The sequence below is a fragment of the Panthera uncia genome, chromosome F2 (genome assembly GCF_023721935.1).
Source record: "Panthera uncia isolate 11264 chromosome F2, Puncia_PCG_1.0, whole genome shotgun sequence".
NCBI classification, from domain to species: domain Eukaryota; kingdom Metazoa; phylum Chordata; class Mammalia; order Carnivora; family Felidae; genus Panthera; species Panthera uncia.
Window position 1 is genome coordinate 42038421 of NC_064812.1, and position 144179 is coordinate 42182599.

The 144179-nt window shown below is 41.7% G+C and overlaps 1 protein-coding gene and 1 pseudogene across 2 annotated transcripts; both read left to right on the top strand.

The window, feature by feature from the left end:
- The first annotated feature begins 46479 nt into the window (after positions 1 to 46479).
- Positions 46480 to 105043, top strand: CDH17 (cadherin 17). 2 transcript variants are annotated; one of them, XM_049633147.1, is made up of 17 exons: positions 46484 to 46593; positions 52067 to 52165; positions 66417 to 66551; positions 67480 to 67618; positions 70037 to 70195; positions 70299 to 70498; positions 73025 to 73156; positions 73465 to 73615; positions 79437 to 79652; positions 83404 to 83480; positions 85384 to 85575; positions 91319 to 91563; positions 95060 to 95190; positions 97821 to 98060; positions 101914 to 102030; positions 102168 to 102281; positions 104460 to 105043. In XM_049633147.1, exons 1-17 carry the CDS (start codon positions 46546 to 46548, stop codon positions 104558 to 104560), a joined length of 2496 nt encoding a protein of 831 aa, XP_049489104.1. In that variant the 5' UTR covers positions 46484 to 46545; the 3' UTR covers positions 104561 to 105043. The 2 variants fall into 2 exon arrangements, with proteins under 2 accessions (XP_049489102.1, XP_049489104.1); XM_049633145.1 differs by lacking the exon at positions 104460 to 105043 and having other exon boundaries at positions 46480 to 46593; positions 102168 to 102388.
- LOC125925025 (uncharacterized) lies at positions 57398 to 57494 on the top strand (annotated as a pseudogene).
- Positions 105044 to 144179: the final 39136 nt, after the last annotated feature.

Sequence of the window (144179 nt, forward strand, 5' to 3'; positions counted from 1 at the left end):
TTCTGAGCCTCGGTTGAAAAAAAGTGAAACCAGGCCCTCCAGGTGTCTTTTGGGTAAGAATTGCAAGACCATGAATAAGCAACCCTGGCCAGCAGGCTGGTGGCCCCGTGTATACCTTCTCTTAGCACCAGGTGAAGGGCACATTTGAATGGTCACTATTAACTGTAAATTCTGCAAGTCACAGCCAAGATTATTATTGATAAGGATAGTAGTGCTAATTGTTACAACCGTTTAAGTTAGCATTTCTTAGGTGAAGTACAGGGGGCCAGATAGGGAGCCACGGTTCAAAAACAGACCACAAGAGAAATTGAAATTGAGTTTTGCACAAGTCCTGGACAAAATACCAACCAGGCATTCCTCGGGGGGCCGCATGGGGAGGTCAAGGCAGGGTGCAGGCAGAAAGAGAAGCAGGCCCTGGGGCATGTGCCTTTATTAGAGTTCGTGCTTTGGGGTTCCCAGGCTAAGGCCGGATTGGTCAATTCCAACCAGAGTTGGCTTGTCTTAGTACAGCTACTGAAACTTACCTGTCTTAGGCTCAGGCTTCTGGCAGATGAAGGAATTGTGCAAGAAGTGTTGATGAGTGAAAATATCTTACATCCAGAGAACATTGGTCTTGGAGTTAAAAAAAAAGAAGCCTTAGATACTAGCCCTGGCTTTGCTAGTTACTAGTGAGCTCAAAAATCCTCATATAAAATAGGAAAAGCGATATGAACCTCGCAGCGTTTTTAAGATGACAAAATGTGATAAGTAAAAGTGTTTTGGAACCTCAGAATATTCAAACCTCTACAGGGTTATTAAAGTGTTATACACATATGAGGTGGTATTAGGGCCTGTTGGCACATCAATTACTTCAACAGTGTTTGAGGGAGAATTACAGTTACGCGTGTGACTGGCACGTGGGAAAGATCTTTTGAAATAGGTGGGTGTCTCAGTGCCCTCCCCAGCTTACCCTTTGGACCCCAGAATGTAGACATTCGCCTACTTTGCTGATATATTGGACTGGCCCTGATCGCTGTCTCTTGGAATGTGTAAAGCCAGCTGAAAAACATTAGCAGCTGGGAAAATGCCAATGCTATCTCTTGCGGCAGCAGAAGAAAGGAACTCTTCATTTGATTTCCTTAATTGTGTCTTTGAGAGTCTCTGTACAGACAATGGGCAATGAGAAATGCTATTTTAGGTGTTGAAGATGAGGACTTTTGACTCATAAAAAATCAGGTTGATAGTGACCTTGTCCATTCCCTTGCTTTTATGCAGACAAGTGCTCCATGCAACAGATAAATGGGACGTGAGGGTTTCACAGGTGCTTTCGGTTATAATTGTGCATATGAGAAAGAAGACGGAAATGGACATAAAGAATCCACTTCCTTTGTGACTGAGAAGGAAGATGCAGACTGTGAGGCTCTGTACACGAGCGGCTGGAAAGAGGGGATGAAGTGGCCGAGAAAAGGGTCCGTTCTGGGGTCCAGTTGCCTGGGTTTGATCCTGGCTCCCAGCTGGGAAACCTGGACAAATAACTTAATCTTTCTTAGGCTCAGGTTTTTCATCTGAATGAAGAAATCGAGGAAATGAGTTACAAAGTTATCTACTTCTTAGTTCTTTACAGGAAATGGGAAAATGCATACAAAGCCAACTGCTGGCACATGACGAAAAGCTCAACGCTTTTAATTATGTTTTATTACTTTCTTTATGCAAATGAAAACTAAGAGCCTTCAGAGATTAGTCTTAGGAGGAAGCCTGAAATGAGGGAGGGGCTACTTAACAAAAGACTTCTACACTATTATCCTAAATTGTCATCTTTCCCTTGGGCAATCTCAGTGCCATTCCGGCCCGAATGCCCTGGCCAAGGGGTGGATCAAACTCCCTGCCAAAGGAGTTCCGCTCAGTGGCTGAGAACCGCTAAACATTTCAAAAAGCCTTTTTTAAGTTCTGAGATTGCTAAGCAACTTGTGTTCTGTGTGTAAACAGTACAGTCTATAATGGTGGAGGTAATTAGCCCCCAGTCCCTGGGGATGCATATTGGGGTGCATTGTCTCAGTCCTCTTGCCTGAGTCTCTTATTTCCAACCTTGCAAACCTGCTTCCAGAAGAAGGATCCTTAGGTTCTCCCACTTGGGAGCTACCTCATCGATATCTTGATATGAAGGCCCAGAGAAGCAGGTGTCTCCTCTGCGCTCTGCTATTGCGTGCTTTCTCTCTGAATCCTCGTTTACTGACTGACACGAAGCCCTCTTCCTTCCCTAGATGACTGGCCCAGTGTTTCTTCCCTGCATTAGATGAGACCCTTGCTCTCTTCCACCCTGGGATTTTATCCTTGAAGGTTCAGCCACAACATGACATATTGGCCTTTCCCAAAGGATATTCTCTGGGATCCTTGCTTTGTGTGTTATTCATGTGCAGTTCTGGTGAAAGGGAGAAGTCCGTGGTCAGATGCATCCAGGGAAATTTTGGTTATAGAAAGGGAAATAGGCTTCTTTTTTATTGTGATAAAATATGCATAAGATGAAACTTACCATTCACTGTGTAGTTCAGTGGCATTAAGTCTCTTCACATTGTTGTGCAACCATCACAGCCACCCCTCCTCAGAACTTTTCCATGTACCCCAACTGAATCCCTGTGTGCATTAAGCAATAACATCCCATGCCCCTTCTCCCGAGCCCTTGGCAACCACCCTCTACTTTCTGTCTCTGTGAATTTGACTATTCCAGGTACGTTGTATAAGAGGAATCATATGATATTTCCTTTTGTGACTGGCTTGTTTCATATAGCATAATGTCTTCAAGATTCATCCATGTAGTAGCATGTGCCTGAATTTCATTCCTTTTTAAGGCTGAATAATGTTCTATTGTATGTATGCACAAATGTATTCTACCTTTTGTTTATCCATTCATCCATCAATGGACACCTGGGTTTCTTCTACCTTTTTAAAATAAAAATATTGTTCTTTTTTTTTTTTTTTTTTTTGAAAGAGAGAGACAGAGAAAGAGAAGAAGAGAGAGCATGCCTGAGTGGGGGGAAGGCAGAGAGGGAGATCATGACCTGAGCTGAAACCAACAGTCTGAGGCTCAACCAACTGAGCCACCCAGGTGCCCTTCAATTCTTCTGAGAATATACCCAGAAGCAGAATTGCTGGATCATTTGGTTAATTCTGTCTTTAATTTTTTGAGAACTCTCCATGCCATTTTCCACAGTGACTGTACCATTTTATATTCCCACCAGTGAAGTGCAGGCCTTCACTTTCCCCGCATTCTTGCCAGCACTTCCTATTTTTTTTTCTTTTTTATGATAGCCATCCTGAGTGTGAAGTAATGTCTCATTGTGGTTTTGATTTGCATTTCCCTAATGGTTAGTAACATTGAACACCTTTCCATGTGCTTATTGGTCATTTATATGCTATTTTTGGAGGAATGTCTGGTAAAGTCCTTCGCCCATTTTTAAATTGGGTTATGTATTTTTTGCTGTTGTTGAATTATAGGAGTTCTTTATATATTCTGGATATTAATCCCTCATTAGACATATGATTTGCAAATATTTTCTCCCGTTCTGTGGGGTTTCACTCGGCTTATAGTGTTCTCTACTGAACAAACATTTTTAATTTTGATAAGTCTAATTTTTTCCCGTGTTGCTTGTGTTTTTGGTGTTATGGCTAAGAAATCGTTGCTGAATCCCATGTTATTAAAGTGTTTTCTTCTAGGGTTTCATAGTCTTAACTTTTATGTTTAGGTCTTTGATCTATTTTGAATGAATTTTTGTATAAGGTGTAGGGTAAGGGTCCAACTTCATGTTTTTTGCCTGTGGAAAATAGGTCTCTTGCTTCATCTAGAGTTTTTGGGTTGCAAGCAACAGAAACAGACAGAGGCTAATAAATGGAATAATTCTAGATAGTTTGTAAGAATTAAGGGAAAACATGAATGGTAAAATCTCTGGAGGTACAAAATATGACTCAGCTCCAATAATCTTGTGCGTGTGTACTTCTGTGCTGGATATTGTGTTTGGCTGTGTACCTGTAAGGGAAGTGTGTGTGTGTGTGTGTGTGTGTGTGTGTGTTGAGGATGAGGCAGCATTGTCACTGAATGGTTTCAATAAGCAAAGCCACATGAACTTCATGGTTGAGTGGGGCGAGGGGGAGGGAGGGAGTATTTCCCTAAAGGAAAGCTAGAATGCTGTTATAAAAGTGGGGACAGATGGGGAGGGGTACTGAGCAGGCCAAACAGTAAATGCTTCACCGAAAAACTTTCTCAGAGCTGCGGTACTACATCGTGAATCCCTGGTAGGGAGGAACAGAGTATGCAATGTTTCTCGCATCTATTGGCCCGAGACACCCTTTAGTACGTCTTTCAGAATTAATGTTCCATGGGACGTGTTTTGGGAAATGATCTCACATGCTAATAAAAAGAACTCTGTACTTGTACAAGAGCGAATTCAGTCCTGCTTGGCTTTTTTTCTTCAGTGTGTAAATCAGACCCATCTTACATAAAAGGCGAGGACACATGTCGCACACGTGCAAGTGCTGAGCAGCAGTGGGTTAGGACTTTCCAAGGTCATGCTGGGAAGCTGAGAGTCAGACTTGAGGAATTCTTTCATAAACTCACAGCTTGAATGATGACCTCACATAAGCCAAGCAGAAATATGGTTCATGAATTTTTTTTGGTGGGCATATTATCTATGTGATGAGTACAAATTTCTCTGTGACACTGAGACGTGAAGAATGACACATTTCTTTATTTTTTAAAGGAAAATTACATCTAAGCCGTTCCTCAGCAGGCTGGTCTTTTTGGAAGACCTCCACTCCTTTGGACTATTCATGAAACCAGGGGATTTGAGGCCAAAATAACTGGTCTTTAGGGAATGGTTACCTTTATCCCTACTGTTCTTTCTGATACTCATTCCCCACCCTGGGTGCTGGTCCCCAGCATGTATTGGGCACCCACACTCTGGTTGGGTTCCTAAGATGCCCTCTACTGTATGCTTCTTCCCTGACTTCAGGCTTGGCACAGGACTCTTAGTGTGGCTTCCCAAATCTCTTAGCATCCTGCCTCTGCAGGTGCCCAGGAAGCCACACCCCAACTGAAGTCCGCTAGCCCATGGGGGTGGCATAGTGCAAGCCTGGGACAGCCCTGCAGGAACCCCATCTCCTCCACAAGCTCTGGGACTCCCATTTCGTTTGACATTGAGTAATTTCTGTTTCTTACCTCAAAGCATCAATGCCTCTATTCCCTCCTCTGGAACACAGTGATCCAGCACTAACCCTTGGGGTAAGGGGATTGCAGACTGGTAGTCAAATTCAGTGCCCCAGGGGTTTTTTAAGATCCATGGCCCTGTCTCCAGAGGTTCTGCTCCAGTACCAGAATGGGGCCCAGAGCAAGCTCCCCAGGAGAGTCTGATACAGCAGGTCTTCTGACCATACTTTGATGAGCATTGGTCTAGACCTTGGGACAAAGGGCTGACAAGTCTCCAGCGGGTAGAAAGAGCTCAGTCTTTGAAACTCTATAGTTGGTCTCCCAGCTTCCAAAAATGGACAGCATACTTCTAAAGTAGCAACAGGGTTCAATAGGGTTCAGTGTTCCTATCCTGATTAAATTCGCCATGACAAACCTGTGTAGAGCTGTGTTCTGGAAGTCCTTGTAAATACAGAGGAGTCTGGCAATTGTGGCCTGACAGGTATTGGCATGACCTTGGCCAAGTGCCTGGTTTGCTAAGTCTTAGTGTCTGACAGGCTTGTGGCTTGACGTGATTAGGAGCAGATAGATGTGGGGGCTGGGCAAGGGCTTGTCTTCCCCAGGGCACAGCTGGGAATCCAGTCACTGATTTGGGAACCTTCTGTGACTTTCAGAACCAGTGCCTTTTATTTTCTGTTGCTTCTCTAAATTCCATGTCGGCACCCATATTTCTCTTTTTTCACAAATCCTGGAGTTCGAGAAATCAGTGGCTGTCCACCAGGACTGGTCAGGTGGAAATGACTGGTTTTTAATTCCAAAACGTAGGGCCAATTGGCGGGCTGATTTGGGACTCTCTGAAGACAGGTTTTGGAAGGGAGCAACTGGGGTTTTTGTAGGAGCCCTTTAAGGCTCTGAGGGTCAGGGTTGGGATGAAGGACCGGCTGAGTACAATAAGCTAGGACCAACGAGAATGGGCAGTGGGAATATTCCTGGTGCTCAGAATGGTGTTTTCTAGAATGTGAACCAGCAGGCAGGAAATTGGACACATGGCACCTGCCTCAGCCCTTCCTCGAATGTCTGGTCACCTCTGTGCTTCAGGGTTTTTTCTTTGGTAAAGTGAAGTGTGTTGGGATAAATCTATTAACTCGAAAATAAACATTTACTGAGCTTTGGTTAGGCACCAGGCTCTGTGCTAGAGGGATGTGACATTAAATACAGCAAGGTACATGCCCTTGTGAAGATAATTTCCAAGGTCTCTTGTCTGAGTCTGTAAAGTAACGCCTCCCCTACGGTAGTCCTTGAACGCTGCTCTTTCACATGCATAATCATGCCTGCACTGTGAAATGTGTTGTCCTTCCCATGGTGTGGGTGTCAGATGACTTGTCTAAGGCCACACGGCTACTAAACAGTGCAACTGGATTTGAATCCAGATTTTCTGATTGTCAGTCCTGTGCTCTCTGCCCTGTAGCTTGCTGTCTATGACTCTCCTCCTTAGTATCTATGATGCTCCCTCCTTCCAGATTTTTTCCACCCGGTGGAAAAATAGCTATCATTTTCCAAGCACTTACTTTAGGTCCTGCTACATGCATTCTCAGGGAAATCTCGCAGCAACCTCAATAGGTACAATTATTATTGTCATCTCACAGAGGAGGAAACTGGGGCTCAGAGAGGCTGAGGGTCTTGCACAGAGTTGTGCAGCTTATCAGGGGCATTTGATGCTAGGTCTGCTCTGGGGCTGTTTTGCTATACTGTCCTCTGGAATCTTTGAGAGAGATGACTGGGGGTGCAGTGGACTCAGTTCTGTCCTGCAGAGATGAAGGTTGGTATGGTCTTTCCTGGGCTCCCACTGGAGGAGAGAGCCAGAAGACTCCAGGGAGCTGATTGTGAAGAGGCCTTGGCCAGGGCCCGCTTTTGGGTTGAAGGCCCTGAGACCGGAGTCTTCATGGGGGAAACTTCATGTCAGACATCCGAGGCTCCTGAGACACCCCCAGGTCCCATAGATCTAGATGTCCCAATCGAAGTCAGCTGAAAGGTGGGAGCACCTGTCGTTTTCCAGAAGAGATGATGTGTGCTGGCTGGGGAAGCTGCTTCTGGGGACGGAGGCCCTCCCTTTCTCCCTGTGCCCGCCATCCTGGGCTCCCTGCTCCCACACTCAGGCCAACCAAGAGGACTTTCCTCTTCCTAAAGCCTGCCCGTGATGCTCTCTTTATCCAGCACTTGAAAGCTCTGAGAACGAATTAACCTCTGGCGGGGGAGCACCCTTGCCTTGGGGCTTCTGCTTAGCCTCACGCCATTGTGGGAAGGCTGAACAGTAGTGGGGTGCACCCCTAATATGCATATGGGGAGTGTATGTTTAAAGGGACTAGATCTTGGTCATCTCGCTAATCACTGACAGAGGGAGCCAGGCTTCAAAGCCCTGACCTTAGTTTCTGAGGGCAGGATGCCGAGCTGGCCCAGCAACGTGGGTAAGCATCATTCACTCACACCTGTGGTTTGCTGATAGGAACTTTATCTCGTCCACGACAACCCTGTGAGGCAGGGAGTAGTGTCCCCATTCTACAAATGAGGAGCCTCACACTTGGAGAGGTTCACTAACCTGCCCAAGGCCGCTCAGCCAGAGGGCCGAAGGGCAGGATTCAAACTCAGGACCTTCTCATTCCCTTCACTGTGTCCTGCTCTATCTTCCTGTGACTTTCCACACTTGTAGGGTTCAGAGTAAGGTTGAGTTCACCGGATATGAGTGAAGCACAGATGGTCCTTTATGGTGGGTGGCTGGTAATTGGGGTCCTAATTGCCCATCAATGGCTGACCCTCCAGGCCCTGGATTTTAATTATCTTGCAAGCTGCTGTGATCAGCTTAGACTCACTTGTTAGCAACAGGAAGTGTGTGGGCTATGCAGAGGCTCCAAAGGGACCTTCTAAGGTAGCCAGCAGCTCGGGGACAGTTATGGATAGAGTAAGCAGAGCAGTCCGGAGATGAATCCACAAGCCGTAGGTCTCCGGGAAAGGAGGCTCTGAAGGCTGGTGAAGTCACCCTCAGGTGACAGATGCTAACGGAGGAAAGTCATGGCCTTCGTAGAGATGGGTGTGAGGCATGCATGTGTGAGTCACCGCAGGAGAGACTCACAGGCATGATCTGAAACCCAGAGACCAGAACCAAGATGTCTCCACAGCTGCCCTCCCATAAAATACATGATTAATTATAAGAAAACTTCCTTACAAATGTGAAGCTTGAAACTAGTTTTGCAATTAGGAAGAGGAAAAGGTGCTTCACATTCAACTAATTTTTATCTGACCTGTCTGGTCTCCTAAGGCAAGGCTCTGCTCGTGCTGTAAGGATTACATTCTCCGCCAGGGCCTAAGGGGGATTGCAGCTCTGGGTCTTTCCAGACTGCAGAGTGTGTTTGTGAGATGTGCAAACCGAGCAGATGGGCATCTAATGAGCTTAATTGTCCTCTTTCCCACCCTCTGGAGATCCGGGGAGGTAAAATCAAGCCTGTACTTTTGGAATCTGAAAGAGAAATCAGATGGCACAGTTTTTTTTTTCTCAAGAAAGCATCATTCATATGTGTGTGTGTGTGTGTGTGTGTGTGTGTGTGTGTATACACGTGTATATATATGTGTGTGTGTTTTAATGAAGAAAGTGTAATTCTTAAACGGGGAAATTTCACGTGTACACAGATGATTTTGACCTTGCACTGGCAGAGAGAGAGAGAGAGAGAGAGAGAGAGGGAGACAAGACATGAATGGGGCTCCTTCTGGGTGCCTGATATTCCCTGTGATCCCCCCTCTTTAGCATGCCCATGTCTTGGTTTCATGTCCCAGACAAGGCGGAGGATCAGTGAACATCCTGGAGTGCTTGAGGCTTGCTCTCAGTGTCACAGACAGGTGCAGTCTCTGGGGAAGAAGTGCCACATCTTGGATGGAATTAGATCACTGGAGTGAGGGGGCAGGGGGGCGATGCTAATGCGACCCCAGGCCGGTCCCAGCTTCTGACCTGAGGGCCTGATCCCACCAGGTCCGGGAGGGCAGGGTGGTCACAGGGACCCCGAAGCACTGGCTTTTGCTGGAATTAGGGTGGACGGGATGAGGGAGGCCAATGGAACCGTCCACTAGAGTGAAACGGTCCCCATTTGAGTGGGACGGGACGATTTAAATCCGGTGGTTTGGGGGTCACTTTACCTAGCCTTCAAATAAGGCCAGCATGCTGTGAATCACCACATCCTGGAAGGCCTGGGGGTTTGGAGTTTCAAGAATAGGTGGTCAGAGCTCTCGCCACCTAATTAGATTTATCCAGAGAGCCCTCAAGGCAGAGAGGCCTGGTTCCACTTCCTTCCTGATGAGTCATCCTGGGGAAGTTATTTAACCTTGTAATCCTTACCCTTATAATATGAAGGTCATAAACATCTCCCAGTTAGGGCTGATGTGACGAATAATACCAACAGACCCTTGGGGCTGCTGCAGGTGTGTTCCTGAGCCCTCCAGCCTAACAAACTCACCTTTTCCTTTGATATCCTGGAAGGCTCACTTGAGACCTGTTCCACATTGTCCTCTGAGTTCTTGGGGGGATTTGTTTTCCTCCTAATGGCCCCCACTTTGATTTCCTGCTTCTGCAAGATTTTCAAGCCCCTCTGCACCTCTCCTGCTGTGACTGTGCTCCTGTTACTCATCACCCGGATCCCCTTTATTCAGTGGGAAATGTCATCTACCAAGGTGGTTGTGTCTGCAGATTTGGGCCCCATTGTGGGTGGTGCAAGAGGGTTTACAGCACAGACCAGACAACCTAAAACAGGATTAGATGTCAACCTTCTTGTGATCCTCCACTGTTCTACAGGCCATCCCCCTAGTCATCTGTATTGGTTAGCTACTGCTACATAACAAATCATCCCAAAACGCAGTGGTCACAATTCTGTGCATTAGCAGTTGAGGGTCAACAATGTGGTTCTTCTGGTTTCAGCTGGACTCTCACGTGGGTCTTGAGTTAGTTGTGGGTCCCTTTGCTGATCTCGGCTGAACTCTCACATGTCTGGTAGCTGGACTGGGATGCGTAGGGTCTGTTTCATGTGGTCTCTCAACTTGTAGCAGATTAACCCAGGCTCACACACATGGAAGTGAGTGGAAGCATGCAAGGTCTCTGAGATCTAGGCTTAGAACAGGCATTGCGTCACTCCCGCTGCATCTGCTGGTCAATGCAAGCCACGGGACTAGCCCAGGTTCAAGACTAGGAGAAGAGGACTCTAGTTTTGGATGAGGGGAGTTGCAAATCATATTGCAAAGGGTGCGCATTCGGGAAAGAGTGAAGTGTTGTATCCGTGTTTTGTAACCCAGCATACCACCTTTTCTGTCAGGGTCTCGCCTTCTGTCCTGTTTGTGGATCTTTAGTCTTTCCTCCTGGACTGTCTAGATCTCTTTCCAAATATTCTCTTCTCCCTGTTCTAGGGTTCCCAACTCTTCTTCCTACTTGAAGAAGACTCCAAAGTCTCCTAACGTTATGATGTAGGATATATGACTTTTTTTTTCTTCCCAATCATGTTCACACACACAAAAAAATGGTCTTAAGTGTGTTGATTAAAGTAAACCAGTCGTTCTCAACCTGCTTGGGCATCAGAGTCACTGGCAAAGATCTTAAAATTACTGATGCCTGAATGTGAGGGTGATCTGGCTGTGACATCTGTCACCCCATCGATCGCCATGGTTGATTTGGTTGTTCTGGCTGTCTAGGCGGATGTCCTCTTTCTCCCTCGCTGCTCCTTGTGCGTCCCTCCCGAAGCTGCGTGCTTGGTCTAAGAGGACGACCTTCCCCAATAGAAGAGGATCTTTCTTTGGTCAAGGATATACAAGTAGCTGCACTACCCTGCTATAAACTCCAAATAAGCTCTCAAGGTCCATTAGTAGGAGAACATAGGGTAGTCAAGCCTCCAAGACTCCAGACACAACCAAATGAAGTATTAATATGGTAGTCTACCTTTCTTTTTTTTTTTTTTTAATTAAAAATTATTTTTTTAAAATTTTTGAGAGAGATACAGAGCACAAGCAGGGGAGGGGTAGAGAGAGAGGAGACACACAATCCAAAACAGCTCCAGGCTCTGAGCTGTTAGGATAGAGCCCGATGTGAGGCTCAAACTCACAGACTGTGAGATCATGACCTGAGCCAAAGTCAGAGGCTCAACCAACTGAGCCACCAGGCGCCCCGGTAGTCTACCTTTCTTTAAAACAACAACAACCACCAAAGATGGATGCTTGGGTCCCACCCCCAGGACCGGGAGTAGGTTTTGGATACTGGTATATATATATATATATATATATATATATATACACACACACACACACTGGTATATATATATATGTATATGTATATATATATATATATATATATATATATATAAAATTTTAACTAGGCTCCATGCCCATTGTGGGACTTGAACTCACAACCCTGAGGTCAAGAGTCATATACTTTATGAGCCAGCCAGGTGCCTCTGGATGTTGGTATTTTTATTTTTATTTTATTCATTATTTCTTAAATTTTTTAATGTTTATTTATTTTTGAGAGAGAAAGACAGAGTGTGAGAAGGGCAGGGGGCAGAAAGAGAGGGAGACACAGAATCTGAAGCAGGCTCCAGGCTCTGAGCTATCAGCAGAGCCTGACATGGGGCTCAAACTCACAAATAGCTCATGACCTGAGCTGAAGTTGGACACTCAACCAGTTGAACCAGACAGGTGTCTCTGGATGTTGGGTTTTTTTTTGGGGGGGGGGGGATGTTGGTATTTTTAAAAACTACAAAGTGGTTCTAATATGTAAGTAGGATAGAAAACCACTGAAATAAACAAAAACACCATGTATCTCTGAGATAAATTTTGCTCCTTCCTTAAAGTGTGGACATTTTAGAAGCTGTTTTTTTTTTTTTTTCCTAATCAGTGAATTCCCTCTTTGTATTACATTTGTAAAGTGTCCAGTGTCGTGCACATGCTCACTAAGTATGAGCGATCATCACTATGACTGGTGCTATCATGGGCAACATAGTGTGGTGGTAAGGAATGTGGGCTTTCGGTCAGCCAACTTGGTCTCCGCCTCAGTTTTCTCATCTGTAAAATGAGGGTAATTAAAATTCCTACTTCACAAATAAATACTATGATAAGTAATATAGTATTATGGTGGGTATTATTTAATACGTCTTAATGATTGTGCTTAGACCCAAAGTAAATGTTCAATGAATGCCGGGTAATGTAATTATCAGTGTGTTCATTCAGCACCCCAGAGTTTATTAAGCTTAGTTTGCTTTCTTTTGGATCCAGTTTCCAAATCAAATGTGATGACAATGGATAGAGAGAGGTAGCAATAACATAGAGAGCACAGTCGTGTTGGAAGAAGGCAGAAGAGAGATATTTCTATTGCTCGGGGGAGCCCTCAGCTCTGGCAGCTCCAGATTATTAAAAGCACTAAGAAAATTCTCTGGCAAACTTGGGTATCTTTCTTCTTTTCCAAGTTGACTTTTCTTCAGCCCAAACATTTATTTTAACGGAGGCAGCCTCAAACTTGTGCAATTACTTGAGTAGAGCCTAATTGGCACATTTAGCTCCATTTGGATGTCCTGGAGATAATAGATGTGAGCAGGGATGCAAAGATCTGGCAGGGGCCCGGGCCCTGGGCCAAGTGCCAGCATGGATGTGGCAGTGGACAGACAGCATAATGAGGGGTGTGGGCGGGACAGAGGACACCTTGGAATCACAGAGTCACTGGGACCCTTTGATATCTAGACCCACACGTAAGGAAATAGAATTCTGGAAGAATTAAGCATCTCGAAAGTCACATGAATGGTGACGGGTAGAGCTCAGACCAGGGAGAACCATGGAGATTTTAACTGTCATTGTGTCCCTCCTTGTGCTAGGCTTGTGTTGGGTCTTTATCTTTACTGCTTAGTTATACCTCATAACTCCAAGAAGCGGGGATCATTGGTTCCTTTTTGCAGTTGAGAGAATGAAGGGTTCTAGAAGGTATGATGTCACAGCAACTAACAACCTAGGTCACAGCACAACCCGTGACACCACAAGAACTGTTGAAGGCATTGGAATGACATTAAAAAAACCTCCCATACGATTTTTATTCGCTTTGAAACAGATTGCTCACCTGTCTCCAGATGCCAAATGAGATTATCTCCATGGTATGGTTTTAGGAAGACCATAAGTGAAAAACAAAAAACAAAAAACACCCCAAATCCTTTCCAAAAAATGAAAATCAGAAAACCCAAATCTCACTTCAGTTTCCTGTCATCGTACTCATGGATATGTGGAAAGAAATTAGAGCTCAGTTTAAGGTTTTAATTTCTGATAAAATAGAATCATTCTTGAAAGAAGCTAAAATTTAATGTGACCCGAAGGAAACCATGAAGTATAGGAGAATGATCTCATATTTTAAATAACGAATTTGGGTTAAAAGTTGGCCCAGCCAGTACAAGTCACATATATAGGAAAGTGCCAGAAGAATGGCATGGACAAAATCTTATTTTGGTGGGAAAAAAGTCCAAATTATGAAATATTTAGGAAATACACAATGTTATTATGGTCTCTTTTATAAACCAATGCATGTGATATTATTGTGAAAAATACGATGTGAGAATTAAAAACTAATAAATCTCAACAGTCCTGATAACTGTCTCATAAGCAGAAAGCAATTACAAAGTTAGAATGTAATTTACCAACTTGGGAGTCAGACCTCCTGGTTTCAAATCCTGATGGGGCCACTTTACTAGTTGTGTTACTTTGTACAAGTTTACTTAACTTTTCTGGGCCCATTTCCTTATCTAGAAGAATAGTCCTAATGCGTATGTAGGTGCCTCATAATGTCATTTTGATATCTGAATGTGTTCATGTGTTATTTTCTTCTCCTTACAGGAATCCTCCCCTATTATTGCCTTGTTACAAGTATATGTCTTTGAATTATGGCAACCACTTTCCTGGCTTCTGGTCATTGTCTTTGCCTAGGACGGTCTGGCAATACTTCTCTTCGACTCTAATTTACTACTTGCACATGGCTGCCCTGGCTTGGACTAACAGCTCTTGCACTGTTTTTCAGATTCGCCGTGATTTTCAGAGCTTTGGCAAATGTGCACAGACTGGCTCACTGCTTGCTGCAAGAGGCACCGTGGAAGGGAACACAGATTCTCCTGGTCGCTCTCACCAGAAGTTGGCCATGGTAGATGTGGCTTGCCCCACACGTGCCTGTTGAGTGGTGCCCCATACACTGGTGCGTTATTTTCATGTCTGCACCTGGCGGGCATGCCTGTGGCTCTGCTGAGCACTCAGCCTCTTGCCCACTCTCCAGGCCCCTGGTCCTACTTGAGATCAGGCACTGATCTCCTACTGAGATCAGGCACTGAGAGTAGGGTTATCTGGGGGGAGGGGGGGGCGCAGGAAGAAGAAGAGACAGACCGTTTTCCTAGCCCAAATACCAACACAAACTTTAAAAGCAAATAGCACGAAGATTCTACTACAATCTTCTTCTTATGTCTCTCCAACTCAATATTTCCACCCTTGAAACATGAGCCACAAACAAGAGTAGATCTTAGCATAAACTAAAGACATGGTTTCTGGGGGCGGTGGAGGGGGGCCCTGGAGCAGGTCACCCGGGGTGCTAGAAGGGTCAGTTAGAGATCAAAGCGCAGCCTTGCCACTGGCTGCTTGCCTTTCAACGGCTCTTTGGAACAGCTTCGCCACAAACTATGAGCCACCGTTAGTCTAAGTTTGGGGTTGGCGGAGATAAGACACCTGGCAGATGGCCTGGTGAGAGCCTTTCCAGGGCCTCCTTAAGAATCTGTGACAAATGATGATTGTCAGGAGGGTGTGACAGATTGGGAGATATGGGCGTGCCCTGCTACCAAGAGCTTCCCTAAATCTCTTTCGAAGAGAGGGTATAGTTTGCAGTCTACTGCCATCTGCATGAGGATTGCTCCCCACAGTTACCCTAATTGCAGATGAAACAATCGTTTCACAGATGAAATCATGAAATCATTACATGTTACAGGAAATAGAACATGTAATATTGCACACTTACCATCACAAGTTCCTTCTGTTATAGGCATTTTGTTGGGACTTCATGTTTTCCGTACTTCTGACACAGCATAAAGAGAAATCACAAGTAATATGGAATTTGAAGACCTGTGTTCATATTTAGATTCTTCCATTAGTTGATCGATGCTAAGGCAAATCACTTAACTGAAAAGAGTTCCTCCATCTGTAAATGAGAATACAACAATATTTAGCTCACGGGTTTTAAAAATAGCATCTTAGATACATAATGCTTATTTTCTCAATCAATGGATTGTTTTTCTCATTAGAGAAGAAGAGATAAAATCATACCTTGGAATCAATGCGGTGATGCTCTCATCAGGCATGTGGCCTCTTGGGAAGGTTCCACAATAACTCTGGTTCCTTCTAGATGCTTCCTTCCTCACTTTGTGATGAAACTTGCTCAAGTGTGTATGTGTATGAGAGAGAAAGAGAGAGAGTGAGGGTTAATTTTATTTGTCAACTTAGCTGGGCATGATGCTCAGATATATGGTTAAACAATATTCTGGATATTTCTGTGGGGATGTTTTTGGGTGAAATGAACATTTAGATTGGTGAACTTAAATAAAGCAGATTGCTTTCCCTAATATGGGTGGGTCTCACTCAATCAGTCAAAGGCCTGGATACAACAAAAGATTGATTCCCTCTTATTCCTCTCTCCCCTTCAGCCAGAGTAAATTCTCTTAGCAGATGGTCTTTGGAACTTCAACGTTGGTTCTTTCTCATTTTCAGCCTGTTGGCCCACCTTGCAGATTTTAGATATGTTAGCCTTCATAATTGCATGAACCAGTGCTTTAAAATAAACCTCTTTTCTTTTTCCTTTTCTTTTCTCCTTTTCTTTCTTTTCTTCTTTCTTTTCTTCTTTCTTTTCTTCTTTCTTTCTTTCTTTCTTTCTTTCTCTTTCATCTGTCTGTCTTTCAATATCTTTCTATATAGATATACATTTTATTGGTTCTGCTTCTCTGGAGAACCCAGACTAACACAGGGGTAGTGAGACAATGAAAGCATCAGTATTCTCTGCTGCTTTGTATCAGCTGAAGGACTTCACTTGAAAACCTAGCTCCTAGCATATTTCACTGAAGATTTTGCATTTTAGGAATAGTCTTTTTGTCTTGTGCCTGCTTTTTATGTATTTGCTTATTTGGGATAAATTAAAAGCAGTACATGAGGAATAGTTTGGTGGTTATTAGATTGCACTATGTTCAAGTGAATCTTAGCTCAAGCTAAGACCAAAGACACACACCCACTCCTCTTCTGAGGACACAAGCCCATTCCTCCCAATGTAGTTCTATTTTCAGGACCTACAAGGCAAGGATTATGATGTTAATAATTATAATATGACAATAATAACAATAGTGGCAACCTAGGATCCCTTACCGATTGTGGGCATATATAGGACTTTACATATATTATTTCCTTAAACATGAGAGCAGATTTGGGAGGTCTCCCCAAATGTACCGAGCAATCATTTTCTGCCATATTCTTTCCAACTCGGTTTTAAGGCTCTTTTCTCCAAAATCTTCCAGTGATGGAGTAAATATTTTGGCAGAGGTCATATTTATCTAGATGCAATGGCAGAAAACCCAGTGTGGTCAGAGAATGTGCTATTCTGGGTAAGGAAGTATTCTGGTTGTATAGATTTCACATAGCCATATGCAGCTGAACATTTATCAGATAAATTTAATTCAATAAGAGATATTTAGAGCTCTGCCTCTCTGGAGTATAATTGCAGTTTGATGAGTCATAAACTTTTTTAGGATATTTCGCTGCCTCTGGGTATCTTTACGGCCATCAATACTCATTGTATTGTATCACTGCTTTCTAATCAATAGGATGCTAAATAAATGAGCTCTTATTGCATTACTTGCCACAGGGGAAAGGGCCTGGATTTGTCTATAAAAATATCATTCATGATCTATTTAAAAGTGATATAAGGTGACGGGAAAAGGAGATGTGAAATATGCTTTCATTGCCCACCAGCACCTGCCAGGCTTTCTGAAAGCTTTGCTCCTGGATTTGCTGCCAGATAAATGACCAAGGCATGAGTTGTCTTCTGAACTCTCTTGCCTTGTGTAACAAGGTATTCATCCTGTCCATCACGGTGCTGTTGGCCTTTACTTTAAGGATTTGGACTTTCACCCGGGAAATGTTCTGTGAATTACCCCTGCAGTGACATTGACCATCAGTGTCCACAAAGTGCTGCTCTGGGGCCTGCCAGAGTAGAGAGTGGAGAAAGGGTTTTGTAGGCAGACTTCCCTAGGTTAGAAGATGAGCTAAGTCACTTACCAGCTCTGTGACCCTGAGAAAATTATTCGACCTCTCTGAACGTCCTCCGATTTCCCTGACCACTGGAAATATAGAACCCCAAGTCATGCTGTGAGAGGCTAAAGACATCCCCACAATGGCTGAAAATTCGTGGGGCTTAGTCACAAGTGGGACCATCTGCCCCTTCGCCCCCTACATCCTCCTTACTCCCAGGTCACCGGCTCCTGTGTCTGCACGCGCTCTGTTTCACTCTGTGGCCGCCTGGCCATGAATCCTAGCTTTACATTTAGATGCTGACACAGGAGAACAGTTTTTGTGTTTCAATACTAATATTTTAGGACTTTGATCTTCAAATTTACTGTCTAATTCAGGAGCTTTCATTTAAATTTTCTGAAAGGCCAGACCGAGAAGGCAAACCAAGAGGATTCAGCACATGGTATTATGGTTGAATAGTCAGGCAGCTTTCCAATTGGAATGTGCTCATGACTGTCTTTAAAATTTTTTTTAAATTTTTTTAATGTTTATTTATTTTTGAGAGACAGAGACAGAGAGAGAGGGAGAGAGGGAGACACACACACACACACACACACACACACACACACACGGAGCATGAGTGGGGGAGGGGCGGAGAGAGAGAGGGAGACACAGAATCTGAAACAGCCTCCAGGCTCTGAGCTGTCAGCACAAAGTCTGACGCGGGCTTGAACTCACAGACAGTGAGATCATGACCTGAGCCGAAGTAGGACGCTTACCCGATTGAGTCACCCAGGCTCATGACTCTTTTTAAAGAAGTAAATGCCCTGATTATTTAAACAAACAAACAAACAACCCCACCACTTAGCCATTATTGACCCAGATCTTTGCTCAAGAACAAGAAGTTAGAGAGAAGATCAGGATGTGTGTGTGTGTATGTGTGTGACCTGATTTTTCTCATCTTAACATTTTCTAATAGAAGAATTCAAATGCAAACAAAAGTAGAGAGAATGACGTAATGAATTCCCATGTACCATCACCCAGCTCCCCCTGTCACCAGCTCACGTCTGATTTTATTTCACCTCTGTTCCCCTGCATCTCACAACCCACCCTCACAGCCCAAATGGGTTCTTCTGAAGCAAGTTCAAGACAGCAAACCACTTAATCCATAACTTTCGATATGTATCTCTACATGGTAAGGACTCTTTAAGAACTGAAACCACATAACTGTTATCACACCTAAAAATGGACAACATTGGACTTTTCCTAGTTGTGTCATTTCCCTACCCCCACACTTTAGAAAGAATTGGTTGTTTCCATCAGGTCCAAAAATTCTCTTAAATTTGTTTTAATCTACAGGTTTCTGCTCCCTCTTCCCTGACCCCTTTCAATTTATATATGGAAGAAACATTTGTCCTGTAGTTTTTCGTATTTTGTGTTTTGCAACCTGAGGTGTCATTTCATCCATAACCTGTTCCTCTGACCAGCATTTCCTATAAACTAGCTGTTAGACTCACATTCTAGAATTGGAAATTTGATCTGATGCAGGTAAAAATTTTCATCGAGAATTCCTCCTAAGCTGACTTGTATAACATCTCTCAGGAGGCACATAGTGACCAGTTGTCTGTTCTAGTTCGTCATCTCTGTGTAGATCCATTATTTCAAGTAGGGGTTGCAAAATGATAATATGCTAATTCTATCATTCCTTCATTTATTAGCTGGAAGACTTTTATAAAGAGAAACTTTTCCTTAAAAATTTATTTTTTATTATTTTATTTTTTATTATTTGATTCCCCTGAAATTCAGCGTGTATAGGAAGGGCAGGTTAAATCCTTGATTCTTGCCCTGGATTTACACCTTTCCAGAATAGTAGATTGGTTCTTTAGCACCCTCCAAAGGTGATCAGCGAGTTCTTGTTGTGCAGTATAATTACTACCACCTGGATCTTACATATTTCATGTGTTTCGTATTGGAGTCATTATTCTTACTGGTTCTCAAAATTTTCCATCGTTTGCTTGTGAGAGCCTCTTTCCTGTTGGCTTCTGAATCTTTGATACAACTCCAGTAGTTTTTGAGAACTTCTTTGCTGTCCAGTATGACAAATGTTCAAGCCACATTCTGTGGATTTCCTACTGCAGACCTGAAATCAGCAATTTCTCCAAGGAGGCTTAGCTCCTTTTGTGAAAAATGATATTTAAAGATCACGAACTGGTTTTAGGCTGCCCATTGCTTACAAGTTGGTCATTGTTTCTAGGTTGTTTTGGCGGACAGAATGACAAAAAAATATTTAGCAGAAAATACATCATGAGTTTCTGCTAATATTTTGAATTTGGATTTAGTAATGCAAGGTTTTTTTTTAATTTAACTTCTTCGATTTTGTATTTGCATATTTTCACTCTTCTGCCTAAAATCCTGGTTCCAAACAATATTAACATAATTACTTTCTGCTTTATGATGTTTCAGAATCATAATATTAATATCATTACTAACAGTATGATATTTGAAAACAGTGTAAGATTCTTTAAAGTTATTTTTGTCCTTAGGATCTATCCCACTAGGGATACGCAGTCAAATTACTGTTTTAAAATTACTTGGATTAATTCCTCTCAGTAGTCATGTTGCCAACTCCATACATAGTGAAGTTCACTTGTTTTATTTGCTTTCAATTTTTAGGAATTGCTCTCCTTTCATTTTGATTTAAGACTGTTTTATAACTATGTAAAGAATTTATATGGTTCCAATGTCGAATCTATAACACTAAGTTTTATCAAGAGAAGTTCTAACTTCCCTTCTTCTCTCCACTTTGGTCCCTCTCTTCCCCTACGGTAACAATTAAACAAATGTGGTTTATTCTTCTATTTTCTAAAGTACAGATGGTTCCAGACTTATGGTGGTTCAACTTACTGCTTTTTCAGCTTTACGATGGTGCAAAAGTGATCCACATTCAGTAGACGCCGTATTTCAAAATTTGAATTTGGCTCTTTCCCCAGGCTAACGATACGCCAGACGATCATGTCTCACGATGCCAGACAGGGACACCCACAGCTCCTGGTCAGCCAGGAGGCCATGAGAGTCAATAACTGATATACTCACAACCATTCTGCACCCATACAACCATTTTGGTTTTCATTTTCAGTATAACATTCAATAAATTACATGAGATATTAACACTGTTATAAAACAGACTTTGTGTGAGATGATTTTGCCCAACTCTAGGCTAATGTAAGCGTTCTGAGCAAGTTTCAGGTCGGCTGGGTTAAGCTCTGATGTTGGGTGGGTTATGTGTATTAAATACATTTTCCACTTACGATGTTTTCAATTTATGATGGGTTTATCATAAATCAAGGACATTCCATAAATCAAGGAATATACGAATAAGCAAATGCCTACAAATGTGTTTTTATATGTGTACATAGTTTTACATACATACAAATATACATATTTGTATCTTCCCCTTCTTAGATATAACGTAAATGGTATACTATATATACTTTTTAAAAATGTTGTTTCTTTCACTTAGTGTATCCTAGAGCTTGCTCCATAATTGTGTATAGAAATTATCCCGATTCCTTTTAACAGCTGAAAAGTGTTTAATAGATATACCACATTGTATTCAACAGAACCTTATTGGTTGACATTTTGATTGCTTTCAGTTTTTACTAGTAACTAATGCTGCAATGAATAACCTTATACATAGATCTTAGGAAATTTTTTCCAGTGTCTCAACGGGATATTTTCCTAGAAATGAGATTTCTAAGACAGAGGGTAAATGTAATTCTGTTAATATTGCCAAATTCCCATCCACAGGGTTGTATCATTATGCATTCCCCATAGCTCTTCAACAGGCCTTGTATTTGGGTTTTTGTTAATATGATAAATAATTGTTTTTAATTTACATTTTTCTCATTATTAGTGAGGTACAGAATTTTATTCTTCATATGTTTTAGGGCCATTTGCATTCCTTTCTTATGAACTATTGTTCATATTGCTTGTCCATTCGTCTACTTTCATGGGGGATCTTTTTTGCTTCTATTTTTAGCAGCTCTTATACATTAAACATATCAACCCTCTCTCTATTATGCAGTGCATGTATTTTCCATAGTTTATCTTTTCTTTTTACTTTGTTCTTGGTGTTTGTGCCCACGCAGATTGTTTTTAAAAATTAATATTATTGTGTTTATCAATGTTTTCATTGTTTTTTGAGGTTTTGAGTTAGGAAAGTTTTTTCCATTTCCTGGCTGTAGAGGAATTCACCTTCTGGTACTTGTATGGTTTTCTTAACTTTTTTTTTTTTTTTTTTTAAATTTCTGATCGACTTGAAACATATTCTGGTGTGTGGTGTGAGGAATGGATCTTTCCCACATTCATGCCGGTTTTTGGCCAGAGCTGAGTAGCAGCAGCCAGGCAGACTTAGCTGTTTGGTTAGGGCCTGGAAGGTGGTTGACTGAAAGATAAAGTCTTTTCAACCGCAAAATTCTGTGGTTCAGAGTCAGAACTCATGAACTCCTGTAGTTAAGAGTCAGAACTCACCAATATCTGCAGCTAAGAAAGCAAAAATCCCTCAAAATTGTCTACCACAAACAAAAAAATGTTAAAAGTAATTTGTATGACGTCTCTTCAGAATTGAGCACAAATAGAGTTGGAAAAAGCCTCTAAGAATCCGATCTGTCTGTAAGTAGAAGAGCTTCTATACTTCAGATACCAGTCAGGCAGAGAGCAAAGCTGACACGATTTTATGAATTGATAAGCCTGGCCTGTATTCCAGGTAAGGGAGGACCATTCTATCCTTATCAGAGTTGACCAGAGGGCTGCTTCCAGAGTAAGATCATCATTTTCTTTTTCTAAGAAGCAATTTGGATGCTCTGGGGTGGGGGATGGTGTGCTTCAAGGGAGGCATAGATGAAACAAGGTTGGACATGAGCTGATAATTGCTGTACATGGGGTTCATTACATTATTCTCTCTACTTCTGTTTATGTTTGAACTTTTCTATCACAAAATGTTAAAATGAGAAAATTCAAGTCACACACACACACATACACACACAGCCTGGATGAAACATTTGGTGTGACTATAGACTACAGATACTTCTGTGGGCCTTCTGCCTATCTGTGAATCAAATTAATCACTAGCAGAAAGATTATCCTAGATGGATTTCCTTAATTTAAACCCCTGTAGAAAAGCCTTTATTAAGTTACACTTTAATGATATATCCTTTGATTTTACCAATGGTGGATGTAAAAAATGTCCTTCTAGAGAATGTTTCTGCATCTTTTATACTCTCAATGCAGAGAGATCTTACACTGTTGGATCTACTCTCTAAAGTTGGAGGTTTGATCTGATTCAGGTACTTTTTTTTTTTTTTCAACATTAGTCCTGCATACACAGCATTACATGCTTTTATTGGGAGGCATATGGTGACCGGTTCGTCTATTTGTGATGTGGCAGCCATTGCTGGTCTTTGCCTAGACTTATCATTTCAGTAGGGTTTGAAAAATGATAACATTCAAATTCTATCATTCTCACTTCGTTTATTTATTGAAAGACATCTTTAAGAGAAACTTTTCCTTGTGACCCTAGAGTTCTTTCTCATAGAGCATGGCAGACATGACTTCAGCTTGGAAAATGCTAAGGGAAGCAACAACCAATTGCTACCATCTCAGGAAAATCTCGGTGAGCCCAGGAGTCTTCGGAAATGGAGAGCTTGGAATTTGAACAGAGCACTCTGGATGAATTTATATAAATATGTCCTGGAGGGAATATAGGAGCACACAAATACATAGGACTGGTTAACATTGCCTACTTAAACATTAGAGAGTTTGCCCAAAGCAGCAATTCTAGTTTTGATATAAATTCTCCAGAGCTGTTTTTGAGATTGTTATAAAACAGAGTTGGCCTTTAAAAACACTTTTTAATTGAGGTATAAACAACATACAACATTGTGTTTGTTTCAGGTGTGCAAAATAAATGATTTGCTGTTTGTATATATTGCAAAATGATCACCACGATAAATTTTTTTTTAATTTTTTTTTTTAACATTTATTTATTTTTGAGACAGAGAGAGACAGAGCATGAACGGGGGAGGGGCAGAGAGAGAGAGGGAGACACAGAATCAGAAGCAGGCTCCAGGCTCTGAGCCATCAGCCCAGAGCCCGACGCGGGGCTCGAACTCATGGACCGTGAGATCGTGACCTGAGCTGAAATCGGACGCTTAACCGACTGAGCCACCCAGGCGCCCCAATCACCACGATAAATTTAGTTATCATTTGTCACACACACACACACACACACACACACACACACACACGAGTTGGCTATATACTAAGTCCCCTTCTGGTTGGTGGCAGTAAAGCCATGGCAAGGCCAAGTGATAATAGAAAAGGAATGGTCGTGGTGTCCTGAGCAGGAGCTGTAACTAGGACATCCCTATAAACCAGGAGCGGTGTACAGAGTGGCAAAGATCTTGGGTCACTGCATCTGAGTTCAAATCCTCTCTCAGTGATCTACCAGCTAAGTGTCTTTGAGCAAGATAGTTGACTTCCCTGAGCTTCAGTTTCCTCAGTTGTAAATGGGGCTTGGAGGTTGTGATCTGCTTTTCAGACTTGTGCACATTAGAGATAAAGTAAGCCAAGCACTTTTCCCAATGCCCAGCACAGAACAAACATTCGCTAAACAGAGAAAATCGAAGTAACTGTTTATTTCTTAGAGTAAACAGTTGAATGAGAATCAGGGCTCATCCTGAAATCCAGTAGACGAACACTTCAGGTGGCAAACTAACTTTTGGAGTAATCAGATGGGTTACATTTGAAAATTGTTCAAAGTTTCTGATGGGGAGTATTGCCGGCTCCACAAAAGATGAAGACATTGCTGTAGGGCTGTAGAGTCAGGACAACCCCCTAGTCAGCTACCAAGAGAAATCAGAGTCCTCACCATGCTTCCAGAAGCCATTTGGTGAGAAATGCCATGTCCAGATTATGTCCACTACAATGCCTCATGATTCATCTCAAGCTTTCTCACTGATGCTTGCTGTAGTTTGTTTTTTTGTTTGTTTTTTTTAGTTTAGCTTTTAAAATAGAAACTTACATGAGGATTTGAACTTAACTTTCTGTGGCTTCCTTTGTATCTGGTTTGGTGTGGTAAAGACACCAGGTTTTAATTTTAATTTTCTAGCAGCCTTTGTAATATCATGACATAGGGTGACTCTCTTCTTAGTTACTTACCTAGGCTTGTGACAGATAAGGCTGATTGCTGTTGGTTTCTGGTCTGAGTGTGGTTGGGAGGAGCAAATGGGAAAATATGCTTAAGGCAGGTGGAGTAGAGTTGAAACCTCTTTAGAAAAATAATTAACGGAAAATGTTAGGAATCTCCTCTTTCCACCTTCGCTATATATTTAAAATATATAGGTCCCATTTTTAGACGGTGTTCAGAGCTCCCTACAAAAACCCCTAATGCACCTTGGGTTTTTACCCCCTTGACTGGGCTATTGAAGTAACGAGCACAGAGTGGAGGGTGCATTATCGAGGGTCTAGTCTAAGATTTCCCAATCCATGCTGGTGATACATATCGAGGTCAAAGAATAGCATTAGAATTGGGATTCAGATCCCAATTTGCTAGTCTCTAAAGTCTGTAGTCTTAAACACTCTGCTTAAAGAATAGTACACTGGAAAAAAAAAAAAAAGAATAGTACACTAATTTGTCATGGAGCCGGATAAAGACAGGGAGAAATAAGTTCCCACTGCCTGTGTCAGGCTCGGGGGAATGTGCCACTGGCACTGTGACCCCCAGACCGGCTCCCTGGTAATTCTCCCCACACTCTTTTGCTTCATGACCAAAAAAGAAAAGGACCAAAGAATTTTGTATGCCAAAGAGAGAAGAAAATTAATTTTCAAAGTCCAAGGTCCCTGTAGACTAATGTTAAATTCTAGAACAAAGATCCTCAAGTCAGAATTGTTATGTGGGGAGCCACATGATAGCCTAGTAATGGAGAGGATATTCAGTCATTGAGAGCAGGGTACATTTTATTTTATTTGTTATTCTTTATTTAAATTCAAGTTAATTAACATACAGTGTATGTATGTTGAGTGTAGTATTGGTTTCAGAAGTAGAACCAAGTTATTCATCACTTACATACAATCCCCAGGGCTCATCCCAACAAGTGACCTCCTTATTGCCCATCACCCATTTAGCTCATTTCCTGCCCATCTTACCTCCAGCAACCTTCAGTTTGTTTTCTGTATTTAACAGTCCCTTAGGGCGCCTGGGTGGCTCAGTCGTTGAGCGCCCAACTTCGGCTCAGGTCAGGATCTCACAGTTTGTGAGTTCAAGCCCTGCGTCAGGCTCTGTGCTGACAGCTCAGAGCCTGGATCCTGCTTCCAATTCTGTGTCTCCCTCTCTCTGCCCCTTCCCCGCTCATGCTCTGTCTCGCTCTGTCTTGCTCTGTCTCCCTGTCTCTCAAAAATGAATAAACGTTAAAAAAAAAATAAAAAAAGAGTCTCTTATGGTTTGCTCCCTCTCTGTTTTTATCTTTTTTTTTTTTAATGTTTTTATTCATTTTTGAGAGGGAGAGAGACAGAGTACAAGCAGGGGGAAGGGCAGAGAGAGAGAGGGAGACACAGAATCCACAGAAGGGTTCAGGCTCTGAGCTGTCAACACAGAGCCTGACGCGGGGCTCAAACTAGTGAAACTGCGAGATCATGACCTATGCTGAAGTCGGACACTTAACCGACTGAGCCACCCAGGAGCCCCATATCTCTGTTTTTATCTTATTTTTCCTTTCCTTCCTCTATGTTCATCTGTTGTGTTTCTTAAATTCCACATATGAGTGAAAGCATATATTTGTCTTTCTCTGACTGACTTATTTTGTTATGGAAACTCGTCTGGATCACCAGGCAGAAGAACCAAGTGGCAATTGAGATCTTGGATGGAAGGAGGTTTATTTTACACCGGTGGGCCCAGAGGAGATCATTCTCCAGAGATCTGAGCCCAGAGCATCAACAGAGGGGACAATTTATAGTCTGTTTCTTCCACATTCCTCATTAGCAGTAATTTGGCGTCTGAGACAAGCAGGGTGGGAACAAGTACCCGGAAGGGAAGTTTTCAGGCAGGAACTGAAATTCCCTTATCAGTCCTGTTGGGCATCATATAACAGATTTTTCCCTAACAATTTCACTTAGCATAACACATTCTAGTTCCATCCATGTTGTTGCAAATGGCAAGATTTCATTCTTTTTGATCAGTGAGTAGCATTCCAGTATATACATATATATATATATATATACACACACATATATATGTATATGTATATATATATATATATTCCAGTACACACACACACACACACACACACATATATATATATACCACATCTTCTTTATCCATTCACCAATCAATGGACATTTGGGCTCTTTCCATGATTTGGCTATTGTTGATAGCGCTGCTAAACATTGGGGTGCATATGCCCCTTCAAAACAACATTTTTGTGTCCTTTGGGTAAATACCTAGCAGTGTGATTGCTGGATTATAAAGTAGTTCTATTTTTAATTTTTTTGAGGATGCTCCACACAGTTTTCCAGAGTAGCTGTATCAGTTTGCCTTTCTACCAGCCGTGCAAAAGGGTTCCCCTTTCTTTGCATCCTCGCCAACATCTGTTGTTTCCTGAGTTGCTAATTTTAGCCACTCTGACAGGTGTAAGTTGGTATATCTTTGTGGTTTTGATGTGTATTTTGAGGGGAGGGTACATTTTAGAAAGCCCCCTGAGCCAGGGATAATTCAGTTACTGCTAGGGGCAAGGTGTGCCCAGTGTTTACGTAGAACTCCTTGAGCAATATTGGTCATTAGGCCTGACTTGTCTGAGCTGAGCTACAGCAAAGCTAACCACTTCCTAATTAGCTCTGAGAGAGGGTGACCTTCCTCCAGAGCAATTGAAAGACAGCAACCGAATCTGAAGCGGCCAGGTGATGCTTTTTTGCTCCATGACAAGGGAGGGCAGGAGGAACCCTGGGAGGCTATCAGCAGGGAGAAAATTTGGGTGGGATATGCTCAACGGGATAAAGTGGTTGGTGTTGCTGTTCATGGAGATGGTACCCGGGGAAGGTTGCTCAGCTGGGATAGAATTCCCAGGGAAGTAAGTCAGGAAATGTGGCGTGGGAGGGAGAGCTGGTGGGAATGGTATTGGGGTGAAAGTATTGCTCATTTGGCTGTGGATCTGTGAGCTGATCAAGCTGCTTGGTGAACTGGAGCCACCCTGTTTCCAGGGTGTTCGTGGGTAAGTAGGGCCGGGTGGGAGATGGGGTGGCAGGGTCTGTAGGCTGTAACTTGAGCTCAGCGATGGCAAGCTCTTAAGTGCTTGGATTTTTTTCTCCCCTACTCTTACCTGGATTCAAACCGTGGAGCGTCTATTTTTACCATTTTGTCCCTCAAAAAATTTTTTTGTTTTTTTTGTAGAGTAATAATAGTAGCTACCTCACAGGGTTGCTGCAAAGATGAAATGATATCATATAGAGAGCAATTAGAAATGGGCCCGGGCAATTAGAAATGGGCCCGGTTCTTCACCTCAGCTGTGCCTGGGCACCAAGGAGAACTTTAAAAAGGATTGCTGTCGGGTTTCACCAAAGACCAACAGATCAGAATCCCTGTGATAGAGTGTAGCCATGTTTGAGAACCCCTGCACTAATTATTTGTATTTAGAAAACTCTTTCAGGGGGTTAAAAAAAAGTGGTGGGTTTGGTTAACTTTTTGTCAAGCCCTGTGTTGTTAACTGTTACTGGTTTTCTTTCGTATTAAGTGGTAACTTAGGGAAGGTATTGCCATACAAGTGGTATTGCCACTTGTAAATCTGCTTGGAAACAGTCCCGGTTTCAGGCAATTCCCTGTGTCTCTTGATTAGGGAGCAGCACTGGGAAGAGGGGCCGCCTCTGTGAGATGCTGGTCAAGCAAATCGGATTTAAACAAGGGGCCGAGGGGCCGGTGGGTAAGCGGGACTCCAGCCATTTAGTTAAGGATGCTCTGCTGGGCCTTCTGCATGCTTTGCTAGAAGGGAGATCTGGTGCCCTGAGCACTTGCTGATGAGGCCAGAGATTCGGTCTCCAGGAGATTCCATCCTCCTCCCTCTGCACTGTGGGCTGCTCCCATGGACTGGGCTTCAGCAGGGGAATTCAGTGAAGATTGATTTCAGTTCCTGTATTTCTCATAGATGTGAGATTTCAGTTCCTGTATTTTCTCATATAGCACCTGGAAAATTCCAGACTTAAGATAACAAGGCTTTTCCAGAAATTCTCCTGGGTTTTTACTGAGGCTAAGCTTAATGTTATCCCGAGCGGGAACACCAAGGAGAAGAAAATTTTCTCCTCTTTATTTCTCAAGTAACTAGGTTTAGGCACCTAGAAAGGCAGGCGGTGAGATCAGAGGTTTATCCAGTGTTGAACTGGCTGAGCTGAAACACTAAGAAACAGACCCAAGGGCTCTGTGGGCACATGGTTGTTTCCTCCTTTCTTCTTTGCTCAGGGCAAAGATAATCTTCAAGTAGGGAAATGCTTTTATTCACATTATAAAAAGGAAAACCTATAAGAAGAGATAAACTAATAAGTAAAACAAATATATTTAAGCAAAAATAAAATGATTAAAACATCCCAAAATACCTGTGATGATAGAACACAAATGATCTGTTTCAAAGGGACTGGATTGAGGTGACTGAAAGTATTTAGCCTAAGTCTTGAATAGGGTGGGATTGGTTGCAGGGAAAACTTCCTTTTTTTGGTAACACATTTATTGAGATAAAATTCATATGCCATAAAATTCAGCATAGAGTTCAACAGTTTTTAGTATATTTATAGAATTGTGAAGCCATCATTGCAATGAATTTTATTTTATTTTATTTTTTTGTTTGTTTATTTATTTATTTATTTTAAATTTCTTTCTTTCTTTTTTTAAAATATAATTTATTGTCAAGTTAGCCAACATACAGTATATACTGTGTGCTCTTGGCTTCGGGAGTAGATTCGCATGATTCATTGCTTACATACAACACGCAGTGCTCATCCCAACAAGTGCCCGCCTCACTTCCCATCACCCATTCCCTGCCCCCCCACCCATCAACCCTCAGTCTGTTCTCTGTATTTAAGAGTCTCTTATGGTTTGCCTCCCTCTCTGTTTGTAACTATTTTTTCCCTTTTCCTTCCCCCATAGTCCTCTGTTAAGTTTCTCACATTCCACATATGAGTGAAAGCATATGATTTCTGTCTTTGACTTATTTCACTTAGCATAATACCCTCCAGTTCCATCCACATTGTTGCAAATGGCAAGATTTCATTCTTTCTCATTGCCAAGTAGTATTCCATTGTATATATAAACCACATCTTTATCCATTCATCAGTTAATGGAGATTTGGGCTCTTTCCATAATTTGGCTATTGTCAATAGAGCTTCTATAAACACTGGGATACATGTGCTCCTATGCATCAGCACTCCTGTATCCTTTGGATAAACACCTAGTAGTGCAATTGCTGGGTCATAGGGTAATTTTTAACTATTTTTAACTTCTTAAGGAACTTCCATACTGTTTTCCACAGTGGCTGCACCAGTTTGCATTCCCACCAACAGGGCAAGAGGGTTCCTGTTTCTCCACATCCTCGTCAACATCTGCTGTTTCCTGTGTTGTTAATTTTAGCGATTCTGATCGGTGTGGGGTGATATCTTAATGTGGTTTTGATTTGTATTTCCCTTAAGATGAGCAACATTGAGCATGTTTTCGCGTGTCTATTAGCCATCTGGATGTCTTCTTTGGAGAAGCGTCTATTCATGTCTTCTGCCCATTTCTTCACTGGATTATTTGTTTTTCGGGTTTTGAGTTTGGTAAATTCTTTACAGATTTTGGATACTCACCCTTTATCTGATATGTCATTTGCAAATATCTTCTCCCATTCTGTCAGTTGCCTTTTAGTTTTGTTGATTGTTTCCTTTGCTGCGCAGAGCCTTTTATCTCCATGAGGTCTCAATAGTTCATTTTTGCTTTTATTTCCTTTGTCTTTGGAGAGATGTTGAGTAAGAAGTTGCTGCAGCTGAGGTCAGAGAGGTTGTTGCCTATTTTCTCCTCTAGGGTTCTGATGGTTTCCTGTCTCACACTTAGGTCTTTCATGAATTTTGAGTTTATTTTTGTGTATGGTATAAGAAAGTGGTCCAGTTTCATTCTTCTGCATGTTGCTGTCCAGTTCTCCCAGCACCATTTGCTAAAGAGACCATCTTTTTTCCATTGGATACTCTTTCCTGCGTTGTCAAAGATTAATTGGCCATACATTTGTGGGTCAAATTCTGTGTCCTCCATTCTATTCCATTGGTCTATGTGTCTGTTTTTGTGGCAATACCATACTGTCTTGATGATTACAACTTTGTAGTAGAGGGTAAAGTCCAGGATTGTGATGCCTCCAGATTTGGTTTTCTTTTTTAACATTACTTTGGCTATTTGGGATCTTTTGCGGTTCCATACATATTTTAGGATCGTTTTTTCTAGCTCTGAGAAGAATGCTGGTGCTACATTGCAATGGATTTTAGAACATTTTTATCACCAGTAAAAGAAACCCCGTACCCTTTTGTTATAACTCTCTAGCCTCATGCCCCATGCCCTGGCCCCAGGCAACCATTAATTGTACTTGACCTCAAAGGTCTGGATTCTTTTACATAGCATAATGTTTTCAGTGTTCATCCATGTTATACTACATGTCAGTACTTCATTCCTTTTTAGGGATGAATAATATTCAATTATCTGGATGTACCACACTTTGTTTATCCAGTCATCAGTCAATGGACATTTGGGTTGTTTTCACTTTTGACTATTATGAAAAATACTGCTGTGGACATTCATGTGCTTTTGTCCGCTTTTGTGTGGACATACATTTTCATCTCTCTTGGATAGATATGTAGGAATGAAACTGCTGGGTCGAATGGTAGCTCTATGTTTAACTTTTTGAGAAAATATCCATCATTGTTTTCCAAAGTTGCTGTATCATTTTACATTCCCCCTAGAAGTGGAAGATTCTGACTCCTCTCCCTCCTTTCCAATACTTGTTGCGATCTGCCTTTTTATTGTTTTAAATTTATTTATTCCGAGAGAGAGAAAGAAAGAGAGAGAGAGAGACAAAAGAGAGAAGGAGAGAGAAACTCTCAAGCAGGCTCTTCACTGTCAGCTTGGAGTCTGATGGGGGGCTCAAACTCATGAAACTTGAGGTCATGACCTGAGCCGAAACCAAGAGTCAGATGCTTAACCAACTGAGCCACCTGGGTGCCCCGCCCCTGCCTTTTTTAGTACAGCTGTCCTACTGGGTGCGAAGTAGCATCTTGTGGTTTTGATTTACATTTTGCATATGTGTAATGATGGTGAGCTTCAGTTCATGTTCATGTTGGCTATTTGTGTACCTTCTTTAAAACAATTTCTGTTCAAATCCTTTGTCCACTTTTGATTGAGTTTTGATTGTAAGGTGTTTTTTTTAGTGTATTCTACATACAATTCCCTTCTTAAATATGAGATTTGCAGTATTTTCTCCCATTATGTGAGTTCTTTTCACTTTCTTTTCTTTTTAAAAATTTTGTTTGTTTATTTATTTATTTTTGAGGAAGAGAGACAGAGAGTGAGTGGGGGCGGGGCAGAGAGAGAGTGAGAGAGAGAATCCCAAGCAGGCTCTGCTCTGTGAGCATGAAGCCCAACATGGGGCTCAAACCCACAAAGCATGAGATCATGACCTGAGCCAAAACCGAGTTGGTCATTTAACCGACTGAGCTACCCAGGTGCCCCTCTTTTCACTTTCTTAATACTGTTCTTTGAAGCAAAAATTCTTAATTTTGAAAAAGTCTAATTTGCTTTTTTCTATTGTTACTTGTGTTTTTGATGTCATATCTGAGAAGCCATTGACAAATCCAAGGTCATGAAGATTTACCACTGTTTTCTCCTAAGACTTTTATAATTATAATTTTAGCTCTTACATTTAAATCTTTGATCCAGGGGCGCCTGGGTGGCTCAGTCGGTTGAGCGTCCAACTTCGGCTCAGGTCATGATCTTGTAGTCTGTGAGTTCAAGCCCCGCGTCGGGCTCTGTGCTGACAGCTCAGAGCCTGGAGCCTGTTTTGGATTCTGTGTCTCCCTCTCTCTCTGCCCCTCCCCTGCTCATGCTCTATCTCTCTCTGTCTCAGAAATAAATAAAACATTAAAAAAATTTAAAAAAAATCTTTGATCCATTTTGAGTTAATTTTTCTGAGGTAGGGGTCTGACTTCATTCTTCTGCATGTGGGTAACCAGTTGTTTCATTACCATTTGTTGAAAAGACTATTCCTCCCCCCCCACCAGGAAATACTTAAGGACAAAATTTTCAGAGGCAATCCGATGTTTCTAATCTAATCTCATCTAATGAGAGATCCACAAACAGAGAATGGAAACTGATATTTACTGAGCTCCTAGTATCCAGGCTACAGAGTCCTCCTAGGAAAGATTAGTGAATCCCAGGCATATCCATTGCCAGTCTCTTATTTATACCTATGATAGAGATTACTAATCAATCACAGCACTGTCTGGCTGAGACTTGATGACTGCCAGGGCTGACACGAAGGAGTGGTGTCCCAGGAAGATCAGTTTGGGAGGAATTAATATAGTGAGGTTAATTTTGACTGTGTTGAGTTTGTTGTGCATATGGGTGGTAATAGGTGGTTGGATATAAAAGACTGAAGCCCAGGCCAAGGGAGAGGTCTGGGCAGAGAGAGACACTTGAGTCTTTGGCATGTAGATGGGAGCAGATCCAATCTCTTAGAGTGAGTGACAAGGCAAGATAAACTGGGAGTCTGATGAGCCTACAAATGGGGTCAGAAGGGACTGGCTTGAGAAGTAGAAGAAAAACCAGGAAAGAGTACTGGCAAGGAAACCATGGAGAAAGGGCGATTTAGGGAAAACATATGATAGCATCAAATGTTGGGAGAAGTTTGGTAAGGTGCAGATTGGAGAGTATCTCTGATTATTATGAAGTTTTTCAATTATTTTTTAAAACTTTATTTGTTTTGAGAGAGAGAGAGAGAGAGAGAGAGAGAGAGAGAGAGAGAAAGAGAGAATGAATCCCAACCAGGCTCCACACTGTCATCGTGTGGAGCCTGATGTGGGGCTTGAACCCATGAACCATGAGATCATGAACTGAGCTGAAATCAAGAGTTGGACCCTTACCTGACTGAGCCACCCAGGCACCCCTGATTTTTCTGATGGCTGACTTTGGCCTTTTAGAGTTTAGTCAATCTGATTCTCTGACTTGGAAGCTAGAGGCTGGAAGTAGCATAAAATGCACAGGGAAGCCTTGTTTGGGAACTTGGCTATCTTCTATCAGGAATGGTGTCACACAGGGAGCTTTCTTCCTATGGATATTCTTATTACTCACATGGAACTAGAAGGAAAATAATTTGACAGATTCTATAGTTGTGGTGAATAGGTTGGGCTTTGAATCAGACCAGGTTTGGAGTCCTAATTCTATAATCAAGCTGTGTGATTTGGATAAAAGGTAAAACTTTTGTTTTCTACCTATAAAATGGAATCTACTTTGTAGACATGTCGTAAAGATTAAGTGAGAAAACATTTTTTAACTGATAAGCTGATATGCGATGAACATAGTCATATAATATTGCTGAGAAAGAATGACTAAAAGTTATACATATATACTTTTAAAAAAGACTTTATAGATTTAAGAGGACCTTTTACATACATTATTTCAAAATTTCTAAGGAAGCAAACTCCTTTTAGAGCCATGCTAGTGGAATCTTGTCATTGATTTCAGGAAGTAAAACATACAAGCGGGAGCTATTTGATTTTGTAGAACAAGGTCATTTTATTTAACTAATGGGAGGGCAGAGGTGTTAAGAATTTCGCTTAGCCTCACTGACCTCATTGCCTTAAACATAGTTATGTTGGCTGTGAGACAAAGGAGAAGGATTTTTCCTAGACCTGCTGATCCACTGAATATGCTAACCATTGGCATGTGACGAGATGGTTTCACTTTCAAGGTCCTCAAGATAAATAAGGCTTACAGCAACCATGGGCTTCCTAAGGGATCTGAGAAGGAGGAAGTCCATCTAGACAGTGGGTTGTACTGGATGCACACCTAGAGACAAATGGAAAGCATAACACAGCTCAAGAGAAGCCCAGAAATGAATATCAGAAAGTCAACAGAAACCGGATAAAGTGTGACACATTTGACACAAAAGTGACGTTGCTTCTCCTCTTCAGTGTGGATTCCCAGAGTGACTGAAGGATGGGAATCAGAAATCAGCCTAAAAGATGACTTGACTTAAGAAATCTGGGGCTATTGGCTTTTATTGTTTAATTGGAAACCTCATTTTGAGTGGAAGAAGTAACCTGATTTTTAGGTAAATCTATTCAATTGTGGAGAAAAAAATAAGGACTTGTTTGTGTTTGGAGGGAAGGCTACTACTGGTTGTTTCATGTCGACTTTGAAGAGGACCCTTGAATTGCAGAAGCAGGTACTGCCAGATTGCATCTTTGGTCACACCTTCTGAGTTATTTCTTAATGTCTCCTGAGGCTGGTTATCCGTGAACTGCGTCATTGCTCAGACGTGGATCCCTGTGGTCTGTCTGTGTTTGCGATGGAATTGACAAAAATTTGTCGATTGAGCCTTCTGTACAGACACTATGCTAGATGTTGGGTGTACAAAATATGGACAAACAGTCTTGATGTCATGGAGCCCACACTCTAGAAGCAGTTGAATACATAGAGTGTTTCCCCTTTTTGGCTTCTGTTTGTCTTCTAATTTACTTCTCTACATTCAAAAGTTCAGATACTTGTTTGGAGATGTATTGAGTATGAATTAACTTCTTTTGGTACAAGCCCACTTCTTTTCTGGAGTGAATACAATGATACTTTTTATGACATCTGATGGCTTCTGCGGTCAATAAAACCTACCTAATAGGATGGTTAATGTTTGACTGAAGTCTGAAGGGAGAGGCTGGGGAAGCAGAACAGTGCGGAGGGAGTGTTCTCCAGGGAGATTCTCAAGCCCCAGCAAGAGTCTCAACAGCTGAATGGAAGAAAATAACTTTTAACGGCCATTTTGTTATTTACTTACAGAAAGGTAAGGGTTGACATGTCTTAACTATGTTGATAATGTACTTCTTCAAGAATGACAAAACAGATGGTGGAGGGAGAGTACTTAAGTTGCTGGACAAATTTATTCCTTGAAGAGTGCTACGTAGCTGGGAAGGGAAGGGAAGCTTATTTCTGGTGTGACAAGTTTTGCTTAGGGAGCATAATTTCTTTCTCAGTTTCTTTTAATTAGTCTCTATTTTATAAATTTAATGAAATATCTTTGGTTGAATCAAGCTTGGCAGTGTAAACAAAGAAAATATGGAGTTTTGGGATGTTTAAATGAGTATTATACCCATTCTTTCTGATTAAAATATAAGAGCGCCTAGACCTAAGATGCTCTGGAGCTCTTGTATTCCAGAAATTAGAATTGGAATCTCATTCTTACAAAGTGTTCTCTCTCAGATGTGGTCTTCAAAAAATGAGCATTCTATCTACTTCTCAGAGACTGAGATTAAACTTAGGATTCTTGGGACTGTCTGGGACACAATGGGGGAGGGGAAATGCATAGGAGAAAAGAAACCCTTTTCTTAAAAAGTATTGGATATAAGAATTGAAAACAACCAAAAAACAAAACAAAAACAAACAAATAAACAAAGAGTTGGAAACAGACAGACCTGCAAGCAAACCTTGGGAAAGCAAGACTTATTGTATGTGTTGGTCAGCTTTTGGTATTTCTTTCCACCTCATTGGTAGATGTACCATCTGCTAACAAGTGATTATTTTGAGATGTCAAGTTGTGTACAGCCTATTGTGTCTTCAAAGGTCCGGTCTCTGCCTCTGTCTTGTTTTTTTCTTTATTATGGGTGACTTCTGCGGGACAGATGCTGTCTCTGATGTAGGATGCTGAACAGGAGATTAGAAGAGCAATACATTCTCTGATATTTTCTTGTTTTTATTTTTCTTCAAAAACTTAGATAGCAAGTGAAAAATCATTTCAAAGAGAAAGAAAGCACATGTTTAGGTGACAAGAAAAATAGATGACATTTAGCTCTCACCAGGAAAAAAAAGAATCACTGAGTAAGGGTTTATCGCAGATTGCAGGGTATATAGTTTATGAGTCTTCAGGGTTGGGCAGATGGGTTAGGCCAGTTTCATCATTTACCAGCCAGCAGGCATTGAGCAGATTGCTTAAGCTCCCTGGACCTTAATTTTCTCATCTATAAAATGGAGATACTTGCCTAACCAAGCAGTTGTGAGAATAAATTAGATAAGCTTGTAAAGAATTTGGTACATGGCTTGCCATGTGGTAGCTGTTCAATGAGAGTTGGCTCTCCTGTCCATTAAAAAGGTCAAGTAGATGATTCAGGTCAAGCTGAAAAGTTGTTGTTTCATTTCCTAGGGAAAAACAACAGTAATGTTACAGTAATGGCATTTTGGGCAAGAGAGCAACAGATTCTATTCTAAGGACATGAAATCCAAAGATATAACAGAATGATGAAACAATTGGGCTTTGTTTTTTTGTTGGTATGTTTTTATGAGAGGCATTTAAAAGCCCCTCTGATGTTTTGTATATAGTTGATGCTTGAACAACATAGGTTTGAACTCTGTGGGTTCTCTTAGGAACAAATATTTTCAATAAATACAGCACAGTCCTATAAATGTATTTTCTCTTCTTTATAATTTTCTTTATATTTTCTTTCCCCAACTTATTTTGCTATAAGAGTACAGTATCTAATAAAACATAGAAAATATGTATTAATTGACTGGTTTTGTTATCATAAGGCTTCCAGTCAACAGTAGGCTATTAGTAGTTAAGGTTTTGGGGAGTCAGAAGTTGTATGCAGATTTTTGACTGCACGGGGGTTTAGTGCCCCTAACTCCTGAGTTGTTTAAGGGTCAACTGTGTAAGTTTTTCAGTGGGTGTGGCATCCTTTGAAACTTGCCTCAGTGACCCCTGGGAAAAGTCATTGTTGTTCAAGATGAAGGTTACCTTTCCTGTGCCTTCTCCCTTCTTTTATGAAAAGCAAAATATATGCTGGCAGGAACTCAACTTAGAAGTCCCTGGAAAGGAGAATGCACCCCCACTTTTCTTCCATGTTAAGAGAGGTGACTCGGAGAAGGAAAGCTGAGCACGAATCATCCTGCTTCTTTTTCCAAAGGCTCACAGATAAGTGCTTTTATGGATGTTAGTTTACATGGATAAAAATCTATAGATTTAACTGTTGGCATAAAATTGCATTCATTCAGAAATCCTTGGTCTCCAGCCTAGACTGGGACTCATTCTGTGGTCTACTCAATGATTCAACACGGAAAAAGTACTTCAGTTTGTTACGGGAGTATCTATCTACCTATTTGTTACTTGTGACAACAAATAGCCATGTTTACTGAGGTACAGTAAATATAAATGTAATAAAAACAGATATTTACTTAGTGGTTGAAGTAATAAAAAAAAAAGTTGATTTTTCACTTAAGCTTATATAGCAGCCCAAGCTATGCTCGGTTAGTGTATGTGGCACAAAGAAAACTTAATTTTTCTTAAAAGATTCTCTAAGACTGACATATTGAATTTTCTCATCCATGATATTCTGACTCAATAATTTCTTACCATATTTTAATTATTTTTAAATATTAAGACTTGTGTTCTTGACAAAGAGATAAAGAGAAGTCAAAATGGTAGATTTGTAGTTTTAAAGAATGTTTAAACTAAGGATGAACACCTCTTCTGTTCATCCTAAGGAGGGTTCTGTGCTTGATCTGTGCAGTCAGATTGGTGCCCCTTCCTCAACCTCTCTGAGCTTAGTTTCCTTCCCCATAGGATGACAACAGGACCTACCTTATAGGATTGTTGTGCTATTTATTTTTTAAATTTATTATTACTATTTTTTAATATTTATTTATTTTTGAGAGACAGAGAACAAGTGGGGGAGGGGCAGAGAGAGAGAGGGAGACCCAGAATCAGAAGCAGCCTCCAGGCTCTGAGCTGTCAGCACAGAGCCTGACGTGGGGCTTGAACCTGTGAACCGTGAGATCACGACCTGAGCCAAAGTCCAACGCTTAACTGACCGAGCCACCCAGGTGCCCTGGATTGTTGTGCTATTTAAATGAAATAAGTTATCCAAAGCGTTTGACTTAGTAAATGCTCATAAAATGCTAGCTGATTAGAAAAAAATTTTTTTTCAACTATAAATAAACTAACTCACGAGAGATTTCATAGTGGCATGGTATTCTTTGTTAAGATAGAATTAAATTCATTTTTCTTTTACTCTCTGACTCATCCCAGCCGCCAATTATGATTTAATTCAGGGATTGGAAAGTGAACCTGCTATAGTTAAGCATGTCTGTACATTTTTGTCATGAGAACCCCTGCCTCGGGGCTACTTTATAAATGAGCTAGTATTACAACAAGTGTTTTAGGGGTTTTTGTTTTGTTTTGTTTTGTTTTAATCTCTGTGTCCAAACCCATTGGGATGAAATCTAATTTAGATTTACCTCACAAGGAATTTCTAAGACCAGAATGTGTGATTTTATTATACTGGCAAATGCTTGTCTGTGTCCTTAATAATACACAAGTCACTGTTGTATGATGAGAAAGCACTTTGTCAAAAGCAATTCAGCCATCTTTTATGAGAAATAATGATTCCTAGCCTCCTCTTTAGGCCAGGGAAGGCCCTTACGATGTTCTGACAGATACGGAGGAAAGCACATCTTTCCCTTGTGGCCTCCCGGGGTTTCTGAGGTGTCAACCTGCACATCGCAGGGAAAGCAACACTGACGTCTTACGGCCAACCTGCCTGACATGTCAGGCAAGCACCATGACTAGGCATCCATCTATGCCCATTGGGGCCTTCCCTTCCCTTTGACCTCCCCTGACAACCTTCTCATTCAGGGATGGGGCATCCTGTGCGACTCTGAGGAGAGGGCTCCTCACTCCCGCTGCCCTTCCCTTACTCCCTTCCTGGGAGTGTTGGGTGGAATAAAGCTAGGCAGGAATAGGCATAAGCACATGTCTCAAAATGTTTCTTAGAGCTCATTTCTTCTTTAATATGACTGATTCCAGTAGTCATTTGTATTTAAATCGATCACATAAATTGAAAACATTTTAAGTCCTGGGGGAGGCCGTCTATCTTTCGTGAGCCCATTTATCTTGACCACGAACCTATTGATACAAATAATCACTCTCAGTTTTGCAGACATGTAAATCCAGATTTTCATACACTGAAATATTGGCATATCTACGTTACAAAGCTTAGCGAGAGAACAAAGTGCTTCTATTTGTGTGCCTGGGGGTGGGCGTCCATCCCTCATTTTCTTTTTTTTTTTTTTTTAATTTTTTTTTCAACGTTTTTTATTTATTTTTGGGACAGAGAGAGACAGCATGAACGGGGGAGGGGCAGAGAGAGAGGGAGACACAGAATCAGAAACAGGCTCCAGGCTCTGAGCCATCAGCCCAGAGCCTGACGCGGGGCTCGAACTCACGGACCGCGAGATCGTGACCTGGCTGAAGTCGGACGCTTAACCGACTGCACCACCCAGGCGCCCCCATCCCTCATTTTCTTCTTTCCTTCCTCCTAAATCAGTCTGAAGGATGAGGCAGCGGCCCTGCTTTTATGCCTGCCTGTTTACTTCTAGCTTATTAATGGCTGCTTTAATTGGGTCCCTAATTTGTCAAGAGTGCAAATTGGTCAGATCTTCCTGTGATTTTTCTAGACCTTTAGAGATGTAATTGGTGCCAGGGATTTGTGAGCAAGACTGACAAGATGGGCATGATTGATCTGAACATCACTTGATGAACAATGGTGTGAGCAGGCTTTTAATCTGATCTTTATTCATATCTGGCCTTGCTTTATAATTTATGGGGCTCTTAGCAATATACAGTGCAGAGATGAAAGAAATGGTACACAGGATATATGGTGCTGTTGGGTCCTGGCAGTATTATGAAGTCCAGTCACATCCTTTCCTGCCCACATCACCTATGAAAACAAATTTTCTAGTCCTTCCCTCCTGCACCTCCTTTGTTCTTTAGAAATGCATAGTTCAACCTTTGAGCAGGGTAAATTATTTGAATTCAAAGCCCTTAATGCTTCATTTTTTTTTTTTTTTTTTCTGTTAAGGATGAGCGATGACTAACTCTATTTGAGGGTTGCCTTTCTAGCTTTTTGCAAGGGGGAGAAAATCAATGCTTGTGTGTTGAGTTACTTGAAGGTTTGGAGACTTGGGATCTAGAAATTCCACGTCCTTACTCAGATAAAGGGGGAAATGACAAGAGTGTCTAAAAATGCCTCTTGGAGGAATTGGCGCCCAGCAGGAGAATCAATCAAGCTTCGAATGGAGCCCTGAGAGGCCTGCCATGGGCACTGCATGTATAATAACTGAAGACAGCCCTTTCTGAGGCCACCTCTGTCCTGGAATGGCAGTGTCTTTCTTAGTCAAAATCAGAGTTCCTTGGTATATTAGTTTGATAGGGCTGCCAAAGCAAAGCACCACGGATGGGGTGGCTTAAACAACTGACATTTATTATCTCACAGTTCTGGAGTCTGGACATCCAAAATCAAGGTGTCAGCAGGGGTTGGTTCCTTCAGAGGGCCATGAGGGTCTGTTTTTGGCCCCTCCTTTCTGCTTCTGGAGGCTCATCTTCTTCTTATGTCTCTTCACATTGTCTTCCCTCTCTGTGTGTCTGTGTGTCCAAATTTCCCCTTTTTATGAGGACACCAGTCAGATTGGATGAAGGCCTACCCTAATGACCTCATTTTAAGTGCATTACCTCTGTAAAGACCCTATCTCCACATAACATCACATTCTGAGGTCCTTGGGAGATAGGACTCCAACATACGAATTGGGTGTGGGCACTATCCAACACATAACACCTGGCTTGGTTAAAAAATGGGAGACTGCTGGGGCACCGGGTCAGTTAAGTGCCGACTTTGACTCAGGTCATGATCTCGCAGTTTGTGGGTTCAAGCCTGGCGTCAGGGTCTGTGCTGACAGCTCAGAGCCTGCAGCCTGCTTCAGATTGTCTCCCTCTCTCTGCCCCTCCCCTGCTCTTGCTCTGTCTCTCAAAAATAAATGTTAAAAAAAATTTTAAAAAGGAGACTGCTAAGGTGAAGGTCAGCGGGGAAATGAGGAGAGATGGTACCATACGTGAATACGTGTTCTGTAGGAACTAGATCTCCTAGGCTAATGTTCCTCTGAGCAGGGGGCATCATATCAGTTTCTGACGAGGAAGAGCAGCAGAGTTTAAAAAAAAAAGGAAAAAGAAAGTTTTTTGAATTTTTGGGAAGATGTGTAATGGATTAAGTGATACTAGATGTCTCATTATGTTTATGAAAAGAACATGGGTGTAGAATTAGCCAGGCAGTGTGATCTCGGGCACGTCTCTTAACCTCTTTAACCCTCACCTTTAGATTTTTGATCTTTAAGAGGCAGATTTTAACAGTACCTGCTTCAGAGGGTTCTTACGAGAAATCAATAAGGTAACGCATATAGAAGTCTTAGCATGTGCATGGCAAATGGTTTTCAGTAAGTGTTAGCTGCCTTCGTGCTATTCTTCCGGCTGGACACAGATTCAGGACGCAGAGGGATTTGTGTTTTGTGGGCTGTGGTGAATCAAGGCATTGGCCGTAAACAGCAAGGCCAGCAGCCCTGATTCTGTATTTGCCGATGGTCCATGGTTAAAGCAAGTGGTGGTGGCTTTTCAAAATCCCCCTTTCCCACAAAACCTTTGACCTGTGTTGCTAAGGATGTGCTTGGCCTCACAGATAGTTGCCATAGAAACTGTCTGAATTTAGTCTTTGTGCCTGAGGGGAACCCCAACAAATAGCAAAAATTCTAAGCAGATCTTTGGATCAACCATTTCAGGTAGGGCAGCTAAAATGTCACTGAATTATCTAGAAATACACTCCAATCCTTTTCTAAGCAGTGTTTGTGAGGAAATCTATCAAGTGTGTGTGGCGTGGTGGTTTTAGGCAGTTGCGGTTATAAACTATGGTTTTCCTCCAGCAATATTATGATCCAGGATGTGATATTCATTAGTGGAATTACGTCCATGCACAGAGGAAATATAGGCAAGATTTGTTTGAGGGGCTAAAGTCCTCCTCTGGCATAATCCCAGCATTAGTGCCTTTTGCCTTGATGCATTCAGATAAAGGCTTTGTCTCACGGCTTCGCTTGGTTGTGAAGGCTGCTTCTTGAGTATTATGGGGGCCTCCAAACGCCAGGGATGATGAAAGGAGACGTTCTCCAGGACAGTGCTGAAAGCTCTGACTAAGGGAACGAGGTGGCAGAATGAATTTTTATGTGACGAACACTGTTCAAACTATTAACTCATTGAACCCCATAAATCTCAAAGGTAAGTACTATGATCATCCCTGCTTTACAGAGGAATACAGACAGGTTGCTGGAGGAGCCAGGATCCACACCAACCTGTCTAACTCTGGGGTCCATGTTCCCAACAACCGCACTGTGGGGTATATTTGTCTGCAAATAAATCATGGAACCCTAGGCACAGCAGCAGAGAGCAATTACTTCTCTTGCTCACTGGAAACCTTTGTGTGAGGGATAAGACTAGCTGTGACTGACAAAATAAGGGATAAGTGCATTGCTACTTTTACATTTTAGATTCCTTAAAGCATCCCAGATGGTGGCCTGTCTGAGCATCTGACTAAAATAAGGCATTTATTTTATTTTCATTTGCTTTTCTATCATTCAACTTATATGTCTTTGGGAGATTAAAAGCACTAAAGAAATCAGTTCAAGGAAGAGGTGATGTGTATCTGCCAGTCCTTAACCTATTTACTGAGCAGAAATCTGTTAGTGTATTTAAAAGAGAAGCAACCCTTTTCACCAACAATAAAAATGTATTACTTTGCATCAAAACAAATCTTTAAATTCCAAATTAACTTCCTTTAACAATTTATGTTTATTCTGAAAGCTCTTATAGATTGGACAAAATTCATAGGATATCAGTGTTAGACAATTAAAATGTTTTAGAATTTAACAAACATCTGTTGAGGGCTTAATATATGCAAGGCATAGTATGACAAGCTGTGAGAGGTAAAAAAAAAATTTTTTTTTAATTAGGCCTCATGGAGCCTGGGTGACTCAGTTGGTTGAGTGTCAGACTTCGGCTCAGGTCATGATCTCGCCGCTTGTGGGTTCGAGCCCCGCCTCGGGCTATATGCCAACAGCTCAGAGCCTGGAGCCTGCTTTGGATCTGTGTCTCCCTCTCTCTCTGCCCCTCCCCCGCTTGTGCGCACTTTCTCTCTCTCTCAAAATAAATAAACATAATAAAAGAATGTTTTTAAATAAAAAAATAAAATTAGGCCTCTGTCTTGAAGGATTGTGCTTCCTAGTAGAGGAAATAACACGGATATATAAATAAATGATTAAAAAACAAAATGCAGGAGGGGTTTCAAGAGGAAGATACATCTGGCTGAAAATCACTGACCATTTCATTAAGGAAGTAGGATTTTGGTTCTAGCTCTGTGAGCTACCCCTTATTTGCATATCCCAGTTCTTAGCAGGGTATCTGGCATATGAGAAGCTTTTTATAATAATTCAATGCTTTTGAAATAAATGAACAAGTTGGAACTAGAGGTGAGGTATGACAAGTAGTATGAGTAGAGGTCAGGAAGGACAATCTTAATCCAACTTCCTGATGCAAATATTATCTGTCCCTTTATTGCAGCTGGCCTTGTGCTGGGTGGGGAGGACAGCAATCCCTGAAGCATGGAGACAGGAAATCTCGGGTGCAGAGTCCATCCTGGTAGACAGCTTTACTGAGGGTGGGAAGGGAGTTGGAGATAAGGCTGGAAGAGTAAGTTGGGACCAGTATTTGAAAGCTCTTGAATGCTGTGTAGCTTGAGGTGAATAATCCCAAAGTGTGCCATCATCATGTATATTTTCGCTTCTCTTACAAGTATTTTTTATAATAATTATTATTTTTTGTTACTTTTTTTTGAGAGAGAGAGAGAGAGAGTGTGTACGCACAAGTGGGAAAGGAGCAGAGAAAAAGGAAAAGAGAGAGAATCTCAAGCAGGCTCCACACTGTCAGTCTGGAGTGCAACGTGGGGCTTGAACCGACAAACCATGAGATCATGACCTGAGCTGAAACCAAGAGTTGGACACTCAACTGAATGAGTCACCCAGGCACCCCTTCTCTTAAAAACATTGCTGACAGCTGATCATGTGAATTTTTCCAATGTGAAAAAAACAAACCTAGTTAGATTTAATCATTGATTCATTTATATATATATATATATATTTATATATTTATATATTTAATATTGCAATATACTTCAGCCTGGCATTGTTATTTATTTCCATGTGTTTCCAAACCACATAAGCAGTCTAAAGCAGTAGAAAAATGTCTGTTTGTGTTTAAGATAATGAGCCAATTCTAAAATGATGTTTGAACACAACGACCAAATTAATTCTGTTGCAAAAGCTCATTTCTAAACATTTATAGAATTTATGAATCTGATTTTCCTGAAGGGTTTTGATTCTAGTTCTTCCTTAACATAGCTGTAGAACCTTGGGAATAGTTGCTTCATTGATTTAGCATGTAGAAACAATATATACATTTTGTATATCTCCATACTTCTATTCCTATATCTGTATCTCTGCAGCTCCCACATTATATACAGTACAGTAGAAAGAGTTGAAAGAGGTTTAGGTCTTTGGGATCTGACAGATCTGGCTGAAAGCAATGCAATGTCCCTTTCTAGCTATGTGTTAGGCAAATCACTTAACTTTGAACTTCCATTTCCTCATATATACAACAAGTATAACATTTCCTAACTCATTATGTTTGTGAGAAACTCACAGGCTTTCTGACTCAGAATCCACTGTCTACATCACTGTTACACTGTTTGTAAAGGCTCCTCCCAAATCTACCTCCTAGATGTTGCTTAATAAATGCTTATTTCCATCTTTATCTCCTAAGGCATTTGCGAGGCTAAAATTGTGTAGTACATTTACCTTTTTAAAGTTCAAATATGGGAGCTCCAGTGGCACAATCGGTTAGCGTGTGGTACTTATAAAGTTCAACTATAAGCTATCCAAATGTAAGAAATTTAAAATGTCAGGGACTACATTTTTAGAGTGGTTAGAATTTCAATAACCATATTTTCATGGTGACTATATTAGTGATATAAGTTCATTGGAATTTTGGTGAAATGGGTACATGTTCCATTTTACCAGTTTTTTTGGTTTTGTTTTAGCAGTCCAGTATTATGATAGGCAACAACTCTGCTTTATAGTCCATGTGGAAAATTTATATCAGATCTTAAAAATCAGTTCGTCATGATGTGTCTCAGAGTGAAAGTTATAATGTTGAAAAAATGTGAAGCCACAAGAAAGAAAGGAATAATGCTGAACAGAAGAGAGTAAGGACAGAGTTTGGATTCTTATTTGGTTGCTTTTGGAGTATTAAGAAATACACTTAGGCATATTGCCTTAGGCATATATACTTAGGCGTAGGAAATATACTTAGGCATATTCCCTTAGGCATATTGCCTAGTTAGCAACAGTGTTTAGAAGACCGAAGTGTGGCTGGTGAAGTCTTTGAATGAAGGATGATGAACGTTCTTGGGTTCTTTCTGCTCGAGGAGGCTCATGTCTTTGCAACTTTGAATCAGAATCACTAAAATTTTAGTATCTGTTATCCTGGCATTTGCCAAAACATATCTTTCCCATGCATACAATAAAAGTGAAAACTATACTTATTTTCTACCATTTAAGACCCTTAAATGGAGAAGATTATAATAAAGTGAAACAGGTAAAGAAATGGAATGACTATGAGCTTCTTTGGGGATTTTGACTTGTGTGTTGCTATGGATGAGGCATCATAAAGCTTCTGGAAGGCCGGGTGGTTCCAAAACGAGAAGAAGTTGGCCTTTAGAAATCCCATTCTACTAGGTTTATAACTGGATATTGTTCAATGATCCTTTCTGGTTGGAAATATGTGATTTTAACCAACTGGTAACTAATCACTTTTATCTCTGGTTTATTCACAGAAGTTTCAATACAGAAAACCACAATGATGCGAGCCCAACTCCATTGCTTGTGTCTCCTTACACTTTATTTGGTAAGAGAAGAGGATGCTCTTTATTTATTTGCCAGAATATTTTCTGCCATTTTCTACCTCATACCAAGGAAACGATGATTATCATCACCTAAAAAAAAATCTATCAAAATTAAATTGTATACAAAGGACACGTAGTTTGCCCCACTGTGATATTTTTGATGAAATGGCTACAAGTCAAATGTCTACTCTTCAACCAGGGAGGTATTTTCTCCTCAGCTCTTAAGAACCAAAACTACTTAATGGGCAAGGTTTAAAACAAATCTGTCTATTCATGTTTAGATCTTCATGTATAGCTCAGGGACTCTGGAAAGAAAAGTATACTGTACATATATTAATGTCTATATATACTAAATATATTTATGTGTATGTAGTGTATATATATATACTTTAGTCTATGTCCCTTAATCTTGACTTTTTTTTTTTTTTTTACTTTGACCATGAAAAATTACCATGGGAATATTAAGAAAAACATTTTCTCTATTTTCAACCCTGCTCTGTTTTGTACTTTTATCCCCTATATATGGTTTGGAGTTTTCTGGTCAAAGTTGTCTTCAGCCATTTGTTGAGTCAACCCTGTTGACTAACAGGCTTCTAGAAATTAGAGCTGGATGGACTCTGGAGAGACCCAGCCCTCAATCTTGGGTAGATAGTGGGGTGTCATTGTTGTTTTATTCATGAGTCTCATAAAGGTCATACACTTGCTGTTGTATTAGGGGGCAAGATTATGGGGAAGCATCTGCTTTCTCTTTAGAAGGAAGTTGCTAGACCCTCACATTTCAAATCTTGTTTTTTTCTTCTGGAACCCAAAAATAGCATCAAATTCTAAGTTCCTGGGAGCCTCCTAGAGTCCTCAAAGTTCAGAATATTGACATAATGAAACAGAGCCAAACTTGTAAACCTACCAGAGCCTTCCTCCTGGGGGAGGGAAGGAAGCTGTGGTTCCAACTTTATGAGCGATGTGCCTCCTCACAGACTGGGGGCTCAAAGCCAGACACAAGGGCTGCTTGGAGTATGTCAAACATCCCCTCTTAACCTGTCTCCTCTTCTTACCCTATTGAATGCCCTTTGCTATCTGTCTTATCACAGGTGGTAGTGAAGTCAGACCTAGGTACAAAAGTGGTAGTGCCACTTACTAGTGATAGGAGCTTGGGTGAGATAGTTAAGTTCTGAACCTCAGTTTTCTGCCCCATGAAATGGGTCTCAAAAGAGTACTTGCCTTGGGGCACCTGGGTGGCTCAGTCAGTTAAGCGGTTAAGCGTCCGACTTCGGCTCAGGTCACGATCTCACTGTCCGTGAGTTCGAGCCCCACGTCGGGCTCTGTGCTTACTGCTCAGAACCTGGAGCCTGTTTCAGATTCTGTGTCTCCCTCTCTCTCTGACCCTCCCCCGTTCATGCTCTGTCTCTCCCTGTCTCAAAAATAAATAAAACGTTAAAAAAATTTTTTTTTTTTAAAAAAAGAGTACTTGCCTTATTGGTTGTTGTGGCCATTAAATGAGCTAGTGCATTTATATAAAGCCCTTTGGTCAGTGACCGGCCCAGTCTAAGTACTAGATAAATATTGCCTATTATTATTACTACAGCATTTTAAATATTCAGTGTCTACATTCATATGGACCTTGACTTCCATGAGGAGAACTATCTTTTAGTCATCTTTGCAGCCTCAGCACGCAGCACTATGCCAGGAACAGGGTAGAAATTAAGTACATGATCATGGACTTCTATTAGGAGACAGCAAGATCTAAGACAAGATTCTACCATGATAATTTGATAATAGTGGGCTTATCTTGTCTGAGAAGGCGATATGCATTTTTTTTTTTTTCCTGGATAAAACGTTGGATATAAGTTTTCCTTCTCTCTACTCTCAGGCCAGTGGGATTTCTACCTAGAGTAAGAAATAGTGCCCAAACCATTGCTGGCAGCAAGAGCCTTGCCCAGGAGATAGCCACATGCACAGCTGTGTCAGGTGAAGGAAGGGAGTTGCTACCATCCACCCCACCACCCCCTGTCATTTAAAAAAATTTTTTTTAATGCTTATTTATTTTATTGAAAGACAGAGAGAGAGAATGAACAAGTGGGGGAAGAACAGAGAGAGAGAGAAAAAAAAGAGAATCCTAAGCAGGCTTCATGTTCAGCCTGAGGTGGGGCTTGATCTCCCAACTGTGAGATCATGACCTGAGCCAAAATCAAGAATCAGACACTTGACTGACTCAGCCCCCCAGGCGCCCCTCACCCTCAGTCATTTGTTCAGCAAGTGGCTTTCCTGTTCTCTCCTGAGCACTGATTTCCATCAGGGGAATGAAACATTGCATGAATATATTGCAAGGGCCCTGAAGAGAAAGCAAGTAAGTGACCAGGGTTTGGGAAGGGGTGCTGAATAGTTAGGTAGGGAAATCAAGGAGAAGCCACCTGTTTTAGAGTTTTGCCTGGGATTGTACTTCTTCTAGAAGTAAGGAGGGTTTGGCATAAATACTATGTAATTACTGCAAGAGAACTCTTGATGGGAAGTACAAGGAGGGTGGCTACAAGGTAGGCAGACCTAGCAGTCCCATGTATCCTTTGCTGGTCTGGAAGGGTGTGGCAACGTGGCTCAGAGTTGGGGCTCGGTGGTGCCACAGAGCTGGCTTCATCCCACATTCTCTGTGTCTCCACTGTGGCACTTTTCTGGACATACTTTCCTGATCTTGTTGAGGAGCAGAAGAAATGATACTTGTGGAGGGTCTAGTCCCACAGCTGCTGCACAGGAAACATTTAAAAAATGACAGTTCTATTCTCTTCCCTTCCTTTTACTTCGTGCAGGATGGTAGGTGTTACCTCTCCAACTCCTGCATGAACCCTCTTTTCTTTCTCGTTTCCCCCACACCACCTTTCCCAGTTCGGGCAATGTGGCTTGATGACTCAGAACACGCACACGCATTTTGAAATCTTTATAGCCCAAATAGAAATGTTAATGGGCATGTAGGGAGATTTGCTGCCCTGTTACGAGAATGCAACTTTGAACCTTGCAACTGAGATATACCCTCCTGTCCCGAAAAGTGAGCTAGCTTGTCCTCGCAGGAAGAACACAGCCCTGTTTGTGAGGTTTGCTCGACTAATGGGAGTTTCTTCTGGATGCCATTACTAGTGTGAGCTGCTGAAAGACTGGCCGCTTGCTGATATGAGCAGAAAGTTGATGAAGGCAGTTTGCTGTTAAATCATGATCCCACAGAAACCACTGCTCTTATCTTGTACAAACCATGGTGGTGCCTGGACATCTGCACCCAGTTCTTGTGTCCTGCCCTCCAGAGGATATGTGGAAAAGGAGTGCAGGGGAGAAAGAGCCCCCAGAGGAAGATATTCCTTTAAAGGAATTGATGAGCTAGAAGTCTATAACGTTATTGTGTCAGTTAAGGATGCTTTTAGTATAGGCAATAGAAAGTTCAACTTTGGAGTGGCTCTAGTAAGTCGAGGTTTATTTCCTCAGATAACGAGAAGCCTGGAGTGGACAGCCCAAGGCAGGTTTTGCATTTCTGTGATATTATCAGAGACTTGGGCATCATTCTCTTCGCTCCACCATTATTTGAGCTGATTTGTTCCCTTGTGGTTTCATGATGGCCACCACAGCCATAGACATGCGGTCCATGGTCTGAGCAAGAACAACGGGGAAGGGGGGTGACAATGCTGGCCACATCTGTCCTTTTTCATTGGAAAATAAAAGCTTGACTGGAAACCCTCCAGTAGACTTCACCTTTTGTTTCAGGAGCCAGAACTAAGTCACTCAGCTCCCTGCTAGCTGCAGGGGAGTCTGGGAAAGAGACCTCTTGGCTTCCCGAGAGAGAGAGGTTGGTGATGGCTGGGGGCAGCTAGTCCACGGGCCTTCCACAATCTGAGGGAGTGGAGACCAAATTCCAAAGCCCTCTGTGTTTTCATTTGACAGACAACCAGTATCAAGTTAATCGAAATTCAGTGAACCAAGAGATATAGTAGAAGGCCTTCCCCCAAACTCTCATACTGATTGTTCTTGGTTTATTCTCAGCATGTCCATCCCAAGAGTGTACTTGCTCTCCCTGAAGAAGTGGCAAACAGTTCTCTTCCTCCGAGTTCTTCACACTTTCTTGACTTTACCTCTCCAGCTCCCCAACCATCAACTCCTCATATTATACTTCTGATCCTAACCTATCCCACCCATGATTTCTACACAAGTAGACCTGAAGAACCACAGAAGAAGCATTGGGTACGGGTGCTAAATCCCTCATTCCAGAGGGCACCCTCTGTGGGTGGGTTGATGGCTGGCTGCCCCCCTGTGTGCCACCTGTCGTGCTCTGTCTCACTTCAGAAGGATAGTTGTGGTGGGACATGGAGGGATGGCAGGGGTTGCCGCTGGATGCTCCCCATCCTCCTGGGTTGGGAATGGTGGGAGTCATACCCTCCTGTACATCCTTGATGTCACCTGTTTTCCTGTCAGATTGTCTTGGTCCTTTTTTGTTCCCTCTGGTAGGTAGTGGGGCATAGCAGCTGAGGGCAGCCATTGCAGAGTTGCAATGGGTTAGAATCCTGCTTCCTGTCAGCACCTGGGCAAACTGCTTACCCTCTCAGCATCTTAGTCTCATTGCCTGTAGAACGGAGCTGGCAGTAATAATTTGTCCCCAGGTGGTTGTCAGGATTAACTGTTTTTAGGACTGAGTTCGGCACATAACTAATTTCTCTTCTTACTGTCCCAGCCACCACATACTGCTATTCCAGCCTGAATTTGGGTGTCTGCAGAGGTTTCTTGCCTGTCAAATTCAAGGTCTTTTGGCTTTAGAAATGTCTTAGTTACTTGAAGTAAACATTTTGTTCTTTTTTTTTTCTTGTATGAGCATGGATTGCTAATCAAACGTTAAAATAGTAAGCTTTTCTTGAAGTTACAGTTGTACCAAGTAAGCACTGTACTCAACACATCTAAATATTTTTTTCCCTTATAAATTTAGTTGTCCTTGAAGTGACCATGAACTCTAGGGTGCTGGGAATCTTCCATAAACGTCCTTCTAAATGAATAGGAGTGGAGGAAAGGTGTTTTAAGAAGCTGATTTAACACTGTGTTGTATTTAGAAGACAGAGTGGCATTGTGGGCAGATAGAAGCTTTTGTTCAGTTAGATCTTAGTGTGTGTGCCCTGACAACCACTTAAGGCATTTACTCTGGGCAAGTAGCTTCACCTCTGTGAGCCTCATTTGTAACATGGGAGTGTTAATATTCTCTCTACAGGGGGATTGCTTGAATGGTTAAAGGAGAAAAATAGCACAAGACTCATGGCAAGCCATCTTGATATAGTGAAACTCAACAATATCAGATCTCTTTCTATCTGTTTTGACTATACTTTGCATTGTTTTGACTAGGTTAGAATGTTATGTCTTCTATATCAGTCCTAGAAGCCATAATAAAATTAGCAAGTGGCATGTATATATTCATAATGATGGGTATGCTAATTTTCTTTTTTTTATTTCCTTTTTTAACAGACAGCTGGATATGGCCAGGAGAGGAAGTTTAGTGGACCCCTGAAACCCATGACATTTTCTATTTTTGAAGGCCAAGAACCAAGTCAAGTCATATTCCAGGTAATGGCTACTCTTGATCACTGTCACCTTCATTTTACAGGCTCTCACAGTGGACTTTACTCCTTAATCTACTGTACAGCAGGAAATAAAATAGAGGCATGGCAGATCTCATTATCAAGAATGATTTCAGAAGCTAAGTTAAACAGAGAGATGGGTGGCCTCAGTATTGTAAGGGGTTGTACGTGACATTCTCATTCAGACTTCTTCAACCATGTCTGGGGAAAATGCTCCCATCCCTGGGGGTGCGGAGCTTGGTGCCTATAGGCACTGCCTCTTCCTCAGGGTGGGAAGGGAACAAGTCCCTGGAGTGGGATGGCCATCTGACTATCCATCCAATGAGCATGCTGCTTGAAGCATTTGAAGATGCAGATTCTCTGGAGTAGCACTGGCATGGTGTGCTTTTCCTTGCTATCTTCTCTGAACCCATCCCTGGGCCCTGGCCGGTGGGTTGGCCATGCTGGGAGGCGGTCATCTCATGTAGTTAGATAACTGAGAAAAGCATCAGATTGAGGGTGGACTGTAGATGGAAGTAAGAGACTCCAGCTATAAAGGGGACCGAAAAAAGGCAGCAGCATGGACACCTGCCCTGTGCTGCCAGAGGAAAAAGCGTGTACCGAGGACTGGCAGTATAGAGTAGGTATTCCATGAGCATCTATTGAACTTTCTATTGAACAGAATCAGGACCCCAGAGAGGCAATCCCCAACTTACAAACTTCACAGACCTGGAAACTGGCTTGGTAAGATGATTCTAGTCTCTGAGTATCCCAGTCAGTGCAATCATTTCTTGGGTTGCTCCACGTCTTTTTCGGTTCTTTTTCCATTAGCCAGCCACCCTACAAAGCCCATCTCTTCTTGGCCAGAAATGATAGTCCAGTTGTCATGGCTGAATGTTTCTTACTTATGGGTGAGTGTGTTGGAGGAGAGGAGTAGGAGACGAAGGGGATTTCCTTCCTGGGATCTCAGAATCTTTGTGTTAGAAAAGACCTTGGAGACTTTTGGTACCAACCACTTGTTTTACAGATAAGGAAACTGAGGCTTAAATAAGTTATTGGCAGAGTTGAGATTAGAACACAGATCTCCTGATACCTGTTTGGAGATGGAGATACCATACTCTCTCCATCTTTGTATATGGAGAGAATGCAGCAAACCCAGTTATGGTAGGATGTGCTTTGAACTCTTTATTGCAATGGTGCGGAGGTGTTGCACAGATACTTTTATTTGGTACCACTGGAAATATTCTTGCCTGGAGTTTGGGAGACACAAAGCAAGCTCAGTGCCGCACGAGGCTGATCCTTGGGTTGGTAACATATCTTAAAACAAAAAAGAACTAAACAGCCACAGACTTCTTTCACTGAGGATTTTCAACTAGCTCCAGTTCAGTACTCTAGGGGCTTCTAGATCATAAGATAATATAATACAAATCTAAGATAGGTCATTTTTTTCCTTGTAATGAGATTTAGCTTACACGCCATAAAGCCTACCATTTAAAATGTGCAAATCATTGATTTTTAATATATCACAGAGATGTGCAACCATCACCACTAATTCCAGAACATTTGCATCAGCCTCAAAATGAACCCTGTACTCATTTGTAGTCCTCATTCTCTTCTCTTCCAAGCTCTTGGCAAACACAAATCTACTTGCAGTCTCTATTTGCCTATGTAGACATTTAATATAAATAGAATCATACATGTGGACTTTTGTGTATGGTTTCTTTTACTTAGCATGTTTTCCAAATTTATCCATACTCTAGCAGATATGAATACTTATTCCCTTTTTATAGCTGATTAATATTCCACTGTATGGATATATACCACATTTTGAATGTCCATTTTTCAACTGATGGACATTTATGCCTATTATGAATAATGCTATTATGGACAGTCATATACAACTTTTTGTGAGGACATATATTTTCAATTTTCTTGGCTATATACCTAGGAGTAGAATTGCTGGATCATAGTTAATTCAATGTTTAACTTCTGAGGAACTGTAAAACTGTTCTCAAACCAACTGAACTATTTTACATTCTTACCAGCATTGCTTATAGGTTCTGATTTCTCCACATCCTTGCCAATGCAAGTATTTATCTGTTTTTATTACAGCTATCCTCATGGGGGTGGAATGGTACTTTTTGTGGTGTGGGTTTACATTTCCATAATGACTAATGATGTTGAATATCTTCTCATGTGCTTATTGGCTGTTTGTATATCTTCTTTTTTTTTAATTTTTTTTTTTTTCCCCTGAGAGAGAGAGAGACAAAGAGAGAGAGAGAGAAACAGAGCACGTGTGGGGGAGGGGCAGAGAGAGAGGGAGACAGAATCCAAAGCAGGCTCTGGGCTCTAAGCTGTCAGCACAGAGCCTGATGCGGGGCTCAAACTCATAAGCCGTGAGATCATGAACTGAGCCAAAGTCGGACGCTTAACTGACTGAGCCACCCAGGTGCCCCTGTATATCTTCCTTGGAGAAATATTTTGCCTATTTTTAAACTGGGTTATCTTGTATTATTCTAAGAGCTCTTTGTATATTCTATATTACAAGTTCCTTATCAGATATATGATTTGCAAATATTTTCTCACATTCTATGGGTTATTGTCTCACTTTTTGATAGTGTCATTTGAAGCACAAAAGCCTTTAATTTGATGGGATGTTTTCCATTTATTCAGATCTTCTTTAATTTCTTTCAACCATGTTTTATAGTTTTCACTTTACCAATATTGTATTTATTTTTTAAATTTATCTTGAAGTATGTTATTCTTTTTGCTCCTATTGTAGATGTAATTATTTTAATATCATTTTCAGATTATGCTTTGCTAGCATGTAGATATACAATTGATTTTTTTATACTGATATTTTATTCGGCAACCTTATTGGACTTGTTTATTAGCTGTATAAGTTTTTCAGATTCCGTATGATTTTTCATATATAAGATCATGCCGTCTTTGATTAGTTTTACTTCTTTCTTTCCAATCTGGATGTTTTTTTATTTCTTTTTCTTGCCTAGACCTTGAATAAAGCCTAAATAGAAGTGGCAAGATTGGGCTTTTTTTTTTCTTGTTTCTAATCTTTTGGGGAAAGCTTTTAGTCTTTCATCATTAGTTATAAGGTTAGCTGTGGGTTTTTCTTAGATGGCCTTTATCAGGTTGAGGAAATTACCTTCTATTCCTGGTTTGTTGAGTATTTTTTTTTCATGAAAGAATATTGGATTTTGTCAAATGATTTTCTGCCTCTGTTGAGATATTAATTTGGATTTGTCCTTTATTCTATGGACAAATCCATAGAATTTGTCCTTTATTCTATGGACAAATCCATAGAATTTGTCTTTTATTCTATGGGGTATTAAATTAATACCCCCAAATCTATGGGTATGTCCATAGATTTGTCCTTTATTCTATGGGGTATTAAATTAATTGATTTTCATATATTGAACTAGTCATATTCTGGTATAAATTCCACTTGGTCATGGTATATAATCATGTCAGGATGATACTATCCTCTTAGAATGAGTTGGGAAGTATTCCTTACTCTACTTTTGGGCTGCATTTGTGAAGATTTGGTTTTATTTTTTCTTTATGGGTTAGGTAGAATTTACCAGTGAAGTCAACTGGTCCTGGGGTTTCCTTTGTGGGAAGTTTTTTGATTACTAATTCAGTCTCTTTACTTGCTATAGTTTTATTCAGATTTCCTGTTTATTTTTTAGTCAGTTTTGATAGTTTTCATCTAAGAATTCATCCATTTCACCAAGGTTGTCTAACTGATGGGTAAATAATTACTTATCATATTCTCATTAATCCTTGTTATCTCTGAAGGTTGGTAGTGATGTCTGCTTTTACATTCCTGATTTCAGTTATTTGAATCTTGTTTTTTTTTTTTTTTCTTGATAAGCCCAGCTAAAGATTTCCCAATTTTGTTTATCTTTAAAAAAAAAACAAATTCCAATTTTGTTGCTTTTTTTTCTCCTTTGCTTTGGTATTCTCCATTTTATTAATTTCCATTCTAAAAAAAATTTTTTTTAATGCTTATTTATTTTTGAGAGAGAGATAGACAGAGGACAAGCAGGGAAGGTGAAGAGAGAGTGGGAGACACAGAATCCAAAGCAGACTCCAGGCTCTGAGCTATCAGCACAGAGCTCAACGCGTGGCTCGAACCCATGAACTGTGAGATCATGACCTGAGCTAAAGTTGGATGCCCAACTGACTGAGCCACTCAGGTGCCCCTCACTAATTTCCATTCTAATCTTTATTTTCTTCTGCTTGCTTTGGGGTTAGTTTATTTATCTTTTCCTAGTTTCCCTTTATTCATCTGTTTCTAGTTTCTCAAAGTAAAAGATGACTGACTTGAGATCTTTCTTCTTTTATAAACATTTACAGCTAAAGATTTAGCTTGAAGTACTGCTTAATCTGCATCTCATGAGGTTTGGTCTGCTGTGTCTTCATTTTAATTCATCTAAAAGTATTTTATAATTTCCTTAAAAATTTTTTTATGTTTTTATTTTATTTTATTTAGTTTAGTTTATTTTTTAACTTTACATTCAAGTTAGTTATCATATAGTGCAACAATGATTTTAGGAGTAGATTCCTTAATGCCCTTTACCCATTTAACCCATCCCCCCTCCCACAACCCCTCCAGTAACCCTTTGTTTGTTCTCCATATTTAAGAGTCTCTTATGTTTCTGTCCCCCTCCCTGTTTTTATATTATTTTTGTTTCCCTTCCCTTATGTTCATCTGTTTTGTATATTAAAGTTCTCATATGAGTGAAGACATATGATATTTGTCTTTCTCCGACTAATTTCGCTTAGCATAATACCCTCTAGTTCCATCCACGTAGTTGCAAATGGCAAGATGTCATTCTCTTTGATTGCCGAGTAATACTCCATTGTATATATATACCACATCTTCTTTATCCATTCATCCATCGATGGACATTTGGGCTCTTTCCATACTTTGGCTATTGTTGATAGTGCTGCTGTAAACATTGGGGGTGCCTGTGTCCCTTCGAAACAGCACACCTGTATCCCTTGGATAAATACGTAGTAGTGCAATGGCTGGGTTGGGGGGTATTTATAATTTCCTTTTTGATTTCCTCTTTGACCTGTTGGTTATAGGGTGTGTTATTTCCACATATTTGTGATTTCCCCAAATTTCCTACTGTTTGGTTTCTAATTTTCTTCTGTTGTGGTCAGAGAATATATTTTGTATGATTTCAGTGTTTAAAAATGTATTGAGATGTGGTTGCTTCAGCAGCACATATACTAAAATTGGAACGATACAGAGAAGATTGGCCCCTGCACAAGATGGCATGCAAATCCACAAAGCGTTCCATACTTAAAAATAAAAAAATAAAAAAATAAAAATGTATTGAGATTGTTTTATGGCCTAACATATAATCTATCCTGGAGAATTTCCATGTGCATTTGAGAAGAATGTGTATTAGGGTTTTGTTGGATGGAGTGTATTTTGAGTGCATTTTGGGGTCTGTCGGTAGGTGATCTTTGTCTGTAATTGTTATAGTTTCTTGATGGATTGGCCTTTTATAGAATGTCCTCCTTTGTCTAAATTAACAATTTATGTTTTAAAGTCTGTTTTTCTTCTAAAAGCAGTCAGGCTTAATTTCACTCTCATTTTGAAATGTAGTTTTGTTGGATATACAATTTTAATTGGCAGGTTTTTTTCTTTCAGCATAGTCTCCATGAGAAACCAGGTGTTCATTTCATTGAGGATGCCCTTATGTAATGAGTCTTTGCATTTTCAGCATTCTCCCTTTGTCTTTCACATGTTTGATGATGTGTCTAATTTTGAGTCTCTTTGAGTTTGCTATAGTTGGATTTAATCCAACTTCGTGGATGTATCATATTTTTCTTGAACTTGGGAGGCTTTTGGTCATTCTTTCTTCAAATAATCTTTTGGCCTCTTTTGTTCTTTCATTTCCTTTTTTGACTTTCACTACGCATGTGTTTGCTTGATGGTTCTTCATTGGTCTCTAGGATTCTGTTAATATTTCTTCATTCTTTTTTTTCTTTCTGTTCTTCACATTAGATAATCTCAATTGATCGAATATCAAGTTCACTTATTTTTTCTTCTGCTATGTCAGATCTACTGTTGAACTTTCTATGAATTTTTTTATTTTAGTTCTTATACTTGTCAACTCCAGAATTCCTATTTTTAAAAAATAATTTCTATGGGGTGCCTGGGTGGCTCAGTCAGTTAAGCATCTGACTTCAGCTCAGGTCATGATCTCACAGTCCGTGAGTTTGAGTCCCACATTGGGCTCTGTGCTGACAGCTTGGAGCCTGGAGCCTACTTTGGATTCTGTGTCTCCCTCTCTCTGCCCGTCCCCTGCTCATGCTTTGTCTCTCTCTGTCTCAAAAATAAGCAAAAAATTAAAAAAATTTTTTAAAAATAATCTCTATGTCTTTACTGCTTTCTCTCTTTGGTGAGATATCATTTTAATACTTCCCTTCAGTTCTTTAGAAATAGTTTTATTTAGTTTTTGAGCCTATTTAAAATAATTTAAAATCTTTATCTAGTAAATGTAACATCTAGCCTTCCTCAGAGGCTATTTCTACTGACTGCTTCTTTTCCTGTATATGGGCCTTACATTCTTTTTATTAGCATGTCTCATAATCATTTGTTGAAAATTAGACATTTTAAAGAATATGATATGGAAATTCTAGAAATCGTATATCCTCCTCTTTCCAGTGTTTGTTGCTGTTTGTTTGTTTAATGACTTTACTGAATTAATTTTGTAAAGTGTATGTTTTTTGTCATGTGTGGCCATTGATATCACCAAATGATTGAACTGAGATTTCATTTGCCAGGGAGTTCTGTGTGCACGTTGGACACACCTTCAAGAATGTGGTAAACAGTTTACAACTCTGCGTTAGCCTTCACTTTTTGCTTGCACAAAGCCTCAAGGTCAGCCAGAGGTGAGATATTAGGGCCTTCTCTGGTCTTTCTTGAGTAGGTACACAGCCCTACTTGTGAATGTGGCTTTCTACACTCCCAGGAATATATGGAAGATTTTCAATGCCCCCTAGGGTCATCTTATTTCCCCGATTAACCTTTTAAGTATTTTGGTCAGCTTCTTGTTTATATTAACTATTATCACTGCCTCAGGTAGCTGCAAAGTTGAATAATTGCTGATAATTATTTTTGACACATTCCCCAAGAGAAAAATTGTTTGCAGTGAGTGAACTCCCAAATTCCTCACACTATATTTCCAGGAAACTTCCAGATAGGTCAGATAACAGCATTTCTCTGGGAGTGGGGCTTTGGGAAACTCAAAACCCTTTCTCCCTTCTCCATGGTACTGTGGTTGTGAGGCTGTTGGATTTCAAGACTACTGTATACCTTTTTTTTTAATTTTATTTTTTTAAATTTACATCCAAACTAGTTAGCATATAGTGCAACAATGATTTTAGGAGTAGATTCCTTAGTGCCCCTTACCCATTTAACCCATCCCCCCCCCACAACCCCTCCAGTAACCCTCAGTTTGTTCTCCATATTTATGAGTCTCTTCTGTTTTGTCCCCCTCCCTGTTTTTCTTGAATAAGGGACAATGGAATTTGGGCAATTCAATGTAATCACAAAGCTTGGTTCTTATTGACAGTAATTTTCTTAAATAAACGCTCCTTGGATTTTGCAAGTTTTTGGTTAATTTCCAAGGTTCTGATAAAGTTTATATTTATTTATTTGCATTTTATTTCTATATTTATTTACATTTTTTTCCAGTTTCTCATTGCTTTCTGGAGGAAAAGTTTTGTTTTTTTTCCAGATCATTACTCTACCTTTCCCATTGACATCTAAGACTTTTCCTTAAAATACAAAATAGTAACACTTTCATTTAGTAGATAAATAACATAATATCAACAAGCAAACACTCACAAAAAAGTATTCACCCACAGTTCTACCCACTTAACACATCAAATATATTTTTTTTCCATTTCTTGCCCACTGACATGAATGCTTTTGGTACTATTACAACCATAGTCTAGATTTACTCTTATATTCTCCTTTTGTTATTTTTCATAAATCCACTTTTTTCTTGTGCTGCTTCATACTTTATAAAATGAACATTTTAATTATTAACATTCTATCAACTTTATTATGTACAGTAGTAATTTTATCATCTTTAGTTTTTGATCATTTAAGAATTTTCAACTTTCCAATATTGTAAATAAGGCTACTTATACTATAAACATGTAGCTTACTGTTTAAAAAATATTTCTTTAGGATAAATTCTGTTTGGTGATGTTTTCTATCAAAGGCTACATTTTATGCCTCAAGTTATTTTCAAAAAGATTGTGCTAACTTAAATTTCCACCAATAATATATATGTTTCTTTACATCGTTTACAACATTGGCCGTTATTAGTTTTTAATGTTAATAAATAATATAAAAATGTATTAAAATGATTAATGAGGCTGAGCAAACTTTTATGTTTGCTTCATTTTATGTGAATTTTCTTTTTTTTAAATTTTATTTAAATCCAAGTTAGTTAATATATAGTGTAATAATGGTTTCAGGAGTAGAATTTAGTGATTCATCACTTACATTTAGCACCCTGTGCTCATCCCATCAGGTGCCTTCCTTAATGCCTGTCACCCATTTAGCCCATACCACAACCCAACACCCCTCCAGCAACCCTCAGTTTGTTTTCTGTATTTAAGAGCTCCTTCTCTGTTTTTATCTTATTTTTCCTTTTCTTACACTATGTTCATCTGTTTTGTTTCTTAAATTTTATACAGGAGTGAAATCATAGGATGCATCTTTCTCTGACTTATTTTGCTTAGCGTAAGACATTCTAGTTCGATCCACATTGTTGAAAATGGCAAGATTTCATTCTTTTTGATCCTTGAGTAATATTCCATTGTGTGTGTGTGTGTGTGTGTGTGTGTGTGTGTGTGTATCTTTATCCATTTATCAGTCAATGACATTTTGGCTCTTTCCATAATTTGGCTATTGTTGATAGCACTGCTATAAACATTGGGGTGCATGTGCCCCTTTGAATCAGCATTTTTGTATCCTTTGGATAAATACCTAGTAGTGCAATTACTGGGTTGTAGGGTAGCTCTATTTTTAACTTTTCGAGGAACCTCCATACTGTTTTCCAGAGTGGTCGTACCTGTTTGCATTCCCAGCAGCAGTGCAAAAGTGTTCCCTTTTCTCCGCATCCTCACCAATATCTGTTGTTTCCTGTGTTGTTAATTTTAGCCATCTGACAGGTGTGAGGTGGTATCTCAATTGTGGTTTTGATTTGTATTTCCCCGATGATGAATGATGTTGAGCATCTTTTCATGTGTTTGTTGGCCATCTGGATGTCTTCTTTGGAAAACTGTTCATGTCTTCTGCCCATGTTTTCACTGGATTATGTGTTTTTTGGATGTTGAGTTTGATAAGTTCTTTATAGATTTTGGATACTAATCCTTTATCTGATATGTCATTTGCAAATATCTTCTCCCATTCTGTCGGTTGCCTTTTAGTTTTGTTGATTGTTTCCTTCACCTTGCAGAAGTTTTTATCTTGATGAGGTCTCAGTAGTTCATTTTTGCTTTTGTTTCCCTTGCCTCGGGAGACATGTCTAGTAAGAAGTTGCTGTAACCAAGGTCAAAGAGCTTGCTGCTGGTTTTCTCCTCCGGGATTTTGATGGCTTCCTATCTTGCATTTAGGTCTTTCATCCATTTTGAGTTTATTTTGTGTATGGTGTAAGAAAGTGGTCCAGGTTCATTTTTCTGTATGTTGCTGTCCAGTTCTCCCAACACCATTTGCTGGAGAGACTGTCTTTATTCCATTGGATATTCTTCCTGCTTTGTCAGAGAAGAGTTGGCTATAGATTTGTGGGTCCTTTTATGGCTTCTGTAGTCTATTACTTTGATCTATGTGTCTGTTTTTGTGCCAGTACCACACTGTCTTGATGATTACAGCTTTGTACTACAGTTTGAAGTCTAGAATTGTGATGCCTCCAGCTTTGGTTTTCTTTTTCAACATTACTTTTGCTATTTGGGGTGTTTTTTGGTTCCATACAAATTTTAGAATGGTTTGTTCTAGCTCTGTTAATAATGTTAGTGTTATTTTGACAGGGATTTCATTGAATGTGTGATTGCTTTGGGTGGTATCAACATTTTAACAATATTTGTTCTTTTGATCCACGAGCATGGAATGTTTTTCCGTTTCTTTGTGTCTTCTTTGTTTCTTTCATAAGCTTTCTATAGTTTTCAGTGTATAGTTCTTTTATCTCTTTGGTTAGGTTTATTCCTGAGTATTTTATGGTTTTAGGTGCAATTGTAAATGGGATGGATTCCTTGATTTCTGTTTCTGCTGCTTCATTATTGGTGTATGGAAATGCAACTGATTTCTGTACATTGATTTTATATCCTGCAGCTTTGCTGAACTCATGTATCAGTTCTAGCAGCTTTGGGCAGAGCCTTTCAGGTTTTCCATGTAGCGTATCATCATATCATCTGTGAAGAGTGAAAGTTTGACTTCTTCCTTGCCAATTTGGATGATGCCTTTTATTTCTCTATGTTGTTTGATTTACTGAGGTACAACGTCCAACACTATGTTGAATAACAGTGGTAATAGTGGACACCATTTTCATGTTCCTGACCTTAAGGGGAAAGCTCTCAGTTTTCCCCCATTGAGGATAATATTAGCTGTGGGTTTTCATATATGGCCTTTGTGATCTTGAGGTGTGTTCCTTCTACCCTGACTTTCTTGAGGGTTTTTATCAAGAAAGGATGCTATATTTTGTCAAATGCTTTTTCTGCATCTATTGAGAGGATCATGTGGTTCTTATCCTTTCTTTTATTAATGTGATGTATCATGTTAATTGATTTGTGGATATTGAACCACCACCACAGCCAAGGAATAAATCCCACTTGATCATGGTGAATAATGCTTTTAATGTGTTGTTGGATTTGGTGGGCTAGTATCATGTTGAGAATTTTTGCATCCATGTTCATCAGGGAAATTGGTCTGTAATTCTTTTTAGTAGGGTCTTTGTCGGGTTTTGGAATACCAAGGTAATGCTGGCCTCATAGAATGAGTTTGGAAGTTTTCCTTCCATTTCTTTTCTTTTTTTTCTTTCTTTCTTTTTTTTTTTTTTTTTAGAATAGCTTCAAAAGAATAGGTATTAACTCTTCCTTGAATGTTCGGTAGAATTCCCCTGGGAAGTCATCCAGCCCTGGACTCTTGTTTGTTGGGAGATTTTTAATTACTGATTCAGTTAGTTTACGATTATGGGTCTGTTCAAATTTTCTTTAAAAATTTTTTTAATGTTTATTTATTTTTGAGAGAAAGAGAGATAGAGAGGGAAGCAGAGGATCTGAAGCAGGCTCTGTGCTGACAGCAGACAGCCTGATGCTGGGCTCAAACTCACAAACCATGAGATCATGACATGTGCCAAAGTTAGGTGCTTAACTGACTGAGTCACCTAAGTGCCCCCTCAAATTTTCTACTTCTTCCTGTTTCAGTTTTGGTAGTTTATGTTTCTAGGAATATGTCCATTTCTTCCATATTGACAATTTGTTGGCATATTAATTGCTCATAATGTTCTTTTTTGTTGTTTGTATTTCTGCAGTGTTGATTGTAATCTTTCCTCTTTCATTCATATTTGGGTCCTTTTTCTTTTTGATAAATCTGGCTAGAGGTTTATCAATTCTGTTAATTTTTTCAAGCAAACAGCTCCTAGTTTTGTTGATCTGTTCTATTGTTTTTTCAATTTCCGTATCATTGATTTCTGCTCTAATCTTTATTATTTCCCTTCTTCTGCTGGTTTTGGGCTTCATTTGCTATTGTTTTCCCAGATCTTTCAGTTGTGTGGCTAGGTTGTGTTTTTGAGACCTTTCTTCCTTCTTTAGGAAGGCCTGGATTGCTATGTACTTCCTTAGTACTTAGACTGCCTTTGCTGCTTCCAGGGATTTTGGACTATTGTGTTTTCATTTTCATTGGCTTCCATATACTTTTTAATTTCCTTTTTAATTTCTTGGTTAAGCCATTCATTCTTTAGTAGGATGTTCTTTAACCTCCAAGAATTTGTGGTCTTTCCAAATTTTTTCTTGTGATTGATTTCAAGTTTCATAGTTTTGTGGTCTGAAAATATGCATGATATGATATTGGTCTTTCTGTACTTGTTGAGGGCTGATTTGTGACCTAGTATGTGATCTATTCTGATCTATTCTGGAGAGTATTCCATGTGTACTGGGAAGAATGTGAATTCTACTTTAGGATGAAATGTTCTGAATATATCTATTAAGTCCATCAGGTGCAGTGTGTCATTAAAAGCCATTGTTTCCTTGTTGATTTTCTGCTTAGATGATCTGTCCATTGCTATAAGTGGGATGTTAAAGTCCCCTACTGTTATGGTATTATTATCAATGAGTTTCTTTCTGTTTGTGATAATTAATTTATATATTTGGGTGTTCCAAGTTGGGGTCATATATATTTACAATTGTTAGATCTTCTTGGTGGATAGACCCCTTAATTATGACATAATACACTTCATCTCTTGTTACAGGCTTTGTTTTAATATCTAGTTTGTCTGATGAAATATGGCTACTCTGGCTTTCCTTTGACATCCATTATATTATACGTGAATTTTAAATTTTTTAAAATTTAATTCTGGGGCTCCTGGGTGGCTCAGTTGGTTAAGCATCCGACTTCAGCTCAGGTCACGATCTCGCCGTCTGTGAGTTCGAGCCCCGCGTCGGGCTCTGGGCTGATGGCTCAGAGCCTGGAGCCTGCTTCCGATTCTGTGTCTCCTTCTCTCTCTGCCCCTCCCCCGTTCATGCTCTGTCTCTCTCTGTCTCAAAAATAAATAAAACGTTAAAAAAATTTATAAAAAAAAATAATAAAATAAAATTTAATTCTTTAAAAAAATTTATTTATTTTTTTAATGTTTATTTATTTTTGAGACAGAGAGAGACAGAGCATGCGCTGAGCATGGGAGGGGCAGAGAGAGAGGGAGACACAGAATCGGAAGCAGGCTCCAGGCTCTGAGCTGCCAGCACAGTCTGATGTGGGGCTCAAACCCATGAATCATAAGATCATGACCTGAACCAAAGTTGGACTCCTAACTGACTGAGCAACCCAGGGATCCCATGAAATTTCTATTCTTGTGGTCTTAAAAGTGCTATAACTATTCCATGAATAATTACTGATATTTTCTTCACTTCTGAAAAATCAATTAAGATTGTCATATAGAATTTTATCAAGTTGAAGCCACTTTTAAATTGCTTTCTTAACATTAAAATGTCTCTTAACCTTTGTCATAATGTTTAGAAGAACCAAATGACATCTTTTTTTAATCTTAGAAATCACGTTATCCCTTTTAATGTTTCTTTTCTTTTTTTAGTATAATTTATCGCCAAATTGGCTAACATACAGTGTATGCAGTGTGCTCTTGGTTTTGGGGGTAGGTTCCCATGGTTCATCGCTTACATACAACACCCAGTGCTCATCCCAACACGTGCTCTCCTCAATGCCCATCACCCGTTTAGAAGCCGATAATGTTAGGGCACCTGGGTGGCTCAGTTGGTTAAGTGTCTGACTTTGGCTCAGGTCATGATCTCACAGTTTGTGGGTTCGAGCCCTGTGTCAGGCTCTGCACTGGTTGTGAAAAGTCTGCTTGGGATTTTCTCTCTCTCCCTCTCTCTGCCCCTTACCCACTTGTGCTCTCTCTCCCTCTCAAAATAAATGAATAAACCTAAAAAAAAAAAAGAAGCTGGTAATGTTATAGCTTTCAGATATTCTCAGAAAAATCTCATCTAACTACAGCCACAATTTAAAGCATCAATTTACTTTTATCAATGTGTTAAATTATATTATACATTGTTTCTTGAGGAAATGTATTTTAAAAGATAAATAGTTAATATTCAGGCGGATATTTATTTATTTATTTATTTACTTATTTTAATGTTTGTTTATTTTTGAGAGAAAGAGAGAGAGAAACAGAGTGTAAGCCAGGGAGGCACAGAGAGTGAGGGAGACACGGAATTGGAAGCAGGCTCTAGGCTCTGAGCTGTCGGTGCAGAACCTAACACGGGGCTCAAACCCATGAACCACAAGATCATGACCTGATCCCAAGTTTGATGCCTAACCAACTGAGCCACCCAGAGCGAACTTTTCGAATGCACCACGTTAAAAGCTCAGGTCTTATTTAGTGATTGTACAAATGAAAACGTCACCTTTTCTACAAATTCTGCAACATTGTTTTTTCCTTACAACCTAATCTGATTTTTGCTTTCTTCCCCAGTTTAAGGCCAGTCCTCCTGCTGTGACTTTCAAACTAACTGGAGAGACAGATGGCATATTTCAGATACAACCGGATGGACTTTTGTATCATAACAAAGCCCTGGATAGAGAAACAAGAGCTGTTCACAAACTCCAGGTGAATTGAAACCAGACACAGGAATCTAACTCCAACCTCTCTGAACATCTTTTATCTTAGAAGAATCACTGGCACCTGCATCTCTTTCACAGAATCCTGTTACGGCTCTCTTGACATTAATGTCATGCTTTGCAAACCTCATTTGACAATTTTTTACCAACTACAAAGGGATACCCCTTTGGGTATGGCAAAGGTACCCCTTTTCTTCAGGCTTTTTAACCAGAGTAACCCAATTTAAATTGCCAAGGCCCTCAGAAAGCATTGCTTGCCCATGCATGGCCATGCTCAAGTACCTGGATCAAAACCAAGCCAACCCTTCTCTGATATTTCGCTGGTATCTTCCTTTGGTTGTTGTGTGGGTTCTGGATCCACAGAGAAGGCAGCATCAGTGCTAGGACAGACCTCCTGTGGGCCTTGCAAGAAGCAGAAGTAACCAGTGGTCAGAGGAGCTGACTGAAGATAACTTCTCCCTCTTTGTCCTCCTTAGTTTTTCATGGTTTGTAGCTGAATACATGGGAATGGCAGAGAACTAATTGTAGGAAAAAAAGAACAAGCAAAAGCTTCCTGTCTGGTAACTTCTATTGGCTTTGCAGGTTGACCACTAAAATGCTCTGTAAGAGGACATGGCACTTCCACAGACTTAAGGGTCAAAGTGTTCTTATCTAACTGACTCCAACTATTTAGAAAAGAAGCACGTCCAGTGTCCAGTATACCCTACTGCTGGAAGAACAAAGTCATGATTAGCCAGATTTAACGGATAGGGTCCCTGTTTTAGTACCTCCCAATATAGGGCTTTTATGGGTGTCTTTCACCCCTATAGTCACAAAGCTATTGGATCTTTGATGTCTAATTTCCTTCAACTGACTTTTGAGTGTGTGATATGAAGTTCAGACTCATCACGGTGGTTTCCTTTTCCTTTCTACATCAGGTCTCCACCCTGGATGCTTATGGAGCCACAGTGGAGGGCCCAGTTCCCATCACCATAGAAGTGAAGGACATCAATGACAATCGACCCACGTTTCTCCAGCCAAACTATGAAGGCTCAGTAAGACAGAATTCTCGTCCAGGTAAAAGGCAGGAGTCTGGAGATATTTATGGAAAGGTAGAAGAATAGCAGGCAGGAGGAGCAGATTTGTATGGCTAACAGCTGCGGCTATCACTCATTGAGCACTTCCTGTCATATTTAAATTTCACAACAGTCATCTAGGAGTTAGTTTATTATCTCCATTGCTCTAAGACATGGTTCTCAGCTTTGGCACTACTGACATCTTGGACCTGATAATTCTCTTTTTTTCAGGGGCTGTTCTGTGCATGTTAGGATGTTTAGCAGCATCCCTGCCATCTACTCACCAGATGCTGTTAGCAACCCCTCTCCCCAAGCTGTGACAATAAAGATGCCTTCAGACATTGCCAAATGTCACCCGGGGGACAAAATCTCTCCAGTTGAGAACTATGATTCTAGAATGAGCTTTAGAACACCTTAGAGCTGGGAGCACCTGGGTGACTCAGTTGGTTGAGCATCTGACTCCTGGTTTTGGCTCGGGTCATGAGTTCATGGTTCGTGGGTTCAAGCCCCATGTTGGGTTCTGCACTGGCAGTGCAGGAGCCTGCTTGGGACTCTCTCTCTGCCCCTTTCTGTCTACCCCTCCTCCACTTGCTCTCTGTCTCTCTCTAAATAAATAAATAAATAAATAAATAAATAAATAAATAAACAAACTATATAAAAAAAGAATACCTTAGAGCTCTAAGACACTCAAGAATACTCTAGGGAAGTGAGCTCAGTCTCTTACATTCTCCCAGAAATCTACACGCTTATGGTCACTGCTGGCTCCCAGTTCTTTTTCTTCTCTTACTTGCAACTCCTGCTTACAGTCCATCCCTTCACTATGCTTCTACCCTTCATTTACATTAAAGCCCCTCATCAAGGCATTATTGAAGATTTGGGGAGATGAAGGAGCATTATATCATAATATGAATATGAAGAAAACAAATGTGAATATTAGACTTCTGAGTTTTCATAAAGACTCTTGGCCATTTCCACCAACTCAATGTCAAGTTTCCCTCTGTGTTACTTAATCTTGTATCTCCTTCTTCAGTGCCACTTCTAGTAACTCAGGAAGAACATTTCTTCCACTTTATCATGTGCAGCAATTTCACTTTCTGTCCCTGAGACCACAACCAAAGACTCACTTATGAATTCTGCTAAATAAGAATCTTCTTTTTTTTTAATTAAAATTTTTTTAATGTTTTATTTATTTTTGAGACAGAGAGAGACAGAGCATGAGCAGGGGAGGGACAGAGAGAGAGGGAGACACAGAATCGGAAACAGGCTCCAGGCTCTGAGCTGTCAGCACAGAGCCCGACGCGGGGCTTGAACCCACAAACTGTGAGATCATGACCTGAGCCAAAGCCGGACGCTTAACCAACTGAGCCACCCCGGCACCCCAAGAATCTTCTAAGTCTTACCCTTTCTCTCTTCACCAATAGGGTCTTCTAGATCAGTGGTTCCCAACATTTTTGGTCTCAGGGCTCCTGTGTTCTTTTAAAAATTATTAACAACTCCAAAAATCTTTTGAATATGTGGATTATATCCAGTGATGTGCTGGTAAATGTTTAATAGCTATCTTTCTGAGGGGAGAAGCCCTGATTTGTAACATTTTCCAATTTCTGTGGTATAAATACTCCCAACATGGCTTATTTTAAGGTACCAGTGGTGTTAATAATTGGTTCACAAAGTTTCTGGAAATTCAACCATTGGCTTTCAAGAGCTGGCTCTAGGACATCACTGATTATCAATATTTACCATATTAGAAATTTAAAAAATTAATTCATTGTAAGTAATAATAAACATTTTAATGAAAATAACTTTTTAAGGACAAAAGGAATTATTAAGAATAGCTTTGTTTTAATCTTTGCACATCTTTTTAATAACTGGATTAATTAACTGAAAGCAGTTGGATTCTTGTGTCCTTTTCTGCACCCATTCTGTTGCTATAGGCTGTTTTAGTTGAAGCATATGAAGAAAAACTGGCCCCACACAGATACACAGTTGAAGAAGGGAGGAGTATTGTAATAGCATCCTCAGATAACTGTGGATATTCTTTGATACTACACCAGAACTCAACAAGTGGTGGTTTCTTAAAGGCTGGTGACAATGTGAAATCTGAAACTATACCAAAGCCTTTTTTTTGATACTCCTTTATGCTAAAATCCATCAAATTATCTTGTGCTTGACTGGATCTTTTACATGTGCATGACTCCATCAAACCTAAAATAATCTCAAAGACCCCTACAAGTCCCTGGACCATATTTCAAGAAACCCCATCCTAGGGGAAGGAAGCAGAGTAAAGATTTATTTCCCCACTGGTATAAATTATGGTACCTTCTGCCATCCTATCTCTGCCTCTTAGAAGATAAAAGTGGCTATGGTTGGTTTGGATTTCAATTAACATATTTTTCTTCTCTGGATATGTTTTGTTAAACAGGAAAACCCTTCATGTATGTCAATGCTACAGACCTGGATGACCCAACTACTCCCAATGGTCAGCTTATTTATGAAATTATCATCCAGCTTCCCAAGGTCAATGATGTCATGTACTTTCAGATCAACAACAAAACAGGGGCAATTTCCCTTACCCTAGAAGGTAAGTCAAATGATGCCCTCATAAGACTGAGTCAGGAAGAGGGACGTAGATCTGTGTTACCCTTGGAGACATTTCCTTTTCTCTTCTCTCCTACTTCTCATAGGATCTCGGGAATTGGATCCCATTAAGAATCCTTCCTACAGACTGGTGGTCTCAGTGAAGGACATGGGAGGCCAGAATGATCATTCCTTCAGTGACAGCACATCTGTGAACATTATGGTGAAGGAGAATATTTGGAAAGCACCAGAGCCTGTGGAGATTGTAGAAAACTCAACTGATCCTCACCCCATCAAAATCACTCAGGTAGTGCCCAAGGAATGTCTCCAGACTACGAGATAACTTTTTTTTTTAGTTTATTTATTTATTTTTGAGAGGGAGAGGGAGAGAGGGAGAGAGAGAGAGCACAAGCAAGGGACACAGACACAGACATGGACACAGAATCTGAAGCAGGCTCCAGGCTCTGAGCTGTCAGCGCAAAGCCTGACACAGGGCTTGAACCCACAAACTGCGAGATCATGACTTGAGCCAAAGTCGGATGCTCAACCAACTGAGCCACCCAGGCACCCCTCAAGACAATGAGATAAATGGCCTCACTTTGTAGAGGCCCTCTGTCATGGTCTTCACTGATATATTTATTGGGTACATTTTTACATAGCATAATTATAAAACAAACTAAATAGACAAAGTCTCTGGCCCTGAGTCTCTGGAGTTTATTAGTTTATTATCATGGATAAACCCTGGACTTTACCAACTTGGATTCAGATACACACACATACACACACATACACAAGCTTTAAAAAAGAATTGTACTCACCTTCCCTTCCAAGTAGATACTACTAATATACATGATTTGAATAGGAGTTGCAAATATTTTTGAAAGACTGCTTCTTATTCTTGTGAGAAAATCTCTATCCAATAGACTCATCCCATCAGAGACTGAGGGACAGACACAGGACTGGCTAAGAGTAGGAGTCAAGTAGGCAACCTGTACTCTTGGAGACCACCCTCCTGCGACTCCATCTCCTATATGTGCCTCTACTCTTCATTCAAATGTCCCCCTTCTTCCCACTTCTGTGGTTGGTGCTCTTACCCTGGGTCCCCTCCTACCTTAGATCCTGGAAATCCACCTTCAGGTCCACCCAGATCTGATATTTTCTGTAAGATCAGGGGGTTCCTTGACGTGAAAACTGTGGGTTAGTGAAAGAGCACTAGATTTTGAAGCAGATAACCAAAACCACATGCCTCCTCCATTATTTTAATGACTGATCATGAATAAGCCATTTAACTCCTCTGAGCCCCAGCTCCTCTTCAATAAAATGGGGATAATAATACCTCTCTTGTTGTTGTGAAGAGTAACTCAGCAATAGTATTTGTGAACATGGATAAAAGGTTTTAATATTATGAGTCTCAGTCTGTAGTTCCCCTAAGATATTTTTCTGAATGATGTTGTTAGGGGTCCTGGATTGGCCCATCCCATCATACCTATTGTCAATCTTAAAAGGATTTTTATTTATTGAAATATTGAATTAATGAACTTCACCTTCGGGGTGAAAAAAAGAATGAAAGCAAGAGATATTCTGCTTTATCAGCTAAGAAAATGTGTCAGGACTCACAGCCATGCAAATTTCAGACTTGGGGCCTTTACTAAAGTCTTATTTATTATGTAGGTTATCCCCACAAGGACTTAGAAATGCTAAAAAGAGCACACGTGTTTGTTTGTTCTCAGGGCTGTCAATGTAAAGAAATTCGAGGTGCTGCACCTAATACCCAGGCCTGGGGAAAGTGCTTTGGGTGTCTTGAGACCCAGGAAGAAGAGTAGAGGGAAAAGCTCAAGAGAAAAGAAGTCAGACTGAATTTTTAGGACACAAGGGGAGCTCTCTTAGAACCAAGAACATGGTCTTTGGCTTGACAGGAGGGTGGTGTTTAAACAGCTAACAAGGGGCAAGGGTGGTTCCTTGATACCCTTCCCAAGCTGGTCTGAGAGAATAGTTTAGTCTGGAAATTTCTCATAGCCATAGAGAAATTTCTCATAGCCATAGACATTGTGCCCTGGTTTCCTCACTTATAAAATGGGTATAATAGTCTCTACCTCTCCACCTCATGGGGCTCTTTGAAAATTTAATGAAATCGTACATAAGAGTGTTTAGAATTGTGTCTGGCATGTGGCAGATCCTCTGTAGGTGTTATTATAAGTATTAGAATGTCAGAGAGGCCAGGCTGTGTCTCTAGCAAGTTGACTGATCTTACCATTCAGTTTATTTTTTGCCAAGTTGTTTACGAACAACACTAGGAGTTGGCAGTTATTCTTGTCTTTGGAGTCTCTAAGACTAAATATTTAGGGGATGAATGTGCTTTATTTATGTACTATTTGTCTTACTTAAATAATGGCATGGAGAAGAGTTTAGAGTGTCTCCTACTGCTTTTATCATCGCCATTGTTGAGTTTCAGAAACTTGTCCTATGTCATGGATTTGTTCTCAGATAGTACCAGCTGCAAAGTACATTTTGTTTCTTGAACTAATGTTTCATGGATATGAAGTCTCCATGGTCAGACCTCCAAAGGAGCAACCCACAAATTCTTTAAAGATTCACAAAGACCTGCTTTAGAGAAGAAAAACACCCCTGTGTGCTTTTTTTGAGCAATGTAACTTGGTAAAACAAGAAAACAAAAGGCTTAATTTTGGTTGAGTATGAAGTAGTTCTAGGAAAACACAAACATAAAAACAAGATCGTCAGAAATTTCAAATTGAAAACCGGAAAATTGTTTATCCCTTTCTGGTTCTCTTGGTCCTGATATATCTTTTCTCGCAATTCACTCTGGGCCCTGTAGGTGCAGTGGAATGAGCCAGGTGCACAATACTCCTTAGTTGAAAAGGAGAAGCTGTCAACTTTACCGTTTTCAATTGACCAGGAAGGAAGTATTTATGTGACTCAGCCCTTGGACCGTGAAGAAAAGGATTCGGTGAGTAAGTCTGGGAGGAGTTTCACAGATAGCAAGACGGAGTCCAGTGCCTACGGACAACTAAACGCAGAATCGATTTTACATAAAAACAACAACGACAACCAGAACCCCAAACCGTGTTCTGGACCCCAGTATATTATTTCTCTCAAAGACATGAGAGCACACCCACAGATCCAACTCATTTCATTTTTTCTCGTCTTCCAGCTCTAAGTAAATTGAAAATAAAGGGGTAAATCCAAGCTGTTTCCTCTGCCTTTTAAAGGGGATGATGGAGGAGTTCTGTCTTAACACTGATCTTCCTGTTGTAGTATGTTTTTTATGCCGTGGCAAAGGATGAGATGGGAAAACCGCTTGCCTTCCCACTGCAAATTCGTGTAAAAGTGAAAGACATTAATGATAATCCACCTACATGTCCATCTGCGGTGACCGTATTTGAGGTCCAGGAGAATGAAGATATAGGTAAGAAAAGAGAGCTGTTCGAAGCTGTGTAACTCTTCACCATATATTACCTCTGTAAGCCCTTTCTCCTCTCTACCAGGTGGTGGGTGGGCAGGTAAGCCTGGTCGGGGATCGGTTGTCCATGTCTACACAGCGCAGAGATTGAATACACTTTGGACTCCCATAGGTACAGTATTTTGGCTCAAACGTATGTGGGTGGTGCTCCGAAACTGGAGCTTTTATGACTACGACCACCACTATATTGCTACTACTACTACCCATTTACTACTACCAACTACCCCTATTATCCTAACCATTTATGGATGCCAGGATCCTGTATACATATATAAGGTTATCTCATGTACAAGGTTGTCCCATCAATTCTTATTTGCCCTTCTGACAATCTGATAAAATCTCGTCAAACTTGCTAAATGATTTAAATGATCATTTACATCCAATGTCAGATACCTTACAATAAGTAAGCACTACGAATGCAAGTTGGCTTTTGACCCTTGAGTCTCCCTCTCTAGGAATCAAATAATTGTTCAGGAAGATGGTAGATGAAGCTCAAGTCCTACCTATTTTTGTCCTTTCGTTCTCAATTTGCTTTGTTTCTTTTCACTGTGTTGAATGATAGCTTTGGTTTTGTACAGAGGACAACTGCTAGGAGAACATTATGATGTCTGGGAGGTTTTTTTTAGCTTTATTTATTTTTAGAGAGGAAGAGAAAGAGCACATGCATGGGAGGGGCAGGGAAAGAGGTGGAGAGAATCCCAAGCAGGCTCTGTGCTGTCAGCATGGAACCCAATGCGGAGCTCAAATTCACAAACCACAAGATCATGACCTGAGCTGAAACCAAGAGTTGGATGCTTAACTGACTGAGCCACCCCGGTACCCCTGATTTCTGGGAGTTTTAGGACTTCCCTGGATTTGGCACAATGCTTGTCTATTACCCCATGGTAATGAGCCCATTGGTTGAACAGGCTGGCATTTCTTTCTTCTTTCTTTCTTTCTTTCTTTCTTTCTTTCTTTCTTTCCTTTTCTTTTCTTTTTCTTCCTTTCTTTCTTCCTTTCTTTTTAATTTTATTTTTTTAATTTATATCCAAATTAGTTAGCATCTAGTGCAACAATGATTTCAGGAGTAGATTCCTTAATGTCCCTTACCCATTTAGCCCATCCCCCCCTCCCCCAACCCATCCAGTAACCCTCGGTTTGTTCTCCATATTTAAGAGTCTCTTATGTTTTTTCCTCCTCCCTGTTTTTATATTATTTTTGCTCCCCTTCCCTTATGTTCATCTGTTCTGTGTCTTAAAATCCTCATATGAGTGAAGTCATATGATATTTATCTTTCTCTGACTGACTAATTTCACTTAGCATAATACCCTCTAGTTTCATCCACATAGTTGCAAATGGCAATATTTCATTCTTTTTGATTGCTGAGTAATACTCCATTGCATATATGTACCACATCTTCTTTATCCACTCATCCATCAATGGACATTTGGGCTCTTTCCATACTTTGGTTATTGTTGATAATGCTGCCATAAACATTCGGGTGCCTGTGTCTCTTCAAAACAGCACACCTGTATCCCTTGGATAAATACCTAGTAGTGCAATTGCTGGGTCATAGGGTAGTTCTATGTTTAATTTTTTGAGGAACCTCCACTGTTTTCCAGAGTGACTGCACCAGTTTGCATTCCCACTAGCAGTGCAAAAGAGATCCTCTTTCTCGGCATCCTTGCCAAAATCTGTTGTTGCCTGAGTTGTTAATGTTAGCCATTCTGACAGATGTAAGGTGGTATCTCATTGTGGTTTTGATTTGTATTTCCCTAAAAGATACTTTCTTTAAATTTTATTTATTGAAATAAAATTGTTGTTGCCTGAGTTGTTAATGTTAGCCATTCTGACAGGTGTAAGGTTGTATCTCGTGGTGGTTTTGATTTGTATTTCCCTGATGATGAGTGATGTTGAGCAGTTTTTCATGTGTCAGTTGGCCATCTGGATGTCTTCTTTGGAGAAGTGTCTATTCATGTCTTTTGCCCGTTTCTTCACTAGATTATTTGTTTTTTGGGTGTTGAGTTTGATAAGTTCTGTATAGATTTTGGATACTAACCCTTTATCCAATATGTCGCTTGCAAATATCTTCTCCCATTCCATCAGTTGCCTTTTGATTTTGCTGATTGTTTCCTTTGCTGTGCAGAAGGTTTTTATTTTGATGAAGTCCCAATAGTTCATTTTTGCTTTTGTTTCCCTGCCTCTGGAGAAATGTTGAGTAAGAAGTTGCTGCAGCCGAGGTCAAAGAGGTTTTTGCTTGCTTTCTTCTTGAGGATTTGGATGACTTCTTGTCTTACGTTCAGGTCTTTCATCCATTTTGAGTTTATTTTTGTGTATGGTGTAAGATAGTGGTCCAGGTTCATTTTTCTGCATGTCGCTCTCCAGTTTTCCCAGCACCATTTGCTGAAGAGACCATCTTTATCCCATTGGATATTCTTTCCTGCTTTGTCAAAGATTAGTTGGCCATACGTTTGTGGGTCCATTTGTCGGTTCTCTATTCTGTTCCATTGATCTGAGTGTCTGTTTTTGTGCCACAGGCTGGCATATCTTGAAATGTTTTTGTCTGTTGTTTTGTGCAAGATTAGACTGCCACTCCTAGGGCCTTGCTGTCCTTGTAAGCAGACCCTTCTATACCTTGTGGACCTTCTTACCATTTTCTTTTGATCTCTCTACTCTTCTTGCTGCACATTTTTGGCACAGTGGGTGCCGTTCTGGCAGCTTGATGAGTACTGCCCCTGTGGCTTATTTGCTCAATACTCATAGTTTTGTTTTGTTTTTTTTCTTTTCTTGCTGTCAGGAGTCCTATATAGATTAACCTATTGTCTGCGTGTTCTGCTCAGGTCCTCTTTTTTTCATTTATTCTAATTCTTGCTGCAGTAGGAAGGGTTAAATGACAGCTTGAAGGATTTTAGTTAATTATAAGGAAGAATCTTCCAACAGTGACAGTTGTGTAAGAATGAAGTGTATTACAATAGCCAAGAAATACTTGTGGCATCGCCCTTTTTGAAAACCTCCCAAGTTTCTGGTCTGTGATGCTAAATGAAGGCAGAGGATCTTTGAAGAATTTTCCAGATGATCACTCAAGTTTCTTTGTTTAGGGCCTAACATTTAGTGTATTAGTTGTCTATTGCTACATAACAAATGTCTCCCAAACTTCACAGTTTCAAACAAATGTTTATTATATCAAAGTTTCTGTGAGTCAGGAATCAGAGTGTAGCTCAGTTGGGTACCTTTGATTCAGAGGGGAAGCTTGGGTGTGGGGGGCAGTGAGAGCTCGAAAAATGGTGACCAGATGAAAGCCAGTATTTTTATAATCTAATCCCTGAGGTGCCATCCATCATTTTACCATATTCCATTCATTAGAAGTGAGTCACTAGGCCCAACCCACATTCAAGAGGTGGGGGTTACACCAGGGCATTAATATGGGAGAGGTCATTGGGAACAATTTTAAAAGCTGCCTACCTTTGGGAAGAGGATAGTACTAGCTTTCTGAGACTGGTGAAGAACTCATTGTTGGTAGAATAAACTGTTCAGGGGCCCAGGGGATATTTGCTTCTCTAAAGGTGAGAATTTATTTTGTAGCTATATTTCACAAGGTGTCAAACAGTGGATGTAATGGGCCAGGAATTCTTATAAATCAGCACAGATTGAGTCTGTTCTCTATATTTAGCGTAAACAAAGATTTGGTATCTTTAGTGTCTTTTATTAGCCAAAATCTCGTAGGACTCATGTCCCCAAGTTTTAGCAATGCCAATATTAATTCTGAAATCCCACTCGTTACCAAGTTCTCGTAAAAGTATCTCGTAAAAGGCCCACCTCCCTGCCCCACCGGCCTCAACTATTTCTGAGTGCCCCAAGAGATGCTGTATATACCTCTGAATCAATTCAGGCTGCCACCTGCTCCTGGCCTTTGTCACTCAGAGACAAGTAAAAGGGCCCTCCTTTTACTTCTGGCCCACCCAAAACGTTCTCTGCTCCCACTAAGTAGCATCCTCTACTGGAATTTCCCCAGTCACTGATGTTGATAGTCCTCATGGTGACTCTGACAGCTGGAATTTTCCTGTGGGGCGGGAGAAGAACAGTGTCCTCTGTGTTACACTTACTTGCTGAGAGGAAAGGTCCAAGGCAGGGCTGCTCAGACCACAAAGGATCACAGAATTTAGTGAGATACTCTTTCATTCCAACACACATATTTTTAAGGGCAGATGTATGCCACAAAGGTGACTTGGTTATAATGAAATCAGAAATAGCAGCTACTGCCATATTAGATAAATATTTGCCTATGCCCTGTAGATCATAATGCCCCCTCCCCAGCCCATGAGACATATCTACATGTGTCTGGTTCCATTATAGACAAAACATACATACTTCTCTACCTCTCCTGTCAAAAAAAAAAAAAAATCTCTAAATTTCCATGTAAGTCAGTTGATTCAGATTGATTGGGGAAGGGGTGAAACTTAACTCCACAACTGGGATGTATTCAAATTTTAGCCCCAAGGTGGAACTTTTACTGCATGTTGAGAAACCCACAGTTCTCATTTCACAGAGCAAGATGATCCAGAACCTATTAGAACTCACTCAGAACTAGAGGGAGCAGTGAGTCATAGCCTCTGACTTCTGGAACTCCCTGGACCAAAACACTCACCAGCATAAAATACATGGGGCTATAAACTGCACCAAGGTGGGGGATGTGTGTCTGTTCTTTGCCCTGTGTTATCTTTGGGGTGGGGTCAGTCTCTGCAACCAATGCATAAAGTTGCTTAGAAGCAAGCCACAGTTGACTCAGCCTTGTTTCGTTATACCATTTGTCTTGTCTATTAGTGTCCAAGGGGGGGCCATAACAAATGACCACAAAGTTGGTGCCTTCAAACAACAGAAATGTATTCTCTCACAGTTCTGGAGGCTAGAAGTCTAAAATCAAGGTGCCAGCCATGAGAGAATTCTTTCTTGACTCTTCTAGCTTCTGGTGGTTCCTGGCATTCCTTGACTGCTTAAGGCATCACTCTAGTCTTTGCCTCCTCCTTCACGTGGCCACCTCCTCTGTGTGTGTCTTGTGTCTTCTCCTTCTAATAAGAACAGCAATCACTGGATTTAGCCTACTCTAAATTCAGGATGATTTCATCTCAAGATCCTTAACTAATTACATCTGCAAAGACTCTATTTCCAAATAAGGTCACATTTGAGGTTTCAGGTGGACATGAATTTTTGTAGGACACTATTTGTTATGGGCTGAATTGTGTCCCCCCCTAAAACGCATATGGTGAAATCCTCAGTATGTCAAAGGGGAAATATTATTTAGAACTAGGTTCGTTAAAGAGGTAGTTAAATTGAAATGCTTCCATTAGTGTGGGTCTTAATCTAATATGAATGGTGTCATTCTAAGAAGAGAAAATCTGGACTCGGACATGTACAGAGGACTGGCCATGTGAAGACATGGGAAGACGGCCATCTGGAAACCAAGGAGAGAAGTCTTAGAACCAACCAACCCTGCTAACTTCTTGATCTCAGATCTTTAGCCTTCAGAAACTGTGAGAAAGTAAAGTTCTGTTGCTAAATCTATCCAACCTGTGGTACTTTGTTATGCTGGCCCTGTCAGACTAATATACTGCTCGATGTACTACACTATGGAAAGAGTGAGAGGAACCAAATAAATCTAAGAACTTTAGTCTGCTACTCAAAGTTATTTACAGCACTTTCTAGGAAACTGCTTATCCAGTGAAACCCTTTTTAATACAGTAGATTAAATAGAGCCTGTAATGAATGGATTCCCTTTATTCCTTCTCCACAGGTAGCAATATTGGGACTTTTATTGGCCATGACATGGATGAAGAAAATACTGCCAACAGTGTTTTAGTATACAAAATTGTGGATCAAATTCCCAAACTTCCCAAGGAAGGACTCTTCCTGGTCCAAACCTACTCGGGAGTGGTCCAGTTGGCTGGGCAGTCCTTGAAGAAGCAAGACACTCCGCAGTACAATTTGACAATAGAGGTGTCTGACAAAGGTTAGTATCATGTTCACTGTCAAAAGTGAAATACTGTTTTCCTTCCAGTTGCGATTTGTTAAGCTGCTCTAATGCCTGGGTGTATTATAGAATGCCATTTGAGAGTTCTTCCTTCCTTTATAAAACACACATGGAACATAGAGGGAGTTGGCCCAACATGGTAAAGGCCAGAGTTACAGTTCAGGCATCAGAACCATTAGACCACAATACAAACCTAACCTTGAATGGAGGAGAGAAGGAAAGAAGGCTGCTGGGAGTACCATAGAACATTAAGAGTAAAAAAAAGGAAAAAATGAAAAGTTGGCCAAGGTCATTGAGGAGTCCAAGGTTAGCCATCAAAAGAGTCTATGATCTCCTTGAACATGCCTGCCTTGGCATGCCTGCCTTGCTCGGTCACTGGCTGGGGCAGCCCATGGGAAGTGAGGCCTCAGTGCAAACGTGCTGATGGATTTCAAAGCACAGCAGCGGGGCCATTGTCAATTAAGTTCCCTGTTGTTGGAAGTCAGCAAGGCACGTTCTCATGGCTGCTGTGATCACGAACCAGCCTGTTAATTGTATTTTTCTATTCTCCCTTTCAGACTCCAAGGACTCTATTGTATGAAAATGGGGGAGCAATACACTTGGGGGAGTTCTGTTTTCTCTCAGCTTCCAGTTGGCCATGTGACATCACCAGGAGACATTGTTCCTTATTCCCGTACAATTTCAAAGCAAGTGGTTCTTAATCTTTGTCGGTCCCAGGACCCTTTGAAACTCTGATGAAAACGGTGCATTCTCTAAGAAATGCACACATTTTCAGACAAGTGTGCATAGACATACAAAAACACATGTATTCATAGCCAGATTTATTTGAGGGGCACACACACTCCTAGGTTAAGAATCTTTCTTTGAGTTAACTAGCACCGAATGTCACACGACCAATAGTTCAGTAACTGTTGAGCTAGGAGTCATAGATTATATAGGTACAGAGAAGAAGAGAGCATCATTTGACACTACTCTTCACCTTTCCCCCTTTATATGGATATTGATATACTGAAGAGAATTAGGGTTCAATAGGCCTCTACTACAGACTTTTTGGAAGTTAGTAATTTGGCAAATATTGAGGGCCTGATATATGTCTAGCATTATGTTAAGAGGTACAACAGAAGTGAGTATAATAAATCATCCCTTCCTATGATGAATTAACAGTTTCACGCCTTTAGCCATCCATTCTTTTGGCAAATAGTTATTGAGCGCTTACCTTGCATAAGATACCATTCAAGGTACTAAAGATACATAGATGAATAAGACACAGTGTCTGTCCTCAAGGAGCATTTCATGATAAAGGAGATGGACATGTGAATAAATAAATTACAAGAAACATGCACAAGGTAGCCCATGAAGGAAATGAGTGACTCAGTGGAGGGAGAGGGCAGGTAAGGCTTTCTGGAAGGGGTTTCATTGAACTGAGTTTTGAAGGATGAATATGACAAGTTATAAGATAGTGCAGGGCTTATAGAGGAGAAGAAATTCCATCTGCAAATGCATTGAGACCTGAAGCAATTTGAGGCTGCAAGAGCATAAGGTAGAAATCAGATTACAAATTTTCATGTTCGTGAGTACATCTATATAGAAAATGTGGACCAGATCATGAAATATATTTATTCATAAATATATACGTGTGTATGTGTGTTGTTGGAATGAAACATTCAATTGTACACTACTCTAGCCTAGAGACTAGGCTTAATTAACATAGCTTTACATAAAATCCTGGCTCACTGTTGGCCCAACTTGAGGTTTGTGCAGAGCGAGGAGCCAGCAAATTCAGGTCCTGAGACCACCCCTCCTCCACCCTCCCTGCACCAGCCCCGCCCCCCACCACAATGTTAGCTATTCTTGTTGTCTGCAAATATTCCAGGGACTGACCCCAGCTTTAATCAGCATCCATCATTATAGTTCGAATGTTATTATTTCACAAGCCTGGCCTCATGTCCGGTGCTTTGAACACCATTTATGCCTGAGTGCTTGTCAGGATCCTAGCAGCAAACAGTTCCTCAAAAGGAATAACCAAGAAGAATTTAAAGAAGGGGTTATTTGCAAAGGTTGAAGGCAAGGTTAAGGAAAAGCAATGGGAGGTGTGAAGCATAATAGACGGCCTGCCTTCCACGGAGGTGGAGGCGGGGTGGGAAGGGGCAAGGGAAGGGAAAATTCCCGGAAGGAGCAAGACCTGTACTTGTACCTATAGGAGAGGCTGCTGGCAAAGGGGAACTGCCCCTGACTTCTGTCCTCCCACCCCTCCTCCCATCTCCTGTCACTGCTGCCATTGGCAGCACCCAGGGTGTCCGTCATGTAGTTAGTTTCTGAGGTCAGCCTCCCAGGGCACAGAGCAGGGTGAAGGGTGGAGAGCAGACAGAGAGAGCAAAGGGAGCACATGGATTTGAACCCTGGCTCAACCACTAGTTAGTGTGTGACCTCGGTTAGCTTATCTAGCTTTTCTATCCTGCGGTGTCCTCATTCGTGAACTAAATGAGAATGATGATAGTACTTACGTCATGAAATTAGCCTGAAGATGAAATGAGTAATGCTGGTAAAGCACTGATAACAGTGCTGAAGATTTGTGTTGGGATAAGAAGCTCAGTTCTGTTGTTATTGACATTTCATTCATTCATTCATTCATTCATTCGTTCGTTCATTTATATTTAAGAGAGAGAGTACTCTCTAGTGCAAGTGGGGGAGAGGGGCAGAGGAAGAGAGAGAATCCCAAGCAGGCTCCACGCTCAGTGCAGAGCCTGACACGTGGCTCGGTCCCATAACCCTGGGATCATGACTTGAGCCAAAATCAAAAGTTGGATGCTCAACCGACGGAGCCACCCAGGTGCCCAGTTATCAACATTTTATAGAAAAACTAACTGAGGCACAGAGTCCTTGAGTGACACACACCAAGCTCTTACACATCTGGTAAGTGACAGAGTCAGATTTTAACAGTGGGACTCCAGAGCCCTGAGTCTTAGCCATTATACAACATAATATATCATGGCTTAGAACCATGGGGACCCCAGAAAAGAAAGTTGTTCCTCACTCTGGATATTTCCCTGGGCACCCCATTCCCATCTGTATTCTGTGCTCCTCTTGGACCTAGGTTGAACCTGCTCTCTCTGACCAGATATTTGAATAGTCAAACCCACCCTCAAAGCCTGTGTTATTTCCCAAAGGGTTCCATGAGCTACCTCTGACCCCCCTCACCTCCTACAGGCTGGGTAGCCAGGCTTTTTGGAGAGGGCTAACTGTAACACTTCCTCCCTCATTTGGAGGAAAGGGAACAGGCACCCGACTTTCCCACCATAGAGGACAGAGAAGCAGGATGGTAAGTACTGGAAGTGGTCAGAGAAGGAAAGACAGCTAGCTGGGCTACTCAGGGAAGGCTTTCTGGAAAGATAGTTTTGCACTAGGCTTTGAAGGCTACGGTTGGTTGCTTCACAGGAAAAAAACCCAAACTGTCTTGATCAGGACAAGCCTTACTGAGGAGGGGGCATATGTTCCATGTGCCTGGAACGCCCAGAGGAACTTCTTCCAGGGCTTTCTCCAGCCTCCTTTTGGTGACCTGCTTGTGGGTACAGGTGGGGAGCAGAGAATTCTGTTTCCACAAAAACTGCATGTCAGTAGCAGAATTCTGGCTGTGGCTGTCACTTGCCTTGCCAATGTTTTTCTTGCAGATTTCTAATATTAATGCATGATTTCTAACGAAAAATTATTGTCATATGACTTTGCCTTTCAGATTTCAAAACCCTCTGTCACGTGGAGATCAATGTTATTGATATCAATGATCAGATCCCCATCTTTGAAAAATCAGATGTGAGTAGTTTTCATCTGTTTTTTCTTTATTTTGTTCATATTACTTGGCCCTTACTTCTGCGATAAAGACACTGTAAGTAGTTAGGAAAAATTCCAGACTTTAAAGGTAGCTTTAGGCAAACTGGTAACAAACCCAGACACCATCCTCAGTGGAAATCTTCAGGGAACAATAGCATTCACTGTTATAGTATATAACAGCATTTATAAACAGAATTTTATAAACTTCTACCAATGGCTCATTTCTTCCAAGGGCTTGCTTAAAAGCTGCACCCGCAATCTTTGTCAAATGGAATGGAGTTGAATGGCTAATTGCAATTTGTCATTATATATTGTGTGACAAGAAATGGTCTCAGACCAGCATTTTTAGTCAAAAATGTGATGTTTGGAATATTGGCACTTTCCACTCCTTTTGCAATAATTGGGCAAGAGAAAGGAGAAGAAAAACTAACCTCTCGGTTAAGCTCAAGAAGGATGTGCTTAAGACATTTGCAAGAATTACGAAAATTGGTCAGAAAAAGCAGGAGAAAAAGGATCAGTAGAGAACGTCAAGAAAAATACTTCACATATTTTGATTTGGGCTTTAAACTTGGGGTGGTCTTACCACTGCTTCCCTTAAAAGGGATGTCTCTCTTTATTCTAGAGCAGAGGGAAGCCCATTTGACTAGATTGTTGGTCATGTTTGAAGTCAGTTATGGGACGGTCCAGAGCCCTGTGATGATGATCACAAATCAAAATAGGGACAAGGCTGTGACAAAGAAAGGGAATTGATGTATGAGAGGGTTTGGGGCGGCAAGAGGTGTGACTGAATATAACTTGTGTAGCAGGCACTGGGGCTACACAAACATGGGGTAAGGAACCCCTTCCTTCTCAGTCTCCAGGAGCCCTTCCTTGTGTTGTGGTTTCCTTCTGGTCCATCTGGACAGTGCTTTCACACTGAGGACAAGAACACCCTGCTTTGAGAGTTGGAAATACAAAGTGGGCTCTTGAGAGAGTGAGTGGGCTTCTGTCATTGCCCCAGTCCTCCGCCTGGGCCCTGCCTATTACCATCTTTAAGATCATGATGCCGAGAGAGATGATCGGGGGATTTTCAGTGGACATGGTCTAGGCCAGTGAGTAAGAACACAGGCTTTGGAACTGGACAAGCATGGGCTTGAGTCCCAATTCTGTGACTCACTAGCTGTATGCTCTTGGGTGGGGTTTACCCTTCCAATCTTCTGTTTTTCTGTCAAATGGAAATGATAATATAGCTACTCAATGGAGTAGTTTTATTGCTTATCTTTATTGAGTACTTATGTGCCAGGCATTCAGGGGGTTTACATGCTTTATCTCTCTCAATCCCCACAGCAAGCAGGAAGTAGGTCCTACTATTATTTTCGTTAGACAGATGATCACCTGAGACGTAAGGAAATTAGATGACTTGCTTCCAGTCACCTGGCTCCTGAGTGGCAAGCCTAGGATTCATCCCCAGGCTGTTTGAGTCCAAAGTTCAGGCTCTTACCCTCTATTCCTTGGTGGATTACAGATGAACTAAAATAACGTATGTAAAGTGCCTGCCACAATTTAGGTACTCAACACATAGTAGCTATTTATTTATATGATCACTAGTATAATAATTTCAGTTAGTAAACATATTGGATGTGAGAAGGGGAATCTATTTTAGAGTCCTACCAGTAGCTCTGAGACCTGTTTCTTGGTGCAATGGATATCAGTCTACAAGTATGACTGAAGTCAAAATCAACTGCACCAAATTTATCAGTAGGAAAACATGCTCGGTAAGTATTGATACAAACTATGACGTGTGTTCATTGTGAAACCAAAGAGACAAATTTGCCCTTTGGCAACTGTGCTTGATGAAGAGGACATTCTCATTTTCTTCTCCTATTTTTTTTTTTGTTGTTGTTAGTATGGAAACCTGACTCTTGCTGAAGACACAGCCGTTGGGTCCACCATCTTGACCATCCGGGCCACAGACACTGATGAGCCATTTACTGGGAGTTCTAAAATCCTGTATCGTATTATACAGGGAGACAGTGAGGGGCGCCTGGGGATTGACACAGATCCCCAAACCAACGCTGGATATGTCATAATTAAAAAGGTAAATAGCCCCGTTAGTGGAAGTTTTCTTTTTGATAAATCAAGTTACTTAGGACGGTGTAAGGATCTATGAGCAGAGGTAATGGATTAGCAGTGACCTTGCAGGTGTAGTGAGGGACTCCTAGAGCACTCAGTCATTCTCATCCACCGGAAAGACAGAAGGCCAAGATTCTAGTTCTGCGTCTGTCACTAACTCAGCAAGTAACCTTTGTGGAGGGAGGGAGGGTTGCCATAGAAGATATATAAAATATAGGATAAATGATATTTTAGAATAAGGGTATCCCATGCAATATTTGGGACCTATTCATACTAAAAATAATGTTTGTTGTTTACCTGATATTCGAATTTAACTAGGTGTTCTATATGTTTATTTGTTAAATCTTGGGAGTGGGGAGGTTTTGCTTAGGGCTTTACTTTGCAAGTGTGGGATGTTAGACTGGATGAGCCCTATGAGCCCTTTAGGCCATAGACCCTCTATTCTAATGTGTCATCCATAGATTCTTCTTTAATAATGACTGGAAATTGGTATATCTGCTTCCAAGGTTTAATAGACAAGTTTATCCTTTCCTCCTATCCTTCCTGCCAACCCCCTACTTTCATCTTTTATGATATTGCTGAACTCACTGGCTCTCACTTTATCTTTCCTTCTGTAAGGACTGGGAAGTCTAGAGCCAAAGTCTAATTACCATAGTAGCTACTTCTTTGTACAGGATCTTCCCATCCCTTCTTCATTCTATTCCCATCCCGCAACTGACCTTTTTTCTCTATGGCTGCCTCATCTATGCTTTAGAGCATGTAAATAGTCTACCAGATGACTCAATAGGAAGCAGTACTCAGTGTCATCCAATATATTTGGAAATAAAAGGGATAAGAGTTACAGTGATAGTCTCTGTAGGTGTGGTTGAGTGTTGAAGGTTTGCAGTGCAGTGTGCTAGAGGCTGCAAAAAAAAAAAAAAAGGTGCTGGAGGAAAGTTTTGGACCAGAATAAAGGAAAGATGAAGAGGAGGACAGAATAGAATGATGTCACAGAAAATGGATAGAAGCATGGGGAGGAAAGTGCTAGTGTTGAAGGGAGCCCTAGGGCAGAGTGTCAGGATTCTGATCCTATTATTACCATATACTTCACTTCTGACGAAGGGCCTCATTGGGATCGAGCGGCAAGGTTTGTGTTTGGACCAACTCAAACCATTAGCATCCTGTCTCAGTCTGACATTTGGAAAAGATGATGTTGTAACTACCCACCCCCCTCCTTCTTCATGGCTGTCTATGTGGAGAAGAACCACAGAAGGAACAGGCAAATGAAAGGACAGTTTTCAGAGTTGGCAGTGGGTGCTCCAGGAAGCGTGCTGACAGGGACAAACAGCTCCCAGTTTGTCCAGGACCAGAGCTCTTTGGAGATCTATGAGTAGAGGCCTGTCCATCTCAGTACGAGTAATTTCCACATGTCAACATTTCTTTGTGGTGGCTTTTGTGAACCAGCTTAAGTTAACTTGACCATTTGTGGCTATTGGGCACCTTTAGGGAGGTGTTGGTGACCCCGAATGATCAGTGGTGGGTGCAAGCTGTGAGTATCCTCCCACACAACCCTGGCGTGAGGAGGTACGTTACAATCACGCAGGCCTCTGACCTAAATCTTTGTCACATCCTTATTGTGTTTGTGGTTGTATTCCAAGTGTCTGGAATATTGCGTGGCGCATTGTAGAGTCTGATAAATATTGGTTGACTGAATAAATAACTGAAGTCTGCACCATATACACAAAAAGAATCATCCAGCTTGTGCTGTAGTCCTGTGAAGTCCCAGCTCTCCGTCCCTCAGGCACTGTGATGCCAGTATTCTCGTGAGAGGATTTGTCTGACTGTCCAAAGAAAGAGGATCCTAGACAGAACAGAACTGGAGTTCTAGAACTCGGAAGGGTATAGGCTGCTAGCCTAGCCAGATGCTCACACAGTTGTTCATGTGATGACTGAGAGATTATACCACATCTTAAACCAGACTACATGTCTTGGAGACCACTAATATCACCCCATCTCTTTGTAAGATCACTCTGCCAATTAAAGAACCTTCTAGGGCTGCTTGAGGTAGTTGTGGCTCAAGGCCTGCAGTAGCTGCAGCGTGTATCTCTGATTAAGATCTTTTAAATGCTAAGCAACAGCTCACCCTAAGGTGTAGATTCTGGGTTTAGGATATACCAAATGTTAACCAATAGCCCTTAGGATGTATGTATTCACTATAACAGATGTGTGTATTTATACTGTTCTTAGTGTTTTAAGTAAATTAGACCCTGTAATGTGGTTACTTGTGTGTGTCTTAGGCTTCTAATTCCATATCCATTAAGCTGCTAGGGGAGTACCATTGCTTTTGAACCATCGTGTCAATCATCTTTTAACGTTTAAAACTAGTTGAAAAAACGGGGCACCTGGGTGGCTCAGTCGGTTAAGCGTCCGGCTTCAGCTCAGGTCACGATCTCGCGGTCCGTGAGTTCGAGCCCCATGTCGGGCTCTGGGCTGATGGCTCAGAGCCGGGAGCCTGCGTCCAATTCTGTGTCTCCCTATCTCTCTGCCCCTTCCCCTATTCATGCTCTGTTTCTCTCTGTCTCAAAAATAAATAAACTTAAAAAAAAAAAAAGCTGCCGAGGATTCAACTCAGTTAAAAAAAAAACTAGTTGAAAAAATTATGGTCAAAAACACATCGCATAAAATCTATCCTTTAAAATTTTATAGTGCACCTTACCTATATGCACACGGTTGTATAGCATATCTCTAGATCTCTTTCATCGTGCATGAATGGAGCTGTGCATTCCTTGAACAGGAGCTCCCCATTTCCCCAACCCTCCAGCTCCTGGCAACCACCATTCTACTTTCCATTTCTGTAAATTTGACTATTCCAGGTAGCTCCTTTAAGCGAAATCATATAGTATTTATCCTTCTGTGACTGGCTTAGTTCCCTTAGCTTAATGTTCTCAGGGTTCTTCCATGCTGTAGCATATGACAGGATTTTCCTCTTTTTTCAAAAAGCTGCATAATTTTTCATTGTGCACAATGGGTCTCTTGACTTGGCTTTGCAGGCACCTCCCTGTGTTATGAAAGATGATACAGAGGGTTTGATAAGGCTTGTCTCTCTCTGATTAAGTTCTGCTGATTATCGTTTGCTAATTTAGCATCTTTCATTTCTAATTTTTTCCCTGGAAGATGTGGGTCAGTGTTTTTCCTGGTGTGAAAGTTAAGCACACTGATCAATAGCAGGCTGCTCCTTTCTCATTTGGTCTTCCATTCAGTAAGTGTTTAAGGAGCACTGACGTCCTCTCGTTACCGGTCTCCCTGTTGGGTGTGGGTACCCTCACATGGCTGCTTCTGCAGTTATTTTCCTAAAACACAAATCTGACCTTGTCAGTCTTGTGCGTAATGCTTCTCTTTGCTCCTCAAGGATAAAGTTCCAGCTCTTTAGCTGGACACACAGTCTCCCCTCTCATCTTTTTCTACTCTCAGTCTCACATGTTCTTTCGGGATAACACAGGCTTCTTCCCATTTGCAGACATGGTGTCTCGTGTTTTTATCCCCCACTTCTGGGGGCGGCAGTGATGGGGTGGGAAATCCAGGGAGGCCATGTAGGACCCATTTGGTGAGAGGATAGGATGCCCGTCCTCTGTCTGAGCACATGGAGAGCTGAGCTGCCTGCATGAGCTTGGACTTGGCTGGACCAGCAAGGAACAGAGTACATCCTTTGTCCACATTGTAGGCTTGCTCTGGGGCTGTTCTATCTGCCAGGATTTCTCTGTTTGATGCCCCTGTCTTCATCCCCTGAGATAAGGAGTGGGTCCCTGGGAGTCAGAAGCTCTAGCTTGCACCCCACCTTCAGGTGGGGAGCTCTATCAGATCACTTGGAGGTGATCAAAAAATCATTATGGGGCCATGGCCTGCAGATAGGGCGTGCTTATCTCTGTAAACATCCTCTCTTTTACATCTTGTCTAGCTTACAAAATTTTATAACTGTGTGTTATATCCTGTCAATTGCTTCTTATTTTCTATCTCAAATGACCTTGAGTCTTCAGACATAATCCTTTCTCTTCCATATGAACAATCTTTCTATCATCCTTTCTATTGCACTAGAAATTGTGTTGTGATGTTGTGTGTGTTTGTGTGTGCATAGAGGAGAGGGGTTTCTGAAGAGTGGGAATTTTCCCCAGAATCTCTTTTCTGCTGGGGCTCTCAAGAGCCCAAGAAGGACCAAGTCCTTCTCATCTTTATATTTCTTGACTGATAACACAATGGATACTGCATGCCAAGGAAGAGTGGAGAAACAAAGGTGAATATAACACAATTCCTCCTCTCAGAGAGCTTATGCTCAGTAAAGATCTAAAATAGATAACTAAACAATGAGATTCCTGAGGCAGGTACTGTGAGATTACAGAGGATGTGGAGCCCGTCCATCTGGGGATAGCCGGTGGGGACTTGGAAAGCTGATGTGGAGAGGACAACATTGACATTGAGCCAAGTCCTGACTGAGGGAGAGAACTTTTTCTGATGTTAGGGAAGGGCAGGCCAAGCTAATGCGATGGTGTGTAAAATCCTCCATGAGTTTTTCTCTTCCTTGATCTTAGCCAAAAGGCCAAGAAGCGATGAGTTTTTCTCTTCCTGAATGGATATTACCATTTCTGTTTAACTGATGAGCAACTGACATAAACCAAAGTTAAAAGACTGACAGCTCACCAGAGGTCCTGGGTCCTACAGGCCTGGGAGAGTGAACAAAACAGTGTGGTTTCCACAATCCATGATGTACCTTTCGGGCTTTGCTTTGGTTCCTTTGTTTTTGAGGTCCTGGGTGCCACTGAGACTGTGACTGTATCCTCTCCCTGGAAGAAAATTCACATGTACACAAATATAAATATTTCAATTTTGGTTTCTAGGGCTTCACAGCTTCCTAGAAGCCTTTTAATCCCAGATGAGAAGCCCAACTTTAGGGGCTATCACTCTTCAGCAGGCCTTTAAAGTTAGGATTCCTCCCCCACCCCCAGAATCATGGACTCTGTGCCTTGAGAGAGACCTTAAAAGTCACACAGAACCAGTTACTTAAATGATATGTAAGTTCTTTCTAGGCTAGCCTATTATATCTTGTTTAACCCTATTCTTGAAAGCTACCAGAGTTGGGAATTTACTGGTTTTTGAAGCAACTCCTTGTCTTGGGTAGCTCTGTTATGTGCTTCCTCTTATTACACTCACATTAGTTTCTTGATTCTTGATTCCTGGCTCTGTCCAGCATGGTCTGGAACAAGAGTGGATCCTCTATCTTTTGATTTTCTCTGCTAACCTCTGCCACCCTCTATGAGGTTAAGTCCTTTATTTTGGGGTTTGGATCCCGAGGTCTCTGGGAAATCATTCTCCATACAATGTGAACATCTCAATATGAGCCTTTCCCCATCTGTCTTCTGGGAATTTTCTTGATAGAATTAATAAATTTCTGCTGAATGAATGGAGTATCCCAGGGTTAAGTAAATTTGAGGAATGCTATATTGATTTCCTCTTTTAGGAGAGTCAGAATGCATATAGCATATTAAAAGCTCTGATAAGTCCTTTAGCAAAGTCTTTTTTATGGTTCTGTTATCATTCCGAGAAGTAGGTTTTTGCTGACACCAAATTGGGAACTGCTGCTCTGTAAGAAAGTTTTTAAAGGACTTTTGGGACCGAATCTTTTAAGAGAGCTAATCGTCCTCCAAATTAATTTTTCCTCTTTTTTTCCCCCTACACAGCCTCTTGATTTTGAAACAGTAGCCATTCACAACATTGTGTTCCAAGCGGAGAATCCTGAGCCTCTGGTGTCTGGTGTACATTATAACACCAGCTCTTCTGCGAAGTTCAAGCTTATTGTGACAGATGTGAATGAAGCACCCCAATTTTCCCAGCGCATATACCAAGCAAAAGTCAGGGAAGATGTGGCTGTAGGCACTAAAGTGGGCAACGTGACTGCCAAGGATCCGGAAAATCTGGACATAAGGTAGAGGAGAGCAACGCTGGGCAGGCCTAGCTGTGCTGGGACCATGGCCAGAGGGGAGGAAGAAGGGCTGGGAGGGGCAGAGAAGCTGGCCTGACTCCAGGGCTCTCCCCTAAGAAAGCAGCCAGTGATCTGAAGCTCTATCCTAGGGTCCATGGTGAACTTAATCTTGGTTCCAACAGTCATCAGTACCCTGTGGGCATCAGTGAGAATCCAGGCCCAGGCAAGTGGGAAGCATGTCAGCTTCCATCCCAGCCCACTAACTGCAAGTTGTGGCTGAGAGCTGGTGAGTTCAGCAGATGGGGTCCAGAAGTTGGGCGACCCAAAGCCAGTCTCTGTGTCTGTACCAGCCACGGGGGCCAGGGTTTGGGAGAGAGTTCTAGCCCAGTCCCTAAAATGGACTGAAGCTCTAGACAGAGAGAATGAAGCAAAAGCCCAGTTGGACAGACTCAGTCACCTGATATAAGGGAATCTTCTGGATGCAGAGTGCCTACATTTCTTGGATCTCTGGACAATAGTTCTGGGGTGACAAGACTCATTCCAGAGCCTACCTCTGGAGAGGTCAGTGCCCAGGCTGAGGCGGTTAGAAAAAAAAGATGTAAATCTTTCCATTCTTAGTCATTTTTTCCCAGTGCGACAGGACTTACACAGATTTGCCTTAGAAGTGAACAATGATAATTTGCCCAAGATATATATATGTGTGTGTGTGTGTGTGTGTGTGTGTGTGTGTATCCATATCTGTATCAATATTTATAACTTCTTTAAGATTGTATAGTTAACAAGCACATAGATAGGATTTGAGCCCAAATCTTTTGCTTCTGCGGCATGACAAATACTTTAGCATGCCTTAAACCACTGCATGTGGTTAAGAATGACCTTAAATTCCTTAAATTTCTTGAAACATTTGAGGGGAGTCTTGCCTCCCAGTGAGCTGTCATTTAAGTACTTAGGATTACTTCTAAGACCTTTTTCTGATCGTCTATCAAGGAATAAATTTCCCATCTACAATTTCACTCTCTACATCCTTCTCTGGTTCCATAAAAACAAACATAAGGGGCGCCTGGATGGCTCAGTTGGTTAAGCGTCTGACTTCAGGTCAGGTCATGATCTCACGGGACTGTGCTCTGTGCTGACAGCTCAGAGCCTGGAGCCTGCTTTGGATTCTGTGTCTCTCTCTCTCTTCCCCTCCCCTGCTTGTGCTCTGTTTCTCTCTCTCAAAAATAAGTAAACATTTTTTTTTAAAGGCAAACATAAGAAAGAAAGAAGAGTGGGGGCTGTACTGTGTGGTTTAGTGTAGGTACTAATATATACATCAGAGCCACAAATTATGATGGGGCACAAAATATTTGTAATTTACGGCCATTTATTGTTTAACAAATGCTTCTGCCTTCTTCATGAGAATGCTATAAAGATTATTAGTCAAAGATAAGTGAAAAAAAATTTGAGTTTATGAGTAGGGAAAACAAAGTCATTTAAGAACATTTCTTGGATCAAGGAAAAGATATACATGCTATTAAATTGAGATCAGGAAGATGAGGAAGAAGACCGAGAAGGGGAGTGTCCTGTAAGAAGACAAATGAAAAAAGGCATTTCAAGAATGAGGAATAATCAATATTTCTGATGCTAGTAATAGGTCAGTTTAGAATTAAGGATGGCTCCAAAGTTTTTGGCCTGAGTGCATTCTTTTTCTCTCAGCCCCCAAATTTATAATCCATCAGCACCCATTGGGTCCTAATCCGACCCACCAGCAAAAATGAGAGATCCTCTCCTTGAAATATATCCAGAATGCAAATGCTTCTCACCATGTCCACCATGGTCCAGACCACCATCCTCTCTTTCCTGGGTCCATCCCTGCCCACTCCTCCAGCCCACCCTGCGTCCACCTGCCACAATCACAGTGGTCCTTTTAAAAAGTGGATCAGCTCAAAGGACTTCACTGAAAACCTTCCAAAGAGTTCCCATCTTACTCAGAATGAAATCCCAAGTACATAGGATTTCTTCTTCATCAGCTGTACATGCAGCCTAACAGTGCTTGGCATATAGAACATACTAATATTACAAAAAAAAAAAATTAATTTGATGAACTAATACACCCTGGCTTTTTAATCATTCTCTTGCTTCTGGGCATATAGGTTGTTTCCAGTATTTTTTTATTATATAAAATATTTTGAATATATGCATGAATAGAATTCTTTTTTAACCTTGATTAAATTGTTTTTTATTTGGGGGAAAATTTCCAGAGGTGGTATTCTTTGGCCTAAAGATATGGATATCCTTATGGCTATGTTGTGTTGCCTCTCAAAAGGCAACACTAATCGGTTTTCCTGTGGTTCTAGTCTTGTCTCAGATTCATCTCTCACACACCTAACAACAAGTTTCATTGAAAACACAAATATGACTAGATCACCTTCCTGCTTAACAGCATTCCACGGCTGCCCATTGCTTCCCATTATCTGGCTCTTTCTACTTCCCTGGTTTCATCTTTTGCCATCCACTGCTTCCCGTTTTTATCCCAACACAGCTGGGATGTCTGACCCTCTCACACCACCAGGCTATTCCTCTTTGCATTAGCTCATGCAATCGCTTCTGCCTGAAGCATCCTGTTTCTTGCCTTAGTTAACATCTCCTGCTTCAGAAAGGCTTCTCTGGGGTGCCACAGGGCCCCTCTCATTGTATTTACCACATTTTATTGGAATTATCTATTTCTGTGTCTGTCTCCTCCATTGGCCTAAGAGCCTGTTTTTTTTGTTTGTTTTTTTGTTTTTGTTTTTGTTTTTGTTTTTGTTTTTGATAATCTCCTCTCTTGTTCTACAGCCTGATGTTTGCTAAGCACTCAGTAGATGTTTGTAGAAGGAACAATTCACTGTGCCACCAGCAACCTGAGTATCCACCCATTCCCTGGCATCTCTGCCCCTGGGTGTTCAAGTCTTCTTAGAGGGAGTGGTTTGCTAATCAGTTTTAAAAGATGTTTCCAGGGGGCACCTGGGTGGCTCGGTTGGTTAAGCATCTGGCTTCGGCTCAGGTCATGATCTCACCATTTGTGGGGTTGAATCCCACGTCAGGCTCTGTGCTGACAACTCAGAGCCTGGAGCCTGCTTCGGATTCTGTGTCTCCCTCTCTCTCTGCCCCTCCCCCGCTCACACTCTGTCTTTCTCTCTCCCTCAAAAATAAATAAACATTAAAACATTTTTTTAAAGATGTTTCCAGGCTGTCTTAATTAGAAACCTTTGATTTGCAGAAAAGTTTAACTTCTTTGCTCCAGAATTTGTGACTATACCTTTTCTAATAAAACAAGTATAACTACAAATCTGTAAGGATGAGGACATCCTCCTTTTGAAGATAGATGAGATGCAAATAAAGCATTAATAATATTGATTAATTATCCTTGAAATATGTTATAAGTGATATGCAAGGGATAAGGCATAATAATCCATAGACTCTCATCACATTTTCACACAGACTAATGTGGGTTTTCTTTTGCTCTTTTTACTTTATGAAGTTATTCTCTGAGAGACAACACAAGAGGCTGGCTTAAAATTGACCCTGTCACTGGCGATATCTTTACCACGGCTCCTCTGGACAGGGAAGCTGAAAGTCTGTATCGGGTGCAAGTGATGGCGACCGAAGTAGGTGAGAAAGAAAAAAGGAGCAAATTATTAGGTGGTACGTTAATAGACATGGGAGGGAAGATGGCGTGGGCGGGAAACTTAACTGGGTCAAATTGTCAGCCTATCTTAGAGTGGAAGGTTGATAAGGGTACAAAAGTGGAGTGAAGGGCCCACACCTTCCTGGTTCTGTGCAAGGTGCGGCCCACGGGTGCCCCTGAACTGGGCTCTTTCAGGCAGGGGTGCACCTGCAGGCTGGCTAGGCAGCAAGAGAGCTGCTGCCACTCGCTCTTGTTCCTGGAGGGACTACAGCTTCTGGGCAGGTGTCTGTGTCCCCGCTGAACTCCCTCCCCTTCCTCCAAAGTGCTTGTGGGTTTCTCTCGAGAGCAGGGCCAAACCACTGCTCTGCTGACCTAGACCATTACTTGTTCTTTCAGCCTGCGATTGCAGTGGTTCAGGTCTGATCCTTTCTGAAACAGAAAATATTTTTAAAAAAAATTTTTTTTAAGTTTATTTACTTATTTTGAGAAAGAGAGAGAGAGCACAAGCAGGGGAGGGGCAGAGAGAAGGAGAGACAGAATTCCAAGCAGGCTCAGTGCCATCGGTGCAGAGCCCGATTGATGTGGGGCTCAAACTCACAAACTGTGAGAGCGTGATCTGAGTGGAGATGAAGAGTTGGACGCTTAACCGACTGCACCACCCAGGTACCCCTGAGACAGAAAGTGTTTTATGCCATGTTGTCAACTTGGATATGTGCCAGAATCACCTGGGAGACTGTTCAATAAGGTAGGAGGAGTTCACCCCTGGAGATTCTGATTCACTAGGTTTGGCTGGCCCTGGGTATCTCTGTTTTGATGAAATCAGGTGACCATTTGAAAGAAAAGACATATATAGATGAGCCCAGGATGTTTGAATCATTCTGCAGAATCTTTGCATTCCGTTGGATCCCGTTGTGGTGCTATATATCCCCACTGACTTTGAACGTAGAGTTCCAGGGAATTTAAAAAATTAAAATCAACATAAATCCACAGGAATAGCATGCTTACCAGTGATAAGGCTGGTGATTAAAACATGAGGCTTCTTTGCATTTAAATGGAGTTTTCTAACTTAGAGTAGGAATTCTGTTGTTCTTATGCTGGTTGAAGCCTCTAATTAAATAGTAAATATATCTGCCTGGTTTACCAGAAAATGAGAATTGAACAAATTGGGACTAAATAAATACAGTTTTAGACCAAAAAAAATATATAAATAAATAAACTCTCAAAATGTGAGGCCCAGGGTTGGGAGGTGGAATGGGGAACATTCCAGTGGATGGAAATCATAAAAATGGCCCCTGCCTGTGAAAAGATTAAGAAAAACAAAAGCACCACAGTCAGATTAAGCCAATGAGGGTAGAAATGCCGAAGTGTGTGCCAAATTTGGAACGATTGTGTGCAAGCAGACGGGCCTTGCTGAAGTGGGGGCGGGGCAGGGGGGGGGGACGGTCTTTCTCCCTTGCATGTTTCCACAGATGCACATTCCATTATCACATTGTATACCTTTAACTCTTGATTTAAAAGCTCCCGAGTAATCAGGAAGTTTCTGGCTGAGCCTTTGTGCCACGCATTCCACTACAACATACCATGGGGATTAACGCTTGACTTTGGATGTGTCCTAGAGGCCTCTCACATTTTAGAAGTTTCACAAATCAAAATCAGGATTCAATGCTCTGCACCCCTTGTTGGCTCTGAAATGATGCCTGAAACGACCTCAAGAGCACAGTGTCTTTTCCCCCTTTGGTTAAATGTGGTCAGGGCCCTAGAAGACAGTTGAAAAGCAAAGCAGGAAGACAGGGTTCACTGGAATTGAAACGGGATGGGGTCAGAAATTGTGGAACTGGTATCTGTGATTGATGTCAGGGAGAATGAGGAGAGTCAGTGTTTATGTTGCCCTGGCATCCTTGTTTCAAGCACTCAGTGTGACAACTTAATCCTCATACAACACTTTGGGTAAGTACTATTATTGGCCATATTTTATGGACGAGGGAATCAAGGCACTGAGAAGTTAAGTAACTTGCCCACCATCACACAGCTACCAACCATTAAGGCTACAGGGTCTAAATCTTTCACCACTACACCACAGAAAATAACATTCGCGCAGCCCTTTACTGTTTTCAACAAACACGACACATGGGATCCTCACAAAGTCACATGTTGTACAGCTGAAGAAACGGGGTGTAGAAAACCACAAACATGCCCGAGTCAGTGCTGAGGAGCGGTTGTGGGCTCTAGAGTCAGACTTCCTGGGATGGAGGCCTCTCTACTGCTGTGTGACCTTGAGCAAGTCACACGACTTCTCTGAACCTCAGTCTTGTCATCAGTAAATGCACATCGGAGTTGTTTTGAAGTAATACGTATAAAATATTAGTGTGTAAATCTTAGTTATTATTATCATCACTAAGACTTTTTAACCAGGAAACGAAAGCGGGTCTGATTCTAAAAGCTTGTTATCTTTCTACTACTTCAGCATACCAACTGCTTTAAGAGTGTGTGTGTGTGTGTGTGTGTGTGTGTGTGTGTGTATTTATTTATTTATTTTAAAGAAAAGAAGGTATCTTGTCACGTTATGAGGAAAATGAGAAAGCTGATATCATGTTTCAATCCCTTACTTCCTTAGGCGGCTCCTCCCAGAGCTCCATAGCCAGTTTCCACCTGACCCTCTTGGATGTCAACGACAACCCCCCTCGGCTAGCCAAGGAGTACACGGGCTTGTTTCTGTGCCATCCCCTCCACCAAGAGGGGACTCTCTTTTTTGAGGTGACTGATGATGATCAGCGGTCATTTCCGAGTCCACACTTTTCGTTTTCCCTTGTCAGTGAAAGCTCACAAAATGACTGGAAAGTTTCGAGAGTCAATGGTGAGTTGAACAAAACACTGACGGATGATAAAATTAGTTTTTATTTGCTTTGGTGTGCTTGCGGTGGCACTCAACACAGAGTTTTCCCCCATGCTGCACGGAGGAAGCTCATGCTTTGAGAACCTGTAGAGGGGAGCTCTCCAGGGGGAAGAAAGCCCTGGGCTTCGGAGGGAGGAGAGATTAACATACAGCATCCCCCTTAGTGTATAGGGGCAGTTGGACAATCTGAACAGCATTTGCAAAATTTCCAATGGCCACCGAGGGACAGATTTCATAATGGTTTTTAAAAACACCTTCATGGAAAAATAATTGTCACACAATAAACGGCACATATTTAAAGTGCACAGTTTTATAGAAATTGATAAATGTAGACCCCATGAAGCCCTCATCACAATAAGGATAAGAATATTTTCACCACCCCCCAAGATTTTTCATGCTCCAGCTCTAGGTGCAGTCCTCATTTCCCACCCCACCCCCACCCCGCCAGTCCTCCACCCCCCATCCCCGGGAATGGCTGCTCTGCTTTTCATCACTATAGATTAGTTTGCATTTTCACGAATTTTATCTAAATAAAATAATACAGTATGTGCTCTTTTTGGCTGGCTGTTTTTGCCTTAGCTTACTTATTCTGGAATTTCTCCATGTCATTCTGTGTATCAATACTCATTCCTTCCGATTATGGAGTAGCATTCCATGGTAAGACGCTCTCACAGTTTGTTAGCCATTCACTTCTTGACTGTCACTTGGTTTGCTTCCAGTCTTTGCTGTTACAAATGAAGCTGCTATGAGCATTGTGACCAAGAATTCTGTAGGAGCATATGCTTTCATTTTTCTTGGTTAAATACCTAGAAGTGGAATGGCTGGGTCATATGGTAGCTGTATGGTTAAAGTTTTCAGAAAATGGCAAATTGCTTTCCAGTTTGTAACGTTCTACATCGGCAGCAGTCTATGAGGGTTCTGGTTGCTCAACATTCCTCCCAATACTTGCTCTGCTTGGTTTTTTTTAATAGTAGCCATTTTAGTGGGAGTGCAGTAGCATTTCATTATGGTTTTAATGTAAGTTTCCCTAAAGACTAATGGTGTTGAGCATCTTTTCATGTGTTTATTTGCCACCCATATATCTTCACAGGTGGAGGGGCTGGTCAAATTTTGTGCCCATTTGAAAAATTTGGCTGTTGGCCTTCTATTGTTGACTTCTAGCATTCTTTCTATAATCGAGGTATCAGTTCTTTGTCAGATATATGCTTGCAAATATTTTCTCATGGGTTATGACTTGTGTTTGCATTTTGTAACAGTGTCTTTTTTTTTAGTTTTTTTTTTTTTTTAACATTTATTTATTATTGAGAGACAGAGAGAGACAGAGCATGAGCAGGGGAGGGGCTGAGAGACAGGGAAACACAGCATCCAAAGCAGGCTCCAGGCTCTGAGCTGTCAGTGCAGAGCCTGACATGGGGCTCACACTCACTAACCATGAGATCATGACCTGAGTTGAAGTTGAGCTTAACTGACTGAGCCACCCAGGCGCCCCTCCAAAGATTTTCTACATGGACAATCATATTGTCTGCAAATAATAGCATTTTAATTTCCTTTCCAAACCAGATGACTTTTATTTCTTTATTTTTTTATTACTGGCTAAAACCATCAGTAGAATGTTGAATCAAAGTAGTGAGAGTAGAAATAAACTGATCTTGGGAGAAAGCACTTAGGCTTTGACCATTAAGTATAAAGTTTGCTATAGTTTTTTTGTATCAGATCAAGGAGTTTATCTTCTGTTCCTAACTTGCACAGAGGTTTTTTGTTTTGTTTTGTTTTTTGTTTTTGTTTTTTTTTTAACTAGGAATGGATGCTAAAATTTTCATGTACTTCTTTTGCATCTATTGAGATGATTGTATGGTTGATTTTTTTGGTCTATTGATTTGGTGAATTGTGCCAATCAACTTTTGGAATCAACTTCTAGATCTTAAACCAATCTCTTCCTGGTATAATGCTTACTTGGTGGTGAAATATTAGCATTTTTATGTATTGCTGGATTTGATTTGCAAAAATTTTAAGGATTTCTCCATCTGTATTCATGAGGGATATTGGTCTATATCTTTCTTTCCTTGTAATGTCTTTGTCAGGTTTTGATGTCAGAGTAATGCTGCTTCATCGAATGAGTTATGAAATATTCTACTTCTTCAATTATCTGGAAGAGTTTGTGTAGAATTGTTTTTTATTTCTCTCTTAATGTTTGGTAGAATCTACTATGAAGCCATTTGGACCCAGAGTTGTCTTTATAAAAAGTTTTAAGTAAAAATTCAACTTCTTGGGGCACCTGAGTGGCTCAGTCAGTTAAGTGACCAACTCTTGATTTCGGCTCAGGTCATGATCTCATGGTTCCTGAGATTGAGCCCAACGTTGGGTTGAGAGCTGATAGCATGGAGCCTGCTTGGGATTGTCTCTCTCTCTCTTCCTCTCTCTCTGCCGCTTCCCTGCTCATGCTCTCTCTCCCTCAAAATAAATAAGCTTAAAAAATTCAATTTCATTAATAGATACAGGGCTATTTAAATTATAGATTTTTTCGTGGTTGAACTTATTAGTTTGCGTCTTTTAAATGATTTGTCTGTTTCATTTGATTTGTCTAATTTATTGGCACAAAGTTATTTGTCATATGGTTTTATTATTCTCCTAAAATCTACAGACTCTGCAGTGATATCGTCACCTCATTCTGATATTGGAAGGTTGTCTCTTTTTTTTTTCCTGATCGATCTGGCTAGAGGTCATTAATTTTACTGATATTCTCAAAGAACCAGCCTTTGATTTCATAGATTTTTTTTCCTGCATTTTTGTTTTGTATTTCAATGCTCAGATTTTTATTATTTCCTTTATTCTTCTTATGTTGAATTTAATTTGTTCTTCTTGTTTTATTTTTATTAAGGTGGAAGCTGAGGCAATTAATTTGGAAAGTTTTTCTTTGTTATTGTGGGCATTTGGTGCAATAATTTTATGTCTTAGTGTCATGTTAGCTGTAGCCCACAAAGTTTGACGTGTTGTTTTTCCATTTTCATTCCATTCCAAATACTTCCTAATTTCCCTTTAGATTTCTTCTGTGACCCATGGCTTACTTAGAAGTGTGTTATATAGTTCCCAAATATATGGGGATTTCCCACATCTTTGATTATGGATTTCTAACTTAATTGCTTGGCAACCAGGGGACAATTGGCTAAAATACTTTTAAATTTATTGAGACTTCTGTCTCTCAGTACTTTGAAGATGTTTTTCCCCCGGTGTCCTGGATTGCACCGTTTCTTCTTTGTTCCCTTAAATGTAATTTATCCTTTTTCCTCTGGATGCTTTTAAGATTTTCTTTTTCACACACACACACACACACACGCACACACAGGATGATCTTTCTCACTAGTTTTAAGCAATTTGATTATTATGTGCCTTAGTGTCACTTTGTTTTTCTTTTTCCTGGGATTTACTAATCTTCTTGGATCTGAGGACTTAGAGTTTTTACCTAATTTGGAAAATCATTTAGCAGTTACGTCTTCAAATATTTTTTTCTTTTTCTAATTCAGTGTTTCATTCAGTCTAATGTTATAAAACATAGCTACAGAGCTATGATAGTTAGTAGTATTTATTCTACAGAGCAATCATAAATTGAGAAATTAAAGGGTGCTTTGGCATCCTGTTTGACGTTATGGAAGGCAATGTTGAGTGGTGATACTTTGGGTAATTTAACTCATACTTATATCGAATAATTTCCTGGCCAACCATAGTATTATATTGCAAAGGTGAGCTTTATTCCTGTTGATACATGGGTATGAGGTTGTGTTTTTATGTCATTCATTTTTTCCCCCTATTCTGACAGGAACTCATGCCAAACTTTCTACCAAGCACACTAACTTTGAAGAGGGACTTTACAGTGTCCCAATCCGCATCAGTGATGGTGGCCGGCCACCGTTGGAAGGTGTAGTCTCTTTACCAGGTAGGTACTTTGCCACAGACAACTTGGGATAATGTCTGTCACCATGGGTAGTTTGAGAGAATTCCTGTCTTTGATATAGGATTTTGCAAACTTTTTGCTTGAAAATATATTTTACCAAATACTGTTTTGCATTTTAGTTACTTTCTGCACATGTGTGGAAGGACATTGTTTTCAGCCAGCAGGTCACCAGCCTGGGATGCCCACTGTGGGCATGGCAGTTGGTATACTCCTGGCCACATTTTTGGTTATTGGTGAGTATAATTTCTCAGATTCAAGGATTCCTGTTCTGGGCCTTAGAAACCTTCACCTCAGGGTCTGTCTTTGGGGCTGGTCTGCTGGCTGCTTACTGACGTTCTAGGCAAACAGCCAGGAATATGCATTACCAGCAAACCATCAGACTCTCCTAGTTGAGATCTGCTGCCTTAATACCACCCATTACCTATCATTGGTTAGTTGGGAAATATCACACAAGAGGCTTTAAAGCATAAATTGTTATGTTTTGTGCCTAGTGTCCAAGCTTTTGTGATACAGGAGAGAGAGATGCAGTAGCTGTGCCCCTGCTATGCGGCAGGCACGGTGCTTGATGTGGGGGATAGGTGATGGGCAAGATATACACGGATCCTACCCTCACAGAGCTTACAGGCCAGTCTACCATTGTTGGAACAGGTAGAATTAGCCTTCCGGTGGAGACGCTTACATACCCAAAATGTTGCAGACCTTCCCTTAGAGTATTATCATGATGGTAGACTAATTCTTTGTTACCCCAGAACAAGTCGAGCTTATCAGAACAAGTCGAGCTTATCATGGGCCTTATTCTGCTTTGGCCCTGGCCAGGCTAAACAGCAGGGTCCACACTTCTAGCCGTCTTCTTTTTTTGTGAAACGCTCAGTGCTCAAAGAGGTCCTCTTTCAATTGTTGTCCTCACCATAAGTTAAATATTAGAAATAGATACTTCACCAAGTCACATCCACTTTACTGAAGGGGTTTATACCATTTCACATCCCTTCTCTTTGAAAAGGAAGGCTGGGATTATTCTAAGAATTCTTACTCGTTCTCTTAGCATTTGGTCTTTTCTGCTGCTATCCTCTGATTCGCAGCTCTAAAAGGGACCTCATTTCCTTATACCATTCCATCCAGATTCCTCATTATCATGACATGGAAGGGCCTTTGTGACATAGTCACTACTCATCCTAACATATGCATGGGGATCATCTTTTCCCCCTGATCACAGGCTGGTGCATACCCTTTCATACTAATTGAGCTAGACTTTTGAGTTTTCACTCACTTAAGCTTCCTTCTACCTCTATGCCTTTTCTTATTCTCTCCTCCCTCCCATCTTGAAAGGATTTTTTGAGTTTATGCACCAAATAGCAGTTTCTCAGATGACCATGTAAAGCCATAATTTTGCCACAAGTTAGACTGGGTAAGTCTGGGGATATCTGGAGCTAGAAGTAATAGGATCTTACAGTTTCATGCCCTTACTTTTCTAAAAGTAGGGTTGGAATTAGTGCAAGATTCTTTTTTTTTTTTATGTTTATTTTTTTCTTTTTGATAGAGAGAGCAAAAGCAGGGGAGGGGCAGAGAGAGAGGGGGACAGGGAATCTAAAGCAGGCTCTGCACTGACAGCTCGATGCAGGGCTTGAAACCGCGAATCATGAGATCATGACCTGAGTATGACTGGATGCTTAACCGAGTGAGCCACCCAGATACTCTGGAATTAGTGCAATATTCTTAATGGGTCTCTGAGTATCCAGTCTTTTCTGCCACGATTCCTCCTATAAATTTACTGCAGGTTAATTTCCTTAAAACAACTCCCCTTTTCCATATTGGTCTCTGGTTTATAGTACACATTTACTGCTAAAACGCACAATGTAATTTTGTAGGTGTTCAGAGATAGGAGGAACCAGAAAGATTAGGGAGTCTACTCAAGCTGGAGCTATGAGGAAGGCACCAAAGAAAATGTGATAACTGGTGTGGACACACCCGAGCTTTAGGTAGGTGAACAGGTCAGAGAACAGCTTTCTGGTTGTTCTCACTGGACTATTTCCTCTAGAGAAGAGGATGAAGGACTGGAATCAACGTTCACTGAGTAGGTCCAAAGTTCAAGAAGTCTGCCAGATGTTCATGCTCTTAGTCAGCCACATACATTAGGTCCTATATTTCTTGGTAAAGACCCAGCAATAGCCACCAGCATAGATATGATTTGGGAGTTGATACATACTTACTGAACAAGATAAATGATAAGCTTATGAACCCAAGGAAGCCAATGCCTAGAATCCCTTATTCACCAGGACAACGAAACTTTGTTGACCCACAGAAAGAAATGAAGTTACATGAGTCACTTTTTCCTACCCGGGTATTACTTCATAAACAAATGTGATAGTACATTTTAAGATTCCATCTCTTTGACCTTGAATTTTCTCTTTTAGGTATAATTTTAGCAGTTGTGTTTATCCGAATAAAGAAGAATGAAGGCAAAGATACTGTCGAAAGTGCTCAGGCATCCGAAGCCCAACCTCTGAGAAACTGAATTTGAACAGGAATGTTTGAGTTTATGTACCAAGTGCTATTTCAGTAACACAACCATTTAATCTCATAATTTTACTTTTTGTCCAACATGTGCTCTGTAATTTTTTACAGATATACCCTCTTGCCCTTTAATATTTTATTACTCTTTGATATTTCATGTGCTATAGACATTAGAGACATTTTCCATTTTCCCATGACACTTTCCCCTCTGCAAAAGCCTTCGCTATTTATCCAAAGCCAAAAATGTATGTGTTTTTTCCCTTTAGGGAAAGATGGACTGATGAACTCTTCTGTTCACTTTCTCCTTATCGAGATTTATCAGTCCTCCACCACAGAACTTCCTGGATTCCACTCATACTTTCTCCCACTTCTATCCTATGTCTCCTTCCTCATGTCTCATTTGGTATTGTACTAATTTTAAGACATTTGTTGGAGACCAGGACAAAGGGAAATCTCAGGAAAAAAATAAAATAGGAGCGCCGTCCCTTGGTGTGAACAGACACTCTCTTGTGTTAGTAGCCTTCTTTGGCTCACTGTGGCTCATAGTGCTCTTCGTTTGAGGTTCGTCCACTTGGGAATGGCACAAGCCACACAGGCCCCTTTCATCAATCTTGGTGCAGAAACCAACCACTGACTAGACTTACTTACTACCTACCATGCTTACATGCTGCACGTGTTTTCTTTATGTGTATATTAATAGTTTTGGTTACTGTATATTTAACGGTAAAAGAAAATATGAACGCATGAAAGACGTAGTGACAAAAACCAAGAATAAATGTTGGCTATGGTTTTGTTTCTTGAGCTCTTTGGCTCTACTTGCCGGTTCTTTGCATTTGTTGAGGGAACACCTGGAGAGCCATGGTTACTTACGGTTTATCAGAACTGCCTCCCATGTAGAGTGGGTCCGTAAGGAGGAGTGTCCAATGAAATAAAAATTCACTGCTTTCAGGACCATGGATTGGGTTCAAGACAGATATAGTTGGGATTTAAAAATTTTAAATAAGAGAACCTTAGACATTTGGAAGCATTTTTAGGTCTGATGCTATTGTCTTGCTCAGGCTTTGAGCCTTGAAAGCATTCAATATTACAAAACCTCTCAGAATTTCCAAGAATTTTTTGGAAGAGAACTTGTATCTGAAAAGGTGCTCTTAGAATGGCAGCTGAAGCAGGCCATGGAGTTCTGTTTTTCCTAAATAATCCTTTTTGTGGACTTCTATTATATTTTTTATGGGCAAAAAAGTAAAACAAAAGAAAATATCCAAACCCTAAGACCTGATTTTGCTTTCTTAGTATCTTGTACTTCAAACTCTTACCTGTTTTTTTACATGAGGCTCATTGGAAGTCTTGTAATGGGTAAAGTTCTCCCTTGTCTCACTGTACATTAGAAGGCAAAACAAAAATCCAAGAGTGCCAAAAGAAAACTTACTTCACAAATTATACCCCAACCTAAAGAATAGTCTTCCTCAGCAACTTCTATAGGTATATTGTGTGTTTTGATCAAGAGTGACTATGATGTGACATTTAGGTCACGTAAAATTGCATCATTTCTTGCCCTGCTCATTTTCAAGAAATCCTATTATCATTATTGAAAGACCAAAACCGTCCAAGGCAGTTTTCTGAATTGGGTTCAGGGATCTAACCTGCCTCAATTCAGTGTTGTTCTCGCTGGACCAACTTGTACCACCTAATAATAGACTGATCACACAGAATCTTCTCATCTAAAATCATTGATTAGTATTCATACTTTTCTTGCTGTTCTGTTTGTTTGTTTGTTTACCATGGTGGGCTCTTTCTTTCAACCTTTTCTTCCTTCCATGACCAGATCCTACCCATTTTTAAGGTCTTTAAGATCAATTTAAATACTGGTCCCTTTGAGAAGCCTTCTCTGATTTCCTCCAGGAGATCAGGCCTATTACCTCATCTAAACTTCCACAGTGTGGTGAGAAGAATTGTTTGGCCAGGTTCCATCCCCTCTTCTGGTTAGGGTAGCTCTATTTCCACTGGGAAACATTTCCTCCACCCCTCACCTAATCTATATAGTTTGGGTAGAGCCAACCCCTGTGTTTCCTCATCCTTCCAGTTTTAGAGATAGGTACTTTATCTCACTAAGACTTCTAGAATTCTAGTTGGCACTCTTAGAAAATAGCTCTCTTCAAGTGGAATTTGCTAATCGTGTAGGAAGTTAGCTTAGAGCATTCTGATCACCACTACAGTGAGCTTGTCCCTGAACAAAGACTAGAGAGTTAAGAGATAAGAGGAGAAATTCAAAAGATGTTGAGGACGAGCATCCAGCTTTGTTTGAAAGCAAACTTGCCTTGGACTTTTCTATCCTGTGAGCCAGTACATCCTTTTTAACTTAAGCCTTGATGTATTTCTGGCCCTTGCAAGAAAAAGAGTGGTATTTGAACCTTGCTTATGGCCCTTCTCATGTTCTACAATTAGAGCCCATTTAATCTCTGCAACTGGTCGGGGACTTCTCAGAGTCCTTGCAATGCCACTATGACAAGTCTTGGCTCATCGTGGCTCCTCCATAGTTTTTTGAAGTATGCATAAATGAAAGAGCTGATTCATTTTGGCCACTTATGCTATTGTCATTTAAGTGCCATTCATTTGACAAAATTGGAACTAATTCGTTCTTTGTGTTCACTTACCCTATGCTCAAAGACATCTGAAGTCCCACTTTACCGCCCTTCTTTCCCTACATACAAACCCTGATGCTCCATTCAAACATCCTCAGAGCTGGCTGTGGTGGTTCATGAGGCCTATGAATTAAAAAACCCCTGAGAATTTCTGGATGGTTACGAATAGCTGTGAGATGAGGGTCTCGGTGGTGGAGGTGGGAGGAATAGGTGACAACTTTTGTGAGCAGCTCTGTTGGAAGTCTCAAAGGCTTCTGGGGAGCAATACATTTGGAGTGGAGATCTCTGGGTATTGGTCCCTAGTCTAAAGGACCCACAGGCAGGAAGCGGAGATTACCTCTGAGGTATCTAAGGGAAGAAGGAACTGATTTATTTCCAAGATTCGGTGCAACGCTATATGCATCATGGGAGCTTGTTAAACTTGGAACCTTAAAAGTTATCCAAAATGATACAACATCTTGTAATTCAACTGAAAAAAATCAGTTTATCTAGTTTTTAAAATTTATTTTCAGAGAGAGAGAAAGACAATCCCAAGCAGGGTCCTGTGCTATCAGCACAGAGTCCAATGCAGGGCTCGAACTCATGAACAATGCGATCATGACCTGAGCCAAAAGCAAGAGCCAGACATTTAACTGACTGAGCCACCCAGGCACCTCCAGTTTAACTACTTTTAGGTATACAATTCATTTGCATTAAGTGAATACATATGGTTGTGCAACCATCACCAACATCCATCTCCAGAACACTTTCATCTTCCCAAATGAAATTCTACCCATTAAACAGTAATTCCCCATCCCCTTCCTTCCCCAAGCCTCTGAGAACCACTATTCTAACTTTCTGTGTCCGAATTTGATTATTCTTTGTACCTCATATAAATGGAATCCTACCATGTTTGTCCATAATATCAATGTTTTAAAATAGTAGCAGGAAAAAAAATAGAATTCAAAACCTAAAAGTTGTCTCATGAGGAAACTCTCAAGACCAAGGCTATTTTTGGTTTTGCCTGCATCCATATGTATCACACACATTGTATACACTTAAATATACATTTTACACACATGTGAAGATGTCCATACAATGGATATGTTTGTTCCCCAGACACCACACATGCTGTCATTGCTCCTAAATTTCTCTTCACAAAAGCCTGTCTCGTTCTGACCGAGGCCCAAGAAGTGTGGTCAGGTGGTGGGTGACCAGCTGTTTACTACAGGGGTTCTCGGTGGCTGCATGTTCAAATCACCTGGGGGAGTTTTTCAAAAACACTCATTCCCAGGGCCTCATCTCCAAATGAATTAGCATCTCTGGGCAGAGGGCTGTGCCTTTAGCATTAAAAACAAAATCTCTGGGGCATGAATCTAATGTGTATCCCCAACTGAGAACTCTTCCTCCAGACGATCCCTGGAGGGCATAGTCAGCACCTAGGTGGGGTGGAATGTGATCCTTTTTAGGGTCTGAATCAGCATGCTTCTTCAGAACCTTGGCTCCCCAGTCCTCTCAAATTTCTGGGCACCTTTAATCCTAACCAGCCCTGCCCAGACCCCTTCCAGGTGCAAACATGTCCCTGACCCAGAGCTCAGGGAAGAGGGGTTGGGGTGGGGTGGGTGCTGGCAGGAGAGCCATTCGTTGGCCCACAGAGATCCTTCAACTAAGAGCAGCCTGGTGCGTCCAGGCTCAAGTCACTCTGCCACCGCCTGGGAGCCTGTGAACTCCAACCTAGAAGCTGAGAAGAAAGAAGCCTTTGCAGCTGGAGAGGGAGCGTCAATGCCTAGCTTTTCACCGTAGATAAGTCTCTCAAAAATTACTCTAAAAATGTGCATCTGTGTAAAGTCACCCTCCCGTGTCTGTGCTTGGAGAGTTGGCTATTTATTTATTTATTTATGAAATGCTTTTGTTTATTTTTGAGAGAGGGTGTAAGAGAGAGAGAGAGAGCACAGGCAGGGGAGGGGCAGAGAGAGAGAGAGAGGGACATACAGAATCCAAAGCAGGCTCCAGGCTCTGAGCCGTCAGTACAGAGCCCGATGCAGGGCTCGAACTCACAAACCATGAGATCATGACCTGAGCCGAAGTCGGATGCTTAAACCGACTGAGCCACCCAGGTGCAAAGAGAGTTGGCTATTTAAAGAAATATTATCAACCATGCAAAACACAAAGAACATTTTTTTAAAAATACAAACAGTTACCTTCCATTTTATTGGTTTTCCATTTTTACATACTAACATGGTACAGGATCCATTTGGCATTTCAAAATGATTTCCTGAGTACGTGTTATGTGTTAGTCATTTGTAAGCTATCTGGGCCTTTCCGGCAGGGAGGCCTCCTGAGATGATATACTTCTAATGGGTAAAGGGCTGTCCTGGAATTCAGGTCTGGTAATGGTGGTGGCTAAAGCATAAGCCAAACTTGAGGCCTCTATGAGTTGTCTCCAGTAGTCATTGGTTTCTCTGGGCAGAAACCAAAGCCTCCTTTTTTCATGTGGTCCTTGTCCTGAGAGAGGCAGTGAGACAGGAAGGCCAGGTGAGGAAGGGGCAGGCCATAGAAACAAGTGCCCATCTGATTGAGAGAAAGCATTATTTTCATTTTTTCCATGGCAACAACTGGGCTGATGTGTAACTCCAGGATTTGAAAGGCTACCGTTTCAAAGCGGAGAAGGGTGTGCACATGGGAGGTGGGAATAAATATAGCATGTGTGTTGACCTAGCATTTTTAGCTACTCTTGAATTAAGCACAGGATTGGGAGGAAACAGAATCTATTCTTGGTAACAGAGTATAAAACGGGGCTTCTTTGGCTCCTGGCCAAGAAAAGATCCCAATGACAGAATTTCTGGCGGCTCTGCCCAGACACAACCCAAGTGAGGCATGGTCTGGTTGGCGGAGGGCACAAAGAACCGAGGAAATGTTCTCAAGGTTTCCAGGTCCACCACAGGGCAGGAGGGGAGAGACCGTGGCTCAGGTTCCCCGCTTAGTTCTGCCTTTTACAGCTGGGTTTCAGACAGCCTTTCTGGGGCCTCCAAGGGAGAAGGGGTTTTCCTCAGTAAGCAAATATGGCTTTGTGCATGCTTGCTGAAATCCTGACACGGTTGCGCCCAATGGCCCTGGGTTTTCAGTGGGTTTGAGCTCTTCCTGGGCTGTTCCACATCCTCTTGTCTCTGCTGCTTCTCCTCTGGCAGCATTACGCTTGACGAGGCAGGAGACGCAGAAGCACTGCTTGGGTCCAGGTAGGCATTACTGTGTCCTTCAGGAGGGGCCCTCTGAGAAGCAGAGGCCAAGGTGGAATTAGACAAGGAAGAGACTGAGGGAAGGAAAGGTCTGTGAGGGATTTAGGGGAGGAACAGGAGAAGGCGGCGGGGGGGGGGGGGTCCCACACCACATAGAAGTTCAATAGCTGTTGAAGAAGAGAAGGAAGGAAGATGGATAGGAAGAATCTCAGGCCTCTGTGTGGTCCAGCTCTGAGAGTCTGGGTGGGGTTGATGTTGAGCCCCGAAGCAAAGATTGTCTGTCGGAGCCCATATTGGACTGAAACCACCTGTCCTTGGAACCCCTATTGTCTGGGTGGCTGACTGGGGGTGTGATGCCGGAGGTGGAGGTGGGAGCAAGCAGCTGGGTGCAGGAGCCTCTCAAAGGAAGAGCGGAGCCTCTGCTCCTATGACTGTCAAGGTTAGTGAGTTCTTTTGCTCTTTTACTTATTTGTCACGTATTTATTAAGCCCCCAGTCTGGCCAGTTACCACCCTAGCCACCAGGAACACAAAGAACAGTAGCCAATAATTCTACAACGTTAAAGTGTGCCAGGCACTATCCTAAATGCCTTACAATATATTAAGTCAGTGACGCCTTACAACTACTGGCTGAGGGAGATACAATTTTTATGTCTAGTGCACAGATCAGAAACCGCAGTAGAGAGAGGTTAAGTATGTAACTCACTCAAGGTCACGTACCAAATAGGAGACCCCAGCAGTGTGTCTCTGAAGCCGATCCCCAGAGCTATCATATTTATCTAACGTAAGATGCCATCTGTTGTAAGACACGTTATTATTTCATATGATGCTAAGAAAAGAGAACTGTCAGTTGACTGCACCATGCCATTGTTCGTAAGATGCATCCTCGAGTTCAGAGATGTTAAAATGTGAAAAAATGTGAACCTTGATTCGACAGTTATTGCACAAAGTCACTGCCTTTGTTCTCACGGACTCCACAGTCACACAGGGGAGACAGACCATTGCCATGCACTGCGGTGAGTATCAAATGTCACCGAAGCAGAGCACACAGATCACTGCAGTGGCCAAGAGAGGAGTGAGTCAGTGCTTTTCCCCCCCGCGGTGTCTAAGAAGCCATCACAGGGGAAGAGGCATCCAGCTGCGTCCCAGGGTTTCTCCAAATAGAAAAGGGAAGGGTGGAATTGGAAATTTGGGGTATTTTAAGGGCCATGGTTGATAATGCTAATGCTAATCATAAAACACCAATAGCGAATCATTGATTAAGAGCTCATGATGTGCCAGGCTCTGTGTGAAGGGCTTTTCATGCATCATACATTTTAATCCTCACAGAAACCCTAGGCGAAAGCACTCTTAATAGTCCCATTTTACAGGAAAGGAATCTGAGGCTCAGGAGGTGGACTGATTTACCCCACAGTGCACAGCTTGGAGGAGAATGAAACAGGGTAAGAATCTCCAGAAGCCTGGCTCCCAAGTCTCAGACTTTCATTGCACTGCTGGACCACCTCTGAGAAGCAAATTGGTTTGATAACGCTGTATGGTATAATTGAAATTTGCTAAGAGAGAAGAACTGAAATATTCTCACTAAATAAATAAGTAAATAGGTAAATCCATGAGGTGATGGATGTGCTAATTAACTTGATGGGGGAATCCCTTCATAATGCATACTTATATCAAATCATCACGTTGTACACTTTAACTATCTTACCATTTTATTTGTCAATTACACCTTAATAAAGCTGAAAGAAAAAGAAAGCCGATCAGCGATGAGATGTGCTCACCAAAGTCATTCTCATCCACTGAGCTCCCCATTTCCTGGGAAAAGCATGGATGAGGGCTGGACGTGATCAAACACAAGGATTGAGGAGTGGCTGTCCTGAGTCCTGACTCTGAAGTTGGTCAGATAATGAATGATGGGTGGGGGGTGCTGGGGGTGGGGGTGGTGCAAGACTGGAGCCTCTCAATCATTTCAGCTGTCTAGTATTTGCTGAAAGTTTACCCTGAGCAAAGGTCTGTGCTGGGCGTTAAGGGGATCACTGAAGGGAGGCATGGACTGGGCACCAAAGTTGAATGAATATAAATGTAACATTGGGGTCCAGCTGCAGCCCTGCTCACCTCCAGCCTCAGCTCCTGCTTCCTCCCACCTTGCTCGCTTTAGTCACGCTGGCCATCTGCACTTCCTTGAGGAGGCCAAAGTCCTTCTACTTTACAGTGCTGTTCCTTTACAGTCCTGTTCCTTTACAGTGCCTCTGCCTGGAATGTCCTCTAACCTCTGCCCTTTTTGTGTGGCTCACCTTTGCTCTTGTTTTAGGTCTCGGTGTCCAGGTTGCCTCCTCTGAGATGTTCTGCTTATTATTTTCTATCATAACACCTGCTAATTCCCTCCCTCACACTTTTCATAGTGTATAATTGTGTCCTTTATTAGTCTGCATCTTTAGGGCAGAGACCTTGTTCACCGTGGTGTCCCAGCACTGGGCATGATGCCTGGCATATAGTAGGTGCTCCAGTTTTGGATGGATGAGTGTCTTAGCTTAGAATATGATTGAGGAGCCAAGATCTATGTCTAGGACACAGAAAAGAGCTGCTCAACTGCTCAAAGAATGGAAAGATTGATGTGTGCATTGAACAGTATGGGCAGAATTCAGAGACTTAGGGATGGCCAGGGAGGAAAAATCAGTGGAAGGGGGTAGGGGCAAAATCCAGTCTGTGGGAGGACAAAAAATAGTTTTCTCTTTCCGCAGGTTTGAAGCACATTCATTTTCAGTATCTGGAATCATCCTAGCTTTCCTTAACCCCTGGGCTCTCCTTCTACTTGTTGGAACATGGGCTAAGGCCCCAATGGCCAGTTGCCCAAGCTTCTGTCCCTGGAGTGCTTTGTGGGCTCCCTTGGGAGACTGAACACAATATTGGGACTGAATTCTCATGGCTTCTCAGCCTAGGAATGGGCACAATTTGGGGAAAACCATCATGGATGCTATCCTCATTTTTACTATGCATCATGGACCAAATGACTCCCAATGTCCGGAAAGGACCTCAAATGCCCATATTTTAGAATTCCTTTGAGGATTTTAGAAGTAGAGATAGGTCTCATCAATTACAATATCTTTAGTCAGCTATTCCTGGTTGGGTTTTTTTCCCCCCACACAAAGATAAAATAGAGTACATAATTTGATTCACTCACTGAATTATGTACTTGCAGAGTTTGAATTTCATTGATTTCCATACCATATATTTTGAAGGTCAAGACATGTTGCCCTTTTATGGATTAAAGACCTAAATGTGAGGGGCACCAGGGTGTCTCAGTCAGTTGAGTGTCCAACTCTTGACTTCAGCTCAGATCATGATCTCACAGTTTGTGGGTTCCAGCCCCATGCGGGGCTCTGTGCTGACAGCATGATGCCTGCTTGGGATTCTCTCTCTCCCTGTGTCCCTCCCCTGCTTGTGTGCTCTCTCTGTCTCTCTCTGTCTTTCTCCCTCTTTCAAAATAAAGAAGTAAAGACCTAAATGTGAGCCCTGAAACCGTAAAAATCCTAGAGGAGAACACAGTCAGTATGTAACCTCTTTGACATCAGCCATAGCAACTTCTTTCTAGATATGTCTCCTGAGGCAAGGGAAACAAAAGCTAAAATAAACTATTGGGACTTCATCAAAATAAAAAGCTTCTGCGCAGTGAAGAAAACAATCAACAAAGTTAAAAGGCAACCTACAGAATGGAAGAAGACATTTGCAAATGACATATCTGATGAAGGATTAGTATCCAAAGTATATAAAGAATGTATAAAACTCAACACCTCAAAACCAAATAATTCAATTTAAAAAAAGGGCAGAAGACATGCATAGACATTTTTCCAAAGAAGACACCCAGATGGTCAACAAACACATGAAAAGATGCTCAACAGCACTGATCATCAGGGAAACGTGAATCAAAACTACAATGAGGTACCACCTCCCACCTGTCAGAATGGCTAAAATCAACAACGCAAGAAACAACAGGTGTTGGTGAGGATTCAGAGAAAGGGGAACCCTCTTGCACTGTTGGTGGGAATGCAAACTGGTGCAGCCACTCTGGAAAACTGTATGGAGAGTCCTCAAGAAGTTAAAAATAGAACTACCCTGCAATCCAGCAATTGCACTACTAGGTATTTACCCAAAGAATACAAAAATACTAATTCGAAGGGGTACATCCACCCTGATGCTTATAGCAGCATTATCTACAATAGCCAAACTATGGAAACAGCTCAAGTGTCCACTGATTGATGAATGGATAAAGAATATATATATATATATATATATATATATATAAATTGAATATTAGGCATAAAAAAAAGAATGAAATTTTGCCACCAGCAATGACGTGGATGGAGCTAGAGAGTATTATGCTAAATGAAAAGCAGTCTGAGAAAGACAAATACCATATGATTTCACTCATCTGTGGAATTTAAGAAACAAAACAAATGAGCAAAGGGGCAAAAAAGAGAGAGAGAAAGGAAACCAAGAAACAGATTCTTAACTATAGAAACAAACACTGATGGCTACCAGAGGGGAATTGGAGGGTGGGGTAATGGGTGAAATAGGTGATTGGGGTTAAGGAGTGCACTTGTGATGAGCACAGAGTGATGTGTGGAAGTGTTAAGTTACTATATTGTACGCCTGAAACGAATGTATATATTGTATTATATTCATATGTACATATGAAACTAATATATATATTAGTAACATAATATACGTATGTTACATAACTGGAATTAAAATAAAAACTTGAAAAAGACTGTTTAGGTAGAATTAATAGAAGTTGGAAGGAACAATAGAAAAAGTAAGATAGAAATAAGAATTATTATGATATTATTGTGAAAATAAAGGGAAAAATAAAAAGTATAATTTAAAAAAGGAGACTCACTACCATGTTATACATGTTCTGCCTGATGTTCAACAGACATTTATTTATCTTACTTGTCTAGTGTCAAGTCTTATTCTTATTATTTATTCATGTGTTTGCCTCCCCGGACCCCACCCCCATTAAGCACACACTCTGAGGTCCTTTAGGGCAAGAAATCATGTCTTATTATCATCGTAGTTCTGCTGACAGCAAAGAATCCTCAATAAAACAACTTCTTGGTAAATGTTGAATTAAACTGAAGAGTTCCAAGACCTTCTAGAAGTTCGGTTCTCTGCTCTTTTTAGCAGAGCACATTGCCTCAGTTTACCTGAGTCCAAAGTTGTTGCCTGTTAACTATATAAACCAGAATTTCTGTCCTCCTTGTCAAAGACTATTAAAGAGCAGAAATCTCACTTTAGCCTTAACTGATCTGTGACTTAATTTGGGAAGCCTCTCCTTGCTCAGGATTAGACATTATTGAACAAAGAATACAGAAGAATGAACTAAAAATAACTTTCTGCTATAATGGAACAACAATTTAAAAATTTAAGCAAAACTCTCTGCCATAAACCTCAACCCTTTAAGAAGCTTCTAGCTGTTTGAGAATTTGAAGGGAATATTAATCGCCACATTTCAGCCAAGGACAACACCATGTGATTGAGCTAGGAATGAAATCATTTGGGTATGTATTTTCTGGAACCCAGCCCTGAATAGTTTTCTTCTTGACATACGTCCAGCTCTTTAAAACAGCTTAACGTTAGTAAGGCTCATAGCTTTTGAGATAAAATCCTGTCTAGAATACAAAAGAAGCATAGAGAATGTCCCAAGTGAGGGAGAGAAAAGAAAGGAAGAAAGCATTTGTTGAGGTCGAGAGAGCATTCACCCTGATAGTGCGTGATGAAGACTGCTTTGTTAACGAGAGCCTCACCAAAAGAGTCATCGTGGTGGCTGACGTGATATTTACTCCCAGAATTAGGACACTTTGAATTTAGCTAAGAATCATCTTCAAATTCATGCACTATTCACATAATCCACAAATTACTATGTATTATTTTTTTATTCCTAATAAGCAGGCAGAAAGTAGCGGTAACATCCACTGCAGCCATTATTCTGGCAGCTTCCTTTCCATTAATCTTCTTGCTCAACAGAATCCTGTCGGACCTTCGGAAAGAGTTTTGGATGCTCCCAGACCCCAGGTTCAAGGGTTCTTCCGCCAAATGATTAGTAAGTAATGTTTATAGTAATATCTACCCCCCTAGGAATATTTCTGTCTCCGTTATTTTACCATGATCAGAGCCTGATCCTAAAAACCAAGTGGAAAACATTTTAAGAAAACAAAAGGGATGAAAACCCCTTTGTGAGGCCAGATCTGTGGAATTACAGACAGACTTGGTAAAGGCTCTGCAGCAGCTGGGAACAGTCAGCCAGAGAGTGCTGCAGAATTCATAAACCAAGTTAAGAGTTTTGGTGCCCTGGAAAAAGCTCTAAAATGTTCCAATCATTAAATTACTCGACTGAAATCATTTTCAGATGAGCAAATTCAGGACAAACATTACCAGCTTTTTAAACTACATCATATGTTCCAAAAGCAAAATGGAAAACAATAAAGCGGAATGGTCTGTTCTTACCCCACCTGTTTATACAGGTAATGTCAGATTTAATACAGAAGTGGTGTCAAAAGAAATCTCTGATATGTTTGTCCTCAGAGCCAATAATATGACTCTAGAAACCCGGGGTCACTGATTCAAAGGAATTTAATCGGTAAACGATTCTGCCAAGCAGAATGGTTAATGTCAGGACATCTAATACATGGTGGCTACTCAGACAATGTTCATCTCAGGGATACATAAATCCAGGGGAAAGTGACACTTGATGAAGAGCATAAGGTGAAAACTTGAAGTTTGGCAGAGTAACGAGGGCCTGTGGCAGAAGAGAAAAACAACAGCCAAATAAAGGTAAGGCAAACACTCGCAAACTGAGGTGTTGACAAAAAATTAGAGAAGACCATCGTAAAAAGGAGTGAGTGGCTGATAAGGTCCAATGTAGTCATACGCCTCGGAAACCGGACGGGTAAGTGTAAAGAACATTTAACAACAAGGTGGTGATCTGGATGATAACAGTTAACAGTTTGCATCCGAGACTCATTCAGTAGGCAGCCTCTACAATTGCCCCCCAACTCCTGGCATCACCTGCTTGTGTGCCCTGACCCTGAGGGTGGGCTGGAGTTAGTGCCACAATCCTGGTGAATGGAATCTGGCAGATGGGATGGATGTCACTTGTGATAGTGGGTAACAGAGAGACTGTGGCTCTTCTCTCAGGCTGTCCTCTGACTTTCTTTCTCTCATTTGCTTGTTCTGGAGGAAGCCGTCTTGTGAGCCACCCTGAAGGCAGAGTCACCTGACAAAAAAAAAAAAAACCCTGATGTTTCTGGCCAACAGCCAGTGTAGACCTGAGGCCGGCCGCAGCCATGTGTATCCAAGGGCATTCCTGCAATCATTTACCATGTTAGGAATATGTATTACTAGACATAGATTTCTTCCATTTATCTCGAGAAGTACCATGACATTATTGCTGAAGATCGCTTTGTAGCCATTCTCTCACCTACCAGCAACGAGTGGTGGCCCTAGGGACTTGAGGATGGACACAGAAGACATCTTCCCTAAATCACTGGCTGACTTAGCTCCTTTTCTCAAAGCTTGGAGTCAGCTCACTATTCTAACTGGTTTCTTGTATAAAAAGAAGGACTCTGGCATCATTCAGGTCCACCTCTTACCAGCTGGCTGTGTTAACACTGGGGAAATGAGTTAAACAAGCTTTGCCTCAGTTTCCTCACGAAGAAAATAAAGATGATAATGGCCCCTCCTTAATAATAACAGTGAACATTTATTGGGAGCTTACTGCGTACTAAACACTATTTAAGCACACTAAGTGTGTCAAACTCATTTAATCTTCGCAACTCTATGACATAGACTTTATTATTATTATTGCATTTTATGATAAAGAAACTGAAGAAAGGGTAAGAAGCTTCCCTGAGGTCACACAGCTGGTAAGGGGGCAGAGATTGGAGAGAGGGTTACTGTCATGATGGACCGCCGTAATGGTTGCATGCGAGGCCCAGCTTGGCACATAGTAGGTATGTGCCGTGACAAATGCTAGGTGTTATTTCTAGGTCACCTTCTGCCCATGATATTGCCTCAGAAACAATCACAGAAATCTGTCGGAGGCCACGAGCGAGGTAAGTAGCACAAGTTAAAGCACTGAATCTTGTTATTAAAACCAAGTTAGTGGGATGGTGACATGCCAGAGAGGCAGTTGTGGGTTTTCTAGGAAGCCGTCAAGTAGAAGCAGCCAGCGGAAGCCAGGCACGGAGCCAGTGTGGATGGACAACTAAAGGCACGCTCCGGAGAGGAACGAATGCTGAGCTCTCACAATGGCTGGAAGAGGTCTAAGAATGGAAAAGGGGCGACTGTGCCACCGACCCCACTCCTTTCTAAGATAATCTCCAGTGGTCTAATCCTTCTGTTTTTCCGTCTCATAACTGCAGAGTCATTGGCTTTCTTTCTTCCCCACAGATAACCCCACTCTATTCATGTGGATTCTTAGAACATTTTTTCCATTCCCCAAGACGCACTTAGGCTAACCCTGCTCTTGATTCCATCTGCAGCCAAGCTGAACTTTATGGATCTTCACTTGTGTTGCCTCCAACCCTGTTTAAAACTTGTCACTGAGTTCCTATTTTCTCAAAGATGTTTCCTGCAATCAAAAAGATTTATTATTTAATTGGACTTCCATGGAAATAATTTTAAGTGTCCCCCCCCCCCCCTCTTTACAACTCTTCAGCACAGATTTCTATTCTGATGTTTTTCAGAAACAGGGCTTCTGGGGACTGTGTTGTGATTTGTGATATCCGCCGAGCGACGACTCCTTCCTTTTACAGAGGCTTTCCTTCTCTGACCGAGGTTAACCCCCTACCTATACCCTTGGTGCCATCTCCTTCTTCCTTCCTTGAATCTACACTTTGTCTCTGCCTCACCATCACCCATGTCTCCCTCTCCTATGTCCCCCCCCTCCCCAATTTCACTGGCTTCCTGTCTCTTCCAGTCTCGCTAATCCCTTAGCTCTCTTCCTCTTTCCTTCCTGCAGTGGTCGAGTCTCTCCAACAAGTGGTATCACTTATAATTTCACTTCCTTGGTCCTATTACCCTCTAAAAATACCCTTTCCTCCATGGCCGATGGCCTCCTGATTGTCAACGTCCATAACCATCCCTGATTTTGTCCTCTGTAATCGCTGGGTAGCACTTGGTGTTGTTGACCCACCTCACCCTTTCCTAAATTTCATCTCTTCTGGCTTCTCTTTCTGGAAGTGGTGATTCCTCCAAGCAGCTATCTCTGACTTCCCAAAATAAGATGTGACTTCCTCCTCTCTGTGATTGTATGTGTCTATGTCATATCTTCATATCTGCCCTTATAGCTTATAAATTCCTTGAGAACAGTGACCTTGTTTTTATAACTCTCTCCATGCACATGTATACACATTCCACCTGGAGCTAATACAATGGCCTGCTCAAAGCAAGTATTTAACAAACATTAAGTACAGATACAAACATGGTCCCAAAATTCAGGATGCAGGCTGAATGTGGTCCAAAAATGAATTTAATTTGGCCCACTGAAGTGATTTAAAAAGATTTGAGTTAATGATCAGCATTTAAAAAATGGGATATTTCCAAAAAAGTATTTAAAAAATAAGAATTGGGATAGTTCACATAAAAAACTAGGATGTCTTGCTCATTTGCTTTGGCAAGTCTGACTTAATCTGGTCTGGGTCCCCATTCCTACATGGCAACAGTTAGCAGGATCTGAGTATCCACTGTCACCTTGGGTGGGACACCTGTGTCCCAGGTTTTCACTTCACTCATTGACATTTTCTTTATGGTCCCTCTAGGCACTTTTGTATTATGAACTCTTGATAAATGAACCAAAACAACTGGATTAAGGAAAAACAGACTCTTCAGTTTGTCTGTCAGTTTTCCTATTCACTCTGTTATCTGGCTACCTATTAAGAATTTGGAGTGGATGGGAAGCTGGAAGTCTCTCTGATCTCCATATAACTGGCTTGGATCTGGAGATAATGCTTCTTTCGTGAAGCCTTTCATGGTTACTCCTGCTGCTACAGAATCCTCAACGTCAACACACAACACACACACACACACACACACACGTCTTTAGCTACATATATGGTTTAACTTCAGCTGCCTGTTGTCAGCGTTTCCCCTACACACACCTTCAATGCATCTTGAGGTCTATTTCCCTTTATGCACATGTTAGTGAGCTTTTGGTTGGTGAGCAATGGAGGAGGAAGAGCCTTGGTGGCGACAGAAAGAAGAGAAGGAGGAGTTTGGAAGGGATGTTCCCCTGGGCTGGCCCTATGGATGGACTGTGCCCTTTGGTGAAGAGGGAGAATCCAAAACTAACACAAGCATCTGGAGGGGCTCTGGGTAGAGCTGCCCAGATGCACCAGGAGGCACAGAGTGGCTAGAATTGTAAAGGGGTCCCTTTTGGCCTTTGCAAAGAGCTTTTGGCCCTCTCTTCACCCAGAAGTCTGGAGGGTTTGGAAGTGGAAGAGATAGTACTCTTGGCCTTCTTGTGATGGGCTGTGAAGGCAACAAGGCTCGCCACACTGAGGGCAATGTCGATGACAGGGAGCAGAAAGGGAAGAGCAGAGCAACTGTGCAAGTTAATAAACTGGTTGTAGGTCACTTATGAAGCATCTTCTGGTAGCTCGCTGGAGTAAATGGAGGACATCTTGCTGGGGTCCTGCCATTACACAGATGGGGGCTACTGAGCTGTTCGACATTGGTTTGCAGGGATTTGTGTGTTCATCTATATTCGTTGGGATATAAAGTCGGCCTCTTCAACAAAGAGACCTAAATAGTAGTGATTTAAATGAAAAGTTAACTTCTTTTGTGGGTCAAAGTTCAGGGAGATGGTCCAGGGCTGGTATGGCAGCTCCATAATCATCAGGGCCTTAGTTCCTCCTATGTTGCTGCTCTTCTGTCCTTACGATGTGGCTTCCACCTCATGGTTCTAGATGGTACCTCCCGCTCCTGCCATCACGTCTGTATTTCAAGCAGCAGGAAGGAAAAGAAGGGGAAAAGGCGAGGTCTTTGCTTCTTTTTAAAGGTACAGCAGGGAAGGTGCACAGAACATTTCTAAAGTCCCACTGACCAGAACTTTGTTACAGGGCCACCCCTAGCTGCAGGGGAGGCTGAGAAGTACAGTGTTTGGCTCGGTAATCATGCACCCACTTAAAAATTCTCTCTCTCTAGGAGAAGGGAAGAATGAATATTGGATTTCAAATAGAAGTCTCAGCTACAACAGCTGTCTCTACTAGACTGGAAATTCACTAATGACCAGGTCTTTGGCAACATTGATTCTACCAAGTGCTAGCATAATATGTGTGCATAGTTGACGGCTCATTAACCAGATCCGCCATGAAATCTGCTCTTGCTACCTTTGTCCTACAGGCTAGTCATGGAGTTAGTGCCATCCCATGGCAATGTCAGGGAGGGGCTCTACACAGAATCCCCCAGTGCATACAGCTGCTAATGAAGACAACAGAAAAGTTCTGGGTAGGTGTGTGTTTGCTCGAAGAAACACTATTTATTTATTTATTTATTTAAAATGTTTATTTTTGAGGCACGGGGGAGGCAGGGGGAGAGGCAGAGAAAGAGGGAGACACAGAATCTGAAGCAGGCTCCAGGCTCCAAGCTGTCAGCACAGCTATGTGGGGCTCAAACTCACGAACCGTGAGATGGTGACCTGAGCCAAAGTCAGGGGCTTAACTGACTGAACCACCCAGGTGCCTCTGGGGAAACCCAATTTCTAATCATCTTTATAAAAAACCAAAGAGAAACCTCAGCCGGTAAAATCAAGAGACAAACAGCTTGCGTTTCTCCACTGATTTATGACACAGGTTTCCTCAGCGTGGCTCCTTTGCCACTTACCAACAGATAGATACCGGGAATGTCTTCTTCCATGGCCTAAGGCTATTAGTGGAGAGCAAAGAGCTTTTCAACTAAAGATTGTGCACTGCAAAATTCCAATCCTACAGGAGATTTGGCTGAAAGGCTCATTGCTTGAGGGTTTCCAGCCTTCCTTGAGGGCCTTGTTTCTAGACAATAAGGATTCCTGGCCCCAGGGCTGAGGTGTGTTTGGGGACTTTAGAAGGGTGAGTGTACTGACCTCTCAGCCCTTGCTTTAACTGTGCAGCCCGCCATTCCCCGAGGTGTTGCCAAGAATTTTTTTCTGAAGTACATGGTTTCGAGCATATCTTCTGTAAGAACAAGAGTCCTATTGACAGCCACGCAGTGACGTGGAAAGAGCATGGATTTAGAATAAAACTTTGTTTTTTGTTTTTTAAGTTTATTTGTTTATTTTGAGAGAGAGAGAGTGGGTGAGGGGCAGAGAGACTGGGAGAGAGAATCTCAAGCAGGCTCCACACTGTCAGTGCAGAGCCCAACACAGGGCTCAAAACCAGGAACCGTGAGCTGAGCTGAAGTGAAGAGTCAGACCCTTAACTCACTGAGCCACCCAGGCACCCCAGATTCACTTTGTAGCAAGCCCCCGCTCGACCACATAGGTAGGGGACTTCGCGCAAGTCCTCTAACTTTATAGACCCTCAGTTTCCTCATCTATAAAGTTGGATGCATGCCTCAGCAGGATCGTTAAAAGAATGAGATCAGCTAAAATCATCTATCAGAAGAGCACCTTGTACATAGAAAAACTCTGTGATGATGTTATTTTTGTGCTGCTTTGACTGATGAGGAGGCCGTGCCTCGGATCCTTCCCACTGTGTGGGAAGGAACATTTGAAGAAGAGTCGCATTAGCTCCCTTCTGATATTGCAGCCCCCACGTCTGGCTCATGGTTTCCGTGGCTCTCCTCCACAGCCACGAATGGTCCATTCTCAGGTTAGTCAGCAGATTAGAGCTTGGCATTCGAGTCAGAGAGACCTCGCTTTGAAGTCTGCTCTGCAGTTCTTGAGTGAGTTACTTAGCTGTCTGCGTCAAGACTTCCAAGTGGGAAAATACAGCAGTGTATCAGTTAGGGTGGTTTTGGCTGCAAGTAGCAAAACGATACGACTCACATTGGCTTAAGCAGTCAGGACATTGATTATCTTACATAATAGGATGTCCCAAAGAATGCAGATTTCAGGGCTCTTTGACTCAGTGGCTCAACTGTGCTAGCTAGGAAGCCAGTCTTTACCTCTCCTGGCCCCTTCCGCCCTCATGCTGGCTCTGCCTGGTTAGCTATATTCTTGCAGCTGATCTAAGCATCAAATATTAAGGAAACTTTTCTAAGAAGTGCTCCAGGAGCATTCTCCTCCCAACTCACTTTCTAGATGAGCGTACACATGGCTGTGGTGTCTTTCTTGACTGGATGGGGGCCCCAAAACATGATGATCTGTGGAATCCAGTGGCGTGTGGCAGGTGGTGAAAGAATTCACCTGAGGCAGAACAAAGACGGTAGAAGTGTATTGAATACACCACAAGGGAGTGGCCGGCAGGACAGCAAAGAAGAGACTGTGTGCAATGAGGCAGTGGGTGGGGCTGTTTTTAAAAGAGGAAGGTCAGGGGGTATGGGGACATACGGAATTTTTCCTTTTTTGGTAACTGCCTGGTTGTAAGTAGCCCATTGGTCAGCTAGGGCTTAGGGGTATTTTGAGGTGGGTTGCCCGATGGGTCTGACAGTATTCAGCCAGGGAATCACTGTGGATCCTTCTCCCCTACTCAGGTTTCCATTGCTCAAGCCTGTTCCCTAAAAGTGGCCTCTACAGTGGCCATTCCTGAACCAAGTACTGGGAAGGGGATAGGCTTACCCTGAGATAGATCAGGCCCATTATTGGAGCAGGGATGCTTGTGGTTTTCCGGAGGCTGCACTTGGGGAAAACAAAACTGACAGTGATAAAAGAGAGGGGAAAATGGATGTGGAGTGGTCCCTCTGCCAGGATTCCATCAGCCCATCAGGGTTTTAAGAAATATGGTAATGAAAAGGAAAACGCTCCCTTTATTCACTACTCACTGAATACTTCTGTACTCCAAGTGTGTGGGGTGATTTTTTCCTTTATACCAAGCAATTCTCTGATTCTTAGTGGACACCAACTAGGTGTCCTACAAATTTAACTCAATTTCATTCTATTGGCACGATCTACCTGGAGACAGTATCAGATCTCACAGGTGAAGGGCACAGTCCCCCCCAGACTGTCCCCAGTTCCCATTTTGAATGCCAATCACCAGAGCAGGTTACCACCTGTGCCTCTGGGCTATAAATCTGGGGTTCTCATGACCCCCCTCTTGGGTTTGATAAGTTGCTAGAGTGATTCATTGAACTCAGAAAGACAGTTTACTTACTAGATTATTGGCTTATTATAAAAGGATACAACTCAGGAACAGTCATATGGGAGAGATGCACAGGTAAGGTATGGGGAAAGGAGTGTGGTTCCATGCCCTCTCAGGGCTCACCACCCTCCCAGCACCTCCATTTTCAGCAAACCGGAAGCTTTAGGGATTTTAACAGAGGCTTCATTACATAGGCATGATTGATGAAGTCATTGGCCATTGGTGATTAAACTCTGTCTCCGGCTCCTTTCCCCTCCTGGGAAGCGGAAGTAATGTGGATAGTGTGGGGCTAAAAGTTCTGACCCTCTAATCACATGGTTGGTTTCCTTGGCAACCAGCCCCCATCCTGTGGGCTTTCCAAAAATCACTTCATTAACATAAACTCAGATGTGGTTGAAAGGGGCTTGTGTGGAACAAAAGATTCCCTTCCAGCCTTTATAGCACTTATCACTTAGCAAATTACACGGGTTTGAAGAGCTCTGTGCCAGGAACGCAAGACCAAATATGTACTTGCTTTTGTATCACAATATCACAGGTAGTGAGTGCTTAATAAAGAATACTCATTAGTATTATTGCTCTCTTTTTTCCCTCTGCCATCAGGCTCTCTTTATTCTGGATCTAGCTGCCTCAAGATCCAGATATGTGCTCATATGGACATTCCTAAAACGTGGCAGCTTCTGGTATCAAGCAGAACTATGGGCACTTTTTTTTCTTTAAGTTTGTTTATTTTGAGAGAGAGAGAGAGAGAGAGAGACTCCCAAGCAGGCTCCACACGCTGTCAGTGCAGAGCCACGAACCATGAGATCATGACCTGAGCGGAAATCAAGAGTTAGATGCTCAACCAACTGAGCTACCCAGGCGCCCCAGAACTGTGGGGACTTTTAAACAGAAGGGACAAAACCCCTTCATGCATAACCATACAGAATTCTCCTTAGGACCTTTATTAGTCACACATGTCCTTGAAGCAGCCCCGTGGGCCTCTCGCTGTGCTTGCTGTGTTGGGGGAGCAGAGGGCCTGGCACAGTCCTCAGAGGTTGATCTATGGCTGCAAGAGCTTGGCCTAGCAGGTGATGAGCTCTCGGCCTTTATCACTAACCCCAAGGCCCTCACTCCTCTTTCTTTGCTAAATCCAGCGAACGAAACCATGTGCTTATGATTCACAACATCCTTTTTGGCAGTTATCCTGAGCAAAACTGACTGTAATAGGAACAATATTATGAAAATATTAATCTGATATAGTTTTCATTTGCCTGTAGTCCTTGAGTCATAAGTCTGAGCATTAAGCTTATTACTCAGAGAAAGAGGGCGTTTGTGTCTAAAAATAGCAAAATGCTGTTTCTCATAGTCCATTCTTGGGTATGGGTTTCCACTTTAGAACATTCCAAAGCATAGAATGGGTTATTTTTTACAAGGCCATCTGGCTCAAATGCCTGCTCTTAAGACACGTTCCTCACATTTCCTAGTTGGAGGTAAAGGAAAACAGCATCCCATAATAACTCCCTGGTGAGGGTCCTCTTACCACCCACTCCCCAAAGTAGGTTCCTTCACTCTTTTCTCTGGTCTCGTTGCTTTCATTGTACTATTCCCTCCACCTGGCTTTGCTTTCTCCTTGCCTACCACTTTTTTCACCCTTCCTTCAAAACACAGCTCAAAGTTCATCTTGAGGAAAACTTTCTTGAACAGCCTTGAATTATGCAGGTCATTTTGTTGCCGGGTGGACTGCCGGGCCCTGAGACCTCTGCCCAGCCCAGCCAGGGATGTCGCTGGAGGCTCCTGGTCGTCCTAAGAAAGAATTAGAGGACAGACTAGACACCAGGGGTGAATGGAGCAAGCGGGGACGTTTACTAAAATGGAAGTACACCCTCGAGATGTGAGAGCGTGTGAGCTCAAGGGAGGTCTGAAAGAAGATGTCTGGCGTGCAGTTGTTTACTTCTGCCATATGTATCTACTCCCAAGACAACGCTATAGCAATAGTACACGTGATGCGTAGAAAAAAATGGAGGCGCAACCAACCTTGTTAATTGGACGTTTCATTCTAATCACATAGATGGTATCCTAGTGAGGACAGAAGTGTCAGGTGACAGAGACAGAGGTGTTCAGAAATTTGTTGCTTCCTTTCAAAATGTAGTAAAACCTGCCAACCAACAAGGAGAAATTCCAGCCGTTGCTTCCAGAGGTTCTCTTGTGGCCTTTGAAGTTGATGACTAGGTGATACACAGCCTCATCAGTGTTCTGACCTTGTATAACACTAGCCAGGAGTACTGGTCATAGAGGCAAGAATCTGCTTTCTTATCTAGCTCTAGTGTTAAGAACAAGCCCTCACATGGGTAGGAAAACAAAGAAACTGTCTATTAGAGGCAAGGCAGCACCCAGAACTCATCTTACTTGGCCCCAAAAGTCCTTGTCACAGATTCATTAGCCTCCCTTTGGGGTGTCTCCTTAGATGTAGCTAATGAACATTTTTAACCCAATAAATATAATTATATATATATATATATATATACACACACACACACATACATATGTATGTATATTCCAATTATCCAATCTTTTCAACATGCTCAAAAATATACAGAGATCCCACAAAATTAAAACAAGACACCACCTATTTCTAAAGCAAACACTAAATATATATTGTGTTGAACAGATTAATTCACAGGATTTACCAAATCCAAAGAGGCAGAGGGGCACGTTAGAACAGCTGAGATTATGAGATACTGAAGTTATAAGATAATAGGCTTTTGATTGAGGTTCAATATGGCTTCCACCCCAGATATTAGTAATCAGACTAGCATTTTTGGACTGGGTCCTTTGTTTTACACAGACTTCATTTATCCTGCCTACAGGATTGTCCAAACCTTCTCCCATCTGCTGGGACTTTCTATCTAATATTTTAAGTTTCCTTTTCTTTTAACCAAATGCTTTACAGGAATATGACCTTCTCAACGTTTAGCATTTGAGTTTCTTGTTTTGTATGCCTTTTTATGAGGAGTTATTTTTTTTAAATATCAGTTCTGTAATGCTTTTCATTTCTTTACCTAAGCATTTAATGTAATTAATAATCAATAACTGCCTATTAGGTAAGTTAGTGACTACTTCATCCCCTCCAAACCCTCTTGTAAGTAGTTAAGTCTTAAGATATTGTTCCATGAATAATTCAGTGAAAATCTGTCCTTTTGTTAAATGTAGATAGATGAGCATGTTTAATAAGAGAATAACATGGGGCACCTAGGTGGCTCAGTCGGTTGAGCATACGACTTTGGCTCAGGTCATGATCTCGCAGTTTGTGGGTTCGAGCCCCGCATCGGGTTCTGTGCTGACAGCTCAGAGCCTGGAGCCTGTTTCAGATTCTGTCTCCCTCTCTCTCTGCCTCTCCCCCACTCATGCTCTGTCTCTGTCTCAAAAATAAATAAACATTAAAAAAATGTTTAAAAAAAAGAAAGAGAATAATGCACGTGGTTTCATCCAGTTCTCTCCAAAGGTCCACATAGCAGCTCTCAGCCAAGTGACCTTTCCCTTTTGTCTCACCTTGGCTCCAGAAAAGGAGATGTGCAGTGACAAATGATAGAAGATTCTGATTTGCAAGTTTCCTAAACTTTCTGGAATGAAATGCTGACTCACCGTTAGAAATGACCATTTTTTTTTTAATGTTTATTTATTTTTGAGAGAGACAGAAACAGATCGTGAGTGGGGGAGAGGCAGAGAGAGAGGGAGACAGAATCTGAAACAGGCTCCAGGCTCTGAGCTGTCAGCCCAGAGCCCAATGCAGGGCTGGAACTCACGAATCCCGAGATCATGACCTGAGCCGAAGTAGGATACTCAACCGACTGAGCCACCTAGGCGCCCCAAAATGACCATGTGTTTTTTGTTTTTTTTGTTTTTTTTTTTTAATGTATGAAATTTATTGTCAAATTGGTTTCCATACAACACCCAGTGCTCATCCCAACAGGTGCCCTCCTCAATACCCATCACTCACCCTCCCCTCCCTCCCACCCCCCATCAGCCCTCAGTTCGTTCTCAGTTTTTAACAGTCTCTTGTGCTTTGGCTCTCTCCCACTCTAACCTCTCTTTTTTTTTTTTTCCTTCCCCTCCCCCATGGGTTCCTGTTAAGTTTCTCAGGATCCACATAAGAGTGAACACATATGGTATCTGTCTTTCTCTGTATGGCTTATTTCACTTAGCATCACACTCTCCAGTTCCATCCATGTTGCTACAAAGGGCCATATTTCATTCTTTCTCCTTGCCACGTAGTACTCCATTGTGTATATAAACCACAATTTCTTTATCCATTCATCAGTTGATGGACATTTAGGTTCTTTCCATAATTTGGCTATTGTTGAGAGTGCTGCTATAAACATTGGGGTACAAGTGCCCCTATGCATCAGTACTCTTATATCCCTTGGGTAAATTCCCAGCAGTGCTACTGCTGGGTCCTAGGGTAGGTCTATCTGTAATTTTCTGAGGAACCTCCACACTGCTTTCCAGAGCAGCTGCACCAGTTTGCATTCCCACCAACAGTGCAAGAGGGTTCCTGTTTCTCCACATCCTCTCCAGCATCTATAGTCTCCTGATTTGTTCATTTTGGCCACTCTGACTGGCATGAGGTGATATCTGCGTGTGGTTTTGATTTGCATTTCCCTGATGAGGAGCGACGTTGAGCATCTTTTCATGTGCCTGTTGGCCATCCAGATGTCTTCTTTAGAGAAGTGTCTATTCATGTTTTCTGCCCATTTCTTCACTGGATTATTTGTTTTTCAGGTGTGGAGTTTGGTGAGCTCTTTATAGATTTTGGATACTAGCCCTTTGTCCGATATGTCATTTGCAAATATCTTTTCCCATTCCGTTGGTTGCCTTTTAGTTTTGTTGATTGTTTCCTTTGCTGTGCAGAAGCTTTTTATCTTCATGATGACCATGTGTTTTGATCCAGGGTCCAATAAACAGGCAGGGATCAGTTGGATTTCAACAACTACCTAGTATGTCTGCAAATAACTGACACTATCTGAGATTGCAAGAGAGATCTGAGGCAGAAATAGTGGCATATGGAGTTCAGAAAATAATTCCCCAATCCAAATTGTATTCTGCTAATCTGCCTCAAAGTACTCTATCTTTTTTAAATCATATATAGCATTTATAATAATTTTAATAACATGTTTGAGTCTTTAATTTGTTAATGGTCATCTCCCCTGCCCATCACAAAGCTCCAAGAGAGCAGGAACTGTTATTGTTATTATTTTTGAGGTATTACTTACATATATAAAAATACACAAATCCTAAGTACGTAGGTTGATGGAAATTTTTATGTGCATATACACTCACATATCTACTACCCACGTTAAGATATAGACCATTTTCACCACTCCAAGAAGTTCTTTTTTTTTTAATTTTTTTTATGTTTACTTATTTTTGAGAGAGAGAGAGAGCATAAGCAGGGGAGGGGCAGAAAGAGAGGGAGATACAGGATCTGCAGAAGGCTCCAGACTCTGAGCTGTAGGCACAGAGCCCAAGGTGGGGCTCGAACCCACGAACCGCGGGATCATGACCTGAGCTGAAGTCAGACTCTTAACTGACTGAGCCACCCAGGTGCCCCAGCCAAGAAGTTCTTTTATGTAAGCTCCCAGTCAATATTTCTATTTTGTATCACTGTAGGTTAATTTTGTCCGTTCTTGAATTTCATGTAAATGGAAACATATAGTATGTTTATTCTCTTTTATGTCTGGCTTTTAAAAATTTAATATAAATGGTTTAAGATTCATCTGTATTTTTCTATGTCTTTAGCTTTATTTTTCCTATTAGCATATAAGATTCCATTCCACTATATATCACAATTTACATACCATTCTCCTGTTGATAAACTTGGGAGTCATTTCTCACTTTAGCCACAGTGAATAAAGCTGCTATGAAAAAGCCTTGGAGAAGTCTTTTTGTGATGTACACATTCATTTCTCTGAGGTAGATGCCTCGGGTAGAAATGCTGGGTCATAGGGTAAACACATGTGTCACTTTGTGCATACTGCTAAGGAGTCTTCCAAGATAGCTGTGTCATTACACGCCTCCCCAGTCCCAACTGAGAGTTCTCATTGCCCCACATCCTTGCCAGCACTTGGTGTTGTCATTCTTTCGGTTTTAGCCGTTCTGTTTGGCGCACAGAGGTATCTCATTGGGGTTCCAATTTGTATTTCCCTAATGGGTAGTTACGTTGAATGAACATCTCTCTCAGGATTATACTTTCTTTCCCACAGTCCGTAAACACAACTATGTGTTGGTTGAGCTGCAACTACTTTGACTAAATATAAATGCAGGTATAATGGAGTTTATACTTCTTGGGTTCTGCTGGCCCAGTTTGTAAGAGCTGTCTACTCTAAAGGCACAGAATTTCTATTAGAAGTTTTACCTTTCAGGGTGCCTGGGTGGCTCAGTTGGTTGAGCATCCAACTTCAGGTCAGGTCATGATCTCACGGGTTCGTGGGTTCAAGCCCCGTGTCGGGCTCTGTGTTGACAGCTCAGAGCCTACAGCCTGCTTTGGTTTCTGTGTCTCCCTCTCTGCCCCTCCCCTGCTTGTGCTCTGTCTCTGTCTCTCAAAGAGTAAATAAACATTAAAAAATATATATATATTATTAAAAAAAAAGAAGTTTTACCTTTAATTTCTGTGACCTGTGGAGAGATAATCTCACCAGAAGGGATTTTCCTTGTGCCATTATATCTGAAAGTTTGGTTCCACAGAGAGGTTTTGGAGGATGGTACACTGGGTTGAATAGTTTCCTCTTCAAGTTCATGCCCACCTGGAACCTCAGAATGTAATTTTCTTTGGAAATAGAGTCTTTGAGGATATAATTAGTTAAGATGAGGTTATACTGATTTAAGGATGGGCCTTAAATCGAGTGATGTTATGTATATAAGAAGGCCGTGTGAAGACAGAGAAGCACACACAGGGGAAAGAAGACCATGGAGCAAAGACTGGAGCGATGCATCAGCAGCCCAAGGAACACCAAGGATGCCGGAGCTGCCAGAAGCTAGGAAGAGCCTAGGAGGGATGCTTCTCCAGAGCCTTCAGAAGGAACATGGCTCTGCAGACATCTTGATTTCAGACTTGCAGCCTTCGGAACTGTGAGAGATTAAATTTCTGTTCTCTTGAGTCACCTGGCTTGTGCTAATTTGGTATGGCAGGCCTAGGAAGCTAATACACATGGATTTATGGAGAATTTCATATTCAAGATGATGGAGCAGGTTCAGCTGAGAATTCTTGAAAGTACCACACTATGGTGCACTGATATAGAAGCTCTGCAATGGAAAGAGTAATGCTTCAGATGTGTATTTCTTTTTTGGTTAAACCAAACAATATGATGGGTGCATCATGGAAAGTATATCCTTGATGTGTCAAGATTCACTGACTATCCAGGAATTCAGTCAAGCAATATTTCTGCATTCCATGGGCTCTTAGAAGCTGACTCATTACTGTTGAAGACTTTCCATTTCATTTGCCTCAAAGTAGAATGAAATTTCCTCAAGATAGGGCACAGCACAATGCCTGGCACAAAGATGGCTATCAATAAATATTACTCAATAGACTGTAGTAATTAGGTCTCTTTCAGTTGTAAAGCAGCAGAAACGAACTCAGACTTACTTTTATGGGCTCATATAACTATAAAGACTAGGACACAGGTTGTTTCTGTAGGGCTAGATCTGGGGGCTTACAAGGTTCTCTTTCCATTTCTCAGTTCTGTGTTAGCATCATTCTTAATTGCCTTTCCCCCACCACTCCTTGTAAAGGCAAAGAGAGCCACCAACCGTTCTAGGCTTACATAACTTTCACAGTTAAGGATCTTCATGAAAAAAGAAAGGAGTGCTTCTTTTGTTACTAGTTCCAGAAAAAGTCCAGGGTGCTCTGATTTCTCCTGCTTGGGTTACAATGACTGTGACCAGGGGAGTGGAGAACTCTGGACAGGCCCAGGTCACGTGTGGCTGAACCACAAGGATTGAGAATGGGGAGAGTTATTTCTCCCAAGAGACCTCTGTAAACAAAAAACATATCCATCACTTGCCTGAGCTGTCATTAGGAGTCATCTTTGGAATGGAATGCCACTGCTGGTAATTGCTCAGCCTTCTTATTTATAGACTTCCCTGGTGTCTCTAGAAGTTTCATTCCTATATCACTCAGCAGGCAGGAGAAAGAAGACGATCTGTGACAGTCTTTTTCTGGAGCAAACTTTCCTGGGCCAACCCATCCAAAATCCAAGTAGGCTACAACAGCAGGATCTCAAAAGGTAGAAAGACATGAATGGAAGTTAAAAGGAACAAAGCATTGAGCCTCATTCACTGCTAGCACACAAAGACCCACTTTAAGATTGGCAGAGCCAATGTAGCCTTGCAAGGACTCTCCAAACTCCTGAGCCCTGGATGAAATCAGATAGGGCGATTGGTTTGAAACAGAAAGGAATTCATGCCTGAGGAATCAAATTAAGCATGACCGAGATGCTTAGCCTTCATCTCTTTGATGATTGAGAATTTTCTTTCTCTGTCTCCATAGGACAAGAATCAATCAAACCAACATTTTAACTCTTCAATATAAGTAGGATTTAGAATATAAGCAAGTTTACGTTGTATTTTTTAAGGAGAAACAACTGAGTTAGACATTATTAGCAGTGTTGAAATAAGTTTCTAGGCTCCAGATGGAGTCACTCCTGCCCCCGGGGTACCACATCAGCAAACCAAAACTTAGATAATTTCCATGTCCCTGTAAATGCTCTGCTTGACCAGAAACTCAGCATATACATCTGGTCAGCCAACCCCTAAATGCTAAGCCAGTTCTGAGCTGGCTTTATCCTCATTTCCTTGTTCCTTCATTTTCTATTTTTCTCTTTCTTGTTCCTTATTCTTTATTCTGTAAAAGCTTCTTGCTTTCTGCCCCATTTTGCAGTTCCCTGAACCCCTGGGAACTGAGACTGACTGCTTCATGAGGTGTTAAATAAAGTTGGTTTGTAACCCCTAAACTGTCTTTTAAAATAATTTTTTTTTTAAATATTTATTTTTGAGAGGGGGAGAGAGAGAGAGAGAGAGAAAGAGAGCGTGCACGCACACAGGTTGGGGAGGGGCACAGAGAGGGGGACAGAGGATCTGAAGCCGGGTCTGTGCTGACAGCAGAGAGCCTGATGTGGGGCTTGAAACTCACGAACTGTGAGATCATCACCTGAGCTGAAGTCAGAGGCTTCACTGAGCCACCCAGGTGCCCCTTTTAAAATAATTTTTAGGGGTGCCTAGGTGGCTCAGTTGGTTAAGTGTCCGACTTCACCTCAGGTCATGATCCCGCGGTTTCTAAGTTCAAGCCCCAGTGGGGCTCTGTGCTGACAGCTCAGAGCCTAGAGCCTGCTTTGGTTTCTGTGTCTCCCTCTCTATCTACCCCAACCCAGCTCGCACTCTGTCTCTCTCAAAAATAAATAAACACGAAAAAAGTTAAAAAAAAAATAATTTTCAACAGCAGCAAAAATAAACTCTAAAAGATTTTTTTAAAATAATTTTTAACAGCAGCTAGCATTTATAATATGATTTATATGTCAAGCGCTATGCTAATTTTAATAGTTAATATCCCCAACATTCCTGTAAGATAGTTACTCATACCATCTCCGAGATACTTCTAGGATTTTCCATGCAGCAGTTTACAAGGTTTTTTTTAATACATTACAATTTTAAAATTCTATCTCTAGGGTTCTTTGAGTATAGAATGGGGAAGGAAAAGCCAGGTGGCTCCACATGGATCACAAAAGGATGAAACCCAATTACTCACATAAGGAGAGGAGCCTTGTCCAGGGCCCCACGTAGCACCTTGGCGCGACCCCCCAATTCCGTGTCCACTTTTGTCTCCACGTCCGGTCTACCGGTCTAGTGACAGACCCCTAAGAACAGTGCGGGTGAGCAGCCGCAGTGATTCAGGAACAGACCAAAACGAAGATACTCTCTGAAAGGGCGCTTCCTGGGAACCCTGTCACTGTGGGCTCCAGAGAGTGACAGGAAACAGGCAGTGCCGGTGGCTTCCGGGTGTCCTCCTGTGCCATCTTGACATTTCTCAGAGGGCATGTGCCCTGTCTGACTTGTTTCAAAACATACGGTCGATCTCAAATGCTTCTCAGGGATCCTCGAGCCTCTGGCTTATTACAAGAAGTATTCCTGCTATTCCAGAAATAATTTTTTCAGATCTGAGTGCCTGCTAATTAATAGTTGAGACTTGGCCTGTGAAGCCATGTTGGACTACGTCACGACTCTGGAAAATTCTGTTACAGCGGCCTTGTCCCTGACGCTATTATTGTTTTTAAAATGTTATTTTTTGTTAACTGTACCAAAGGATATATAGTCATTTTTTAAAATTAGAAGTCAACAAGCAAAAGGGAAAAAACAAAACAAAACAAAACAAGAAACACAGTGCCACCTACTTAATTAATACACTAGCTCATGTCCTTGTAAATATTTTTGCCTTTCCCTGCAAAGGGTTCCCACAATGCAAACTATTTTGTGATTTGCTTTTTGCATCTAATAACATTCAACTGAGTGTTTTCCCATGTCTGCAAATGCACTGCTGTAACTCATATACCAGCATAGCGTTCCGCTCGCGGATACAGCTACTCTTAAAGTGAACCCGGTAGGTGCCATATCTTCTGATAACTCCGTACCAAAGCAGACATTCAAACACTTGGTTGGAAAAACTAAGAAAATCATGTTTAATGGTTGTTTGATAACAGTACATCAAAGAATCGGTTTGGTTACTTTGTCCCCTGAGACCAGTGCCTTTTTTTTTTTTTTTCTACTGCATTAACTTAATCGGTCAGGAGCTCCGAGGTTCTGCGTCTAGATCCTAAACGTCCCCGGAAAGCCAAACAAAAATGTGAGATAAACATTTGAGGTAGGTTTTCCTGACGACGGTCAGAGCTGTCTGCTTTGTACTCCCCTCGCAGTGCGGGTGCTGACAGGGACCCTTCGGCCTTGTTGACTGTTCCATCCCCCATGTGACGTCATTGGACGTGGGAGGGAGGCGTGGAGGGGCGCTTACAGCCTGCTGCTCTTCAGAGGGCTCGCTCCTTGAACACACTTTATCTTGTCGCCGAAATAATCTTCTGTCATTTGTAAGGAGACTTCCTGGCAGTAATAGACGCAGTGCCTTCCTCGGTTTTCTTTCTTGTTTTACCGCGTCATGTGTAAGAGGATGTTCCCTTGCTTGCCGCAGCATTAGGCTGTTGGGGAGGGTGGGAAAGAAAGACAGGAGACAGTTTGCTAGAGCTTATGGCACAAGAATTATCGTCTTCCCTTTCAGGAGATGTAAATGGCCGTTGCTGCTGGAGGTGTGACAGGCAGCTTCAGAACCCATCACCCTGCAGGGCAGCAACACATCTACACAAGGATGTCTTTTGTGAGCTTTCTCCCCAGCCTTCCAAGTGTGTGCTGTTGACCGCTGCGCCACCATCCTGGAGAGCTCAAACAGCAGGGCGACAGGTTCCCTGGAGGTCTGTCCTCTCATCTTGACCCCAAAGGCAGATCCCATGCTGCCGTCTCTGCCTGGCGCTGGCTGTCACAGAGGAGCCTCTGTCTGATGTGGGTACCTCTGTTTCAGACCTGCTTAAGAGCTTTGCCTCTCTGGTCTTTTTTTTTTTTTTTTTTTTTTTTTTTTAACGTTTATTTATTTTGAGAGAGAGAGAGATAGCAGGGGAGGGGCAGAGAGAGAGAGTGTATGTTTGAGAGGGAGAAAGAAAGAACCCCAAGCAGGCTCCAGGCTCTGAGCTGTCAGTGCAGAGCCCGACGTGGGGCTCGAACCCACGAACTGTGAGATCAGGACCTGAGCCAAAGTCGGACGCGTAACCGACTGAACCACCCAGGCGCCCCTTGCCTCACTAGTCTTTAGACTCCTTGTGGTGAAGTAGATGAGTTGGCAGTGGGAACAGAGCTGACTGTCAGGGACAAAACTGATGGATAAATTCAGAGGCAGAGGCCATGCGAGGAACATAACGCTCCCTTACAGCAAGCTTTCCCCGACACCTTCCCCTGGGGCACACGGCCCATCATCAGGAATGGGAATTAGCTTGTCACTTCTGGTCTGGACCTCCCTCTGGCTGATGGCTCTCAACCTCTCCCTCTAGGTCTAAGTTCCATTCTGTCTTCTCTTAGCTCAGAGGCTTTTGCTCTGGACTCTAAAATTTCCCCCAAGTGATATTTCAGCAACTGCCCTGGACTCTTTCCTGTGTTTTGACTGCGTCATATTCGGCCTGTTTGTCATTGCCACCTTTTCTGACCTTGCCACCTTGGGCTGCAACTCCTTGCTCCCTAGGGAGGGTCCTCCACCTCCAGGCCACCGGCTAGACACCCGATTCTCTGCTGCTCTCTAGCTGTCCCAGAGGGAACTGCAGCGTCTGGGTGCAGAATTAATTCCTGGTGGGCTGGACCCCCTTCTAAAGACTACTAGGATCCAGGTTCTGTGCAGGCCCAAAGCCCACTAGGTTTGCTTAAAAGCACCACCCTGGTCTGAGACAGCAGTGCCCGGGCCTAGGGCTTTTCTGCACACGTGTTGCATAAGCCCTGGATAAGTTCCGATTACCGGCAACCCTTTCCCACACGGGATTCTATAGGACAGAAATAGAAGGGTAGAAAGGCAAATGAATAATCATGGGAGCATAATCTTCTCTCTGAATAACTGAAAACCACTGGATTATATCTGACCTCCTTTTCCTGTATCAGCTTTTGTCCTGAGGGAGACCATTACACAGAAGGGAGGGAAAGATCCTTTGTTTATTGCGTTTACCGTGTGGAATCAATTATTGAGAAGTGGTACATTTCTTGACTGGACGGTCACTAACGAGTAGCACTATAGTAATCCTCATCGCAAATGATACAGAATTTTCCATGAGAAGAGCATGAGACTCTTTGAACCACCAAATTGGAATGAGGGTCCATCTATAATCTCAGCGAGAATGAACAAGTCCCCAGTTCCACCGATAATATGGAAATTACCCACTTAATTATGTCAGCCAGAGAGAAGTGGCTTTTCCTTAGCCAAATTTGCATTTTATTTTGTGCTCTGATGACTGTGGTGGAGGTCATGGAATGTCTAAGAAGCGTTCTGTTCTCTGTGTGCGGATGTTGTGACGGAATCACTTTTAGTTATTCACAAAACGATCTTTAAAAGTAATAAAGAACATAAGACTGCTACCCTCATCCAAAAAATAGACAACGATGTAAATGGTCTTGTGTTTGGATTCTGGGTGAGACTGCACTGTTAGCTGATGACTTGGGACGGCTATTACATCTTGTTAAGAATTAAAAGGAATAATGCAAGTAAAGTGAGCACAGAGAGACACGGTGGGCACAGCAAGCCCTCAACAAAGAATGAGTTGAGGCAAGTATATTAGCTTCCTATTGTTACTGTAACCTTAGTGGCTTAAAACAACACAAATGTAATAGCTTATAGTTCTGGAGGCCAGAAGTCTTAAAATCAAGATGTTCTTCTAGGGGCGCCTGGGTGGTTCAATTGGTTAAATGTCCAACTCTTGAATTTGGCTCAGGATTCCAGGGTTGTGGGATCGAGCCCTGAGTTGGGCTCTGTGCTGAGTGTGGAGCCTGCTTAAGATTCTCTCTCTCTCTCTCTCTCTCTCTCTCTGCTCCCTACCTCCTGCTTGAGCACGAGTTCTCTCTCTCTCAAACAACAAAAATTCTTCTGGAGGTTCTGGGGGAGACTTTATTTCCTTGCTCCTCATAGCTTCCAGAGGCTGCCCGCATTCCTACCCTTGGCCCTATGTCACTCTGACTGTGCTTCCACTCTCACATCTCCTCTGACTCTCCTGTCTCCTTCTTTCACTTAGAAGAACGCTTTTGGGGCGGCTGGGTGACTCAGTCTGTTAAGCATCTGACTTTTGATTTGGGGTCAGGTCATGATCTCACAGTTCATGAGATCAAGCCCTGCATCAGGCTCTGTGCTGTCGGCATGGAGTCTGCTTGGAATTCTCTTTCCCCCTTTCTCTCTACCCCTCCCCTGTTCTCATGAGTGTGCTCTCTTTCAAAACAAACAAACAAACAAACAAACAAACAATCTAAAAGTAATTTAAAAAAGAAGAACACTTGTGATTGCCTTGGGCCCATGCAGAGAATCCAGGATAATCTCCTATCTCAAAATCCTTGATTTAACCATACATGCAAAGTCTCTTTTGTATGTTAAGGTAACAAATTTACAGGTTCCGGGGACTGGGACAGGACATCTTTTGGGGCGGGAGTGAAGGCACTATTCTGCTCATCTAGCAACTTATTTCACTCTTAGGTCTTTGAGGATATTTTGACAGCACAGACAATGGCATAGCTTGGATAAAACATAGGTTAGAAATGTACAAATGCTCAAGGGTTTTTGAGTTTGGGAGCATAAATGAGAAGCTGTTACCGGCATGCAGGTTGACCACTTAATTCAAAAAAGGTTATTTCCCAAACTCCAATTGCGGAAGAACAATGGGGGTGAGCAGATAGGTACAGAATAAAGCTTTTTTGATTTGTATCACAGTCACTGGATTGAAAATGCTGAAAAGTTAGTGGTTGGGCTTGACTTGTGAGTGTTACAGTCCTTGGCCAGGTTCAGCCCTCAAGCATATTCTTCCATGGCCAGTGGTGGCTATAACAGTCCTGACTCCACTCCTGTGATGTCAACCTCTCATGCACTCCTGTATTGTCAAAAGGCATCAGCCAGAGTGGAAGTCAATCAACAACATTAGCCTCCTATCTTTGTAATCGGCACCAAAAAGGAATAGTCATATTTGGAGAGCTGTCTCATTGGTTACTAAGACTATAATGAATGATCAGAATCCTGGGTGATGAGGCTGGGAGGAACCTTGGAAATACTCTGCTCCAAACACTGGTTTTCTAGGTATGAAAACAGGATTTGGAAAGGTTATGCAACCTGCCCAAGTCACTCAGGATTCTAGGAACCTGGGTTTCCATTGAGGTGTTCCTTCCATTGCTACAAAGAGTTGCCAACCTCTCCTAATTTGCATAATTAATGTATTCTTCTCCTTTGCATTTTTTAGTATAGTACAAGCCCTATATGCTGGTCCAGTGTTTCTCAAAATTTAGTGGGTATCAAAATCTCTCAGAAGAATTGTAAAACTGGAGATTCCTGGGCTCTACCCCCAAAGATCTGATTCAGTAGGTCTGGGGTAAGGTCTGAAAATGTGCATTTCTTTTTTTTTTTTTTAATTTTTTTTTTTAACGTTTATTTATTTTTGAGACAGAGAGAGACAGAGCATGAACAGGGGAGGGGCAGAGAGAGAGGGAGACACAGAATCGGAAGCAGGCTCCAGGCTCTGAACCATCAGCCCAGAGCCCGACGCAGGGCTTGAACTCACGGACAGTGAGATCGTGACCTGAGCTGAAGTCGTACGCTTAACCGACTGAGCCACCCAGGCGCCCCTGAAAATGTGCATTTCTACAAGCTTGCAGGTAATCCAGATGATGCTGGACCTTGCTTATGGAAGCACTCCTCTAGTCCCTCCTCCACATCCTAGGAGAGAGGGTGGCAGAAATTAAACAGGGAGGAAGATCACGGTCAGTTTCCACCATGCAAAGTACAATTATGCAATAGGACAGCAGTCTTACAAGCCATGCTATTGTCCTGAGAAATAATTTTCAATAAATTTCAATATCTGGAAATCTCTTCTTTTAGCACATAAAAAACACTTAGCAGATATACCTGTCTATAGAGTAGGGGGAATTGCTCTCCCTACCATTATGACTTAGATGGAACACAGAGCAAGGAGGATATGATATAAGAAAGCCTTGTCTGTTTCCAGGCCCAGTCATTGCCAGAAGAAGATGGAAAATGAGAGCTAATTAACGAATGCCACCCAAGGGACTACCTTCTCCAGTCCTAGAACATCCTGGGCCTTTGCTAACTTATGTGGTATCTTCGTGCATGTTAGAATAAGGTGTCTTTTGGATAAAGGGAAGACAACAGGTACCCCTCTGGGATGATCAGTTGGAAAGAGGAGCCCCTTCTCCAAGCTGATGCAGCTCTAGCCAGGTCATGGCTTGGCGAGCAAGGCATGGGCTAGAATGAAACCCCTACTCCAACCACACTGAGGCACCTTGTTCAAGACACAGACTAACCACAGCAGCTTACTGTGCCTCTTCTCTGCCACATCCCTCCCCTTGGATACCGTCTTAGAATTAGGAAGCGTTGAGGCTATCTATGAACATTATGATTCCAGAGAGACTCAATATACCTAAATGGACTATTTAAATGATGAGAATGCACTAAGCTTTAAGCTGAGATAGGCCTATGATTAAAATTTTTATTCCTCCTGCTTAAAGAATAGAAACTTGGGGAAAAACCAGGCTGGCAATAGACTGAAATCTTTGGGAGATTGTTTGCAAAGATGGCCACAAGGACTCCTTCCACCCCTGTATGGAGGCCCCTCTGCCTTGTGACTTAGCTTCTCCTCCCCTCTAGAGAAGGAGCCTATTTTCTACCCCTTGAATCCTATTTTCAACCCCAAATCCGGGGTTGGCCATCTGACTTTCTTTGGCCAAGTTAGCAAACATGAAGCAAGCAGAAGCTCAAAATGTACTCGAGCACCGGGGCTTACCTTCTCTTTCACCTGTGGACTTTGAACACCATGTGAACAAACCAGATGAGCCTGTTGGAGGATGAGATACTAGGTGCAGGGACCGCTGAGAACTGCAAAAACTCTCCACACAACTGACTCAGTCCAAACCCCTGCCCGAGTTGACTCGACCAAATACTAGCATGGCTTCTAGCTGGATCCTGCTCCTCTTGAGTTTCTATCTAGAAAAGCTCAAGGCTGCCAAAAGAATTGATGCTTTGTTCCAGCCAACACCCAAAGATAGGTCCCTGACTTCCCTTTCTCAGAGCATTTATTTAAAAAAGCTGATGATTATGAATCCTTCCACTGTCCCTTGCAGATGTACAGACATCTGGCCAACTCTAGAGTATCTTTCTCAAGGATCTGAAAGTCATTCCTTTACATTAAAAACATTTCTTTTTTAAATGTTTATTTATTTTTGAGAGGGAAAGAGACAGAGCATGAGCAAGGGAGGGGCAGAGAGAAAGGGAGACACAGAATCTGAGCTGTTAGCACACAGCTTGACCTGGGGCTTGAACCCATAAACCGTGAGATCATGACCTGAGCCGAAGTCAGACACTTACCTGACTGAGCCACCCAGGCGCCCCTAAATTTTTTGGGGGAGGGGGTTTGTTTATTTTGAGAGAGAGAGAGATAGAGAGCAAGTAGGGGAGGGGCAGAGGTCAGGAGAGAGGGAGAGAGTCCCAAGGAGGCTGGGTGCTGTCAGCCCAGAGCCCGACCTGGGGCTCGAACTCACAAACCGTGAGGTCATGAACTGAGCCGAAATCAAGTCAGACACTTTACCAACTCAGCCACCCAGGTGCCCCTAAAAGTCATTCCTTTAAAATGTAATTATCAAGAATAGGACCTCTGTCTCCCAGTCTGTAGAGGGTGGGAGGCTAACTTTGCTAAACCCAGTTAGCAGACACAGGACCTAACTGCCTTTGCACGAACCACCCTTCCTACTCACTTTTGGTAATTTTTCACTTCCCTGACTCTACCTTAGTCCCTGCTCGCTTCCCCTTCCAATTTCCTCATTTTCCCTTTTATATGCAAACCAGAATTGAAAGCTCTGCTCTTTTCCCTACTGCAGTAGTTATTTTAAAAAAAAAAAAAATGTTTTTACTGCTTTTAACCAATGTCTGGCTTTGTTTCTCTCTGATGGGCCCACGCTGTCCTGCAACCCTACCCTTCCCAGCTGAGATCCCAGACACGAGAAAAGCTATCTTAGACCATATAACTCCAAGGGATCCAGCCCAGATGAGAAGAACCACTCAACCAGTAATAAATATTTGAGAAACAATAAATATTTGCTCTTTGAATCTAAATTTTGGGGTGGTCTGTTGCATAAGAAGAGCTAACTGATACAATTTAAATTTTTTTTTTTTTGGGTGCAAACTCAAATTTTAGAGTAGGTTAAATTCATGACTTCATTCCACTTGTTATAATATCTTGTATGCCAATCCTAAGAACGCAACTAAAAGTATGCAAACTAAGTCCATTAGCGTGGTTGGATTGCATAACAAAATACAAGGCAGATGGATTTTTACAACCGTTAATTTAACCTATACTCTGAGTTAAAACAGGCAGACAAGTTCTCTAGGGGAGATAAATATCCACCCTCCAGGCAGGTGAAATGGACTGGCAGCAGGCTGAGCGCTCCAGGTGCCTATCTATTCTATTCAATTACCTCAACATTTCTTGAAGATTCTTACAGAGATATGACACCTGAGTGGGTTGCCGTGGCGTGCAGGCTGGATGGTAAGGAATTAATTACTATCAACTTGTTCCTAGTATATGCTAATATTGCCAATGGCTAACTTGCAAATTAGAGTGGTCCCCAGGTTCTCCCACTAGAATGACTATTCTGACCCACTTGCAGAGTCAGTGCTTTCAGGAGTGGGGAAAGAATGGGGCTGCCAAGATGGCAACAGGACCTGCATGCTATTTCATGTCACAATGAAAAAAAAAAAAAGATTCAGAACTTTGGTCTGGTTGGACTGATAGCCATCTACAAATTGACTGATTTACCAACAGTGAGGCAGGAATCTCTGTCATGGTCTCCTTGACTCTGAGCTGATCCATGCCTGAGCCTGTCATTTTCTACAGGGCTGGTATAGTCTTATTCCTTTATTTTTTTAAAAATATTTTTAACATTTATTTACTTTTGAGAGACAGAGAGACAGAGTGTGAGTGGGGAAGGGGCGGAGAGTGAGGGAGACACAAAATCTGAAGCAGGCTCCAGGCTCTGAGCCATTAGCACAGAGCCCGACAGTGCGGCTCAAACCCACGAACCGTGAGATGATAAACTGAGCTGAAGTCAGACGCCCCACCGACTGAGCCACCCAGGCACCCCTAGTCTTATTCCTTTTAATGTATGCCTTTTACTGTCGGTGGGAGGACCTTAATGGTTTTTGGTTTTTTGTTTTGTTTGTTTTAGCAAAATTCACAAATGCTATAAGTTAGATGTACCTTGTTCCATACAGATTCTTGGAATGTTCACTCATAAAACAGGTTCAGCTAAAAATGTTACAGGACCTGGTGACTATTTGGAGGGGAAGAGGTGACGGGGATGGGTAGTAACCAACTTGACGTGCTTAGTAGGTGCCGGTGAGGGAAACCCCTTTATTTATGACCCGGAAGACCAGTGCGCTAATTTATGAAGTTAACCAAATTTGGAAATATTTGTGACAATGGTGAAATAATGCAAATGATGTTGACAATGGAAGAATCCTGGAAAAAAAATAATAAAAATTATTTTCTACCTCAGGAAACATGGGAACCAATACCTGGAAGACACAGCAATCTAAAATGCTGACTCTGTAGATGGGAAAACCCCCAGAAATTGGCAAGTACGGGAGAATATTAATAAATGTATACATTGGCATAAAATATGCAATTTGTAA

Excerpts from the sequence above, each read along its gene's own strand:
- CDH17 (XM_049633145.1), top strand. The coding sequence starts at position 46,546 with ATGATGCGAGCCCAACTCCATTGCTTGTGTCTCCTTACACTTTATTTG. Across the intron at positions 52,166-66,416 it reads CAAGTCAAGTCATATTCCAG|TTTAAGGCCAGTCCTCCTGC; the intron begins GTAATGGCTACT and ends TTTCTTCCCCAG. Across the intron at positions 85,576-91,318 it reads GATATGTCATAATTAAAAAG|CCTCTTGATTTTGAAACAGT; the intron begins GTAAATAGCCCC and ends CCCCCTACACAG.